The sequence below is a fragment of the Plectropomus leopardus genome, chromosome 1, assembly GCF_026936395.1.
Source record: "Plectropomus leopardus strain MGB_pleo_1.0 chromosome 1, ASM2693639v1, whole genome shotgun sequence".
In the NCBI taxonomy this organism is placed as follows: Eukaryota; Metazoa; Chordata; class Actinopteri; order Perciformes; family Serranidae; genus Plectropomus; species Plectropomus leopardus.
Genome location: NC_142176.1, coordinates 41,483,728 through 41,627,906, shown reverse-complemented (window position 1 = coordinate 41,627,906; position 144,179 = coordinate 41,483,728). Strand labels below are relative to the sequence as shown.

At 40.3% G+C, this 144,179-nt stretch overlaps 5 protein-coding genes, 1 long non-coding RNA gene and 1 pseudogene across 7 annotated transcripts in view; 3 read left to right on the top strand and 4 right to left on the bottom strand.

The window, feature by feature from the left end:
* Positions 1-5,222: 5,222 nt before the first annotated feature.
* LOC121945600 (guanylyl cyclase-activating protein 2-like) lies at positions 5,223-9,767 on the bottom strand. The gene is made up of 4 exons (XM_042489868.2): positions 9,466-9,767; positions 9,235-9,384; positions 8,018-8,114; positions 5,223-6,013 (listed from the first exon to the last, which is right to left on the bottom strand). Exons 1-4 carry the CDS (start codon positions 9,658-9,660, stop codon positions 5,892-5,894), a joined length of 564 nt encoding a protein of 187 aa, XP_042345802.1. The 5' UTR covers positions 9,661-9,767; the 3' UTR covers positions 5,223-5,891.
* A 3,408-nt stretch (positions 9,768-13,175) lies between these two features.
* LOC148190473 (retinal cone rhodopsin-sensitive cGMP 3',5'-cyclic phosphodiesterase subunit gamma-like) lies at positions 13,176-14,130 on the bottom strand. Its single transcript, XM_088082227.1, has 3 exons — positions 14,027-14,130; positions 13,871-13,908; positions 13,176-13,545 (listed from the first exon to the last, which is right to left on the bottom strand). The coding sequence occupies exons 1-3, from the start codon at positions 14,128-14,130 to the stop codon at positions 13,469-13,471; spliced, it is 219 nt and encodes a 72-aa protein (XP_087938353.1). The 3' UTR covers positions 13,176-13,468.
* A 6,584-nt stretch (positions 14,131-20,714) lies between these two features.
* LOC121945173 (retinal cone rhodopsin-sensitive cGMP 3',5'-cyclic phosphodiesterase subunit gamma-like) lies at positions 20,715-22,394 on the bottom strand. The gene is made up of 4 exons (XM_042489210.2): positions 22,243-22,394; positions 21,784-21,898; positions 21,467-21,501; positions 20,715-21,362 (listed from the first exon to the last, which is right to left on the bottom strand). Exons 2-4 carry the CDS (start codon positions 21,894-21,896, stop codon positions 21,286-21,288), a joined length of 225 nt encoding a protein of 74 aa, XP_042345144.1. The 5' UTR covers positions 21,897-21,898; positions 22,243-22,394; the 3' UTR covers positions 20,715-21,285.
* Positions 22,395-26,541: 4,147 nt separating this feature from the next.
* On the top strand, positions 26,542-40,934 carry stard5 (StAR related lipid transfer domain containing 5). The gene is made up of 6 exons (XM_042484830.2): positions 26,542-27,039; positions 28,388-28,437; positions 30,478-30,610; positions 32,976-33,093; positions 34,566-34,659; positions 34,782-40,934. Exons 1-6 carry the CDS (start codon positions 26,950-26,952, stop codon positions 34,930-34,932), a joined length of 636 nt encoding a protein of 211 aa, XP_042340764.1. The 5' UTR covers positions 26,542-26,949; the 3' UTR covers positions 34,933-40,934.
* Positions 40,935-41,898: 964 nt separating this feature from the next.
* il16 (interleukin 16) lies at positions 41,899-103,018 on the bottom strand. Of its 2 annotated transcripts, none has more exons than XM_088081258.1 (26): positions 102,820-103,018; positions 97,381-97,624; positions 96,570-96,849; positions 92,713-92,852; positions 82,579-82,696; positions 80,633-80,779; positions 80,302-80,407; positions 78,635-78,783; positions 78,130-78,240; positions 77,540-77,654; positions 75,427-75,500; positions 73,599-73,848; positions 72,296-72,413; positions 69,392-69,524; positions 65,172-65,259; positions 63,445-63,668; positions 63,153-63,296; positions 62,502-62,645; positions 57,645-57,723; positions 55,424-56,655; positions 53,428-53,579; positions 53,015-53,180; positions 51,121-51,222; positions 48,519-48,750; positions 47,102-47,230; positions 41,899-44,474 (listed from the first exon to the last, which is right to left on the bottom strand). In XM_088081258.1, the coding sequence occupies exons 2-26, from the start codon at positions 97,578-97,580 to the stop codon at positions 44,308-44,310; spliced, it is 4,800 nt and encodes a 1,599-aa protein (XP_087937384.1). In that variant the 5' UTR covers positions 97,581-97,624; positions 102,820-103,018; the 3' UTR covers positions 41,899-44,307. The 2 variants fall into 2 exon arrangements, with proteins under 2 accessions (XP_087937384.1, XP_042340749.2); XM_042484815.2 differs by having other exon boundaries at positions 57,645-57,720.
* LOC148190472 (uncharacterized) lies at positions 88,748-91,500 on the top strand (annotated as a pseudogene).
* Positions 103,019-144,139: 41,121 nt separating the features above from the next.
* The window catches only part of LOC148190471 (uncharacterized), an 8,349-nt gene continuing 8,309 nt past the window's right edge, over positions 144,140-144,179 (top strand). The window contains exon 1 of the long non-coding RNA XR_015777518.1: positions 144,140-144,179. This exon is cut by the window's right edge and continues 122 nt beyond it. This is a non-coding gene — a long non-coding RNA (uncharacterized LOC148190471).

The following is a 144,179-nucleotide window of genomic DNA, read 5'->3' as shown; positions in this document are numbered from 1 at the left end:
ATTGTGCTTACTACCTGCAGCTGACCTCACAATCAGTGAGTTACAATGAAATGCTGTCAGATCAGGACACAGGTGAGAATAGTGGAGGTTGGGGTGAGGTTTGGACATTGTGTGTGTGTGTGTGTGTGTGTGTGTGTGTGTGTGGGGATTTGAAGAATGAGAGTGTGAAAGGTTGTCTGTCTCAGTGTCACCCCTGTGATGGTCTGGCGACCTGTCCAGGGTGTACCCCACCTCTCGCCCAATGACAGCTGGGATAGACTCCAGCCCCTTATGAGGACAAGCAGCTGTGGGCAATGAATTAATTAATGAATGAAAAATATATATTGTACTTGTTCGTTTTTTCTTACTCCTTTTTTTTCGTTATTTTCAGGTAATTTTCTTTTAACTTTTGAGTCCATTTCTTAAGTTGCCCATTGCCTTCTTCCCATGTTTTTGGAAGAAATCAATGCAATTTCCTCAGGTTTCAAAAGGGTTAAAATTCTTCTTCGAGCATTGCCCATCTATAAATGGTCTTGCTGTCGGGCCCATTCCCACATACACTGACAAGTGTTGCTATAGCGACGGCAGCGCATGTAGATGCAGCAGACAGTAGCTCCGCAAATCCTTGCTACTTTTTCTCGATACCATGGCCCCCTTTGCTGAGGCACAACTTTTCTATGATAGAGAAGTGGCCTGTGCTGAACAGCGAGTCAGACCAGAGGGGAGAAACAAAACTGAAAGTACCAGACGCAGAGGGGGAGGAGAGTCAGTGTCGGGGCGAGACTTAAACGACCTGGACTGAGAGCTTTTCCTCTACCAAGCCTTCTTCTGTCTAATGTCTGCTGGCATGAGAGAAAGTGGATGAGGTGTGACTAAAGCTAATTGAGCAACGGTTTTCCGACACCATGGCCCCTTCTGCTGAAGCACGACCTATCTTCGATTTATCGGCATTGAGAATAGTTTTGTGGGGCTTGGAATGAATACAGTAGACCATGAGAGGGTCGCCACTGACGGCATACGCCAACAAGCCAGTCAGACTGGAGGGGGAGAAATGAAAATGAGATTGCCGGACGAAAAGAGGGAGAAGATCACGGTGTGGCTGGCCTGACTTCCTCTACTGTTCCTCTACCAAGCTCATGCAGCAGATCTGGGACTGCTCTGTGCACATCTTCACAGAGACATGATTAACCCACTAACATCACGGATCAAGCTGTTGCACTGGATGGGCAGACATTGTTGGGAAGGACTCTGATGCAAATTCAAAAAATGCATTGCAGAAATTGAACGATGCCATCAGCAGCAACATCACCAAGCAACTGGATGGAATCTTCATAGCAGCTGCTGATTCTAATCAACTCAACCTTCAAATCCAAAGATGTAGCAGGATCAAGGACCAATGAAATATCATTTTTTAAACTTGTTGTTCTTTCATTAAAAAATGAACAATAAATCTACCTTACCTTACCTTACCTTATACCACCTCCAACATCAGGTGTACATTTATACATGCATACTTAGAAAAGGCTACATTAAAACACGCCATTGTTTCAAGCCCCCCTCTCCACAGGCAGTGGCAGACTGGTCAGCTGGTTAACTGGGGGTTTAGGAGCAGTGACAGGTCTCAGCCACACTGCTAATCACCTGTCAAGCGTACCTATATATTCCTCCTTGCTTCCTGTTCTTGTCCTCCCTTTGCCCTCCCAGTTCACACCCACCTCTCATCCCCTTTCAAACACCTCTCTAAGCCTCATTCCCACTGCACAAAAAAATCCCTAACACCCGCTGGCACATCTGGCATTTTAATGTAATGGGAGTGTGTACAATTGGCATATACTCCTGGGTCAGATGACTCTGCAGTAGACATGGGTTTTTTTTCAGGCCCACGGGCTCCAGTGGGCATTTATGGAAACACAACACCCAGGTCAATGCACTAATTTCAGCTCCATAACCAGTGAGATGCAATGACGCACTGTGTCACTAATTACCAGCACTCAAAATTAGTCTGCACCGAGTTTGAAAGAGAGACTCAATAATTAAGTTATATATATAAAAAGCAACCCTTGTAAAGTTTTCACAGATCAATGTCCATGCAGCTTTTCTCTGGTCTGTCTGTGACAACCCACATGCACACACAGAAAAGCGTACTCATCTGCTGCAGAGACATGTACACAGCTCTGCTTTACTGGCAATAGAAAAGCAGTCCATAGCCTATTGTCTGTGGGTTTACTCATGTTTAAAATACTGCATACAAACACTAATTTTGGTGGGAACAGAATAGTACTCAGCATGTGCACCCCTCTACCCTTTCTCCCTTCTCCAGTTTGCCCCGGGCTTCTAACAGGCTCAGTCTCAGTGCCTGAGTCCCATGTAGTCTCCTCTCTCCTGGCCTCCATTACATCTTTCCCAGGAACAACCAAAAAAAAACATCCCCATTCTCACCTCCATTCAATCACATTACTTTACCGGTATCATCAAACCTTTAATCATATCCTGTTGTGGTGTGGTGCTTTCTATTGACATTTTAAAACAAGTATTTGTTGTTGGCATCACAGTTATCAAGAATACAAGCTACTGAGAGGGCCTGTAGGATGCCCAGAATCTGCTGCAAACTTGGCACTGTGATCACTTTTAAACACTTCTGAATGCTGTTATTGTGTGTTTAAAGCCCCTCGATGTAGAATTTTAAACATGCCTGACTTTGGTGACACCAAGTGGTGAAATCATAGAAGACACTGTATCAATAGGCTATTAATCCTTTCAAACCTGAATCGACATCAGTTTTCTTGTGCTGCTTTCAGACACCTTTTGGTATTTAACCTTTGAACCCTAAGGAAATTGATTTGATTTTTTTCCATATACATGAAAAAAAGGGCAATGAGCAACTTGGCATGAACTGTATATTGCAAGAAATTAGTAGATTTAGAAAAATAGTTTTTAAAAATGGTAGAGAAAAATGTCCAGGAAACAATATTTCTAATTGAGATAGTTATGTATTTCAAATTATTTTATAGAATTAATTGAATGTTTGAGCACTTTTTTCAGGTCAGTTTCTTGGTTTTGTTTTGACTTTCCCATTTTTCATTTGTTCTTTTTTGTGTGTGCTAATTTTCAGGTAATTTTCTTGTACTATTAATTTTTGTATTTATTTACTTACTCATTTCTTCCTAATTTTTGGTAATTTCCTCTTAAGTTGCTTCTTGCCTTCCTCCCATGATTTTGAAGGAAATCAAGCCAAATTGCCTAGGTTTCAAAGGGTGAAAGAAAATACGGCATTAAGTTTGTATAAAATTGTTTTTATTAATAAAATAAATGCCCACATGAAACACATACAGCATGAGTTTTCACTTAGATTTGTACAAAAAAAAAACCCCAAATAAATATACTGCATGAAAATCTGCCATGTTGTTTTAGGGTTCTCAGCATAATTAAATGGAAAGGGCAACATTGCAGAAATATATGGGTTATATTTCTAACAATAGTCTGAAACATGGATGCTCGTGAGATGTTCACTCTTATGTCTTAAATGAAATGTTAGTGTTTACTAAATCAGATAATAGTTTGGCAACATACTTTCACATAAATACTCACTTAAAGCTACACAAACCAATTTTGTCATTAACATTTGGTCAAATATTTATGTGAAATGTCAACATGGTTGCTTGCAGTGACAAAATCAGGGAGAGTTATCATTCCGCTGTGCAGTTCCCCTCAGCTCTGACCATTTTCAGTATGTCATTGTTTAGTCTACTGGCTCAGCACCAAATAGTAGACAAAGTTACAGACTTACTGGTGAGCATGGTGAAACTTTGAGCATTTGTTAAAGAACCAGAAACACAACTTCCAATGAAAACTAATGTTTGCTTCATTCCTGCTGTGCAAAGGCAACTGTTTGCAGAATCGTTATGAGAGCGCTGTAAATAAGCTACAGCTTAACGCCTTAACATACCTTAAATCTCTTGCATAATTCTTATGTAACTGTGTTTCAGTATCTTAAATATAGCATCATATACGTACATCCTTTTTAATGTTAGTGGTCTTCCTTTTTCCTGCCTTAGCTAGCACATTGCTACACATATTGGCATGTAGGAACCACCATTATATTAGTGGAATAGTGTGAAACCAGTAACAGGACGGTGCACTGCATCACGACCCTGCCCATCGCATGCCTGGGCATCCTCGTGTCTTTGTGACACAGACAAAACAGGGAGCCACCCTAAGAAAAACAGCTCTGTAGCACTACTAAAGGTCAAAAACTCCACAGGAAACATTTAAAGGGGATCTATTATGCTCCTTTTCCAGTTCACACTTGTATTTTGGATTTCTACAAGAAAACGTTGACGTGCTTTTATGTTCCAAAATCACTTAGTTTGCCTTGTACTGTCTGTTCTGGAACAACTCACTTGGTGTGAAATGCCCTTTTTAACGCCTGTCTCATTAAACCTTCCTCCTGAAAAAGCCCACTCTGCTCTGATTGGTCGCTGATTCCAATTTCCCCGTGTCAGCATTTCAGCCAGGCATGCAGGAGAAGCACCAGACATTGAAGTCAACTTTCATGGTGGCCAGACAGAGTCATTGCACAGTCATGTGATGCCCTGCGCCAAAAAAAGACTATTTCTCATTGACCTACATGGTGAAAGAATTATCTTTTTTTAAATGTCACAGCCGCCATGAAATGGATTCCTGTCACTATCAAGATTTAATCCATTTGGTCCAAAAACATTTGGAATGTTAGAAGAGCTGAAAGATTTAAAAAAAAAAAATGAAACCCATTGTCTGTGGAGCGCCAAACCGGAAGTTCGCAGTTCAGCTGGTGGAGGATAGCCACTTGGCTGCACTCGGCCACGATAACTCTCTAGTATGCATGCTTTCCAAGCCGCACAGTGCGGAAGTAATGCTGATCATCCTCAGTTCATCCAGGTGACTGCCTGCACAGCAGTCAAACATTTTTTCAGCAATTGGCTTGATGCGCCAGATAAAAGGTAACAAAGAATACTAGCTCTATCTAGTGCAAGATATAACAATAAAAAACAATAAAAAACCAATAAAACTTCTGAATACAGGTGAACATGTTTCAGCAGAAAAAAAAATCGATACAATTTAGGGTATGTATTGTAAACAATTGCAGTGGGCTGCCTGGAGTCCATGACATATAAAGAAAGTAGTCATGTACTGATGTCATCTTGCTGCAAATTTGAAGAAAAAGCATTGGAAAAAGTAATCAGAACACTCTAAATCCTGAGTTTTTTTTGCTCCCAGGGATTACTTCTGGCTACTTCTGAACTTTGACCATGTTTGACATCTGACATGATGCTCTGTGTGACAGGAAATATGGAAAAGCATAATAGGTCCCCTTTAAATAAACTAACAAATAAATATGTCACTCTATGTTTTTGGATAGTCTGCTTCACCCAGATGGCCAAAAAAAAAAAAAAGATAACCTAATCTTGTTTTAGTTATGGAAAGTCTAGTAGGCTCCTTTGAACCAACACAGTTGTGTAAGCAAATTTTTTCACTAGTTTACTACCCCACTATAGAAACAAGTATACTACCAATATATTTACATATAGTCATAAGTATGCCATCAAACATACTGTAAAAACACATGCAATAATGATGAATGTTAATACACAATAATTGACTGTACTGCATTTCACAGTGAACGTTCTCTGTGAGCACAGGGTTTCCTTGGACAGAGACATGAGCTCACTGTGAGAACAAACCACAGTCATACAGCAAGGACTCTGTGGACCTGCAGCCAAATCACTGCACAACTGCAGCTGTGAGAAAAGTGCATCGACCTCCAGCTCCAAATCACAGGAGGCTCGACGAGGGGACACAGGCAAAACTCAGACAGCACCTCTGTGTCAGCCTCAGACAAAAACCTGTGGGCGCTGGACCCAATAACAGTGACATCATGGGAATTTCCCACTGTTCTGGATCACCCAACCGGTGGCGTTGACATCCAACTTCAGCAGGTTCATGACCCATTCATCCTTCTGAGCTCCCTCCATGAACTCAGACAAGGTTATTTGACCTGTGGGGCACAAAAACACAATCCACAATACATTCAAACATGAATTCCCACCAGTAACTGTTAACCCTCTCTGACCATGTAAGTAAGAAAATCAAATTGTCTTAAAGTAGTGATGCAGATTTCTTTGGCTTTTCTTATGCTAGCTTCTGGTAATGCTCAACTAGTTCCATTAAATTCTATGAAAAGTCACTACAGATTAGGTATGTAACATTCTGGTTATCCTGATAATCATGAAACAATTCCCTGATGGGTAGTAATACCATTCAAATTTTAATTTTCATGATAACTGTGTGTAATTATTTTGCTTCAAAATTACGCTAAATACTGTCAGCATGGTCCACAATTAACACCCACCAAGCGCCAAATGTGGGTAGATTTTCCGTTTGCCGAGTTAAACTCTAAAGGTTATCCACCACACTGGGGGATGAATATTTGTGCCAAAATACTCTGCTGCATTTTGCTGTCATTTAGGGGCACACTGCTCTGCTAAAAACTGCTCCAGTACTGTCAAAATGTGGGTTTCCATTACAGATTTGCACAAAACTTAAGTGATATTTTGGAAAACACAGTGTGGAGATGACTGCGTTTCCACTGAGTGATGTTATACAACTTCTCCTCTGGTGATAACATTCCAAGAAGCATTGCTATGTATGTTTAAAACATTAGCAGCATTATTTCTGCAGCCACTGCACTAACCATCATTATTTACAATCGAAGGCCACGTAGGTGTGTTATGGAGCCATAATGGAAAGGCGAGCCCCTTATACATGGGAGTGGCCACGTATGAGGGATATCTGGGAGGTGATGGTCCAGGATTTCAGAAAGGAATTGAGGATTCAAAAAACGCTCAACTTTTTAAGAATTATGTGATGCAATAACACCTGCTGCATCATGACGGAGGGAGCCAGTTCCTGCCGACAAGTGTAAAGCCATAGCATCATGTGACCTATAAGAGCCAAGAAAGCATTTCCATTGTAGCTTTGTCAAATATGGCTTTTTTGAATTGCCTGAAATATTTTTTTAACCAAACTCATTTTGCCTCCCTCTCATACTGACAGTGACAGTGCAGTAGCTCCACTTCTTCTAATCTTACCTTTCGCCCTTGAAGGATATGCTGCATCACAGGTTATGAGAGGGAACTATTTTAACAAAGAGGCTGTGGTGATGAGCTGTTCAATGGTTTGAATTCAAAATAATTAATCTCAATTAAATTAACTGAAACAAATGTATATGTAAAAAGGCAATTTATTACTTTGGCTGCTAATAAAATATGCTTGGCAGGCAGACTTTTTTAATCTATGGGCCAAATTAGCCGGTGAGTCAAAAATGTTATTTTGGACACTGACTGTCAGACTGTAATGCATCAACCAAACTTAGCAGTAATAATCTCCTAGAGATGCAGCGATGCTGAACGTGCAGCCAGTCCCTTCTGAAAACATCCTAACATGAACCTGAAAGTACTGCACACTGCTTTGTTTATAAGGGTTTTGTGTTGCTTATTTCTACATTTGCTTACTTAAGGTTGTGTTCATTTAGACCTGCACCAGGGAAACTTTTCAATGCCTTTAGGAGGTGTTCTGGTCAAGCACAACCAGTGCCTGTAAAAGAACATATAGGCGAGGAAAAACGTCTGTATGTTGGCAGTTTTCCTGCCTGCAATGTGCAGAAAGTGCAGTTACCTCTCATGGCAACATGCTGCCAAAATTGTACATTTAATGTCTTTTTCATGTTGTTGTTTTTTCACAAAACTGTTATTATTTAATGTTTATGGAAAAGGTGAAAAGTGCTGCAAAATTGGTGAAATTATTTCAATGTGTGTATTAGTATTTTTTTAACATCATGCAGCACATTTAAACTGCTGCGATAATATCGATAACTGGGATCATTTTGGTCCAATAATTGCGATATGAAAATTTCATACCGTTACATCTCTACTATAAATAACAAGTGTCACTTGTTTCAATTATTTATTTGTTTTCTAATAAACACTGTCACTGTACTTACCATCTTTATTCTGGTCAACCAGCTCAAAGATCCTGTCGCAGATTTCAGACGGCGTCATATTGACCTCACTCGTCTGGAGCTTGATTTTGTAGAGAATCTGTGTGACATCAAGTAAATGTTTTTGTCATCAGATACATGAACCCTTTAACACCTGGATAAACATCAGTTTTCTTGTGCTGTGTTTAGATATCTTTCACGGCCATATAAACCTCTAAAAACTGTGAATATTGGGTTGATTTCTTTCAAAAACATAGCGAAAAAACATACCTGGAAAGAAACATCTCACAAAACACGAAAAATTAGTAAAAGGTGACCAAAGTATGACCTGAAAATATTATTAGATATTATCAAAAAACTAGGAAAAAATGTCCAGAAAACTGTATTTTTAATTCTTATAATGAAAGATTATTTTTAGCACTTTCTTAAGGTCATTTTCTTGTTTATTCATTTATTTATATATCATTTTTACTTAACATATTTTCTGGCAATTTTCCTTTGAAAGAAATCAAGCCAGTTCCCTGAGATTTCAATGGGTTATTCATCACTTTTGGCTTTATTTACAAAATCTATTACTACAAACAGTCCATGATACTGTTATTAACTACAGGCACTTATCATATAGGCTTCCATGGTCGGGTGTGAAAGTTGATATAACAAAATACACTCTGAGGTTAAAAAAAAATAAGCAGGCTATGCAAACACAAATTCAGCTGCAGTACTTCTCTGAATATATATATATATATATATATATATATATATATATATATATATATATACAGTATAAAAGGAATACAACATTTTGTAATTGGATTACTGTTACAAATATAACCTAATTCTCATAGAGTAAACCAGATCACATGGGCTGTAGGCTAATTTTACATCTCTGAATTTAGAGGCTTACTGTAAAGCTTACCAAAGATGTTTGTGTCAGAGACCCTGTCAGAGACCCTCCACTCCTCATCTAATACTGTGAACTCAGTACATGACCTCGGCTATATTGGGCCAGGACTATAATCTGTCTTAGAGGATTTGTGTTATGAAACCTGGAAATTCTGACCATTTGACACATCAGCTAAGCATATCCCTCCTCACTTTGTTCAAATTGGCATTATTTTCTGCAAAACTATGACTCATAACACTTGTATCAATTGCAAAAACAACTGACAGTAAAGTAATGTTGGTAATAAACAGTTGATATGTAAAAAGGTCTTTCATACCCTTATGATCCGTTTCACCTCCTGCCTGTCCAACTTTCCATTCCCGTCCTTGTCATACATCTTGAAGGACCACTTGAGTCTATCTTCAATATTCCCCCTTAAGATCAAGTGAAGTGCTGCTATGTACTCGAGGAAATCAAGTGTGTTATCCTGTAAGCAAAAAATACAGAGTTGCAATCACAGCGGTACTAAAATTCCAATTCTAGTTTGAGAATTTGCTGCGTCTTTTACCCGATTTGTGTCAAAAGAGCGGAATATTGTCTCAATGTAGAGGGACTCCTCTGCAGAGCTGCTCTGTACCCCGAAGATCCTCTTGAACTCATGTAGGTGCAGGGCACCGCTGGGACATTCCTTCATGAAAATGATGCACAGGTCCTGGATCTGTTGCAGGTCCATCTCCTCACTGTGGCTCTCCTCTTGTCCCATGGCCTCCTGGATGACTTCGGTCAAATATGTGGCTATGTATTAAAGTTTGGATCTATGAGTCTGCAGTTGACGAAGGCATCTGCTCAAAACTGAAGAGCTTTGCACGACTGTGCAGCAGCTCTCTGAGCAGGCAAAGGGATGGCAGGCAATCCTATAATCTTGTTAATCACTTGATCTTTAGCCACCAAGGTGTTGTCTAACAAAGGCTGACAATCTGGCAATACTACTGACACCCTGGGCCAAAAACACTGATAACTGTGGTATCCACTTAATGACAGAACAAGTGAAGTCAATTTATCCAGCTGGCTGTGATATCAGCTGTATGTGCGTGTGCGTGTGTGTGCGCACGTGTGGAAACACTCCTCACAAAATTATTTGAATTTCTGAGGCTACTTCCACTCCTTACAATGAAGCCACAAAATGGGCCAAAGGTTGGGCCTGTGATTACGGATATGAGATACTGAAAGTATGAGCAGAACAAAATTCTTAATTTTGCTGTTTATTTTCTGTCATTACATTTATTCTCTTGTTTCCCCAGCTTATATGGTAATGAGGTGGGTGTTTCCTTGCATTTTCACACTAGGGATTGGTCCAGGGTGAGTGTGTATGTTTGTGTGTGTGTGTGAGTGTGTCAGTTATTTTTATCAACTGACCGGCATTAACAAAACAAATATAGCTCTCTCTCTCTCTCTATCTCTCTCTCTCTCTCTCTCTCTCTGTCTCTCTTTCTCTCTCAATATATTTAAGGTTGAATAAAAAATGACACAATGCTGTACATTGACTTTATTGTTTTTATTGTTTTCTATCTTAAACATTTAATTAACAGTATTATTTTTCTATGTATACAGTGTTATTTTGACTGATAACTGTGTGATCATTTCCAGTGATGAGGAAGGCATGTTGTCATGCTGACTTCAGCACATTCTAAATGTCTTGTTGCTTAAATAGATTGCCTAGTTGGAACTACTTGTTGTATATTTCCTCCACCTAGGTTTTGGGAAGCACAAAGTCTCCCTCAAACATAACAGCAAAGAGATGGCAAAGAAGTCTCAAAAGGGCCTAGAGAGCAGAGCTTCTGGCTGACGGTATTTGCTAACGTGAGGTCTGCATTTGATTGTTGATTAAAGGTGATCAGAATCAGATCAGAGAACAAGCTGTTCTCAATTCTTACAAATGAGTCAGCGCCAGCAACTCCAGTACTCTCAGCTAGTGATCTGAAAAGCCCTCATATCAACTTTGAATTGTGACATTAAGCTAAAACGGCAGCAAGTACCAGGGACTACTTCACTCCCACTCAACATATAATAACACTGTGTCACGGGTGTTTCAAATTTATCCTGTCTATAAAGATATAAATGACAGCCTCTCTCTCCTGAACCTCCTCTCAAGCACTTGACACTCCCTCACGTCACACTCATTACCCACCTACAGATTCTGTCCTCTGTCCTCAAATACAACTCTGTCAATCAAAGGACCTGTCTGCTCAACAGTTTAGTATGGACCCACCACTGTGGGGCAAGTTCTGTCTTGGACAGGAGATGGGCTTTCATCCAGACCCTGTCTCTGTCTTTGACATGCTGCCTGTCATTGTTGTAAGTAAAAGCCTGGTTCCTTTTTGCCAGTTCCAGATTCAACTCTAGAAGAGCTTGCACATTTTTCAGACGCCTGGGGAGCAGGGTCTAAAAAACACATGCAGCCCAACAAACATGCAAGATCTAATCTTAGGAGCTCTCTTTTCACCACTGTTAGCTAGATGACCGAGTGCTAGTGGGGATACAATATAATATAATTTAATATTATATTATATTTTATTATATTAGTAGTTGTAGTTGTAGCAGTAATATTAGTATTTGTGTTATCATTATAAACACCCCTGTATATTGTTGTTGTTGTTGTTAGTATTACTATTATTATTATTATGTAGAAATATAAATTATAAATGTATTTGTTTATCATTTTATGTACTGCAAACTGTTGATACTTCTATATACATTATATTATATTATATTATATTATATTATATTATATTATATTATATTATATTATATTATATTATATCATATTACATTATATTATATTATATTATATTATATTATATTATATTATGAGATGGGTCCTTGATCAGCCTTCAGCCTGGTTTGTGAACAGGTCCTGGAAAAAAAGATGATCTGCTGTTGGTAGCACAACAGTCTGCCAGAATCTGCAGGGGGAGGCGGCTGCAGGTTGCTGACAGAGACTATAGGTAGAAGTTTGAAGATACCACAATTTAAAAAATTAAGTTGAGAGAACTCAACTGTTACTGAAATTCACTACAACCATTAGAGGTCTCTCTTGGTCACACTACAGCACTTACTGTAATACAACTACAGTAAGCTTACTTATTTACAAAGTGCTGTAGTATGACTGAGGGGAGACCTCTAGTGGTTTTAGTGACAGTAGACTGAAAAATAGGGATGAGTTTGAGTATTATTTCCAATGAAAATTCCCTTAATTACACAAAGCCACATTTTTCCATAGTAAATACTGTAGCATGATTTAGGTGAGACCTCTAGTGGTTTTAGTGAATTTTGTGACAGTAAACTGAATTGTAGGAAAGATATGGATTATGATTTTTTATTCTAAAAATCGCCCAAATTACTCAAAAGCACATTTTTTTTTAACTAAGTGCTGTAGCATGACCACAGGGCACCATTTATTTTGTGAAGTGAAAGTCATGACACCAGACCGCATAACAGTGACGGTATTGAATGTAATCACTAATAAAAATTCCCTGTATATATGCAAAGGCACATTTTTCCTAAATAAGTGCTGTAGTATAATCACTGATAGACCATTGATGTGTGAGGTAAATTTGGTGTTAATACACTGTATAATAATTGAAATAAGAATTTCATTCATCAGTGATTGATCACCAAGGTTCAAATCTGTCAATGCCTTTCCAACTTTGTGTCACACACGCAGTTTGTAAATCTCAGAAGGTTGACTTTATTGTTGAAGTTCTGACTTTTTTTTTTCTCAAGACTTTCAACTTTATCTTTCAATATTTCCTCCTCTCAAAGTGATTTCTCCTGTCTGGCCCTAATCACCTTCCATAGCGTCTAGTGGTGAAGTTGCAGGTTGTAACCAACAGAAACTTCTCCTGTGTGCCATGTGTGGAGAACTGGAGTGTAGGAGAACTATACGCAGCCACAGGAAACTGTTAAAATCTTGGTGTTATGTTTGATAATAACCTTAGCTTAAACAAGCATGTTAACACAATTGTTCAGTCTTGTTTTATGCAGCTCAGGAGACTCTGGTATGCCAGATAGCCAGACCACCCCATAACATGTAGGAATCAGGATCAATATCCTGTGACTTACTGACAATAAAGAACACACAGAAAATGAAATGGGCTGAGGAACATAACTGTAATATAAACCAGAATAACTATTAACACTGACATTTACTGTAACACTGTGTCATTGCTGGAAATCAGTTTATAGCTATAATAAGATATATGTTATAAATTTACTCCATTATGATTTTCACATTTAGGTTTATAGCAAAAATAATATTCCATACATTAAAGCAGAACCCTGAAAAAATAGATATAACAGAAAAATAATTATGTGGTGGGTTTGGTAAAGAGAGGCTCCATATGGCCCTGGGCCTGCAGAGATGTGTCCCACAGTGACTGCTGCACCCACACATGGTCACATCAGTCCTCCTGCTCACGAAATGCTCCTCATCCTCAGCACTTGTTACAGTGCGGAAACACTGTGAAGTCACATCTGTCCGGAGCCAGGGCGAGAGCTACCATCATCCACATCTACACGATACCAAACTGAGCCAGGTCGCTCAGCTCCATGTCACCAAAGGCCTCCCAAGGGCACACCACTGCAGAGTCTGCGGGGCAGAAACACTAGGTGAGTCCACACTAAACATGGATCAGTTGTCATCTTAGAATAATAAGGATCCATCAGACATTTTAGTCAAAATTGAGTTATTTATATATTCTTATTCTGTGAAAATTTATTAACACTATGTGAGGTGTCTTTTAAAGTTTGATGCATTTTTGGAATTTTTGTTTAGGAAAAAAAGGTTCATATAATTTTTGCTATCTGGAATACAAAACTTTGAAACTCAGTATCTCAAAGCTGCTCAATACACGAAAATAATTTTATAATTCTAAGGTGGTGAAGTTCCAGACAAATACCAAATTCAGCCTCACCTCCGAGACCCTCCATCCCTGGGACATCGTTGTCAAAACTTTTTTTGAAAAAAAAACAAAACAAAACAAAACACAGGAGCCAAAGTGAAACATTTTGCAAATATTAGTGGACTATTGGCATGATGTGTGTGTTGTAGACCTGTAGAAAAGTCTCACCCCTTCTGTCCAGCTTTGGGAGCCTTGCTCTTGAACTGCCTGGTCTCCTTCTGCTTGAACTTGGGGGGAGCGGCCTTGGAGCCTTCACCTGCTGCTGCGTTCATCTTGGAGACTTTTGATTAAGACAGAAAAATATGTTTTACACATCATATTTGCTGGAGATTTCCATGTGCTTCGGTGATGCACTTCATCCTCTTATGTTTTGCAGCTTCTACATATGTAGTTCTATTCATAACCTGTTTGACCTTAATGCTCTTATTATCTTCCTATCTGCTTACTTTTCATAAACACTCTCCATATTTTACTATGCTAATCCTATTAGTGTCAGTCCTAAAGCCAGGGGTCAGCTGTTATAGGATCACAACATGGTGGCGAGTCGAGGATCAGCCTACAACACCTGAGGATCAAAATCTGCCCGCAAACAAGATCTCATTGATCCAGCTTGTGTTCTGGGACAAAGGTGGACTAGGGCAGGACTCTAATCTATTTTTTCAAAGATTATATTCAACATGTTTAGCATCTGAACACAACTAAACCCGGCCACCTCGAGTGGATCTGCATTACAACTGCACAAATACTCAAAGATGAATGTGGTGGTGTTCCTTCAGCTCCTTCAACAGGAGACACTGTTGAATTAATATGTCATAAATAATGACAAATATCCTTTGCTAAAGTTACCAGACTCAAAACAGATAGCAAACTGAAAAAACAGCCAAAAAAAGGAATATATTTTAAATCACAAAAAGAAAGAAAACAATGGAAAAAAGGAAAACATATGAACAATGATATTAGCAAACCAGTTTGACTTCTTTCAAAAACATGAAATGGCATTAAATGTCCCGCAAAGTGCAAAAAATTAGTAAAAGATGACAAGGATATGGCCTGAAAAAATGCTAAAATTAGTTAATTTAATATTTGTGACTTTTTGGAATTATTATTATTTTTATTGTTATTTTGGGCAACAGGATGACTATATATGTATATATATACATACAAATTGCAATATAATAATGATAGTAAGAAAACAAATTGAAAGTAAAGGTAACATCACCTTAATGGGCAGCGATCATAGAAAAATAACGTTGAGGGTAAGTGAAAGGTCAGGGTAACAGCTGGCTAAGCAGAAACAGCAAAACAGGAGTGTTTAGGGATAAAAAGTTATTGTGCCACTATGTTGTACAGCAGTGGTTCCCAACCTTTTCCCTTAAGGGACCTTTTTTCATCATTGAGTAAAGAGACAACCCCTAAATAAGTATTCGCAGCCCCTACAGGATCCCCAGGTTGGGAACCAATGTTGTTCAGTTATTCAGTAGAGGGGATGCTCTGAGTGTGAGAGAGATAGTTACAATTGCAAGATATGTAATAAATTAAAATGAGTAAATAAATAAACAGTAATAAAGTGAAACAGATATTTCAAAAATTAAAAAAAATTACATTTTATTTCATTAAAAATGGAGACATAAAAAGGGTGAGGGTTAAGTTTTTGAATCACCGTGTAGCTAAAAAGTGAAAGTGCACTTTCTAAAACTACACACCATCTCTGAGAAAAAATGCACTTACCTGGTTTGCTGTAGGACTGGACGTCCAAAAAAGTCTCTTTGCAGAGAAGAAGCAATAAATCAGCTGCAAGACAAAGAGAGTCTTCTTTCTTCTTGCAGTCTGTCTATTCTGCCTCAGCATCACACCATCGCCCCGCCTTTATAGCCTTGGTGAGACCACCTCCCACTTACTGTCAGTAGACACATGGTGGTTATGAAAATCAGAGGGCTGAGGGTTATTTTGAGTGTCGGCTTATATTGGAGCCTAATAAGTCAAAGATAATCGCAAGGACATCAAAGGGTAAGACTTTTGAAAATAGTGACTTACACATTTGGAATACTGAGATTAAAGTGCCCAGATAGCTTTTTCTTGCAGTGTTTCTTATTTAAAAAAAAAAAGTGGTATCCCAAAGATTGTCTGGTGATTTCATCACTCGTTTGTAAAAAAAAAAAGAAAACGTAAATGGTAAATCTACAATGGTTTTACAGCAGTTTTACTCACTTGTTGTAACTGATTATTAAATATATTACAATAATATAAATAAATAATAATAAATAACTGACACTCACCGTGTCACTGACATGTGCTCATTAGTATATCAGTATTAATCAGTAAAAAAGGCAAAGTGGCTTAGCGTTAGGCAGGGACACCATGGTGAGAGAATAAAGGCTTACAGGTAATAATCTCTCGCACACTGTAAAGTCATGAGACCTTTGCATAACAAGTGACATGTACTAAGCTGTGTGATCTGGGTTCGACTTTACATGATTCCATTAACAGCATCAGAGATGTCCTGACATCTGAGGCTGAGACGAACATCCACGTAGACAAAAGCAGGCTACACTACATAAAAAAACATACTTCTTAAAATAACATCCTGTGTACACTGTATAATTCGTTTGTCTTTAAAATGGCTCTAGTTTGTAAAGTAATTTTTTACACTTAAAATTTTTAAAACATTTACAATCTTCTAAGTATATCTAACATGTTCTCAGTGAATAATTCAGGATGATGGAAGATTTTTAATACAGTGAGAAAAAATATTGGAGAAAACAAATGCATAAATAGCCTCTGTTTGGCAGCAGAGGAATGTAATATCTCCTCCAGGACATACCGTTTGTGTTACATTTATCATTTTTACAATACTGAATGTATTTTTGTCTATGCAAACCATATATTGTTTTGTGATGATGAATGTTTTGTGAATGTGTTAACCAATTTCTTTGCTTCTGACAGTCAGTACAAACTCAGGCTTGCAGCCAAATGTTAGCAGGTTTGAACCCATAGAATTTTATTTGATATCTAGCAGAGATCCCAAATTTTTAAAAGATCCCAAATATGTCGGGCACATTAGGCAATATTCAAAAATTAACACAAGACACAGAACTTAAAAAATACATTCTTGGGTTTGAATAATTCACTCAGTAAGAAGATACACGACACACAGCCTCTACAGCAAGATGATACAGGAAACGTGATGTTGTCAGACCTGTAAGATGTTAATAGAAAACATAAAAACTACATTTTATTTGGTAACACTTCAGATTGTGTTTGGAACTCTTCTGAGAAGAATTTATATTGTAGGTATTTTTAACATTCTTTTATTAGGTTATAGCATATGACCTGAACAACAATCTGGTGTTTGGGTGGAAATTTAAGATACATTTACCATGTGAGCATGTTTTAACTACTGGGTGCGTATTTTAATTTTAATCATAATAATAATCTTCTACATTGAAGTACCCATACAGTGAGTTGTATAGTCAATAAATTAACAATAAATCAGAGATTCTATTTAATTTGACTCGTATGTTTTTAACAACAACAACACTCAGACATGTGCCTCTCTTGCATACTTTGAACAAAACTTGCATAATAAGATTGCAAAATGTAAAACTGTGACAACTAACATGTGTTCACTCAGCTCAGCGGGCTGATCCTTTAGGCTGTCTCAAAATACACAAACTCTTAGTGCCTGAGGGCAGTCATCATTAATGACTGGATTACATACAGACTAGTGACACATAAACACTCGGAGTGAAGACACAGAACTTTTACTCTCTTCACCTCCGGTCAGGTCGGACTCTCCATTTTAACTGTTTTGACATGTTTTCTGTGTTAAAGACATACAGTTTGAGATTGTACTAAATTGCGTTTTTATGAGGATGTGAGTGAATTATATATCAAAATTAATTTTTTTATGAATTAAATTCTGAAGGATAATCCTCCAAGTCAGGGGTCACACCCTGGACAGGTCTCCAGACTATCACAGGGCTGACACACAGACAACCATTCACACTCACATTCTCACCTCCGGACAATTTCAAGTCACCAATTAACCTGCATGTCTGTGGACTGTGGAAGAAGAGCACGTAGCTTGAAACATCACTGTTTTTTGTGGGTATCTCAATACAAAAAACTGTAAAGGGAGGTGATGTGTGCGTACCTTCCTCTGTTCAATGTTTGCACTTAAATGCGGTTCCAGCACCTTCTTTAACCTTTCTATCGATGTGCGAAACTTTTTGCATGTTAGCCAGAGACAGGACATACAGTATGAATAATTCCTTCCTTTTGTAATTTGTTTATATATATATATATACATATATATATATATGAAACACGTCAGTTTAATAAAGTTGTTATTTAAACTACAAGTGTTACTGGAGCTCTTTGACCTTTTCAAGGCTTTCTTCATTCTCCATGCACCTTGGAAGTTGATGAAGTTGTGCCAGAAACCTCCACTGAACTAAGCCAAGCCAACCAACTAGAGGTGGGAGACACCAAAAAAAATGGGTTTGTATCTGGCATCAAGTAATAGAGGGCCAGAATCACCAATATGCCTTGCCGGGGCTGAGACAAGGTGATCTGCCAAGCCTGGTATATGGGTGCAGACGTTTTCTGCTGCTTCAAGATAGCACTGCACCATCAGTGCGCCTGGCTGACCTCAGCTCATTATAAGATCTACAGACCCAGGAGCGCACAGGTACATTTGCTACTTACACAACTTTGTTGGTCTAAAACAAGCAATGATACCTGCGCTGCACTGTGCGCGACTTTGTACTGAGTGTAACTCATTTTCATTTGTGCAGGGAAGTAGAGCTGTCTTCTCCCACACACTATTTCATCCAAATCCATACTCATTTCCCACCAAAATTAGGGTGCACACTCAGGTTTCTGGCCAGTCTGTCAGCAGGCGTGTGTGTGTGTGTGTGTGTGTGTGTTGTCTTATTGGTGTGTCATGAACAGGCAGGAGAACAGGAAAACAGTAGAAAGCAGGAGGAACAGACGTCTTTGAACACTTTTCAGTGTTTTCTTCTCTTTAAATATCTCTTTACATATCTCTTTCAAACTTGGTGCAGACTAATTTGGAACAATGTTTGAGCGCAGCTTAGGAAGAGATGGAAGGTAATTAGTGATGCAGCATCATTGCATCTTGCCAGTTAAGGAGCTTGATTTAGCTGTCCCGAAGTCCCTCCCCTGTCAGCGGCCCTGGATATCAATACTGATATCCTACCTTTTATTAATAAAAGTGACATTTGTGTATTTTCATGTAGGGGAGAGCAGGGGGTCATTATTTATGAGGTGAATAATCAGTCTAAAGTAACAACTAATGATGACCAATTACAGTTTGAAATGTAATATGTAAATGTGACTTAAATATCAATTTAATTCATGATTAAATCATGACTGAATCAGGTTGTCATCATTCTTTGATTCACTTTATTAAATGTGTTTTGTTCTCTGTTTTTTGTTTTTTTACATATGGACACATGGATGCGGTGTGACCATGAACACATTAATTGGTTATTATACTCTGCAAAAAAACTAAATAAATATTTGACCACAAAAAAAAGTTCACAAGACTTTTATATACCTGGATATTCCTGTCTGAGTGACAGGGGTCTGGATGCTCAGGTGTTTTCCTCCCTTTTTTCTGTTACAGTCCCCAAGTTTTCTCGTTTTTCTCGTGGTTTTATTCCTCTTTCATGAGGCCATCACTGCTGTTATGAGTCAGATTACACAAGTCAGAGTCTAGCAGCAATGCTCGTACATACTTTCTGCATCGAACATCCATGGACAAGAATGGTCACACATATGCATATGCGGTTTTATTGATTGTACAAATGAGAGTCCGTGTCAGCCCCCAGGAGCAAACCAATATCACTGTTTTAGAGGTGTGCCTTTGCAATGCCGAGCTTGAGGGGGCCAATCACTGGCCCACAATCCCCAGCCGATCACTTCATAGTAGTTTTCAACTAGTTAGCTACAGTAGTGCTAGCTACCATCTGCTTATCGTTATCAAATCCCTGATAATTATGGATTCTACTAACTTTCTGCTTTAATAAGAATGAATGAACACTGCAAAAAAAAATCGTGTTTTGTTTAGATTATCAAACGGACAAATTTGTTTCTGTCAGTATCAGCCAGCACAGCTAGCCCACTAGCTAATTGAAAATGTTTCTATTTCTACTTTAGAATGTTGATAAAAAAACTTTGTTGTCTGTTAAACTTGACAAGTCCGCATGTCAAGAGAACAAGGGTACAAAATCCCTAGGGGAGAAAATGAGAATCCATGGCTCCACATCCTGGGGTTTGCGGGGACAACTGATAGACCCAGCTGAGAGGAGCAGAGCACAGCTGGGTCAGCGGGCCTGCTGGAGGCTGCTTAGGCTTAGAGTCAGACGGCTGGAGGAGCATTACCGTAATTAGGATCAATGCACCAAGTATAGTATATCACTGTAGCCCTGACATTACATAATCTAATTATTATAATTTAAAACATTTCCTAAATTTGATAAAATTATATTTATGGAATTTTTATGTTCCTCAAATGAAAAAGTTATTTGTCTTTGCACTGGCCAATAATTTGTGGCCTGTGAAAATGAGACGTTTTTCTCTTATATTGGTCAAAGTGCGCTCAACATCTCAAAAAAATGTTCTTTCACTGAAGAGAAGAGCAAAAATAAGAAAACATTGGTGAACCCCAAAAATCATTAGGTACTAACAAATTAAGAACAAATCGTGGCTACAAATAACAGAAATTTGGTTTGCATATGGTTTCTTGCACTGATCCATTGTGTATGAAATGGTTAGGATTATACAGCTAAGGCGAGAAGGATGCCAATAATGCAAGGATAGACCAGAGCAATGTCACTAAAATATATTTTATTATATGACATAAAGCATTAGCCACACAGTACACAGCTATACTTAATGTGATAGATAGATAGATAGATAGATAGATAGATAGATAGATAGACAACAAATATTTACATGGACCTCAGTGATTTTGTTGTTGACTGACGTTCACCTATCATCCCGTTAATGAAACTCTAGCAGAGGTACAGTGTGTTACACTTTTACACAGGTGCTGGGCTACACAGGACGACAAGGATCCCATCAGAGACATCCTGAAATCTCATTCAGATCTAATCAAAGAGATACAGAGCTCAGAGAGATGCTAAAACTTCCAGGTAGTGAGGTGTGTTGGCCCAGGACAGAAGAAGAGTCATTCTTGGGGGCTGCTGTCCAAGAGCTTTTTCCTCCACTTAACAAGGGAAGAGAAAAAAAATCCCTCCGCTCATCAGCCGCCTTTAAATGGTACCCATTCAGGCTCATCTCCCTGCCTAATGAGGGGGAGAACTCACGAGGAGAGCACAAAAAAAAAAACTGCTGGATTGCAGCCACCAGGAATAAACTGTTTCCATTTGGCTGAAGGTCTAGACGATGCCAAACTGGGCCAGATCACTCAGCTCCATGTCACCAAACGCCTCCCAGGGGCAGATGACCGCTGCGTCTGCAGGAGAGGACCCACACATTAATGGATCTTACCTTTATCCTTTCATTCTACATAATGAGTTACTCCTTATTGGTATTGTTTTTGCCCTGACTGATAGTTACCTCCAAGGCCATCCATCCCAGGGACATCATCAAATCTGAAAAAAAGGACTCCGTTATCTTACAGTTGTAGTTATCCCATGGTGGTGTTGTTTTTTAATTTCTTATCTAGATTTCAGGTGCCATGTTGCAGGCAACTGGGCTGAGTTTCTCTCATCTTAGCGACTTCTTCAGTTCTCTCCTCTCTCCCTCTCGCTCCTCTTGGATCAGAGGTGAAACGTCTCCAAGAAACTCAGTCCAGTTGCCTACGATGTACCTAGAATCAGCATGAGCTGGATGACTAAAAATCTTCACCAACATATTTTATTTTCGAGACTCACCCCTTCTGTCCAGCTTTGGGAGCCTTGCTCTTAAACTGCCTGGTCTCCTTCTGCTTGAACTTGGGCGGAGCGGCCTTGGAGCCTCCGGTTGCTGCTACTGCTCCTGCATTCATATCTATTACAACAAAGATTCAGACATTAAGTAAAAACAGAAAGAAACAGAAAAGGGAGCTGATACTGTAATTGTGATAATGTGGTGTGATGCAATGTGAATGTTTTACAAATAATCTCCATACAAAAAGAAGGTTATAACTCCAACTAAACAATTTATCTCTATGTCTAATGTCACAGCAACGCATTTAAAATAAAGCCTAACGTGGCATTATTGTTCTCTTGCATGTCCTGTATATGTGTTGAACTTTACATATAATTTAAAATGCTCCATATGCACAGCGACTACATACAATTCTGTCAGCATGTGAGTCTGTGCTGCTGTGTTGTGCCAGATGTGAGTCTCACCTGCGTGTTGTTTTTTTCTGGGAAATTGGATGGGCGAAGAGAAGCTGCCTGGAAGCTCTGAGCAAAGGAAGAACAGCAAAACAAAGAGAAGGTTCTCTTTCTTTTTGCAGTCTCTCTGTCCTGCGCTCTCCCCCAGTCTTACAGTTTATATACCTGCCGTGGTCAGACACAAAGCTGCTAACAGAGCTGAGATGGATTATTACAGAGATAATCTTATGAACCTGAGAACAGCCCGTACCTGTGGTGCAACATGTACTGTCTGCGTCACGTCCCTGTTTGCTCCGAGTCTGTGCATGTTTACCAGATACGAAGCATTCTGAGTCATTATGAGCTCATCAATAAAGTCATATTTTAATAATGTAGTCTTCGATTTAAGGGGAAAAAAAGACAGTGAGAAATGGTGCGCTAAGTGAGCTGTAGCCAAAGGGACAGAACAATACCTTTATTAAAGAGGAACTATTTTCATATTCAAATTTCAAATATTAAACCTATGATATAAGACAGTCCAACAATATTAGTAAACATTAACAACTTCCTTAAATACAAAAACCAGAGTTCTAAAATACAAATGTGTGATGTTAGGGTATAAAGTCTGGAGCTGCTCCACAGAAAATGAACAGTGAACGAGGACACTGAGAGCAGCCAGGGGAATGCGTTGGGTATGTGGGAGCATTTTCTGCATCACAACACTACAATAGAATAAAGCTCATTTGGGTTAAAAAAAGAAAACATATATTCTGTGGGTCCACAAAATCATTCATTATCTCTGGAGCAGCTCCATACTTTATACATGACGACATCACAAGTTTTTTTTTTTTAAATATTTTTTGGGTGGTTTTGCCTTTAATTGATAGGACAGCACACATGTGAAATGGGGAGAGGGAGAGGGAATGACATGCAGCAAAGGGCTGAGGCCGGAGTCGAACCCGCAGCAGCTGTGGCGAGGATACAGCCTCTATACATGGGGTGCCTGCTCCATCCACTGAGCCACCAGATGCCCCATAACATCACAAGTTTGAGACTTCCTTCATGTGTTTCTGTTTTTTGGAAAGAGCAGCTTGTGTTCACAAATGTTAATTAAACTTTACTTGGCCATGAAAATAACATTTTGGACTTTGTAATTTTCAGTGGCGCCCCCTTTGATAACTCAGAAATTGATGTTAAGAGAATTGTTAAAAGTCACACTTGAGAATTGTGCCATTTGAAGAAGACATATAAAACTGTGCCAGCTGACCTCCGGTATTTTTAGAATATATTATACTCAGTTGCACAGATTAGATCAAATTTGATTGGATTAGATCAGAAAACATCAGATTAGATTACAAACAATTAGATCAGACTACTGCAGATTAGGGCAGACACCACAGACACACTGTATAGTAAACTATGTCCAAATTCAAACAACACACTGACCACACACTGACAGACAGTTCCCACAGGGCTGACAGAGAACAACATGTCAGACAGTGTATATTTGGAGGGAGGCGGTTGGTGTTTAGATTGGATTACGCTTGACTGCCTGAGTTATGAGGGGGTGATGTAATCTTCAACCCACATAGCCACCTAGCTTACTTTGTTGCTTAATCCACCATATGCACTGGAACTGGATCTGGCAGGAGTGCAAACAAGTCAGTGCTACATAAGAGCAGAGGTGGCCTTTTGTGTCCATAGCTGACTTCATACTGTATCACAAAAGACAACTGGTTGTGGTAAGGGCCAATGTCAGCATAAATACAAAGAGACTTACTGACAGGAAAATGACTTTGACACAACACCTCTTCAAGTCTTGTTGTTACCTCCAATATAGAATATTAGCATACCAAATATAGAGATCAAAAGGGAGAAAAATATGTGTGTAACAGTTCACAAAATTCACTCTTCACTTCGATACAGTAAAGTGGTTTCATAGTTCGGTACGGTTTTTAGATTATTTTATTGTATGCTATTTTAATTTATTTATTAATTAAAGCTAAAAAATGCTCTGCAGCTACATCTTACAGATTGCATTTAGGAGACTAAGAGGACACAAGTAAGGGGAAAAGTGATAATCACATTTCTGTCCTCACTGCATTACAGTACTTTCAGCCAGACTGTGAGGAGGACAATTGCATTGAATAACATGAAGTACTTCTTCAAACCACAGGCTTCTGGCCTCACTGGTTGAGCTGCATGCCATGAATATGCTGTCGAGGGCTTTGATGACACACAGTAGGTGTTCTGCTACTGGTTTCCTTGCACTCCAGCAGGTGTCAGAGCGGCAATGCAAGAAGCAGCCTTTTTGTTGAGATGGACCATTGATTGATCTGATCTAACAAGTGTATTGAGGCAGCCTGTTCTCATTCCAAAATCATCAAATCCCGTTGCTTTGACAGTGCTTTCAGCATACGACACCAAAAGCTACCTTCCGCATCTGCATGATACGCCCCTGTGCGACATCAGCTAAGAACATGGATGGACAGAGCTTGTCGCAGTATTATAATATGTTGCCAGACAGCCGGATGGCACTTGCCACGTCCACATGATACATGGATGGGGAGCGTCAGCTGAAAACTCGACTGGACAGAGCCCGTCATGTCTGCATGATACACCACAGAATGCCGTCAGGTTGAAATGCTAGCTACATAATATAATATAAGATGCAAAACATTGCCTTCAGAGTGGGAGGTAGTGGTGGATAGGTTGATCAAACCCTGAACTTTCCGGTCCAGTGTTTACTTCCCGTCTGTATGTGATATTTATTTTCTACACCTTACCATGTGCCTCCTTCCCTTAATCCTAACCATCCATGCTAGCGTGTGCGTTTGACATCTCAGCGTTGCCATGTGCTGTTGATGGCTAAACATAATCCATCCCACTGTGTGCATTTGTTGAGAACATGGTAGCAGCATCCCAGGACATCAACAGAAGATGCAGAAGGATACCTGGAGGGTAACAGGTAGACGCGGAGGTCCAGTGCAAATCAGCAATATGTGATGATGTGGAATGAAAATGTGTTGGTAGAGGCAACTGATGCAGCCAAAAAATGTTGATACTTCTGGGCTTGACTCTGCAGCACACATACTAGATTTAAGGTGTGGAAGGCAACTGTCTTTTTGTGAAAGTCCCGAAACTCAAGAAAACATTCCGTTATCTCCCAGTCATCTGTTTCTTTGTTCTATATCACATATCTTATGAACATAACATTTTGCTCAGTTTGGGAAATGTCTGGCATAGCATCACAGATGACTGAATAATAAATGGCATCTTCCCTCTCCTTTAAAATTTCTTTTCAGACCTCTTCTGCCACAAAATTCAATTAACCCATTTCGAATGTCAGAGCTCAGATGTATCAGTCTGATTACTTTTTTTGGTTCCTGTTTTTTTTAAGTGCTCATTCAGCAGTAGATCATACTGAGAAAACAGCTCTACTGTGCCTGGGAAATTACCATTGTAGATATCATCTATATCTTTGGTTTTACCCCTGAAAGGTAAATTCCTTGATGCCAAGCACAGTGTTTATCTAGGATTCTCTACAAGAGAGCTCTTTTTTTCTCAGTTTCTGTTTGTAGCTGTTTCTGTGACTGTCACTGCCACTAACTGCAATCAAAAATTGTTGCAAATTCTTCCATTTTAAGTAGTCTCTGTGTCCCTTATTCCTCTCATGGCTTGGGAATTTATCTACAACGTCACTTCACATCAGACCCGTTCCATGTTGGCTGCACGAGCAGATCTCACATTTTACTGAACATTTGCCAATATTCTCTAGTTCAATATAAATAAGATTAATATCAATATTCCACTAGTCACTGTGAGGGTCTCAGGACAGAGGGATGTCACATGAGAGCCCTCTGAGGAAAATTCTGATTTGTGGTCTTTCTGATGAACATTATTGTTTTGTCTTTTTAATGGAAAGCTGAAATCCTCACAGGTAGGACTATGACCTTTTCAACAACATGAACTGCTTTTGTATTTTTCCAAATATTATTGCTGTTCTTTCCTCTTTTCCACAAGGCCTCGTCATCGTCCTGATGATGCCACTGTAGCCTCACACTGCCCCAAACGCCTATTCAACCCGGAAACTGAAGCAAAACGGTTCGCTCTGGAGCTGAACGTGGCCCAGATTGCGAGAAGTTGAGCGCTTTGCCTTCAAAATAAGATTCATGGAATTTGTCACCCAAGTTAATGTTTTATTGTGTGCAAAAAAATGGTCAAATACGTCATTAAATCACTGAATATTATCGAAAATACACTACATGTGTTATTACAGCTACGGGACTTTTTCACACACGCTTCAGTTTGTGAATGAGGGTTTTCTTTTGAAAGGTATAACCGGATGTAGTGTTTTTCTCGATAGTTTGACACCGCTGCTAACGATTCTCTCTGTACTGTATTTATTCATTTCTTTTGCTGTGTGGCGTTGTGGGGGCGCAGGTGTGTGCTGTCATACAGGGTTACGGAGCTTCTCTGACCTCTGACCCGCACACTGCGGCCTGTTTCTGACGATGCGGGGTTAGCTTAGCACGTTTCATTCATTCTGGCTAACGCTAACGCTAAGGCTAGCTGTCTACAGGCGGCTGGATTTCCGTGACAGAGTCCAGCTGCAGTCTGATGTTGGTTTTCTGTTGAGCTCAGAAATAACAGTATCCGACCATTACGCCGCGGTAACGTCAGCTTGTCAGCAAATTAACGCACGGTTTTCAAAGTAACGTCAAGGTGTACGTTACTGTGATGGATTATGAAGAGAAAGCGAAGGCAGTGGGGGACTGCCTGCTCAGCTACAAGAGGGATGAGTCCGGATGGAAAGTCTGCAAGAAATCGGTAAATGTGTGCTGCTTGATATGAAACTTTAGAATATTAATGGACCTGGTTCCGATACACACTGTTCTCTGCTAACGGCACCGAGAACCGACCGGAAGCTTCTATATTAAACATGTGGCTTTGCTCACCGACACAGGTGAGGTGAGCCTGAGGTCACCTGACACCACAGCTTTCAACAGCCTGCACGAAACCTGGGGCTCCTTTAGTAACGATACTCCACGCGCTAAACAAGTGTAAAAAAAACCCCCAGCAAAGTCTGAGCTAAATTCCTAATTTTTGTTCAGTCACGTGATTTTTTGCAGGCGTGCGAACTAATCATTATAACTGCTGCTGCCTTCACATGCTTCCCGGAAATATGATATTTAGCGGATTCACGAGTTACACGAATGGCCTTTCAAAGTCGTAATTGCGAGTGGAAAGTGACATTTCGATGATACCCGAGTTGCTGAGTTGTGACGTTTGCGTGACGTTCCAGTGTGAACAACTGACGGCAGAAAATGCATTGTTTATAATGTTCTTAGAAGCTATCATTTACTTGTAATAATTGCAAATCTTAGTATATGCATCTATAAGCTGTAGCCAGCAAGCAAACTTCAAACTGTAAAGCATGACAGGTGAGCTCATGGATGAATTAAAGGTCAAATACATACCTGATGTGCTTTGTTTTGCTGCTGAAGCACAAATGAGCTCTGGCTACTTGCTTTAGGTAAAACATTAGCCACAAAAAGAACCTTTTTACTTTGAGCTTCTATCTTTGCTGTTTTTTTTCTGACCAGGGCACTTGAATGTATGTAGTAATAATGACTGCACAACTGGGAGGTACAATATTACCAAGGAGCAAGTAAAGGCATCGTATGTCTTTGAAATAAATGCATTCATTAAAAGATATTTCTCACTAGAGGAATAAAAAGTTACAGAATACCACAAACAAGCATTTCATTCAGGACATTGTTTGGCATTAGCTGGCACTGGCAGTTATTTAAATGCACGGCTGACGGATATTACCACCTTTTATCAAAAAGTTCATTATTCAGATTAATCAGAAATAATACATCCTACCAATCAACACTGGCACTGAACTCATATGAGCCGACAAGTGCCAACCATACACTCAAAGCTATAGATGGCAGTCAGCAGGTGGTGCTCAGTGATGGCTGACTGTCAGTGCAGGGTATCAGTGGCCCTTCTATCACACCTCCTCCTCAAGTAAGAGGACAGAAAGACACATCCTCTGACTTATTTGTTGCTTTGAAATGTGTAGTGTGTAAGCTGGAACAGCATTTGCCAGAGACATTCATTACACAAAAATAAATGTTGCTTACTATAAATGGCTTGTTTTCTGTTGCAGAACGACGTGGTTGTGTCATGGCGCCCCTCGTCTGAGTTCCCTGGGAATGTGTGAGAAAACTCAGCTTCTCCTTTTCATTCTTATCTGGTTGTGTAGATAGAACATTTCATACTTTGCTGATATGCCAGTTCAAGAGTAAACACAAGGATAAGGGTTATAGTCAGGACGTTTCCTTACAACTATGACTACATGTCTGCGTAAAGAGCTACCTGTCCTACATAGCATGTTAACTAACACTGCACATGAAAAGTGATGTCTCAGAATGATTTCCCTCGGGATAATCTTGTGGCAAAGACTGTGGGTTGGTTATGAGCTTACTTTATCATAGATGTTACTTTAACTTTTACATGATATTTTCATAATATTATAAGCCTTTATAAGCTGCTTCCAGCAGGTACTGTAATACCGCTTTTCAAGATATCACTTTCAAATATGACTGAACAGCACATCCTTGCATTAGCCCTTCATTAGATGGCCCCATGAACAAAAGAAGGTCTGAAATGACACCAGATCACAGACTGTAAATGTTCTGGTTTAGTGGTGATGTCGATAACAATTGCATCAGAATTAAAGTGGTCAAATGTGGGTTGAATATAGGTTTATGAAAGTCACTTCTGTCAGCCTTGTAAAAAATATGTTTTAAAAAAATGTGTGAAAAACGGTTTACAGCTACTGTTAAACTTTTTATTTTTGTGCAGATTTTTCATCCGCAATTATATTAGTGAAATGAAAGTTACAGTACCAGTGTTTACGTAGTCAGGTACTATTATCAGATATTTGGCCAATCTGGAAATAAGTTCCTTACCAAAAAAATCCTCATCAATGTGTTTGTAAAGGTGTCACATAAAAAGACTGAAAATCAACTCCCATAGGAAAATTCATGACCGCTGCTTAAAGTTGGGGTACCTGCAATCTTATTGTTAAAACACTGAAAATGTTTACCTCTGCCTAAAGTAGCATGTTAGGGGTCAAACTGCTGTCGTTGTTTTCTTCAGGATTCTGAAGCGATTGCAAGCATTTATTTTTGCACCTAAACCACTCCTTGGTCGAAAAATGTCACTTTTACATGTAAATTTAAAAGTAGCTTCATTTGTTTATTTAACTATCTCCACTACTAAACAATACTGTTCCACAGTGTCAAAAGTCTCAGGAATTTTGGTCTGAGTCTACTTCAGACTCTACATCATGGGTACAGTTCTTGCATGTAATGCCTTGTGTATTATATTTAAGAAAGGTGCACTCTAGAAGATCATTCATTTTTGAGTTTCTGCAAGGAAACACTTTGGAAACAGTGTGCAGATTACAAGAAATGCTTATCTGTGTGCATTTGCCTGTCCAACAATGTGTTTATGTAACTCACAGCCGATTCATGCCATAAGGGGATAGTTTGGATTCCATGACGTGCAGTTGTATGGGTACTTATCCATAGTCAGTCTATTACATACAGTAGAGGTCAGTCAGCACGCTTCCAGCTTGGGAAAGCAGGCTGGAGTCTGACAAGGAAGTTCTCTGTCTATGCTCTCGTCAAAGCCACCAGACTTCATTGAGAAAAGCAGTAATTTTAGCTCACTGAACTCAAGAGCTGCTGGTCTACCGCTGTGTCCATCAGTTAGTTAGTGTTATTGTGTAACTTTGGTGAATCCCAACAACTTTTTTAGTACAACAAACAAAAAAAACAGATGGAGGCAGTGGTAGACCAGCAGCTCCTGTGTTCAGCGATGTTTAATTACTATAATCTTTCTATGTGGTCTGGCTTTGAAGAGAGCTACAAGGGCTTCATTTTCCTGTTGCAAATCGCTGTCTGACATTCAGGTAAAGCAGTGAAAATACTCTTGACATAGTGAACTCAAATAGACTTTTTCAGGTTGGACTGTGTTTAGGTGGCTTGCTGACCCCTCTGCAGCACATTGCTTAGCTTCTGTGTTGGACTCCAGCCTGTCTCCAAACTGGGGGCTGCTGACTGACATCTACTGTGTGTAATATACTGTCTATGGATAAGTACCTCTTACATCTTCTCACCAGTAAATCTGAAATATCCCTTTAATAACCTGCCCTCCTGACTGTGATCTGTCCTCTGACTCCCTCTGCAGTTATAAGGGCGAGGGGGTTGTCAGTGGCAGCCCAGAGAAAGTATGGGAGTGCCTGAAGCCAGTACCCAGTGGACTTAGAGTCAAGTGGGATAACAACGTGAAAAAGTTTGAGCTTTTGGAACAAATCACAGAGGTGTGTTACCTGTCTGTCTTTCATAATGAGGTATTGCTTTGTCACGATCATATAAGTTGACTCAGTTTTCACTCCACACAGTAGTCTCATTTGTCTGAATGATTTTAAAGCTGCATTAGGTGTCTTTTACATATTAGTGGCTTCAAATGGCAGCAAATCTGTTCGGAAATTATAACTTAAAACTGCAGTACCCAGAAATCTAGTGGGGTCATGTCAGTCAGGGCTCCTCAGTGTGACTGTTTTGGTAGCATGTGAGACAAAAATTAAGTGCGACTTAACATTTTCATTGGTTGCACCAGTTTGCCTGACAGCCATAAATTTAAACAGTGAAGAACTGCTCCACAAAAAGAACTTCAGTCTCGGCCCCAGGTAACGACTGGTCATTGAGAGCACATCAGGACAAGCAGCTAAAGTTTTCCACAAAAATCGCCACCACCACATTGAGACCCGACATCGTCCTGTGTTCAGAAACCGATAAGCGGGTCTTGCTTGTGAATAGGGATGGGTATCGTTAAAATTTTAACCATACTACTACTCATACCTTTACTGCTTATCACTGATTCCTTTTTACCTTCAACAATAGAATAGAATGGAGGCAGTGTTAGTCCAGCAACTCTGTCACTGAGTGGAGTAATAATGGATTCAAATCCCCGTCAGTAAGGGCTGTCTCACAGCAAGGTAAAGCAGGGAAAATATTCTAAATATAGTGCATACTAAAACTGATATTGATTTTTTTTAGGTGGCTTTATACTGATCAATGAAGGCAGAGTTTGCTCAGCGCCGTTTGATGATATGATGCGACGGTTTTCTGCTAGAAAATATTGTAAATTAACAGTTATGATTGTGATTGGGTCTGTATCATGGCCTGTAAAAATAATATAGGTTTATAGCAGCTAGCTGAAAGAGGGCATATCTCCACCTGCAGTGGAGGAGGCGGATATAATTCATCAATAAATGAATGAGTAAATGAATGCGCTGGACTGTCTTGGTGAACAGGAAGCTGAGTTAGAGGGCAAAGCTCTTGATTTACTGGTCCATGTATGTCCCAACCCTCTTCTATGGTCACGAGCTCTGGGTAGAGACTGAAAGAATGAGATCACAGATACAAACGGCTGCAGTGAGTTTCCTCTGTATGGTGTCTGGGCTCAGCCTAAGAGATGGGGTGAGGAGCTCAGACATCTGGAGTGGAGCCTTTGCTGTTTTGAGTCAAAAGGGGACAGCTGAGATGGTTCGGGCATCTGATCAAGATCAACCTGATGATATTCTGAACAAATAGTACTGTCCTTTGTTTCATAGGAATTTAGGTAAATCCTAAAATACCAGACAGACGTCTGCAAAGACCTGAACTGCTCACAGACCGGTAATCATGACACTGTGCTAATTGTTTCTGGAGACTTTAATCAGGTGAAACTTAATAAGGTTATGATTTACTTCCATCCTCATATTGACTCTGCCACAAAGGAAATAAAGACATTGAACCACTGTTATATATGCCTTTTAGAGTCACCTATGGTCGGTATTCTGTAAGAGCGACCATGTGGCTATCTTGTTCAGATCAGTATGACCCCAGTGACACGAGTTCAGGGGATGGTCAGGCCAATCAGAGGCCGCCCTGCAGTCTGAACTACACGCAGTCTGGAGCAAGTTCCAGGACACCACCATCAACATCACTGATGTCATCAGTGAACTCACCGAGTCTGTGCTGGATTTTATCTGTTAAACTACAGAAGCAACAGTACCAAAAACGACACTTAAATCATTCTACCATGAGAACCCACGGATTACCAGAACCATCCAGGATGCCATTAACAAACACACAGCAGTTTACAAACTAAGACTGTAATCTGGAAACATGGACAGTTATAAAGCAGCAGCCCACAAAGTAAGAGGAGCAGTGAAGAAACCAGAAGAGACTAAAGAAAGTGGAATAACAATTTCAGGAGCGCAGTCCCAGAAGCATGTGACAAGGTCTAAAAAGTCTGGTGCATCAGTGCAACCAATTTAAATGTTAGTCGGGAGCCATGTCTGTAAACTGCATACATGTGTCATGGATGATAATCAAACTGGTCGTTGAGACTTTTTTTGCCAGGACACCAAAGTAAGACAGGACGAAAACGATTTGTGGAGGATACAGTTCACATTTTGATCAGTCACTTCTCTCTTCTTGTATTTGCTTTGCCAGTTTTCATTCCCAACCTACCGAATTTCATCAGTTAGGACACAAACACTTTTCTAAATTTACATCTTGCCTGGTGCAGCTTTAAATACATACATGTGATACCAGAGGTGATATTCATTCTTTCTTTTGCTTTGTTCAACTCTTCCAGTCTTTGAATACATGACCTTGTCTCCCACTCTTGCACAGGACATCTCTATCTGCCGAACAGTCACGCCCTCAGCAGCTATGGGTATCATAGCTCCACGAGACTTTGTAGATGTTATTTTAGTTAAGCAATACGAAGATGGCACCATTTCATCAAATGGTGCGTAATGACTCATTTTTGTCTCCTCTACTTCATGTGCTTGTTTCTGTTGTACTTTCTAAGAGTCATTGTGCCATGCAGTGGGGACGGGACTGTTTTTACTTGTGGCAGTGGTTTGAATGCAAACTGTGGATACACTGCAGCTCTTAACAGACTGAATAGATTCATATAGACTAAATGTCACACATTAATGACAAGGTTTCCCCTTTTTTTCAATTTTTGATTGATTTTCTGCCCCACAACAAGAAAAGATTTGGATTCAATCAAATATGTCTGAAAAAATAGCTATCAAAGAGATTAATCCATCTTGTCCATTGATTGTAGCAGGGATGATATTTTTCTGGATTTATAGATCTGTTATTATTGATTATTAGACCCATTACTTACACCTGAAAATGTGACCCACATGAATCTTGCAAATGTGGTAAAAAAAATTATACATTTACAGCACTGGGCATTCAGATAGCCCCACAGATTTTTTTCTTTAGCCTTGCATGTTTCTCCACTTTGAGCAGTTGTCACTAAAGACGTGTGTGCAAGAACTCCAACTACAGACGGATTTTAGTCAGAAGTGAAAGATTTCTTTTCGTCATTGTCTGTTTTTTTTCACAGCTATTCTGAAATTGTTTTTATATACTTCGGTCCCAGTGATAGCCGTGGCCAGAGGAGTTATGTTTTCAGGTTGTGTGTCCGTCTCATCCCAGTGAACATGATATCTCGAGAATGCCTCAAAGGAATTTCTTTAAATTTGGCACAAATGTCCACTTGGACTCATGAATGAACTGATTTGAATTTGGTGGTCAAAGTTCAAGGTCGAACTGCGCTGAGAACTCAAAAAACATGTTTTTGGCCATAACTCAAGAATTCATGTGCTTAAATTTCACATAAATGTCTAATAGGACAAAATGATGGGCATCTTATATCCAAGAGGTCAAAGGTCAACTTCAGTGTGACATCATAATGCTCTGCAAAAACACTTTTCTGGCCATGACTCAACATCATATCTCAGGAGCAGAAGGGAAGACATTTGGGCAGATACTGAATTGGGGACATTAATCTTGGATGTCCGTCTGTAAACTGTGCTGATTTTAGAGATCTTCTGTGCTGCCGGGGAAAGATGTGTGTGAAGAATATAGAATCATACGTAGAATCATACGTATAGAATCATTTTTTACAGACATGATAGTAATCTGTAAGTGCAACTTGAGTGCTTCGAGGAGGCATACAACCACACAAAAACAAAATACTAGGAAATTTGCCCAGTTTACCATGACTTCCTCTATAAACCATGACCACTCTATCTTTTATGTGAATACAGACATAGATAGATCATTTTGTTGGTTGAAGAGAAAATGTCTCCATAGAGATGAGAGTTTAGTTTCTTTGCTCACATGGTTGAGTCGCCATTTACAGACAGCAATCAATGTCATGTTGACAAATATGCATGTATGCATGTGTTTTGTATTAAACAGCCACCAATGTGAGTCACCCGGGCTGCCCCCCCCAGTCTGGCTATGTGAGAGGATTCAACCATCCATGTGGTTGCATCTGTGTTCCCATCTCAGGGTGAGTATACTAACCTTGAAACACGCATTAAACAAGTACAGAATGTGTTTGTAGGGAGTATTCTTCACTGTAATACTTGCTTCTCTTTTACGTGTCACATTTTTCCCATGTGTTTCCTTCAGAGAGCCCAACAAAACCCAGGTGCTGAGCTTCTTCCAGACAGACCTGGGTGGCTTCCTCCCTCGCTCCGTGGTCGACTCCTTCTTCCCCTCCAGCATGGCGGAGTTCTACAGCAATCTGGCCAAGGCTGTCAAATCTCTCAAGGACTTTTGACACCCAGAGTTACAAAATCTCCCTTCTAACCTGAGGCCTGCTGTCTGGTCAGGCCAGTTACTCATTCCATTTTAAACAATTCAAACTCAACAGCAATCAGCACACTGATTATCAAACTGTCACCCTTTTCAAATGGATCCAAACCAGTTTATCTTAAATGTACATTCCTTTATTCCTGTTACTGTAGGAGGAATCATGTCCATCTTCAGCAGTCAGCCCTCTTATTTGAAAGCAGCTCACATATTAAAAAATTCCTACAATAAGAATGAGGGCTTACAGTTGACAAAACCTGCATCTGGAAATCCACTCTCTTTCCATCTGTGGGGTGGATATATTTCCTCCAATCTAAAGAATGAAAATTATATGCCAAATCTGTATATGTACATGTGCTAAAAGTACAGAGCATCTTTCCTTTTTGTCACTATGGTGAGACACTAGATGTTTCCTCTTCATATAAAAGCATACTTCATTGTGTACTGTAAACATGCATGTTGCATGGACCTTATTTATCCTATGCTGCTATCAGGTTGTTGGCTTTGAGTACTGGCTCATAACTCATATTTTTTTCTGCTCATCTCCAGCTCAACTATAAACAATGTAGATTTTTAGCCACACAGAAGCACAGCTGGGATGGCATAGGTGGCCTCTTTTTCCCCCTTTTTGAAATAGGACATGTTTTGTATTGCTCTATTGAGCAGAAAAGTGTCTCCCCTTTTTGCATGGCATTGGTTTCTTAAGTGCATTTTTTTACATCATACACTAAAACTCATTTAAGATTAGAACCAGCTGCCTGCAGTTTGTTAGCTAGATTCTCAAATCTTATAACAGCTTTTCTGACTCACTGAGCTCACAAAGGTGGTCACAAGCAGACGCTGGACTTTTTCAGCTCAGATAATAGACCTTTCATTAAAGGGATGTGGTGGGGGGAAAAAATCCCATGTCATATGAGCAAATGGCAAGAACATTTTTGAAGATAAAACAATTGTGTCATAGTAGTGCAGTAGGCAGTATACTGGTTGTAATATCCTGTAAGATATGATTTTTGTTATATCAACAGCCACACCATAGACTGTGTAAAGATGGATGGCACATCCCCACTTAACCCCACTGTGCAAAAATGCAGCCAAAATATTCCGAATGCAGCCACTGCCATCTTGCTCTTGTGAAGTCATTTGGAGCTGTAGTGATCTCGGCAGTATCAAGTTCCCCCCAGCTGACCAATTGCAAGCAGCACCATAAAACGCAAGCACACCTGTTAGCACACATAGCTGTCAATCATGTCATTAGTCAACTAATTAAAGCCAAACGTATACGAAATATGAACACTACAGCAAACAGCAGAATAATAAGAACGACCTTAAATGACAGAAACCATCTTCGTGAAAAATATATTTGGAGTGAACTTTGAGTTTTTAGTTGTTGGCCTATGTCAACAACTAAAAGGGGGCAGGGGGCAGGGTTTAGACCAATACTGCAGCCAGCCACCAGGGGGCAAATCAGATGCTTTGGCTTCACTTTTGGGGAGCTGTTATGTCATCCATCTTCATACAGTCTATTCATCGGGCCTGTGCTTACCTGAATTGCTGCAACTTTTCAACAGGCAGTAAAATTATCATTGTAGTAGGAATCAAACCAGCAGCTTTCCAATTAGTGGGTGACCCGCTTTACCTCTCAGCCACAGTCACAGCAAACATTATTTAACTCTCCAGCAGGGTGAAACACCCAGGCACACAGCAGTGTGTGACACACAATTAGTTACACTAATAATTGTACATTTACAAAAGTAATGTTACATTGCTGAATGGCATTCTGGGTGCAGCTCTCCAGTTAGCCAGGTAGCATAACAGTTTGTTAAGAGCTATGTCGCCACAGTACAGTCAAGATCAGAAAAGAGAGGCGGGATGAAGAAAGAGAGCAGAGAGGCACCAGAGGAACTTGTGCCTGACAGAGTAGCTGCGTGTGCTGTTTGGAAGCTTTTTTGGTTTTAAAAGATCTGGCCTCTCTGTGTCTGAAGAAAACACTTCAAAGACAACACAGTGTAGCTGTGACGCCCGCTATGATGACTTTAAAATGTTTCTATATTTTGTGATTTTCATTATAAATCTTGTAGAAAGGCAGGAATATAATAGTGATAAACTATTATGAAACTGCCAGAATCTTAAAAATTAACGAGATACAATTTTTTGGTTGTACAGCCCAATGCTATGGTGTAGTGTACAGCGTAGTTTTGCAGGCTGTTTTTTTGGGGTTTTTTTACGAAGATGTGTATCATATGAAAAAAGAAATTCCCGTCGCTATTTAAGGTAGCTTGACTGTTGAAAAATGTCAGGTTTCTGCAGGACGTCCCATTTCACATAAGTAACAACTCTAGTAATGATTCTCTGACTTGAGTCAGTGGTCTGCGGTGTTTAACTCCACCCTCTGGTGCTGGTTTAACCCACCGGGACCCTGACTGAGGTGGTACCAAAAAAGTTCCAGGTACTACAACTTTGCAAGCAAAAAAACAAAAGAGAGAGAGAGAGAGAGAGAGTCCAGCTGAGTTGGGCTGTGACGTACCATGCAGTGGAAATGTAACTTTTGACTGACGCTCTTGCTGACAGTTATGGTCTGACTTGTATGCTGTATATATTATTGACTTTTCTGCATCCAGACATAATCTTTCAAGAGAGAATTTTAATGTCTCTAAGAATAGAATTTTTTTTCCCCATCATCCCTAATACTACTTTTACTTAAGCAACATTTTATATGTAGGGATTTTACATGTAATGGTGTATTTGTTAGTTTATTAGTAATTTTACTTAAGGATTGCCTTTGTGAGCCAGATTCAAGTCAAAAGTGCACTCTGTGAACACTAATCTCATTTCTGTACAGAGGTTCTACTCAACGCATGACCTCCTATTAAGACACTTAAGAAAAAATTAGGGAATGATGAAGTCAAACTCGATTTCCATTGTATGTAACAAGAGTATTTCCACTAGTCCAGATTGGGGCAGTGTTTAATTCTTAGCTGACACTTTAAGACACAACGAATACCTGGACAGAAGTCCATCCACACTGACCATTGATCTTATCTTTACCATGCTATGCCATGAACAAGCTTATTCCTCTGTACCTGTACACAACCATGAAAGCTTACAGCACTTGGAAGAAAAAAAATCTTGTATGTATTGTGTAACTTAACAATATAAAAGTTGCTTTTTATTTACATAGATAATATATTAATACATTATTAATAATCATACAGATTATTCCACAACTGCCAGAATCTTCCTCAGGTATTGTAGCAACTCATAATTTAATAACTGTGCATATTGTAATAATTTAGATGTAATAAAAGCTCACAATGTAATAATTAGCACATCATTTAAGAAAACCACAAGGGCATAATGTAATAAGTGAATACAATATGAGAAAATTATTTCATTTTTAATTGAGAAAAAAATTTAGGATGACAGATGTCCACTGTCCTGGAAAATTGATGACCAGAGGCAATGCAAAATTTTGTTTGGGTGAGTCTTAGCATGAAATAATCAGTCAGACATAACTATTCCAGTTACTTTAAATGTTTGCAAATCCAAGCAGTATAACATATTTTATCACTGGCAGCTAATATGTGAAAACAATGTTACTGTGAGAAAAGATAGCAATGAAAGATAATGATACTTTGTCAGAAAAGCTAGCACATGTATCAGTGGTAACTAATTTGGGCTCAAGCCCCAAAGGAGCCGAGCCTTACCGTGATGTGCTGGTTTGTTATCATCATATTTGTCATTAGGGGCCTCCGCTCTAATTTTCCTGAGCTGGAAACAGGAAATCTGGCCCAAAAACTGGAAATGATGTGCAAATGCTTCCCAAGAAATATGATAACCTAAAAACGTCATATCGGAAAGGGCATGCCCCCTCACACTGCAAGTTCGACTGACTTGAAAGTTAGCACACATGCAACTCAATATGCTCTACAAAAAAGGCATCTTGTAACATAAAAGTCAGCCATGATGGATTCTTTGCTAATTATGCACAATGTGAAAAATTTTGACTTCATCAACATCAAATTTGAGACACAGCCTTGAGATATATCTTGACTTATATATGAAATCTAAGTTATATATATATATATATATGCATACACACACACACACACACTCACATATATATATATGCCAAGTCAATAAATATATATGCTAAGTGTAGGACACACTCATTTCCCCATAATGTAATAACCTATTAAATTATGCCCACAACTGCTATTACCTTATGCACATGTTGCTACATGTATTCAGATGAAAATAGATATCACCACAAATGTACTGTATTGGTTTGGGACCCATAGTAAGCCTTCCGTCGAGCCTCTGTGTATGGAGGCTGATGCTAAACCCTCAGTATGACATGAATGAGTGAGGAAAGGCTACATGAAACATGTGGTTTGTGTGGTGAACTACTGGCGTAGCCACTGTCTCTAGAGCCTTCATGTGTATGATAAGCCATAAAGGGTGAAATGTTTTACCTAGTCTTATGTTAGGTGTCAAGATTCCTTTGTTTGGCGCTTTACCGGTACCATCTTTTTACCTCACAGTGTAGCCAGTAATATTATTTTCATTTTAATTCATCTCACCAGTTCACTGAGTCATGTGTGCTTGAGATGTAATTGCATGTTGATCTAAAGGGATTTTCATGTGTATGTTATTTAAATGGAGCCAGCAAGGTTTTTCCTTTATGTGAAATGATCTCAATGTACACACAGGTAGCTGCTAAAGTACAAGCAACACATGATCACATGAGGAATACAAAGTGATTGGAAACCAGGAAAGCACATTCGTAGCACTCAGTAAATCAACACTGAATCACGTTTTTGACTTCTTGACATCATCTCTACCAGGTACCAACATATGACCTGTATCTGGCCTCTTCAGTTAAACCTACTGTTCGTAGTGCTCTGATGATCCCTTTAGCTTGCATTTTATTCAGATGCTAATATTCCATTTGGAGGAATTGGCAGATTTCTCAGCACAGGTGGTGCAATATGTCTCAATAATTAATATTTTTACAATAATATGTCAAATGACAAAGTGAAATGAGATCATGTGAAAGGGGCTGCTTGTCATGATTAAAACTACTGACAATTATCAATGGAAATGCAGCTACCTTCAACTCTCTAGGGTTCACAGCCACACAGGGTTAAAAGTCTGCGACTCCCAACCAGTCTGTTAGAACTGAGGAAGCTGCTCAGATGAGAGGAAAAACATCTTTATGAAACTCAAACAAGTCAAGTTACCTACGATTTAGCACCTTGAATTATTTACATGTTCTAACTTTTTCCCTCATTGGGATATGATAGCCAGATACAGGTAACATGTTCATACTGGATGGGAATGGGGTCCATGGGAACACTTGCTGGGACATCTGTCTTTGGAGTGCCACCAGAATGTTGTGACTGATCTGCAGCCAGATTTGTTTCTGAACATATACAGACTTAACTTTTTATCTTTGGGAAGACAGAGTTTGCTTAAAAATTGGCTGAGTCATTTAAGTGGCCGGAGAGCAGTTCAGTGCAGCAGCATGTTGTTCACCTTTGATTTATCTTACTTCAGTGAACTTCGATAGACAACCATCTCGCTCGACAGGAATAACAAAGTAGCCAATGAGCATATAAGCTGTGGCACAACCAGCGATCGGTGAAACCCTTTAAGTATTCATTGTGACCGTGATGTTCCAGCACCTTGTGCTCCAACTCTGTTCAGACATGTCTCTTGTGTTACACCAGCGCAGGTTTGTCCTGAGGGCACACCGTCTTGGGTCATTTATTGACAGCTACTACAAAATATATGGAAAACAAAACATGTCAGATGTTTATAATTTACTGGTCTTTGTGACAGCAGCTGCTGCTACTCTTTACAATTTTACATGAGTTTTCCATGTCTAGACAAAACACATGAAACTGGTTATGTTGTACTGTTTGCACCCTGTTTTGTATTTCACCAGCATTAAACTGATTAATAAGACCATGTTGTTGTCCATCACTGTTCTTCTTTAGTTGTATATAAAGCCGTGTTTCCATCAAAAGCTTTCCCTATAATACCTTTAGAACCAAAAGAAACCCCTACGGACAGGCACCTAGACCCTTAATCTGTTTATTTCCACAGCTGACTGTACTCTTACATGCAGGCAGGGCTGTTGTTACCCACTGCTCTGTTCAGCAGTCATATTTCTTGTTCACCGGTCATACAGAGTGAAACCTGCATCCCGTTTAATGTCCACAGAATGGGGCTGCAGGCTGGAGTGAGACTCTCTCTCAGTGGAATATTTAAAAATAGTGGGATTTTGCATTGACTTTTCAGACAACAGCAAGGGTTTAGTCTAGCCGGAGTAAGTACAACGCTCTGCCAAGTTTTTTTTCTCCAGGTAAGGATTACAATATATGCTGTTCACATAACCTGGTTAAAATTATAACAACACTTGGTTATCCACTCATTACTAAAAGTGTCTGTCATCCAAGAGAGACAATAAAAACAGATGGAGTGGTCAAAAATGTCATTGAAATTTAAGGTGTGTCCATGGATTCTTATCGTCATCTCATGCATTGAGTTACATTACATAACTAGCTGCTGCTAGAGGCTATAAACATACTTTTAGTTTATAGTTAGAGTTTACTAATGTATCAAAAACTTGTCATGGTATGAACAGTGGTTAAAGCAGCCACAGCTCAGCGCTGAATGTTGATTCTCTACTGAGCAATCAACAGACAGCAGCATTTCCAGCTCCACCTTTTAGTCCTGGATCAGTGTGCTAGGTACCCCAACAGAGGGGTGATGAAAAATGGGAACAGTCCCAAAGATATTAAAAAAAACATCCACAACTTTTCTCAATGGAAATGTAAAAAATGTGTACCAACCTGCTGGTTGAAACGCAGCTATACAGAATGTTCTCACAGTTTTAAAGCCACAAACAAATAAGGAGAATTGAACACACTCAGATTTGAACTGTTTGATTTTTTTAAATTTTTTTATTTTATTTTTATTTTAAGTTCTTTGAATTCTTACAGCAGATATAAGTGACTCCATAAACATCTGTTTTTTTAAATTGACATTTTTAAGCACACTAGTATAAAACATTTATTTTGTGGTTCCATACAAAGACTTTCTATTGCATTATAGTTGTGTCTTAATCCTGAGTGTGCAATGAGGTGTTTTGAGTTTGGACTCGCAGAAGTTATATTTTGTAGAGACAATGTTACCACCCATAGACCATTTTAATTTAAGCAAAGAAATCTCTTCTTTGTTTAATGAAATGTTAAAGTATCTACCCTGGTCCAGTCTCCTGCTCACAATACGTGTTATTATGGTGCATGTTTGTTGATAATCAATGTGCAAATACATTTATCTTTCACAAAAGACTTTTTGTGTGCATGATGTCCCTTGCATGCTTAGAATTAAACACATTAATAACAGCATTTAATTCAGCCTGGTTTGACAGAAAACTCAACAAGCGGGATGATCAAACTCAAAGACACACAGCCCCACACACTCTGATAAATATCTCTCTGCTGTTGCACCTCATTGCTTATTTGTTTTTTCATACCATGATAGATTTAACATCCAAGAGCATTAAAAACACTGCCTAATCAACTTCTGAAACACATTGGCCCGGTACAACAGCACCACAGATTTGTTGCTGTGAGCTGCATTGTTCTGTACAGGATTTGTTTTTATTTGGCCACCTCTCCTGTAGTTCTTCAGATTTGTGTGAATGTCAGAACTGAATCAGACTTAGCCATGTGATACACTAACAGACTGATAAGTAAGGCACTGCTGTAGCCAGGGGGCATAAAATCTGAGACCTCCTGCCTCAAATTAGCTAAAATCAGTCTTTGATGATATGTGAAGTGACTCAAATGGCCTCCCAGATGTTCAGAGAGCATCATGGGATGTAATATTTGTGAAAGGTTGGGCATTTGTCTGTTTGTGCTTTTTGATTGCAGTTTATTCCTACATGCACATCTTCATAAATGGAAAGCTTTGAAAACCGCAAGCAACAGTACTTTATTAGGCCAGGGCTGGGGGTGGGGGGCTTGGCCGAGGGATTGCAGGTGCATGTGCCTCGACTTTTTTGCATAGTAAGATTCTGACTGTACAGTCGGCTCTGCCTGCTCAGTTAGATATAGTTTTGGTTTTCGATCTCTGATGACCAGCAGTGCAAAACCACTTGCTTAAACTTCGTCTCACCCAGAGACAGTCCAAATCAAGAGGCAAGGTCATGGTAGCTATGGTGGACGCTGTATATAAAGTGTTTTTACCTCGCCATCACACAGCCTTTTTCTTTGGCACTACATTTTCTCAGCTGTATAACTTCCATATTACCACGTAGTCACGGGTTAGCTGTATGAATAAGACTCTCAGCAGTTCATGGAAAACACACCATATAAAAGAAAATAAAACTGTATGATTATAACAGTGTCAACGAAATGGCAATCACCGTGGAGACCAAGGTTGTTTGGTGAGGTGTTTCATTTTTTTGTAGGTATTTAGTGTAATTTGGCCTGATGGTTGGGGGTGGCAGTGTTGTTTATTTGGTTTTGTACTACAAACACAGAGTTCAGTTGGATTAAGTAACAAGCAGGAACAGCACTTTTTGATCTAAACAGCTGACCCGCGGCTTAATACAGTACGCGGCTCAGCTGGTCTTCTGCATAGGACTACGGCAGTTATACGGTTGAGAAAATGTAGTGCCAAAGGAAAAGGCTGTGTGACAGCAAGGCAAAAAATACTCTTAATACAGTGTCCACTTAGGCTGAGGCTGATCTTTTTAGGTAGACCTTTTTTTAAGTGGCTAAAATACATCTTGATATACAAGACCCTATTCAGCATGCTGAGCTGTGGGGTGCGAGTTCTGTCTTTTTCTGCAAACGGAGCGCGCCAACCGCCAGCTACTGTATGTAACACACTGACTTTATCTCATACAGCCCCACTTCAAAAATCCTGAACTATCCCTTTAACTTTAATCAAAGACATAAAGGGGATACTCGAAAAACCTATTGATAAATGGGTTATTCATGTCCATGTAAACACGCTCAGTGAGATGATTTTCTGCAGAGGGTAAAACACTGACAGTGAGATCTGAAGATCAAATGGCTGGCTCCCTGTATGGGTTTTCAGGGGGTTTGGGAGGACTGACCCTTTAATAATGTTCATATCTGATCAAAAATGAGATGTAAAAATAACAGAAAAATATTCATAAGTTGTCCTCAGAGGAGGACCACGCTGCGTGGCTAATACCGGATTTTTATCTGACTATTTATAAAAGGCTAACGTGTGTACCTCATGAGCTATGGTTTGTGTTCTTTGGTCTCATCATTAGCAGGCAGCTCTGCGCAGCTGTGTGTCACTCTGCCCCCCCCGGCCTCCTCCTGATCACCGCTGTGATCGGTCCTTCAGGTAAAGCCTTGATCATGTTCCAGGCCTCAAAGCGAGTCATGTCCTGCAGACTGATTCCCTGAATGTGCAGCAGTTCATCTCCATGCAGCAGACCGCTCTGCTCCGCTGCTCCACCTGAAACACACACATGGGCAAACACTGCTGGGCTGATATCTCTCATAGTGTAAACCATAACTGCAAATCTGGGTTTCAGTAAAACAAATCCCGAATGTTCCTCCGTCCTGTCCTGACAGTTGTGCTATGTGGAATCTATGTGTAATTTTTTGTCCAGGTGTAATTTTTTTTCCACTCCTGACACGGAGTGTCGGCTTAATTTAGCTCCACAAAACACTTAAAAAACTGGTCTGACTTGGTCCTAATTTAGCCCAAAAATGGACGTTGACAATTAGGCTGTGTTTAGACCGTCTGACGTTTATTTTATTTCTATTTTATTTGTTTATTTGCACCATTAAAAAAACTTAGAAACTCAACTGGGCTTATAGAAATAGCTCATAGAAGGGAAGACAATAAATTACAAGTAATACAATTAATTACAATACTTTGTAATTGGTCCTAATTTAGCCCAAAAAAAGAAGATGAAAATTGGTCTATGTTCAGACTGTCAAATACACGTTAAAAATTTGGCTGTTTTTAGACTTTATGTTTTCACTGTTCGGATCACTGTTTAAATACTTAAATATCCAATATACAGTAAATATACACACTGCTTATGGGCATTCTTTGGATGACCACAATAGCTCCTTTTAGGTCAATTCCAATGTTCTACATTTCTATCCAGATGTTTGTGTGTGTTTTTTTTAAGGGACAAACGTAACATGCCCAGTAAGTCAGACTGACCCTGCCTACCGTGCATGTCAGTGAGAGAGAGCATTACATGCATGCTATAGACCGCCAGATTATGAACGTTCTGACCAGCAACTTTCTCGAACTTTCTGGACGGCGAACATTCAAAGCCACCAGGAAGTATGGCATGCTCTGATGCAAAATTTACATAGTGGCCGAAACGTGATGCACACTAGCCCAGAAAGACTTTTCTCCATTTGCTTAACATTGGGAAAGAGACGTCCTTAAATCACTGGATAATTTTTTTTTTGAGCCATATTGACTTTTCAGAACGCATTTTTAAATAGCCATTATTTAAAACATTAAGTCCTAAAGACGTAAAATGCGGCATTTTCCAAAAAGAGTGGTGAAGTGATGATGTATTTTTCGAGGCCAACCAGGAAATAAGCATCACACTGGTTCCCTCGTCAAAAACCTTATGGGATTTTTGAATGGGATTTTCGGTTATCGCCCAAAAAAAGCTCTGTGGCGAACAGAACTTTATGAGACTTACAAGTTTTGTTCAGCACGATAATCTTCACAGATGAACACCATTTTTGTGTGTTTTGAAGCGTAAATTAAATTGCCAGAAGCAAAAAGCTATTGATAGGCTATACAAGAACTACATTGTGGTCGCACATATTAAACGTCACCACTACATACACTGTAAAAACACATTAAAACACGGTCAAAAAATAGTATAATACAGATAAATCTACAAACTGTCGAAAAGCAGAGAGAACATGGAGGTAGAACAAATTGGCAATAAACTTTCAAATCTTTAAACAGCAATTAAATATTTATATCAATGCGACGAAGAAAGCAAGAAGGGCACATTTCTCAAAACTAATCAACGAAAATCAAAATAATCCAAAAGTCCTTTTGATCATTTCATAAATCCTGTTTTTAACCAGCCATACAACACAGTTTTATCGTGTAAAGATCTTGCAGTCCACTTCAGAAATAAAATAGATTTTATCAAACCTCTCTCACTATCAGCAAACAAATTTCATCTTTTTAGAATCATTTTCGCATGTGGAAACACTGGAGAAGTTTGTCCTGGTTGATGATGAAATGCTTGACAAAGTTCTCTCCCAAATAAGAACAGCAACCTGCCTTTTAGAGCCTATCCCAAAATCTCTCCTTAAAGAAAATTACAGCCTTTTTACTCACGATCTTCTTAACAAAATAAATTCAGACAGGTGTCTTCCCCACTGCTTTTAAAACTACCATTGTCAAACCTCTGCTGAAGAGAAACAATTTGGATACATCAATTCCTGATAATTAAAGGCCTGTATCCAACCTTCAATTTGTGAGTAAGATTTTAGAAAAAAACGTTTTTGATCGGTTAAATGATTTTATCAACACAAACAATGTCAGTGAAATTTTTCAATCTGGTTTTAGGAAGCATCACAGTACAGAGACAGCCCTAGTCAAAATTGTAAATGACCTCAGGTCAAACATGGACAGAAAAATGCCCTCGGTCTTAGTTTAACTGGACCTGAGTGCAGCCTTTGACAAAGTAGATCACAAAATTCTTTTAAACAGACTGCATAACCTGATTGGCATCTCTGGTACTGTTTGTAACTGGTTTGAATCATATCTCACTGACAGAACATTTTGTGTAAACATAGGTGACTGCTCTTCTAGGCTCTATCATTTGAAATGTGGTGTCCCCCAGGGTTCGGTTTTAGGTCCTACACTTTTTAATATTTATATGCTACCTTTGGGAAGTGTCATCAGGAGGCATACACTTCCATAGCTACGCAGATGACACGTAACTCTCCATTGTCGTGTCTCCTGATGACACAGGACTGATTGACACCCTTTTTAATTGCATTTCAGATATTAAATCCTGGAAGGCAAAGAACTTTCTTCAGCTCAACCCCGACAAAGCACAAATTTAGTCATGATTATACCTGCAAAGATCCTGTTGATGACTAAAGGTCTGTCTCCGTGGATTGAGCCTTTCCCCCCCTCCAGAGTGAACCCAACTCCTCCTGCTCCTTTCTCCAGCTCCACACTCAGCATACCTCCCTGCTCCTCCACTGCAACACAAAACACAATTAACAGGACTGTTGTCTGCAGAGCTTTACCGTACAGCTGAAAAAACATCAATGTTAAGATATTACCAGGTGTAATTTATCACACAGTAGAAAATGTGAACCCGTTTTTGGCCTATGTGAACCAAATGTGTTTTGGGGCTATGGAGAAGGCCTACAACTGCGTTCCTCGGGGAGTCCTGTGGGGGCTACTGCAGGAATATGGGGTGCTGGGGTCGCTTTTACGAGTCATCTGGTCCCTGTATGATCAAAGTGAGAGTTGTGTCCGCGTTCACGGTGAGTGTTGGCCTCCGCCAGGGTTGTCCCTTGTCACCGATTCTGTTTGTTGTATTCATGAACAGGATCCTGTAGTGGGGGGCGGGGTCTGGTGTGGGATGTTGCAGATGTTGTGGTCCTGGCCTCATCACACCGTGACCTCCAGCATGCACTGGGGCAGTTTGCAGCCAAGTGTGAAGTGGTCGGGATGTGAGTCAGCACCTCCAAATCTGAAGCTATGGTTCTCTGTCGGAAAACGGTGGACTGTCCCCTAGGTGGGGGGAGAGTTGTTGCCCCAAGCGAAGGAGTCTTGTTCATGACTGAGGGTAGAATGGAGTGTGAGATGGACAGAGGTTTTGGTACGGAGTCTGCAGTGATGTGGGAGTTGCGTCGGACTGTCATGGTAAAGAGGCAGTTGAGCCAGAAGGCAAAGCTCTCGATTTTCCGGTCTATCTATGTCCCAACCCTCACCTATGGTCATGAGCTCTGGATAGTGACTGAAAGAATGAGAGCGCAGATACAAGGGACCGAAATGAGTTTCCTCTGCAGGGTGGCTGGGCTTAGCCTTAGCGATAGGGTGAGGAGCTCGGACATCTGCAAGGAGCTCAGAGAGAACCCACTGCTCCTTCGTGTCGAAAGGGGCCGGTTAAGGTGGTTCAGGCATCCTGGGCACCTCCCGTTGGAGGTGTTTTGGGCACATACTACTGGTAGGAGGCCCAGGGGCAGACCCAGAATGCACTGGAGGGTTTACATATCTCCTCTGACCTGGGAATGCCTTAGGGTCCCCCAGGAGGAGATGGAAAGTGTTGCTGGGAAGAGGGACATCTGGAATGCTCTGCTCCACCTGTTGCCCCCGTGACCCAGCCTTGGATGAGCGGACGACAATGGATGGATGGATGATCCAAAGGGCTAATTTTCTTTGTACGATGAAAACCCTGTTTTAGAAAAGCATTGGAGAGTCTGGAGGCTCAAACACTGGAGGTGTTGGGCCTCCACCCCTGTGTGCTCTATGTCTCACCTTCAGGGTCGGCCTCCTCGCTCCTGCAGCCTCCTCCCTCTCCTCCCTCCTCCTCTGCTCTCTTGCAAATGACCACCACAGCCAGCTTCAGACTGCGGGCCTGACGCAGAGCGGCGGTGGCGTCAGCGTGTGTGATCCCCCGCAATGTTTGTCCGTTTATAGACAGAACCTCATCTCCTCTCTGAATGGTGCCCTCCTGAGCTGCCAGGCCGCTGGGAAACACTCTGTGGACCTGAGACGAAGACAATCAAGGATCACACACACAGACTGGGAGAGCGTGTGCACAGTTTGTGTATCATTTATATATCATAGTGTATCACAGAGTGTGAATTTCTGAGAGGAGAAAGCATTGGTAGCAAGGCTGAAACATTTTGTAACTTTCACCAAAATGTAGCCATTATTAGCAGAAATATTCAGATGCTTTGAGCTGCAGGAATTATGAAGTTCATTACTTTGTTCTTCACACAGGTGTAGAACTGCAAGGCCAGAAAAAAAAAACTGATCAGTGTCCACCAGTTTTTTTCTACATGAAAACGTAGATGTTTTTCACATTTTTATAAGATATTTTTTGTTATAACATAAATCTTTTCTTGGGGCAGCCATGGCTCAGGAGTTAGAGCAGGTCGTCTATTAATCAGATGGTCAGCGGTTTAATCCCAGGCTCCTCCAGTCAACATGTTGAAGCATCAACATGAAGTATCAAGTAGTGGTTAAATGCTGAGCAGTAGCTGGCACCTTGTAAAGTAGCCTCATGTGTGAATGTGTGTATAAATGAGTAAATGTGACCCGCAGTGTGAAAGTGCTCTGTGCAGTTGAGCGACAGAACAGTGTCTGAGCATGTTTATTCTGAATCACTCAGTTCTCAAGCTGCTGGCCAGCAAGTTGCTCTAGTAGCTAAGGGCTTTCTCCAGAGCTGCTGGGACCGTTGCTACATAGCTAGCTCGTTTTTTTTCTCATTTGTTGTCTGATAAACAGTAAATTTAAATTCAGTGCCCCATTTCATACGTGTTCCCCAGTGCTGAAGAAATCCAAGAAGAAACACTTACATAGAATATATATAGTGCTACACTAGGCTACAAATTTATGAACTGACATATCTCTTCCATGGTAACCACATTCAGCAAAGCTATACAGATGAGGAAGCTGAACAAGTCTGAAGAGTTTAATGTCACTTGTAGGTGGTGCTAAAAGATTTGAAAAAGGAGCAGTTTGGAGCAGCAGCAGTTAACGCCTGCCAGCTCTTACATGCATTTATTTAAAAATAGAAAATGTAGATAGTATTGTATTTTAAATGTCATTGTTTATTATACAACAGTTAGTTCCAACCAAGCAATTTGATTGGTTGAGAGGCATTCCATGAGTGCTGATACAGGAGTACAATATCACTGGGACTGTTAACTTTTAACTCTGCATGTATCACTCCGCTTCACGCTTTAATTAGTGTAAGAGTGGAAGTGGGATGTGTTTATAGTATGATGTAAGCACAGGTTCAAATAGCTAGTTGGCGCTGTTGACATAGCTGTAAATTGGTTAGGTTGAGGAAGGAGAGAGAAAGGAGTGTGTGTGTGTGTGTGTGTGTGTGTGTGGTGGTGGTGGTGGTAGGGGGGGAGGGGGGGGCAGGGATTTTTAAGCGTGGTGTGAGCTGACTGTACTTGCATTGCAGTTACTCAAAGTTATGAGGAAGCCCAGGAGGGGGCAGCTGTGACGGACGGGTTTCGTTAAACTGCCGTTCACTGGGAGCAAACCAGCTGTTACAGATGTTACAAGGATGTGCAGTGAGGCAGGGACACACTCGTCTGACACTAACCACAGCCTGAGTGACACCGACACACACACACGAACTGTCTGATCAAACTAACTCATCTGAATCTCACAAGGTGTCTGTTACCAGACTCTGATTTCACTGAAAACACAGAGAAAAATGTTCATGATATACATGAATGCACATAACATGAAGACCGAGCTAACACAGATTAGCAAGCAGCGTGCAGGAAAATGTTGTCGCTAGGCAACAGCTGTCGCGTCCAGCGTTTGCGGAACTATTTGTGTCGGCGGAGCCAAAAAAAACATTAAATAAACAAAAAAATCATCATCTGTTGTCGCTTGTTACTATTAACAAATAAAAGACGCTTTAGAACGGTTGTATAAAAGCAATATCACAGTCGAGGTCGTGTGTTGTGCTGTATATCTTCGGCACTCGGCCAGCGGCCTCGTGCCTACGACCGAATCATAGCCGTGATGATGTACGAGCACAGCATCACTCATTCCATTCCAGTCCACCGCTTTAAGGTGAAGACAGAAATCTCAGCAACGAAACCTGGACAAAAAAACGGAACTATATGCACAACAAATCTCAGCAGGTGAGGAGTTTGAATCATCACCACAGCAACCGTGGGCTCCTTAGACATGTAGTGCCACCTACTGGCCATCACAGGTAACAGCTACATATCAGTTGGATTCACGTTGGAATCCAGAAAGAAAGAACAGTGTTCTCCTTCCACCTTGTGGTGAGTTTAAAATGTCAGACAGTGAGTCCTGGCCCTGTGAGTCTGAACGTGTTGGACTGAGTGTGAGTGTGTTTGTTTGCAGAGAAGCTGCTTACTGTGGCAGCTTTACTCTCAAGGTCAGAGCCTCCAGCGATGCTGAAGCCCAGCCCAGCTCCCTCCTCTTTGTGCAGAATCACTACATGGATGTCCACCAGTTGCTGTAGAGAAAGAGGCAGATCTGTTATTGTTGTGATCAGGTCACATTCAATGAGGTAAAGTAAAACTTAGACCTTTTGAAACCTGAGTAAATTGGCTTGATAAGACTTGACAAGAAATTAAGACAAATTAGTAAGAAAAAAATTACAAAGTTACATGAAAATAGCCTGAAAATTGGAATAAAACAAAACAAAACAAAAAAGAAACAAGGGCATGACCTGAAAAAGAAACAAAAGGAAACCATTTTAGAGGTATAATTATAATAATTATAGGTTAAAAATAACGTTTTTCTGAACATTTTCCTGAAATAATTTTCTAATAATTTTCTATCTTCTTAAAAAAAAAAAAAACAACCTTTTCCCAGTTTCTTACAGTTTGTGGGGTAACTCTTGTCAAGTTGGTTTTCCAAGTATTTGAAAAAGAGCAAACAAATGTATCCAGTTTTCAATGGTTTAAATGCTTCTGACAGGGGCCTTAATGCCACACAAGAAAACAGATATCAAAGGGTGCAATGTGGAACACAGACAGTAGTCATGAGAGCAGCAAAACAGGAAAGACATAGTACCTGGATCCCACTCATGGACATTAAGGGTCAATGCTTATTTCGGCTGGGGCGTTGCGTCGCTGTTATCGATTACGTAAATACGTTGATTCACGTATCGCGTCTTACCATTTTACACAGCACGTGTCATGAGAGTGTGAGCAGCGCAAAGCATGTAGTTTTTTGTTACGGCACCCATGTTATTAAATGAGAGCGTGCACACTGCCTGCTTAAGCAGTGCCTGGCAGGCGCGTCTGAGCTGCGTGTCAGCTGCAGTATATCTAGAGAAATGGTGGCTCGCCGTTTTTTTACGCAAGACGTGTGCGTTTGTCAGCAGGAATAGGCAGTGAATATGGTGTTTTTATGATTATATTGACTCTGTACCACTTTATACTGCAGTTTAAAGTCTCTGTCACAGAGATGAGGAAAAAGAAAGATGTCTGTTTTACCTCAACGTCCTTGCTTCCCTTTCAAAACAAAAGCCCTCTGACTGTGTCTCTGTGGACAGAATGCCATCAGTTGCGGATACAATGCATTTTATTTTGAAACATTTACGGTGCGGGGTTGTCAGCTGTGCAGGAGCTTCCACAACTTCATTTAACTTCATTCGAATTGCATTAATTTTACTTTAAGATGTTTTGTTGGACCGCAAGATTTGAGGTTTCTGTATAACAGAGTAACTTTTACTTCTCCTAAAAGTGACTCCTTTTATTTGAGTGGAACAAGCTCTTGCATTAATTTTGTTTTGGAGAGACTTTATATCAGACTGTCAAACACAGATTACCAGTTAAGACTGTGCTATTTTTTGTTGGGGAATAATGCCCTGCAATGTGTACTCTGTCATGACTGAAGATGATTGAATAAAATATTGAAATATAAATGACAAGTTTTAAAATGTTATTTATTCATTGTCCATAACCGCTTGTCCTCATAAGGGTTGCGGGGGGTTGGAGCCAATCCCAGCTCTCATCGGGCAGAAGGCGGGGTACACCCTGGACAGGTCTCCAGACTATCGCCGGGCCGACACAAATAGACAGACAACCTTTCACACTCACAGTCACACCGAAGGGCAATTTAGAGTCACCAATCAACCTGAGCTGCATGTCTTTGGACTGTGGTAGGAAGCCGGAGACCCCGGAGAGAACATCATGATGTGGTACCTTTACATTTTTATTCTTTATCCGTTTTCTAACCATTGTAGAAAATTATTGAAACTGGCTCAGTGTCAGTCTGAGGTCTGGGAGATGTTTTACCTTCAGCGTCTCCTCATTCAGAGCTTTGACTTCCTGGATCATTTTCTGTATTTCCTGAGAGGGGATGGCTGAGATGACAGAGTGAGCGCAAGCAGAAGTGACGTCTGCCTGCTCGTGAACTCCCCCCTCCCCACGCTCAATGGTACAGTCCCTCAGTGTGGCCAGGCTGGATTCAAAATGAAAACACAGTGGAGTTAAGGGAGTAATGCCAGATACACACCTGTAAGCACTGTGCATGTCAGCAGAGTCTGTGAGAACTGTGCTGGTTTTAACATCTCTGACTATTCAAAACTTCACACTGCTTTTCTGCTAAAACAGGAAGCATTTTATTTTCAACCTGAACCACTTCCTTTTGAAAATAAAACAGGCACAGTAAAGTCATGTTGAGTCAAAACTCTCTGCAGAGCTCTTACCTGACAGAAAACCCTCTGTCAGCGCCGTCCAGGGTGCGCCCACCCTCCTGGCGGGCAGTAAACTCCTCCGCAGAGGAGTCCTGCAGGTTTGGGGAGCGAGGGTTTCCATGGCAGGAGTAGACGGGCAGAGAGCGCATCAACGCCTGAGAAACCTGCAACAAAAACAACATATTCAAACAGAATAAGACACATCAGACAACATCAGATTTTTAGCACTGCATTCAGACACCTTTCACATGCATTTAACCTTTGAAACCAGAGCAAACTGGTGATGTCTCACAAACTGCAAGAAATTAGATAAAGGTGATAACTAAATGACCTGAAAATAAGTTTAAAAAGAGAGAGAGAGAGAGAGAGAGAGAGAGAGAGAGAGAGAGAGAGAGAGAAATTATTTCATGTTAACAATTATTCACAAAATAGGGAATACAATCAGAAAACTATACTTATAATTTATATAATTATAATAACAAATAATTTTTAAAAATCCATGCAACTTTTGCTTGTTTATTTATGTTGTTCTGGTTATCATTTCTATTTGGCATATTAACCTTGTTCTCACCAAGTCAAATGAAAAGAAGGTAACTGTTAAATGATCAGCCCCACAGTGGGCTGTAAACATCCATTACAATTCACAGACTGACTTCCTGCTTCCACTTTGATCTGCTGTCCTTAAAGGCCCTTGTGACAACAGTGATCTGACAGTTTCATCATGTGTCACGTTGTGTGAGGTGAGTCTAATTTATAAAATTCAGATCCAAATCTATGTCAGAACAAACTATTTCACCTGTGAAATATGTAAAATAGCAAATACCTCGTAATGTAAGAGAAAACAGCAGAGATGTGTCATCAACTGAAAACATTCATCAGTGCTGCTCTCAGGTAGATTCACAACTGCCACTTATAACATAATGTTAGACAGCTGATTCTGGGTCATCTCATGTAAGGTGCAATTGGTTGCTTTGTACCAAGGACGATTGTTATTGTTGTCCTCCTACTTGCACATGGCTATTTTTCTGAAATGTAATGCGCATGCCTGGATTGCAGCCGTGATGTCACCGCTCTCAAAGGATCCGCTCATTGCCAGTTTACATATCAACAGAAGGGGTGGCACTTTTTTTTTTAATAAAATTACACTCTGGAGCCTGGTTTCAAAAGTTTGTGTTTGCAAGCCCCCAAAATGCTGTTGTCGTGTGTGTTGTGGACCTGATTGGTTTATACATGTGGGTTTCGAAAGCAGTGTCACTGTGATAACATTGTCCTAAATTCCTGTCTGAAGTAGGTGGGCTTCCATTAGAGATTTGCGCACAACTTAAGCAATATTTTCGAAATGTTGATAAAACACAATTAGGAGATCACTGTGTTTCCATTGAGTGATGTTCTGCAACTTCTCCTCTGGCAATAACATGCCAAGCAGCATGGTGATGGATGTTCAAAACATTAGCAGGTTAATTTCTATTGCAACCACTGCACCAGCTGTCATTATTTTCAATCCAAGGCCATTTAGGCGTATTATGGAGCCATAATGGAAAGGTGAACCCCTTATACATGGGAGCGGCCACAAATGAAGGATTTCTGCGAGGTGATGACCCGCTCAACTTATGAAGAGGTATGTGATGCAATAACAGCTCTTAGAGCCAGTTCCTACTGACAAGCACACAGCCATAGCACCATGTGAGCTAGAAAAAAACAAAAAAGTCTTTCCATTGCAGTTTTGCCAAATATGGCTTTTTGAGCCACCTGGAAAAAACATCTAAATCTATAATTTTTATTGCAATTTGCAGAACATTTTTTGCCAAGTTGCTCTTGGCCCTTTTCCCCATGGTTTTGAAAAAAAAAATCAATTGCAATAATTTGCTTCAAAGGAGTTGGAGGAGGTTTCAATAGTTGTGAAAGGTGTCTAAATGCAGAACAAAACATTGTTGTCAATCAAGGTTTCAGATTGTTAAATAATGTTGACATGACAAATCAAGTTAAACATCCTCACATGATAGATTACCTGGTTACTGAAGGCCAGGATCTTCCCTAAATTCTCTGCCTCTGGGCCTCCCAGCGGGTCACTGTCTGTGGGCGGAGCAGGACTGAGAGCAGGACTCAGAGCAGGACTCACGGCAGGACTTAGAGCAGGACTCAGAGCAGGACTCTGGGCAGGACTCAGAGGAGGACTCTGGGCAGGACTCAGAGGAGGACTCTGGGCAGGACTCAGAGCAGGACTCACAGCAGGACTCACAACAGGACTCAAAGCAGGACTCAGAGCAGGACTTGCAGCAGGATGATGACTCCCCCCTTCAGCCTGACTGGGTCTCATGGATGGTGCAGGAGGCAGGACTTTGTCCTCTGTGGACCTGCTCAGATCCAGCTTTTCCAGCTCAGGTTCTGATGGACAGATGTTCCTGTCATCATGGACTGTAGCTGAATCAGAATAGTGAACCGCTGAGTCCAGATAAGTGCTGGTGGTTTCTATGGGGGGCTTATCTTCAGAGAACTTGGCCATTGTTTGGCTGGTAGCTTCAGAGGTGGAGGCAGAGACATTGGTGTTGTCTGTGTCCCTGACAGATCCAGACCAGTTTGTCTTAATCTTTTCTGGGCTCTCATGTTTGCCCTTCCTACACTCACCAGGGAGACTCTTGGACTCCCTCTCCATTGGAAGAGGAGAGGTGGAGGGGGCCACAGGCCTCCTGTTGCAGCCCCTCTCGGCCCCCTCTGGACTGGAGAATGTCTCGAATGAGTGGATCTTTTGTTTGATGGACAGGTTAGCACCAGATGAAGCAGACCGGACACCAAAGCTCCTGCTAAAGCCTGCAGCAGGCCTCTGCTCTGCAGCTTTAGCGTTGCTCTTCTGCTTCTGCTCATCCTGAATTTTCCTCAGACTCTGGCGAAACCAGGCAGGCTTGGGGGCCACTGGGGGCCCCGTCTTTGCTCCTTGCTCAGATGTGTTGTCAGGAGTTAAGTCGGATGGAGGGTGTGAGGTCACATCTGCGGCTGTGCCGTTGAGCTGGGACGTGTTCTCTGGGTCACTCATGGTGGCAGGTTGGCTGTGGATGTTGCTCGGCTGCGTTCTGTCTGCAGCGTGGTGCTGATGACAGTGGATGGCAGGCAGTTCTTCAGGGGAGCTGTCTGAGAGGCGGACCCAAGGATCCTGCAGCTGTTGTTGGGTTTGTTGGTCAATACAAGCCTGTCTCCTCAGAGCTCCTCTCTTCGGCTGTGAGCAGAGCAGCGCTGATGAATCACCTGTCACACAACACACAGAAGAGCAGAGAGTCTGAGAGACCGTCATGTGTTTCAAACATATTCATGTCGAAAACCCACATAGTGATTTAACTTCGTATTTCCACTGTGAGCCACAGCACACAGCAGCCAGAATATCTCAGCCCTGACCGTCTTGGTTTTTCTATAGCAGGCCATCATCATCATCATCATCATCATCATCATTAGTAGGCGGGTTTACATTAGAGAATTATGTAATTAGAGAATTATATAACATTCCAAGACGCATGGTGATGGATGTTCAAAACATTAGCAACTTTATTTCTATTGCAGCCACTGCACTAGTTGTCGTTATTTCCAATCCAAGACCACGTAGGCGTGTTATGGAGCCATTATCGAAAGGTGAGCCCCTTATACGAGGGAGTGGCCACGTATGAGGGATTTCTGGGAGGTAATAGTCCATGATTTCACAGAGGAATTGTGGATTCAAAACCTCCAGGTGATCTGTTCAACTTTTGAAGAGTTATGTGATGCAATAACAGCTCTTGTAGCTCCTGCTGCATCATGAGGGAGTCAGTTCCTACTGACAAGCACACAGCCATAGCATCATGTGACCTAGAAAAGTCCAAAAAGTGTTTCCATTGCAGTTTGGGGAAATATGGCATATTCTAATCGACTGAAGTACCACCTCATGCTAGCGTAAAAACTTTTTTGTGATAAATGGGATTTTTTTTTTCAATTGAGGTGTTTCCATTAGCTGTATTTCATATACCCAGACTCAATCTGTGCAATTTGATGGTTAATGAAAACCTGCCTACTGCTACTGATTGAATTTTAATCACTTACTAATAAAAATCCTGCCTCAAACAGGAAATGCAGCCTTCATTGCTTTCCATTGAGACAGTGAGAAGCTCAGCACCACAGTTAGCTCACTGTCACATTGTTCAATCAGTAATCAGCTGCTTCTGAAGCCATTCAGGTGCTTTAGTGCAAAATAATAGTCCTAATCGTACCTGTGTGTAGTCTGTCGTCTGCGCAGGCTGGAGTGTCTTCTGTCCCCTCTGACTGTTCTCTATTTCGCTCTCCTTCCTGCTACACAAACAGGAAGTATTGTGTCACGGCAGCTTCTGAAGCATCAACCACAGAGAGGTGCAATAAAGAACTCTGCTTCCGCTCATGCATTCATCCACATCACTGCCACTGATCTCATACGGTTTGATACAGACGGTTATACATCTTTTCCACCAAAATTAGTGTGTACACAAGTTTTAAGGAGATGAAATTAAAAACCTGTGTCTACTGCATAGTCATTTGACCTGGGTGTAAGTGCTGATTGTACTCTTTACTATTACATTGATGAAACAGATGTTAGAGGGGGTTAGTGGATTGTTGTGCAGTGGGAATCAGCAACTTATGGGATGCATCCAGGCAGAGGTTACACTTGAGTCTAACTATCCAAATGGATACCGCTAGGGTGAAGTGAGAATGTTTTAATTTTTAGCGTATTTTATTTATTGGTTATTTTGATAAAGCGACCCTTTAAAAAGAATTTGATAGAAAATTTTGACCTTCATGAAGCAATCAGTATGTTAACATGATGTTAAAAAAAGTGGAATTATTGTGTTAGTCCAACTAAAACTGAACTTACTTTAAATACATGTATTACATGTATTAATTCACACTAAGTTGAATTTCTTTAAGTCTGTCATGTATGTGCCTCAACCGGACCTGAACTGGTCCAGGCGTTTGACCTGGAAGTCGAGAAGCATAAAAAAAGGCCAGGAAAAAAAGAAGAAGAGAAGAAAATAAAATAAGGCAAAGGTAAAAAAAAAAAAAGGGCAGAGTACGTAGAAAAGTAACAGCACCAAAAAGTTTAGCAACTGGTTTTCCGCTTTCTCTCTTGTTTGGTATGTGACAATGCGATGCAACTCTATGGCTGACAGATCAGTTTGACATTTTAGTGTAGTATTTTAAGTTAACCACAAGAAGGTCCAGTAGCAACTAGCTGAGAGGGAACATATCTCCACCTAGTGTGGAGGAATACACACATTCTCCCCTGGTGCTTGTACACTCAGATGAGGACAGTAGTCTGATTAAGAATAATAGTCCTAGTTCCTAATGGAACTATAACTGTAGCTCCACTTAACTGTGCATCAGATCATATAGAATGTTAAGTCCCACAAAAAAGATAATTTTTTTCTTCTTTTTTTTGCATTAAAGCAGTAAAACTGAAAACTATAAGTAATAATCCACTTAAAATGGCAGAAAAAATCCCAAACTATGAGACACTGATGGAGACAAAGCTCCTATTGGATGTCAGGAGGCAGAGCTCAGCTCAGAGGCCTGCAGCCAAAATGAACCCTCTGCACACGGACACATGACATGCAGCGCTTTCATGCTGACATGAACACAAACACACACACACATATATGTGATAAAGCATGCATAATGCACACATAAGATGGTATGATAAACACTGTATTATGCACTCCTCATGCATTCTAAATGCCATTTACCTACACAAAGAGACACACACTTTATAGCCAAAAGTGAATGTAGACCTGAGCATTACACTCTGGCTCAGTATCCCTACAGATTCATACTGGCTGATTCTGCAGAATAATACACCCAGTGCCAGTGTTCAGTGTAAGTGCAGAGGTAGCTTGCTGAGCAGAGTTTGGGTTCTGTCACAGATCTGCATGTAATGTTTGCCTTCAAAAAGGTGAATACAGACTGCAGTAACCATATAGTGGTTGTCAAGCAGATTGTAGAAAGAAGGAATAACAAAAACCTTTGCAAACAACATTGATAACAATGAAGAGGGTTTTGCAGAATAGTCAAATTGTCCACCCTACAATTGGCCTCATTCACCAGTATCTTCCTAAGTATTCTGGAAATTTAGGTCCTAGAAAGTTTTTGTCAGATTCATGATGTGTTCACATAATTTTCTGCACCTGTGTCCTTATAATGATGAACCTTATTGTTCTTGTAAATCTAAAATGCGTCAGTTGATCCAGATTAGCATTGGTAAATGCAACATCAATCCCATGAAAGGAAATGAGACTGCAGGGTTATGTGCACACACAGAGACTGAAGAAGAAGAAAAGCTGAGAGAAAAAAGAAAAAGAAGCCCAACCAAAAGCAGAAGCGGGTGGAGCTCAAGACTCCAAACATATAGAGAGAAAAAAAAAAAAAAAGAATTTGAGTAGCTCTGAAGTGGAGGCATCTCAGCAGGAAGCGAATGCCAAACAAGCTGTCATATTCAGCAGTGTCAGGAGTGGATATAAGATAACACCATGCATCAGACGCTGTAAATACATGTTAATCAGCCATCCGACCAGCAAAACCAGGTGCGTGCGTGCGTGCGTGCGTGTCTTTGTGTGTGTGTGTGTGTGTGTGTGTGTGTGTATGTTTGTTTTGTGTCTATGTTTCTGTATCTGTTATTAATAATACCGCTTTGTCACTTTCTGTCCTGTCAATCTGAACCATAAGTGATATTTCCTAGTGGGATCAATCACTAATTTTAAAGGGTATAGTTAAATGGTATAGCAGATGTATAAATGGTATATGATGTGAATTAAAACGTTAGTGTATTGTTTATTTTAAAAGACCTTATTGATTTGCAAAACAATCAAAATAGTTATTAAAAATATTATAAATAGCAAAAATATTTATAATACCTCTCCACAAAATGTAAATGTGCCTGAGTGTGCATAGATTCTGGGGTGGGGTATAGGGATGGTCAGATATGTTATTAATGTGTGTACTGGTATGTTTAAATGTTAAACGTTGGTTAATGTCAGAATCTTTGTAAAAACTGTGTAAGTGGAGTTTGAGAAGAGATTTCCTCTTAAGAACACTTGGTGAATGAGGCCCAGTGTCCCTGTTTGGCAATAGTCTTATATAAATTAGCAATGTGTGACTATTGAACATTTCAGTCCCAAAGCATGAGCATGAATCTGCTGTTAACAGCTTCCACTGGGATAGCTTTCCAAAACATATTAAGTAAAAATACATTTTCCCAAGGGCTTATAACATGTCTATAGCACAAGCTCTTAAAAAGTCATTAGTTACAACTTAAAATCCCTTAAAAGGGGAATCGTAGCAAAATACATGCAGAAAATGAGCAGTCAAAACACTGTCCTGTCATCAAACAAATGCCTTGTTCTCTGTAACTCTATAATAGGCTGACAGCTTTACATTTGAATTTATCAGAACAAGTGTTCAGCATGCTTCACCAGCAAAACACTGCAAGCAACATCACATCACATACACTGACTGAGAGTAACCTCAGGATCTTCCGCAGGGCTGTGTACATCCTGCTGAAGAACTGCAGGCAGTGGAAGGAGAGGAATATGTTACATATTACTCTTTTCAGAGGAAGCATGATTAGCACAGTGAGGGAAACAGGATGGACAGAAAGAGCAGCAATCCTCCCAAATCTCTCTGAGTGGAAGTGAAAAGCACATACTCTCTCCTGCAGTCTCACACATACTGCAATATCCTTATCTGAGCACTTCCATAATGTTATATGAATCAATGTAGTCCTCCGAGCAGCATCTGTCAGACAGCCGCTGTCCTCATATGTCAGTCCCTTAGTGTCTTTTTCTATGTGTGCCACACAGGACATGTGATACCTCGAGGTGTAACAATACATCATCCTGGATTGATGTAATGATGTCTAATCATCTAATCATTCAGTGATCAAGGATTTAATATTACTGATGCAAAGTGAAAACATCAATCCATTGGCACACTTTGTGATGTCAGCGAATATTGTATCCTTGTCCAAAGAATTGCCATTATATCATATTGTGATGAATCTAGTGATATTCACCCCTATCACTTCCCTCAGATAAATAGGTTTCCAAATGTATATCTTACTCTCTGTAAGCATTTGAATGCTCCTGATTCGAGCTTTCCAAACTGGAAGATGCAATTCGCGGGACCAGATGTATATTTATGGCCAGTGATGGAAGGATTATTGTGATGTGTAATATTTTTCTGCCACATCTTGGAACAGAATAGCAAACACTACCGTATACAATGGCTGGGGCTGAGAGGTAGAGTGGGTTGTCCTCAAATCGTAAGGTTGATGGTTTGATCACCTGCTCCCCCAGTAAACATGTCGAAGTATGCTTGGGCAAGATACTGAACCCCAAAGCACCACCCTAAGCTCCTGATGGCTGTCTCATTGGTGTGTGAGTGCGTGTGAAAGGTAAAAAAAAAACTGAGTAGCAGGTGGCACCTTGTACAGTAGCCTCGGCCACCAGTGTGTGAATGTGTGTGTGAATGGGTGAATGTGACATGTAGTGTGACAGCACTTTGAGTGGTCAAAAAGACTAGAAAAGCACTATAAAAGAACAGAACCATTTACCACTGACCATTTACAATGCTTTTGTTAGTTGACACAAACCTGACAGCTCCTTAGATTTGGTTTTGGGTTGGGTTTAGGTCATTTAGGTCACCCCAGGCTCCATTTTGGTTATTTTCAAATCTAATATTTAATTTCTCTTTAATTTTTATTTAATCTCTTGTTGATCACTGATCAACAATTTGTGGCAGAGACAAACCAGGAAAGGTAGCAATGTAGTTAGCAAACATGGATAAAACCAAGGCAGATGATGTTACCAATAAAATAACTAAAGGGTACTCTCAAAATCAAAGACAATTACATTGTCCTCATTTGTATCATATAGTAGAAAACTGTACATTAATAGTGAAAATAAAGCATTTTATAATGTATTCTTTAAGAGCAGATACTGGAAAATGTGAAAGACTGCACCAAGTCAACAGTGGTTACCCCCTTTATAGCTCCTTAAACTCTGAGCGGCCCCTGTGATGTTAAGCAGCTGCATTTGGCGGCGTACCTGACACCCCATGTGTGAGGACGAGTCCAGTCCTCTGTCACTGACTGGGGATCCTCCACTGGAGCCACTGGAGTCTCCATTATAACCCTCCTCATCCTGAGGCCAGCAGTACTGATGTGGAGCAGCATGCACCCTGCAGGTGGACTACACACACACACACACACACACACACACACACACACACACACACACACACACACACACACACACACACACACACACACACAAAATGCTGACTGAAGTGACTGAGGAGGTCACGTCATGACAGTTGTACAGAGACTGTACAAATATGCAATGCTATGGTGTGTGGCTAACAGCAGGATATTTACACACATTTGCATGTCCCATTAGCAGGCTCAGAGGTAGAGCTGGTTGTCCTCTAATTGGAAGGTCAGCGGTTCGATCCCCGCTCCTCCAATCAACATGTCAAAGAATCCTTGGGCAAAATACTGAACCCGAAATTGCTCCCCATGCTGTGTCATTGGATTGTGAGTGCGTGTGAATGATTACTGAGTAGCAGGTGGCACCTTGTACAGTAACTTCAGCCACCAGTGTGTGAACGTGTGTGTGAATGAATGAATGTGACGTACTATGAAAGAGTTTTGAGTGGACAGATGGATGGAGGAATGGAAGGACGGATGTATGTGATACCTTGTTGTCCCTGTGGGTCGGGTCCAGGTTGGGCTGAGTGTGCAGACTGGCAGCACCAGCAGCAGAGCTGTAGGGGACGTTGTAGTCTTCAGAGGGATATAGGGGCACTGAGAGTCTGTTGTCGGACCAGGTCTCTCTTACAGACTGCACAACAGCAATAGGACACATCAGAAGAGCAAATTAATGTATGTATGTGATAATGTGATAATTACTATTTCATATGTAAAACTGTATTTTATAGCTTTTGTGAATGTTTTAGCTCCTCTCCATACAAGCTGCCACATGCGGTTACTTTGGGTGTGTCGAGGCTGTGGACGTGGGCTGATGAGTGATGCTGTGTGTTGTGGAGGTTGTGCATGGTGAGGCAATGGTTGTGGTGGTGGCTGTTGGTGCTGTCGCTGCAGGAGCGGGTCATGGTCCTCTGAACTCGTCGAAGTGTCAGCTGACTGAAACTCCTCTCCAGACAATATTCATGTCTGTGCTGGCTGTGAGAACAGGACTCCGGTCTACGCAGCCCTGAAAAAACAAACAAACAAAAAAATACAATTTTAATAAAATGAAACAAAGAATAAAACTAGAGACTCATTCCCTGAGGACAATGTGATGTTCTGCGCATTGACTAGTTTGATATTTGGATGACTATAAAACTCACTAGCATTAATGCAGCGGCTGAATTACAGATGCAATGAGGATGAATTGAGGCTTTAAAACACTTTGCAGGTGTAATGTCAATAATAAGCTCAGTGTGCAATAGTGAGCATTTGAAATGTAAATGGTGGTTCTCTTGTATACTGGTGCTTACTTAGGCCTCCATAGAATGTTCTGCATTCTACAACACATCATAACTAAATAAAAATGTATATACCATACATTTTTAAATACAAATGAAGTACTTTACAATCAGTAAGAAATATGTATGATTGATGTTCATGGGAATTTAATTAAAACAGTCGTACTTCATCTTTTTTGGCACTTCTGGGGGAGTTTTGCAAAGTCTAAGAAAGATGATGAATGATGAGGCCATCAAGATTATGTTGTATGGTCTTTGAAAGAGATTTATACATTTGTATGATTGATTGAATGATGATTGATGATGATTGAAAGATCTGGGCATTTAAAAGTCATGGAAAGACAATTGAGTTGCATCATGGGAAGTGTAGGCTGTAGTGTTTTTGGAGCGTAAACCCTACAAGGAACTAAAATTCATCATATCTCTGCCTCTGCTGGATCAGATCAAACAAAATCAAGTTCAACTTTTATAACTCAAAAAGTCTAGAGTTAAGATTTACTCAGAAAAGCACACATCTACAAAGAAGCATGCACAACTGACATAAGAATTGTTTTGGTAGGATTTAAAGGTCCAGTGTGTAGGATTTGGAGCCATTTATTGTCAGAAATGGTAAATAATATTTTTAACTATGTTTTCATTAGTTTATAATGACCTGAAAAATGAAAAATAATTGTGTTTCTTCTACATACAAAAGGAGCTACTATTCTTCCACTGTGTCTGCCATGTTGTTCTACATAAACTGACAAACCAAGCACTAGCTCTAGATTGGGCCACTCACATTTTGTGTTTTTGCGTCTGCCACCATATTGCCCCTACATGCCTGGCACACAGGCGGGAGGCCTGATCAGATGCTCGAACCACCTGAACTGGCCCCTTTCGACATGAAGGAGCAGCAGCTCTACTTCAAGCTCCTCCTCAATGCTGGAGCTCCTCATCCCATCTCTAAGGCTGAGCCAAGCCACGCTGTGGAGGAAACTCATTTCGGCCCATAATTCCCCTACATGTCTGGCACACAGGCGAAGTTTCAGTTCTGTTACCTCATTAGATGCTATTAAAAGCTACACACTAGACCTTACAGCTAAAGGATATATGTTCTCAAAATGGTCTGCAAAAAAAAACAAACTTTTAAAATCTACAGATGTATGCAAATTTTGTGAAAATGCCAAAAATATTCCTGAACAGGAATATGTGACTGTGGGAAATCAATCATGAACAAATACATATTTTACCATCAGCACTCCACTGGGTCTTCTCCTTTCTCATCCTGCTGTTTTCAACTGCCTGAGCGATGGCATGATTCAGCTGCTGCTCTGATACCTGGACACACACAGTTCAGAGGAGAATGGAAGTGCAAATGGTAAATGGACTGCACTTGTGTAGCACTTTTATAGTCTTTTACCTTACTTTGACCTTTCATAGTATATGTCACTACACCCATTCACACACGCATTCACACACTAGTGGCTGAGGCTAGCGTTAAAGGATGGCAAAAAGTATCTGAGTTCAAGGCAGCTTTCGAACCTCTTAAAGGGAGTGATAAAAGTAAAAAAAGAAACAACATACAAACGTATAAAAACAGTCTTCAGATTCTTGTGTAGCATGAAAATATTTAAATTTTGCCATAAACCTGAAGATGGAAAAAAGGTCCATCCATTTTCTCCCGCTTATCCGGGGCCAGGTCGCCTGGGCAACAGGTGGAGCGAACCATTCCAGACGTCCCTCTCCCCAGCAACGCTTTCCAGCTGGTTCTGGGGGACCCCAAGGTGTTCCCAGGCCAGACAAGACATGTATTCCCTCCAGCGTGTTCTAGGTCTGCCCCTGGGCTTCCTACCAGTAGCATGTGCCCAGATAACCGCCAACGGGAGGTGCCCAGGAGGCGTTCTAATCAGATGCTTGAACCACCTGAACTGGCCCCTTTCGACGTGAAGGAGCAGTGGCTCTACTTCGAGCCTTCCAGATGTTGGAGCTCCTCACCCCATCTCTAAGGCTGGGCCAAGCCACTCTGTGGAGGAAACTCATTTTCAGCCCATAATTCCCCTACATGCCTGGCACACAGGTGAAGTTTCAGTTCTGTAACCTCATTAGATGCTATTAAATGCTACACACTAGACCATACAGCTAAAGGATATAATCTCAAAACGGTCTGCAAAAAAAAAAAAATCTACAAAGGTATGCAAATTTTGTGAAAATGCCAAAAACTGCAAAAAAAAAAAAAAAAAAAAAAAACCATTGGTGAGGAATGGAAAATAGATGGACAGGTATATCGAGAGCTTCGCCTTCTGACTAAACTCCTTCACCACAACGGTCCGGTGGAGCGCCCGCATTACTGTGCTGCAGATGCTGCACCAAACCACCTGTCCATCTCACGCTCCGTTCTACCCTCAATCATGAACAAGACCCCGAAATGCTTGTACCCTTTTTTGCTTGGGGCAACAACTCTCCCCCCACCCAGAGGGGACAATCCACCATTTTCTCGCAGAGAACCAAGGCCTAAGATTTGGAGTTACTAACTCTCATCCCGACCGCTTCACACTCAGTTGCAAACTGCCCCAGTGCATGCTGAAGGTCACGGTGTGATAAAGACAGCAGAACCACGTCATATGCAAAAAGCAGACGCAATTCTGACGGCCCCAAACCAGACTCCTAACTCCCCCCGGCAGATCCTGTCCATGAAAATCACGAACAGGATCAGAGACAAGGGGCAACCCTGACGGAGGCCAACACCCACTGGGAATGTGTTTGACTTCACGCCGAGTATGCGGACACAGCTTTCACTTTGGATATACAAGGACCGGATGGGATGCAGTAGTGACCCCAGTACCCCGTACTCCCGCAGCAACCCCCACAGAACTCCCTGAGGGACACGGTCATAAGCCTTCTCCAAATCCACAAAACACATGCAGACCAGATAGGCAAACTCCCATGCCCCCTCCAGCAGCCTCGCAATGGTAAAGAGCTGATCTGTTGTTCCACGACTGTTCCTCCTGAATCCGAGGTTCGACGATCAGTTGGAGCCTCCTTTCCAGCACCCTGGAGTAAACTTTCCTGGGAAGCCTGAGCAGTGTGATACCCTGATAAATGGAGCACAGTCTCCGGTCCAGCCAAGAAAGTCCAACAATGTCCAGAGCCTTCAGCATCTCAGAACGCATCTCATCCACACCTGGTGCTTTGCCGCAGAGAAGCTTTTTGACTACCTCAGCAACATCTGCCAGAGTTATGGATGAAGAATCCCCCAAGTCTTCAGACTCTGCCTCCTCCATGGAAGACCTGACGGCAAGGTTCAGGAGTTCCTCAAACTGCTCCTTCCACCCTTCAACAATATCCCCAGTCCGTATCAGCAGTTCTCCTCCCCTGCTAAACACAACCTGAGACAAGCCCTGCTTTCCCTTCCGGAGATGTCTCACGGTTTACCAGAACTTCCTTGAGGCTGACCGAAAGTCCTCCCCCATGGCCTACCCAAACTCCTCTCACACCCGAGTTTTAGCTGTCTGCTGCTTCAAGAGAACCCTGGGCCAGTACAGTCCAAAAGGCCTCCTCTTCAGCCTGACGGCCTCCTTCACTGCTGGTGTCCACCAGCGGGTCCTCCGGTAGCCACCACAACAGGCACCGATGACATTCTGACCACAGCTTCTGGCAGTTGCCTCCACAATGGAGGTTTTGAACAAGGACCACTCGGATTCCATGTCCCCAACCTCCCCCGGGATGCATAAAAAGTTCTTCTGGAGGTGTGAGTTGAAGATCTGGCAGACAGGGGTCTCCGCCAGACATTCCCTCGTTCACCCTCACTACATGTTCGGGTTTACCGGGTCTGTCCAGCAGTCTCCCCCGCCATCTGATCCAACTCACCACCAGGAGGTCATCAGTTGACAGCTCTGCTCCTCTCTTCACCCGAGTGTCTCAAAGGCGAGCGTCTGGTGGCTGGGCCTTTTGCCATGGGGCCCGGTCGAGATTGACATGCTGCCACCACCCTGTGGGCCCACCACCCACAGGAGGTGAAATCAGGGCCGGGTGCATTGTGTGCCGGGGAGCAGGCAGGGGCAGGGCCCCCAGGATGCTGACCCCTGGCTTCGTAGGCTAGCTCTGGAAAAAAGGTAATTCTCACAAAACAGAGCAGAAAAAAACACCAACGCTCTTTCTATGGGACAGTATATAGCTGTGATACGACAGAACTAACCACTACACCACTGTGCCACCCAAACAGAATAAATGAGGACCAGAAATGGAACCATGTGGTGCTACACATGTGATGGGTGTGCAGGTGTTTTAGGTGAAAGGCAAACCACTTTTACTTTACTTTACTTCAAAAAACTGCAATGGCAGCAGGGAGCTAATCTGGGACTTTTCCCCTCTGAACTTGTCTTCTAAAACATGAAACTGCACATGAACTGTCATTTATCAAGATAACCCATTTATACAACCCCTTTTTAAAGACAATTTTTACAAACATATTGGAATAGTGAGTTTGAGGGCTGTAGGCACCATTTAGGACACAGAGATTATGTTATCAGTATTGTTTCTAGGAATTTTTTGTGTTTTAATGACCTGAGGAGGAGTTCTATTCTACAATTACAGACAACCAACCCTTTAGTGTCTTTTAGACAAACATGCACAGACACGCAAGTGCATGCATGCACACACACAAAAAAATGTTAGAATTACAATTTTTGGACTGGGGCTCTGTCTTGTGTTCTCTTGATATACTCACGACCATGTTGCTACATTGGTCAAGCAACAGTATTTGGAAAAAGTAATCATGATAAACAACATACATCCATTTGACTTGGCCGCCCAGCATGTTCTTTGTCAGAGCCTTCACTTAAGTTAAAATACTACACACACACTAAAAATACTATAAATAAAAGTCCTACGTTGAAAATATTACTTAAAAGTAATATCAGGGAAAGTAATAATTATTAGATATACAAGTAAAAGTATTCAATACAGTAAAATTAAAAGGAGAAGCAGAAAATCCGTATATTTGAGAGACTTGAATCATGAAATGTTTCTGCATGAAAAATTACTAATGTTTTTTTTTTTTTAAATAACTGCCAATGAATTTTCTTCTGCACTTGGATATGTATGCTTTGTCATGTCATGGTTTTGAGTGCAAAAAGTCTTAATTTGTTAAGTAACTAGTCACTAGTTTTCAAAAAATTGTAGTGTTGGTGAAATGTACACTTTCCTCTGAAATGTAGTGAAGCTGAAGAAGAAGAGGCATGAGATTAATCAAGTAAAGTAAAAGAACCTCAAATTTGCACTCGGGTACAGTACTTGAGTTAATGTACACACATGCAAGTGAGTACATTACATACATTAACAGCACGGTAAAAGCCAGGGTAAGGCTACCAGCACAGATGGCTGCAGCTTAACCCATGAGGTAACACTAACACGGAGCCAACACAGGTCTGCCCTGGAAGTTTAAGGTAAATGAGATGGGGGTGTTGCATACTTTGGGGTCGGGGTGTCGGCTGATGATGATGTAAACTGGACCTGGTGGGCAGTGGCTCAGCACTGTGTAGACGTCATTCAGCGCCATGTTGTAAACCACAGTATCGTTGATCTCCATGATCTCATCCCCACACCTAAAGGGAGGGAGGGAATGTTCAGGAAATGGTGGTGGAAAAAAGAAGGAAAAGGAACACTGAGAAGAGAAACATGTGTACAAGACAGCATACACAGTGTTAGAACACTGTGCATAGCAAAAGATTTGGCTGTATGTCATGATTTGGATGTTAAGTGTTGTTTTTGTGTTTATTTCCTGTTTTATTTTAAAGTTTGAAATCCTCATGTCATGTTTGCCTTTCCACTTCCTCCCCATTGTGTTTTCCCTCCTTTTTGGATGGTCCTGATTAGTTTCACCTGTACCTGATTAGCCTCTTGTGTTTTAGTCCCTGTACCTTCCTCCAGTCTTTTTTCACTTTTTGGTTAATTCTTAGTTTTGTGTCTTTCTTTTGGATTACCCATGTTTTCTTGCCTGCTGTTGGTTGGATTCTACAGCAGACAATATTCATCCAAAGTGCAACTCTGTGATTTTGTACAAAATGAAAAAAGGTGCAGGCTGTATGAAAAGTAATGCACCAAGATTCATATAAATGCTACGTTATCATGACTAGGGCTGGGGCAACGCATCGACGTAATCGATAATGTAAATAGGCCGATTTACATAACGTGTGTCGACGTGTCACTGTCTATTCCAGCTGACACGAAGCTCAGACGCGTCTGAAGCGCTGCTCAGGTGGGCAGAGAGCATGCTCTCATTCGATAACAAGAAAACAATACGCTCAGCCCTGCTCACACTCTTATGACGCACTGTGTGAAGCGGGCCTATAGCCCAGTTAAGGCTGAATTACTTTGATGCAGAAAGAGTTATAATTATTTCAGTTAGAGAAAGTGCAGTAATGCAGTAATTTTACTGTAAGATGTTTTGTTGGACTGCGGGATTTGAGGTTTGCCACTGTAACAAAGAGTAACTGTTTTGTTACTCCTCCAAAAGAGACTTGAATTTTACATCATTTTATTTATTTTGCTGTTGGATTGCTAAATGTAGATTGCACTACATTCCCTTTACTTGAATGGAACAAGCCTCTTGAATTAATTTTATTTTGGAGACATTTTATATCAGAATGTAAAACACAGTTAAGACTGGGCTATTTTTTGTATGGGAAAAATGCCCTGCAGTGTATTCTCTGTCATGATTGAAGATAATTGAATAAAATATTGAAATATATCTGACAAGTTTTAAAATGTTATTTTTGGTACATTCGTTGTTGTATTAATCAAGTAATAAAAAAATAGTTAGATCAATAAAACAAATCGACAGATTAATCAATTAATCGAAGAAATAATCGATAGATTAATTGATAAAAAATAATCCTTAGGTCCAGTCCTAATCATGAGCAAGTAGTGTGCGTGTGTAAGCCAAGCATTTGGCAAGGCTACAAACACATGACCAATGGAGTAAAGAAGGAAGCAGCCCTTTAAAGAGGCAGGTTGGGGTGGTGGACAGGGGCCTCTCTAGGAGACCATTGTTTGGAGCCATGTGAACTCTGAGTCATTCTAAGGGACATATTCATGTTTCTTTTCCTAAACCTGACCTAACCTACATAACTTTATATGGTGCTGATAATACAAACTTTTGTATGAGGATATGTTGAAAGTGACAATATTTCTGATGGAAATCACTCTTACAGATGAGGCTGTGTGTAGGAAGCATGGCTACTTTAACAACATATCCTCATACAATGGTTAGTGTGATATCTAAACGAGTAGCTCCCCATGAATGGCTTTGTGAAGCTGTATACTTAGTTAACATGCCGCTGATGCTACACACTGGTTCTAACATTATCTGTTTCTTCAGTAACTGACTAAATTGTTTCCATCACATGAACTAGGGCTGGGCAATTAATCTGATTTTAATTTTGATTACGATTTTGGCTTCCCTCCATTTTCAAAACAAGATAATCAAGATAAAACGATTAACTGCTCCCATTTTGTCTTTTTTTTTTGTGAATAAGCGCACCCTTTCCTCGTGCTCCAAAGTCCAAACAGAAGTTCAGCAGGGGTTGAAAACAGAGAGCCACAGCACACTGCCTCTCTGGTTGTTTTGAAATACAGGGAGAGCAGATGTGTGTGTGCCGGTGATAGTGGCAGTGAGAGGAGCAGAGAGTATTACGTAAAACGCGGCTGTGTGATGTATCAACTTTTGAGGCCGTTTGTCAGAGAATAAGTGCTCTGAAAGACACGAAACATGTTCCCATGTCTAGCTCGCCAGCTGCTGACTAAAGTGACAGAAGTTAGCCCCGAAGAACAGACCTGTGGACCAGACTTTATTGTAGTGACACTCCCAGCTGCTTCTAAACAGATAACGGAGAAATGTCTGTCTGCTGAATTAGTGAAACAATCATTAATCCCAATTCAAAATTTATTTTGCTGTTATTGTTACAGTAATTGTTATGTATTGTTAAATTATATTCGTTGGGTTAGGTTTTATTATTATGTGAATGTGATCAGACTACAGTTATGTGCAAGATGTATTACATAGTTGTGGCTGCACCACAAAGCTTTCATTGTTTTTTAGTTCACTTGTTTTTAAGTTAAAGGACATCCAGTGTTAAAAGTAAACACCAGAGATAATGTTGAATAACTACATGACGTTCTAAAGGCCAGTGAGTGATCATGTTAAATAATCGTTAATTAATTGTGATTTCAATATCAATCAAAATAATTAATAAAAGCCGTAATTGAGCAGCCTTAACATGAACTGAGTCTAATTTCTTACTTACTAGTCAAATTTTAATGCAGTGTGCATTTTAGCCCTATAATGACATTATATTATAATGTCATTTCTCCTTACCGCAGTTTACCGTCCATGTGTGCCACAGATCCAGGAGAGAGGGTGTGGATGTAGATCCCAGGGCAGCTGTCACCAGATGGAACACAGCACAGGCCAATACCCAGACCAACACCAGCCTCTGGGAGAATACACATCCATATAATCCTCTATTGTGATATGAATTATTATGATACTGTCATTAATCATTAAACTATCATTAAAGGTGACTGTTTTAGAAAAATTTAGAATTTTAGAAATGTAGCATTTACACCCCCAACAAACCACCATCATGGCCATCATGAATTACCAGAGCCTGAAGTGATTTTTTCTGAGAACTCAATCGATTTTACGCATACATGTCAGTTACAGGTTGTAGGGATTGCGAGGCGAACCTGACGAACCCTGACCAAACTGCAAATGCACATTATTCTGGAACCTCTCGATTCATTTTCAATTTTCAAAATGTTTCTGGCTGCTGCTGAGACGTTCTGAGGCGCACTTGCGGGAATAACGAGCATTGACTAGAACTCTCTGGAGGCTGTGCTGCAGCCATAACGTGGCGCTGACTGACTCGGTGGAATTTAGGGGTTAGGGCCTGCTTTTATATTATACACACTTCACTCACAAAATGCGCTTTTCAAAATTAAGCTTCAGAAAACATTATACATTAATATTATATTATTAATGTTTTAACCAACATCAGTCCTAATCACGAATATCAAATATTCATGAATTTTCAGAATTTTAACCCCTTTAATGCCAGGTTTTTGTCATGATACTATGTTTTTAGATCAAAACAAAACAAAATTATTTTCAGTATACTACATGCTAGGTAGATTTTAGACCTCATCATGTGGAAAACAGCAAAAATTACAAATTCCAAGGCAAAAGCCCAGAATAAACCCAGAAATAATACAATGCATGTTTTTATGCTTTTGTGGCTGTGGGATCAAAAATTGCAGTTTGAATGGGTGTCAATGGAGCATTTTTTGTACTTAACAGTATGAATGTAACAATTGAGTTTCCGCGGTGACTTATTGTAAGAGCTGAGCTGAAAATTCACAGATTAAACAAAAAAACACAATCTTGCCAAAATGTATGCCATATGCATGAGCACAGCCAAAATGATCAAAAAATGAAGAATGAAAAGCACCTAAAATACACCAAAGAGTCCCTGAGGGTTAATCAGCTGAAGCTTGGAGAAGCAAGGAGCTCTTTCCATTAGAGACAGTGTGAATGGAAATGTTCGGTACTTTACATGATAAAATACCAAAAAGATTTCAATCATGTATGAGTGGTGTCTCTGCTGTCCTGTGAGGCTGACCTTTGTGCAGGATGATCTCCACCATGATGCGGTCTCTGGGCTTGACAGGCTGACCTGGGACACTCAGTGAGTTTATGCAGTCGTTGTTCAGGAAGTTGTAGTTTTCCATGTCAGCACTGACCCTGGCCATGGCTGTAGTGGAGCTGAGGGAGCGCGACCTGCACAGCTGAGCTACCTGCGCCTGACCACACAGGGCCCCCAGATGCAGGCTCGTCCTCACCACCAGAGTCAGCAGGCCCTTTTTGATTTGCTGCACAGGAACATAGATTCATCTGTCAAATCAATGTTCAGTTCTTCTGCAAATGTTGGCTGGCTGGTTAGTTGGTTTGATCCTGTGTTGAACATGTGATCTAAGGTTTGGGCCTCTGTTAACACCCTATTTAAGTATTTAATATGAAATTATTTAAAATTTTAAATGATATTTTTTAGGTTTTCTAACTCATGGATGTTAAATCCATTAGTCAAAGTCCCAGGACAGCTTTCACTAAAGATTTAAGAGGGAGTGTGTTGTGCTCACTACTTAAATTGCCAAGTAGGTGCTTGAGTGACAAAGGAGCAAAGAACAGCAATGGGGTGACTGGAAGAGTCTGCTCTTTATGCAGCCAACACATATCAGCACAGAGCCACCATCAGGCTCCAAAAGAGAAACCTCAATTTGAAGGTACACAACAACCTTTTCTCAAAGCATTTTTTAAGAAGTGTTTAAATAATGGAGTTTAATACTGGTGGAGGTTGAGTCCTCTGACTGCACAACTGTCAGTCTATTTTTATATAATTATACTTTTATATAATTACATTTTTTATATTTTTATTAATTACATTTTCCTTGTTTGTTTTGTTTTGATTTTCCACTCATCTTGTTCTTATTCCAAGGCTTCACATGCCGGTGCTTATACTTGAGTTAATATGGTGGGAATAACAGTGGTGAAAGATGTATTTCAATTAGGGCTGTAAGCATTAATTGTGATGCGATGACAGTTCGTACATAACATGCACGTTTTTTGGGTTTTTTTTTCAATCACACTCCTGTCTTTAAAAGGCTGTACCGGGACAAGTTTTAAAGCTAGTGATGCTGGTATCATGTGAAACTAGAAGACCTGAGGAATCCAGTATTACCAACCATGCCATGCTACTTCCTGCTTGTCAGGAAGGGGGTTAAATAACGTCTCAAAGTTAGGATAAATTTTGATGATCGAATAATAGCATTGCCATTTCACAGAGGTCCCCCGAACTTTGACCTTAAGATACCTGAATGAAAATGGGTTTTGTGGGTACCCATGCATCTCCATCTTTACAGACAAGCCCGTGTCATGCTAGTCCCATGCAGTTTGGGGCAAAAACTATGTAGTTTTTTGCATGCAGTGTAAATGTGTTATTTTCACCTATTGTTTTTGAATATGTCTGCAAGCTGTGCAGGACAGTACACAGCTCCTCTGCTGAGTCTCTCACATCTCTCTCCTCGCTCTCCTTCTGCACAGCAGCACTGCACAGGCACTGGGCGAGGTAGGGAGAATGCCTCTGAAAATTCTTTGTGACTGAGGCTTCACTGAGAACTGTGCATTTGAATTTGTTACTTAGAAAATTTCTAACTACTGGGTCTCCCCTTTGACTGGACCTTCTGTGTTCCATGTTGTGATCCTTTAGGCTAAAGTTGCAAGGCAGACTCTTCCACTTAGTAAGTGTAGCCAAGCTGCTGTTTCACATTTTAAAAGTTTAATTTGGGTTCAGTAGATCACAGCTTTGTCACTACCACTGCTTTATTTTGATCATAGAAAAACTCTGAACTGAGAGAAATCCTGTCATTAGAATCATGATGTGGTTACCTTACCTTAAACCTGTGCAGGGCTTCATCATGAGTCAGACCATGGAGTGACTCTCCATTCAGCTCCAGGATCTCATCACCTGCAGACACACAAGCACAAAATCTGAGAGCCTCACAGGCTGAACATCTGCTCTGTCAGGTGTCATCTGACACAGTTAAGAAAAGAGTGCCATCAGTTTGATCACATTTACACTCATAATAACATCATAGTTAATGTATTTCTTAGTAGCTGATGAAAGCAGAATGTTTACTGCTTTGCAATCCCTTTACTGCATCTCTTAGTCCTCAAGCGACAGTTCAGAGCTTACACTTGAACCAAAATTTCAAATGCTTTAATCACATGTGCTGTAACTTATGCTTTAACTTTCAGCTGTTTAATTTCCTACACTTTACCACTTCAGCTGCTCTCAGCTGCTTACATGTCAACCAGCATTTTAACTGCTTTCATCTCTTAACAGACACTTAAACTGCTTTTATTTTGTATTTTTAAAATGAAAGATAAACTGACACATTAACTGAGATTTAGCTGCCTTTACTGATAATAGACACAGAAACAGTTCTCTCCATGACAGACTGTTAATTTATTATGACAGCATATGGAAATCTGACTTTTTACTGTAACATATCATTCTAATATTCAATTTGTAAACAGGACACATATGGAAGAATCATTATGGTTTGCAGTGTATGTGTAATGATTTGTTTATTTGATGAGTGTATGTGGATGATTTGAGGTTACATTTTTCCTAAATTTATACCAGCATGATTCCCTTTTGAATATATCATTTGACTCTATAACATGACCATGTGTTGAACATTTTACTGTGACTTTAAATATTTAATTAAAATACTTAAAATAATATAATGTTGAGGTACAATAGGGTCCATTAATACTACTTTCAAATATTGGATTGTTTTAGTATGCATGACTTAAAATATACTTTTTGTCATTTTGTTTTGGTCTGAATAACTCTGAGCATGGAGTGGTGAACCTTGTGCTCCTTGTTGTCCCTACTTGTGAACAGCCGAGCCTTTTGAGGATGCCTCTGTCTTACCCAATAATGATACTATCAGCTGTTATTAATCAACCTGTTTACCTGTGGAATCTTTTGGAAAATTTCCAGTCTTTTATTGACCCTGTACCAACTCTTTTGGAGCATTTTGCAGTCAAATTTAGAATGAGTGTATACCAAAAAAAAGTTAATCAGTTTGAACACGAACTGATTAATGTATCTTGTCCCTGTAGTAGAGATGTAATGATATAAAATTTTCATATCACGATTACAGTGACCAAAATTATCCCAATAATCAATATTATCGCGATATGATAATAAATCGCTTTTTTTGTTTTGCATATACATTTATTTCAGTAAATGTATTTATTAAATTGTGTTCCCTTTGGCAAGCTGTGATGCAGTGTATCCGTCTAGGGCTTTTATTGTCAAAGGTAAGAATGGACGAAGTGAAGCTACTGCACTGACACTGTCAATGTGTGAACCAAAGAGAGTTTGCCGTCTTGGTTCAAACTTCGGGGCCTCCGTCTTAACATCTCATAACCTTCATCAGTAATGCAGCGTTAGCTACCAGCAGACCGGTGGCTGGTGATAGTTTAGTGATCTGGTAAACAGGTATGGTAAACAGAGCCGCGGAACGAATAGCGCTTGAGACAGCTTCACAGGAGTACAGGCACAGGAGTAGCAGCTCAGAGGAGCAGAGCCGTGTGACCCTAAAAACACAGTGGAGACTCACAACAGAGTTTCATACATGACAACTTTGGCACATTCATCTGCAAGTATGGCCAATAACCATCAGAGATTTTATTACATTTGGCACTCGGCAGGTGTTAATTTGGGACCCTGGTGACAGTTTTTATCGTGATTTTGAAAGCACAGTGATCACACACGGTTATCATGATTAAAATTTGAAATGTATTAATAACCATTGTGGAATTTCACCGTGATTATCGTGATAATCAGAACCTTGATGTCCATACACTGTAGTAAATTCACAACTTCTTTGGAATAGGGGTTGTAATAGAGAGCAGCAGTATGACTGCAATGACTCAAACTCTTTTCCCAAGTGTGTATATGAGCTTCATGTGAAGTATGATGTCCCTCACCCTCCTGCAGCCTCCCATCAGCAGCTGCTGCCCCTCCAGGCAAAATGGTCTTGACATAGATCCCCATCGGTCCATACATGCTGTCCCTCCCGCCGACTATACTGAAGCCCAGACCCTGGGGACAGCAACAGAGTTATATTTATAGCATTAGCACTCATTCACAAGCATTAATTATTGTTTTCATGATCATAGTTAGAGGAACAGTTTCACATGTTGGCTCATGCTGGTATGTCATTTATACAGACAAGAAAAGTAAGGACTGAAACACTGGCTGAGTTCCCTGTTGACCTGAGATAGAGAAGTTTATCTAGTTTGGTCAAACTCACGCTGAGCAGTCAGAAGATATATCAGCTGGTCAGACTGACACTGAGCAACTTTGCTGAAGATCTTTTTTTTTTTTTTTTTTAAATATTTTTATTAAACCACAGTCACAGTGAACAACACATCCTGAGAAAGTCACACTTTGCTGAAGATCTTGAGATGCAGTTGAAAGCTCTTGAAAAATCTAAGTAGTTGACCATGAGTAAAGGCTATTTTTCATTCAAATAATAAAAGTGACAGTTATGGTGGTGGTGGTGCATGGTTCCTACCTTGCCATGGCCCTTCATCAGCACAACATTACAGATTATGAAGGCTTGCACGGTGTTGCAGGAGTGAACCAGCTGGGCAGAGCTGAGGGAGCGGGAGGGACGCTGAACAGGCTGAGGGGAGCAGCATGTAACACAACAGAAATGAACAGGTTTGCTTTCACATCTCTCCATCACTTAGAACAGTTTTCTACCCAAAAGTGACTTTTGTTTTTAGCATGACGTCACAGGACCCACCTCAAAGACCTGATCATGTAATTTATTGTGCTCTGCAGGTGTAGCGCAAACCAGTGGACACACATTAGACCTGGTTTTGGAGCAGCTTACCCGATTTTACAGAAGTCAAGTCTGTTGCGCTTGTCTGACCTGTCTGACCACATTTGTCAGTATATACTGTATATATATATATATAAATACACACGCATAGATATGCGTTTTACTTTTTGTGATTCCTGCAGTGTTGTGATGTGTAATGTATTCTGTTTATTATATAATAAAAGTCAAATACTTGTTTTGTAGAATGAGGAAACTCCAGCTGCTGGGACAATGACTTCCTTTTCCCATATAAACCAGCATTCCCATGAGGATGACCAGTGTAAAGCTCTGGGGTCTTCATGATGATGCTGTCCAGATCCCCAATCCAGTAAGGATGGACACCTGGATATACACAAAGAATCATCAGAATGAATAGCAGGTTTAAATTCATTTTCTTCTGAATCATTAGATAGAGAGCGAGACAGAACCCGCATGTAGACATCAGGTGACAGCAAAACCCATGAAATCAAGTTTAATAAACTTGTCTGTGTCCATAGCTGATCATACACAGAGTGTATGAGCTATACTATGGATAAGCAGTGTGACACAGCAGCTGTGAAATGTTTTAACCCGTTCTCATTCCAAACTCATCAAAGTGCCACTCTGTCAGTGCTTTTGGCATATGAGCGGGATGCCAAAAGCCACCTTCTGTGTCCACATATGCAATGCTCACAGATGCGTCAGATGATTCAATTTAAGTGAACTTTATTTGTAAAGTGCCTTTCGTGCAAAATTGCAATACAAGGTACTTTGCAATAAAAAAGAGAAACAACTATATGATAATGCAATGCATCAGATGATAAGGGCGATATGCCACATCCTCAACTGAGAATGGGGCATATCGCCTGTCCGCATCTCATGCTGCCATGGCAGGTGCTGTCTGGTTGACCAGTGGTGTATAATAACACAGCAAACAGTTCCGTATGGCCGCATTTTAAGCTGACGCTGTCCAGTGGCATATCATGCAGACATGAAAAGTGGCTTTTGGCTTCGGGATCTTATGCTGAGAGCACAGTAAAAGTGGTGGTATTTGACAACTTTGGAATGAGAATGGCTGGTATCTCTGGATGGTACTGCAGGTCCTTTTCCATCAAAAATTTCAAATGAATCATCATACACAAGTGGGCGAGTCATCAGAGGACCTTTGCACACCCCAGCCACAAAGTCTTTAGAATATGTACAAGAGTACATCTACTTCTGCCTCAAGCCATCCATCTTACAGAGTAGAACACACACCAACTACTACTACAGCACCAAGAGGAGTGTATGTGGAGGGAAAGAGAATGGAAAAACAATCAATACGTCTTGAAATCGGCAGGAAGAGCGCTAATAAACAGCTCATGGTGGCTGCATTATTACATTTTGATGCATTTAAGCTCTGTTCAGTAAAAATGAGTATTGAGCCAAAGTGTCATGGTGTGTTCAGTGTAATCTTGTAAAATGTAGCTTTTGGAAAATAAATAGTTGAAAATAGTTGATGTTTTTACATCAATGTAAAATAGATATTAGAGGGGAGATTATGATATAAATAGTAAAACAGCTTTTTGCTTATTTTCCATGTGAAAGACGATTATTTTAAAGGTTGTTCCATAAATGTGGATCATTGAACAATAAAATAAATGTGAATTTTTACTTTTTATTATCATCTTACATAATTACTTCTTTTGTTTATTCTTCTGATAAAGTTAATTTGACATTTTTATTTAGATTATTAGATAATCTATTGATTTATCTGATTTTTGTAACACATGTACAACATTTGGATTTTGGTAGTAATGTGCATTACTTTCACTGTAGAACTGTTTTTTTTTTGTTTTGTTTGTGGGTGTGGGTGCAGGGGTGAAACTGTATGATACACACTGGTTGAATTGGAGCATGTCCTATTGCTGGCCATCTGCTCTGGTCGGGGCTGCTTAGTCTTCTCTGTGTCCCAGCATCTCTCCTCATTCACCTCCGGGATGGGTAACTACACACACACAGACACACACACACAAACAAAAAAAACCCCACGAAAAACCATTTATGTCAGAGGGACACAGAACTTTTTTTTTTAACTGCAGTATGAGATTAGATTTTTTTAACAATTGCATAATAACGTTTTATTGATTTTACAAGTTATAAATTAATTATATATTATGAATATAATTATAAGGTCAGACTGTATTGCTGTATTGATGGAAGATAAGTTTACCTTGAGGTGGTTGTTGTTGGCTGTAAGTTCTTCATCAGTGTATCCAGCCAATGACAGAGGCTCAGATGAAGAAATGATGAGAGCTGGATGCAGAGGATTTGTACTCGCACTATGTGACTGCAGAGTACCGTCACATGTAGAAATGTCCTACAGTACATAAAACACCAGCAAGGAGAAACATTTTAGCTGTGGCCCAACATAAGGCACACCAAAGCAGAATGCACCACCAATGTAATGTAAATACGTACTAATTTTGCACGTACAGTAAAAAGCAATCCATCACATCCATAGTCCTACTTGCTTCTTTTGTCTGCTGTGGTTATAAATCCTGCTTATCAGGATGGTCAGGACGGCACTACACAGAAAGAGGGCCAGACTACAACAGAGTATATAGCTGGCTATGTTATAGTTTGTTACAACAGTATTCTATAATATAGAGCAGTGTAGCATAGCATAATATGATACATTACAGTAAAAAATGTGGTCATGCACATATGATAAAGTATGTATGGTGTAGTATAAATATAATAGTAAAGCAGAGCAGTGTGTGGATAGTAGAGTAACATCAAGGTATAATAGACATTATATTAACAGTATGATAGAGTTGCATTGTACAGTACAGTATAGTTTAGTGTAATATAATGTACATGTCGTGGTAGTAGTGCAGTGTATTTCAATAAATGGTAAATGGAATTGCACTTGTATAGTTCTTTTCTAGTTATTTTTACCACTTACCACTGCTAAGCGTTTTTCACACTACGAGTCACATTTACACACACGTTCACACACCGGTGGCAGAGGCTACTGTACAGGGTGCCACCTTCTACTCAGTTTTCAGACTTTCATAGACATTTACACACCACTAGCACAGCCACCAGGAGCAATTTTGGGATAAGTGCTCTGCTCAAGGAAACTTGGACATGTGCACTGGAGGAGCTGGGGACCGCCAACCTTCCAATTAGTGGACAACCCACTCTACCCGCCTGAGCCACAGCCACCCAGTAAAGTACAGTATAATAATGAGTAGTTTAAAAAAATGGTATAGTACAGCACAATACAATAGAGTATAGTATGTAGTTTAGTATATTATAATATAGAGTAGTATAGTCCTATAAGACAACAGAATACAGTATTGTGGAGTAGTTTAATATAGTACAACAGAGTCTAGCATGGCAATTCAGTTACAAATTATTGGGATGGGTTTTAAATGTAAGGAAAAGACATTTTCAGCAGTCTGTTCAAAACCATTTTTAGCTCTTAGTAATAAAATAATTTAAAACAAATGTTATGCAGATGAATGTAGTGAAAATAACAATGTTTATCATTCACTTTTAAAATTCAAAAAAAAAAAAAGAAATTTTGGTCACATATCTGACACAGGCACCTCACTAAGTGCAGAAACAGAATTTAAAAAAAGTTACTAATGCTATCAATTAACAGAACCATCACAAGTGGTTTTAACAGAACTCTATCTCTGTCTGCTAGTAGTAGTTGTGTGAACGATTGTTGCAGTGTATGAGAGGCTGCAGACAAAGCGCGTTGAAATATATGATGCATGCTGTGTTTTACTTGTTTATCAAACATCTACATTTAATTCAAATTTCAATAAGCTCATCACCCTGATGGTGTGTTGATATGTTTAGATACTAAAACCACCAGGTTATGGTGAGAAAAACATCATTTTGTTTGTTTTAAAATACTCACTTTTGGTGGCACAATTCTCACTAAAAAACGTAGCACAAAGCAGTATACTGATGACTGATGAATTGTTATAGAAGAAACTTTTAATCTTACAGAATGTGTAAATGACCAACATAAAAATGAGAGATACATAACAATATTGTGCTTTATAAGACTTACGACAGTAGGATGGTGTTTTCTTATGTATCAGACAAAGGGAAACAACTGTCACACTGGAGTCCATTTCATATGTGAGCTGCTTTTACCTCACTATGGGCTTCAGTGTGACTGCTCCTCATCCCATCTCCTGGCGTCCAAGCACTACCCTTTGGAAACTGTCCGTTAAAAGGTGTCAGCTTGTCTGGGCTCAGGAAGCTGCAGCCTCTATAAAGAAAACACAGAGACAACTAAAAGGTAACAAGGTTCAAAAGTGTTTCAGCAAAAAACATTATTGCATGAATAAACACTAGATTATTACAGTTAGACTGATATGGGATTTACAAGTTCCTCTTAAAACTATAAAAAATCAAAATCCATAATACTGAAAGTTTTTTTCACTGAGTCAGTGGATTAAAGAGTAACTAAACCCTCTGACCGCTTAAAAAATGTTTTAGCTGAAAAGCAACATATATGGGTATTTAGTAGTGTTGTAATTGCTTCAGGTAAAACTCTTGACATTTTAGTACAAAGCATTGTTATAAATATACACAGTGACTGTCATCTTAAGGTTAAAACCTGATATTGCAGTTGGATTTTGTTATTGGCTGATCCTGGTAGCAGGAGCCTGCTTTCATCAACAACTGAGTCCCCTGTCACTGCCCTCTCACCAACAGATTACACTGTGTTTGTGCAGGAGGTGCAGTGTTTTATGTGGGTGCTGTGGCGTAAGCCTGTTGTTTTTTGTGACAGTTTGTACATGTACCTTGTTAGATAGCTTTACGGTATGTCATAAAGACCATACTGGGATGCACTAACCACTGTTCCCTCTCTCCTGTATAAAACAAACTTTTTGTTTTTTTTAGTGTGTAAAGTGTGTATGCTGACTTACTGTACTGATTTACTGATCCAGAGGCAATGAATAAATCATTCATCTTTGAGAATGAAGATGAAGGTGATAATGACCTCATGTTGGGACCATAGTCTGTATAATAAAGATAAACAAAATATCTGCTCCCCAAAAGTAAAGCCATTACACCTTGATCGCCCCCTGGTGGCTGGCTGCAGTATAGGTAATAAAGCCCACCCCCTTCAAGTAAGTGAATGGGACATTTGGCTAAACTAAAACATCAAAGTACATGTCAAATAAAAATTTCCTAAATATGGTTTCTGTCATATTAGGCAGTTCTTATCACCCTGATCTGATACAGTGAAGATACTGAATCTCCAAATGACATCACCTGTGTAAGATGTCGGTGACAGTATCTGGAATATATAGTTTTCAAGTGAGCACAGATGACAGAGGGAAACTGAGCGAGGAGGAATTGTGGCAGATGCAGGCAAATAAATTTGAGTAAAGTGCCCAGCAAACTTTAAGAAATGTCAGAAATCCCTCAAAATAGGCCCTTTAGCTGTTAAATGCAGAACCAGATTAATTTAACATTAAAAAATGGTAAAACTGTGTTCCTGACTCCACAATTAGCATCTTTTCTTTCTTTCTTTTTTTTCTGCTCAGATGGCCCATTCAGTCAGCGTACATGCAACTCAACCAGCTGGTTAACTTAAGGCAGTTAAGGCAACTCTAGCATGAACACTTAAACATAAATGGATTTTTTTTTCCATTTGTACCACCAATGTCGCATCTTTTCATATAAAAACATTACAAACTATAGAATATGGTAACTTAATGTATCAATTTATCAAAACAATTCTCAGTATGATGCCTTTTTTAAATTGTAGTAGTTAATTTATTGTAAAAGACAGAAATTAAAGGTAACTTTATAAAAAAATAAATATAGAAAAAACAAAACGAAATAAATACAAATAATAAATTGTAGTACCAAAATATGTATAAAATGTGTGGTTAAAAAAATAAAAAGTGAGCATAAATCAAGTTTAGTATGCTTAATAAAGCCAATCTATCCCTTTAGGTAAAGAGAAAATGGATTTATATATTTGCCGATTGTAAGATAAAAGACAAGGATGAGTAAAGTATCTTCTAAATATACTTAAGTCTAAAAACGGATACTGGCAATTAATATTACATTATGATCTAATGTAGTGTTTATACTGAGCTAAAGACAGCATCAGCTTCTGTTTACCATGATTGGGTAACTCACTAGAGAGGTCACACACTTTTTTTCCTGGTAAAATAAGAATCCATCGTATTATCATGTTTGTGCCATTCAACAAAAATAGAGTCATTTAGTACAGCAATTTGATTACAAAACATATATTCATTCATTCATTTTCCGTAACCACTTGTCCTTGTAAGGGTCGCGGGGGGGCTGGAGCCAATCCCAGCTGTCATCGGGCTGAAGGCGGGGTACACCCTGGACAGGTCGCCAGACTATCGCAGGGCCGACACATAGAGACAGACAACCATACACGCTCACAGTCCTAAGGGCAATTTAGAGTCACCAATCAAACTGACCGGCATGTCTTTGGACTGTGGGAGGAAGCCGGCGACACGGGGAGAACATGCAAACTCCGCACAGAAAGGCCCCTGCTGACGGACCGAACCCCGTTCCAACTGGGTTTCGAACCAGGTACCCTCTTGCTGTGAGGCAACAGTGCTAACCACCAAACTTGTCATTCGTTAAGTTACAATGCCTGTTAGAAGTGGACAGTTTGTTCCAGGGCTCAATAAATGAAACTACTACTGAGGAAGGGGTGACAGTGGATGAAGTCATTACTGATACAGAGCCACCATCGCGCACAAAACTAGTAATGTGCAGGAGGACTGCAGCTAGATTACAAACCACGGATCTGCAGAGCAAAACCCACCATCAAAACAGTGCAGGTATGGACTGAGGAAGCCACTCAATGCTGCAAGACTGTTTTGAAACCACAGATTGGGGTCTGTTTGCTGAGAATGCAAGTCTGGATGAATATGCTAGCTCTGTCCTGGGTTATATTAGTTTGTGTATGAAAAATGTTACAACACAAAAGACAATAAAAGTGTTTCCTAACCAAAAGCCATAGTTTAACGTTACTGCACTACTGCAGGAGCGGGATGCAGCCTTCAAGTCAGGGGACAAGGAGGCCTACAATGGAGCAAGGAGAAATCTCCACAGGAGCAGCAGGGATGCAAAGCGCGAATACAAACAACGCATTGAAGAACACTTCGAGACCAACAACTTCCGCAGCATATGGAATGGCATCAAGGCACTGACATATTACAAAACCACCAACCTGCTGCCTGATGTCCTAAACCAGTTCTTTGCCCGCTTGGATACCCAGAGGGAGGAGGAGGCTCCACTCCTCACCCTAGCACTAGTCCTTGAGTAACATCAGGTGAGGACCATCCTGAGGGGAGTCAATGTGAACAAAGCAACTGGCCCTTATGGAGTGCCCGGGCGGGTTCTGAAAGTATGTGCTAACCAGCTTACAGGGGTGTTCACCAACATATTCAACCTGTCACTACAACAAGTGGCTGTCCCAACATCCCTCAAAACCTCCATGATTGTCCCGGTGCCCAAAAGGTCCGCTGTGAAGTGACTGAATGACTACCATGCTGTAGCACTAACGTTGTTATGAAGTGTTTTGAGAGGCTGGTGCTCGAGCACATAAAGACGGTTATACCACCTGATCTGGATAAGCACCAGTTTGCATACATGACTAACCGCTCCAAAGAAGATGCAATCATAACAGCCCTCCATCTGGCCCTGTCACACATGGATAATCCAAACACCTATGTGAGAATGATGTTTGTAGATTTAAGCTCTGCCTTTAACACGGTCATCCCTCACAAGCTGGTCACCAAACTGTACACCTTGGGACTAAATTCCTCCCTGTGCGCATGGGTCATTGACTTCCTCATGAACCACCCACAGCAGGTCAGAATGGACAAGAATGTCCTTAGGGCTGCGTGCTGAGCCCAATGGTCTTCACACTATTCACACACGACTACACTCCCATCCATCCCCTCAAATGCCATCATTAAATTCGCAGATGACACTACAGTAGTGGGCCTGATTTCTGAGCAGGATGGGACAGCTTTCAGGGGTGAGGTGGATCATCTCACCCAGTGGTGTGAAGAAAACAACCTAGTCCTCAACCCCTCCAAAACTAAGGAGATGATCATTGACTTCCGGTCGACTAAGGTCAGACAGCATGTCCCCCTCCACATTCAGGGAGAGACAGTAGAGGAGGTGGAAAACCTGAAGTTTCTGAGAGTCACACTGTCGAGCCAACTGACATGGACAAACAACACCTTACAGTTGGTCAAAAAAGCTCAACAGACTCTTTTTTCTGAGGAAACTGATGCGGGCCAAATTACCTCCAAAACTACTACTCAGCTTTTACAGAACCATCATCGAGTCCATTCTGACCAACAGCGCCTCAGTGTGGTATGCCAGCTGCACAGCTGCAGATCATCACAGCCTCCAACGCAGGGCCGGCTCTTGGCATAGGCAATATAGGCGGTCGCCTAGGGCGCCATCTGCTGGAGGGGCGCTGCCACGCCGCCAGTTGCCCTTGGCCTCGAGGGAAAATAATAATAAAATAATAATTTTCTATGCCCACTGGCGCCCTCACTTAGTGTTTTCTGTCTAGATAAAAATATATATATTAACATTACAAATAAATAAACATTGACATGTTCTTAAATTATGTGTGAGCACGTGATGTGTCGTTATTGGGTGCAGAGGTGCGGGTTAGGGTTAGGGCGCCTAGGGCACCAAATTGGGTAGAGCCGGCCCTGCTCCAACGTGTGGTGAGGGCGGCTCAGTGCATCATCAGGTTGAAGCTCTTTGGACTGGACACCCTCTACTCCCACTAACTCAAAAAGAAAGCCCACAGTATCCTCAGAGACATCACACACCCTGGTCACTCCATGTTTGAACTGCTACCATCTGGCAGGAGGTTTAGGACATCAAAGCCAAGACAAACAGACTGAGAAACAGCTTTTATCGCAGAACTGTGGCCTTCACTGCCCCACTCCGACCATAACGGACAGTGTCATACATGCACTACTGTTGCTGCCTTCTATTTATTCATTTATTTATTTCTTACAATTTTTTTTATTTCGTATTTTTTACTTTTGATGTATGCGTTTTTTGGATGTATTTTTATTCGTTGAGAGAGGCCAAACAGAGTTTCATTGTATATTTGTATAATGACAATAAAATAATTCATTCATTCATTCATTCATTCAAATGAGTTCGCATATAGTAGCCTCCATGTGAAGCCATACTCAGATCAGAAGAGGCAAAACTTGATCAACCAGGTGGTCCATAAGAAATAGTTCCTGAATTGAGCATAGCGTCAGTTCAGGCAGGCCAGAGTCAAGCGCTGCTACTGTTGATATCAGCTGATATCATGAAAGCCCTCATCAGCCGATGACCAGCTGATTCACCTCTAAGAATCTTATTCACTTAACTCACTCGCCTTATTTTAGCTGCTCTAGCCTGCCTGCTCTGCGCTGTTCCCTCTGCATCCGCTTTTGACAGCTCCTCATGACAACACCAACACCAATGCTGCCAGTGCCTGTGCTTCTACTTACCCTGCTGCTTGCCATGTCGGTTCACAATGAGGATCTGTAGCAAGTCAACTGTGTCTTGGACAGTCAATGATCCAAGACTGAGGAAGCATTGCATCCATTCGTCAGAGCTCTTGCTTGGCAGGTAAAAGTCACATTCCTCCCTGCATTGTTGACTGGCTGGTGCCCAGGCTGCTAGAGGCCTTGTTCGAGAATGATGTTCCGGTTTCATGTGGTGCCTCTCATGATGAACTCTCTGCTTTGCTCATGGCATCCAGTCATCGCTCACCAGCATGGATTCCGGGTCCCAGGCCCTCAACTCTGGTCCATCTTCCTCCTCCGCCGCGAGGCTGCCGTCCACGTTGAGGAATGATGACGTCGCCTGGCCCCGATGACATCCTTATCCTGTGGAGGATGCTAGAAAGTGCAGTCCCGATCTCGACAGGGGTCCCATTGTTTCCCCCATCTGCTACAATCTCCCCTGGCCTTAGAAACCAGATTCTTGCAGGTTATGACATTAGCCTTGTTAAGATCTTGCTCTGCTCTGATTTGAGTGATAGGCGTATTGTTGATTGTGGAGATGTGTCAATTATGCTGAAGGATAGCGACCCCTGACTGGCTAAAACTCTGACTCTTGCTGAATTTAATGTGGCTTTTGGTGTGTTCAGGGATGTGGTTTGTGAAGTCTATCCATCCCGCAGGGCTGAACTGGACACTTATCTGGCAATCATTTCTGATCTGGCCATGACTTACAAGGGAACAAATCAAATTACAAATCCTTCTCTGCCAAAGCCGCTATGTACATTCAGAGGTTCAACCAGAGACTGGACTGGTCCACCACTGATTTGGCCCTCATAAGTAGGCATTTCACTGGTCATCGGACTCTGTCCTGTTCTGTCTGTGGCTCCTTCTCGCATACCTCAAATCTGTGCCCAAAAACTGGCTGCTAGCCTTCCACCCCGGCTTTGCCTTCAACCTGGAGAGGCTAAGGTGACTCCTCTTTCGACCTCCTTGTGTTACAATTTCAATGAAAATGTCTGTAAATTCTATAGCTGTAAATATGTTCATGCATGCAGCTACTGTGGGGACGGGTATTCGAAGTCGGTGTGCCCGATACGAAACCGCCTTGCAAAAAAGGACAAGAGCAAATAAAGCTGTCGACCCCAATCAATCTCTCTGAGCTGTGGAGGGCTCTAAAAAAGCATCCTGACCAGTGTTTTGTGTCTGGTTCATGGGTTCTTGGCTGGTCTATCTTGGTTGCCTGACATGTTGTTCGCTTCGAACAATTTGCAATTTGCCTTGCAGGAGCCTGCGATAGCTGATGCCTCGCTGGAGAAGGAAGTTCAGGAGGGGTTTATGATTGGTCCATTTAATACATCACCTTTTCCTACAACTTGTATAAATCCTTTATGTATAGCTACTCGCAAATGAATTAAAAAATCGCCTTATCATTGACCTCTCTGCTCCTCATACTGACGATGCGCAAAGCAGTAACAGTCTTATTCCTTTGGCCCCCTTTTCCTTATGTTACCACTGCTGCTACCACTGATGATGCCATTAAGTTCATTAAGATGGTTGGTCAGGGGGTGTGGCTGGCTAAGACTGATATTGCTGATGCATAAAGTGATGCCTTTGCATCTTTCTCAGTGGCATCTTTTCAGTGTTAACCGGAAGGAGAAAATGTATTTTTCGGTTCGCCTCACATTCGGTTGTTGCAGCAAAATTTTCGATGCCTTGTCAGAGGCACTTTCTTGGGTCCTCTTATCCAACTGCAAGCTTCCTTTTGTGCTTCACCTTTTAGATGTTTTTCTGCTGGTGGATTATCCAACTTGGAAGCTGGATATATGTATATAGATTGGGTATTCCTCTGTCTGTGTAAAAACCGGTGGGCCCACGTCATCATCTTGAGTTTTGAGGCATTGTTTTAGACAGCGACCTGATGCAGGCCTCTCTCCCTCTCAAAAAATTTAATTGCATTCAAGAAATCCTGAACAAAGCCCATGAGGCACCGGTCATGTTGAAGAGGGAACTGCTTTCCTTGCTTGGCCATTTAAATTTTGCTATGCATGTTGTTCCCCAAGGCTGCTCCTTTATTGAATGCAGGCTGCAGGTCTGAGCTCCGATTCTGGTCCCTCCTGTGCGAGGATTGAAATGGCATTTCTTTCTTTTATAACGATGATCCTGAAACTTCACCTGCTCTTAAGCTTCATACAGACGCGGCCACTTCCGTTGGTTTTGTTGGTTTTTTTTTTTACTAAAATCAATGGTTTGCTGATGTATGGCCAAAAGAACTGTCATCACTGCAAACCAGTGTTTCTTCTATTGCACTTATGGAGTTGTACCCAATAGTTATTGCTTGTCTCTTCTGTTTTGCTGTGACAATAAAGCAACTGTTAATATCATTAACAAAGGGCGCTCTTCAGTTCCATTTATTTATAGATTCATGAGGCGCTTTACCTGGTGTTCCGTATTGGGTAATTTTATTATTCAGGTGGTTCACATTCCTGGCCTGGACAACAAGATTGCTGATTCCCTGTCTCGATTTGAATTTCAGAAATTTTACCACCTGTGCCCAGAGGCGGCGCCATCCAGCCTGATCTGCCCTCCATTCGATCAAACAGTGCTAGATTAAGTGCAACTCTGCATTTCTATATGCTGTCCGCATCTCGCTATATGCGCTCCGGCTTAGCAAAATCCACATTAAAGATGTATGATTCTGCATGGTCTGACTTCACCTCTTTTTGTGCCACCTTCTCTGTAACTGTTTTGCCTGTAAAGATATCCATTATATGCGCCTTTATAGTCCACTGCTTCAATGTGCGGAAAATTCAGCCCTACTCAATCAAAGAAATTGTTGCAGGCATACAATTTCACCTGCGCTGTTTGGATCCATCCAAAAGCAGCCTGTGTGAAAATCCGTCAATCCATCTCCTGCTAATTGGCCTTAAGATAGAGAAACTGCATGATTTCACACTTAAGGGCAGGCTGCTTTGGTCCTTAGTGTGATTTGTTATTAGAAACAGTATTTCTCACACCCTTTTATGGCTATCTCAGAGGTGGTGAATTCACTTCACGCATGGATGCTTTTTATCCCTCACAAGACCTCACCATAGCTGATGTTAAGATTAATGTGCTCTATTTTTCGATTTTCCTGAAGCATTCGGAGACCGATAGGGCCAGGGAAGGATAATCAATTCTGATGTCTGAAAATAATACTGCTTTTTGTCTTATGTCTTCCATGAGGCGTTACTTGAAAAGTCAACCTAAAGCCAGTCATGATGAGCCTCTCTTTACCACGGAGAAGGGGAAACCAATATCCAAAGCCTGTTTTGCCTCACATCTTCTTCTCCTCTGCCAATACTGCGAGCTTCCTCCAGATCGTTATAGAGCTCACTCCCTTCGCATAGGAGCAGCAACAACTTCTTCATCCATCACTCCTGTGTCAACGCTCAAAGCTATGGGTCGATGGTCATCATCAGCCTATGAATGCTACCTCAGGCCTGAGGCACCAGCTGTACTAGATGCTCAGAAAACTATGAGTGCTCTTTGAATTGCTGGCTTCAATAAATGTTAAGAATATACATGATCATTTATAGCCTTTTTTGTCCTTAATTTGTTACTTAGTAGTTAGCCTAAATTCATCATAATTATTTTCCTTTCCACTCAATTTGCATCTTAGCTCCTCCTGCTTTGTTTTTGTTTTGCTGCTGCTCTCTCTGCCTCAGGCCTTCCTCGTATGCACAGGAACGTGTGCTGTTCCTGCTTAATGATTTCCATGTAAGCACATGGAAGGGCAGGGGAACCCCAGAACAGAGCCATACCGCCATTTATAAATAACTGCAAAAATTCTAAATATTTATAACTGCGAACAAAGCTAAATATAAAAGCTAATAAGAAGTGTTTTTCTTGACTACGTGGCTCTGACTAAACTAAGTTTCAGGTACATACAGGATGAAAAACTAAAGACTGTTACTTTAGTCTGTCACTCAAGGTGATTTGCTTAAATTGTCACATTTAGCCACTGGAAGCTGACCATATTCATAATTCCACATGGATTATACTGCTTTGAATCACTGCTTTTGGAGTGACATCCTTACCAGAAATATTCCAAAGAAAGATGCAAAAACTGCAGGATATGACAGCCATCTACATGGATAACATTTTGGTATTTGGAGCCATGGTGGAAAAACATGACTGCTGTCAATAAAAGGTAATGACTACCATCCATGAATCAGGTCTGAAACTTAACCACCAGAAATGTAAGATCTCTTCACTTTTAGGCCATGTCATCAGCCAGGGTGGAATCGCACCATGTCCAGAGAGGGTCTGTGCTATCATCGCCTTGAAAACACCCAAAAATGCATGAAAGTTGAGGAGACCCTCTGTAGGTGGGTTTCAGTTACAGATTTGCGCAAAACTCATTTAAAATATTTCAAATAATATTTTCAAAATGTTGATAAAACACAATTGCGAGATGACTGCATTTCCATAGAAACAGAATGTTGAGCTCATGTCATTGGGATGGTCACACTAGGCTGGCATTAACATGCACATTTTATGATATAAATGAGAAATCCAGAGATAGATTGCAATTTAATACCAGGAAGACATTAGGCCTTTGTTACACAATGGTATTTTTTCACTTATATGGTGCTATCAAGTTTTCTGTCGTTCTAATTTTAGATGTTTTTCTCTTGCTGCTACACTTTCACATTCATTTTATTAGGATGTGTATTTTTGTAGATCCACTGTGTTTTATTACCTGTGTAGGTTCCCTCCACTCTTCCCTGGCTCCACATTAGTGTCTCTGTCCTCTGTCTGGACACTGTTATCAGCCATTTGTGGTGCAGATACGTCCTCAGTGGGCCCTGTGGCTACACACATCCTCCAAATACTACTCTCCTGTAACAACACACACACACACACACACACACACAAACACACACACACACACACACAAACACACACACACATACAGTGAACGAGTATGACGGTACCTCTATACTGGGAGGTAGCAAGCTTTATGAGGAGAGGTGTGGACTTGAGTCAGACTCAAATCACAATTTGATAAAAGTGTGACATGATTCAATTTATTTCCCTTAATTTCTTGTTTCCCCTGTATGTAATTCGCAACAAATGCATAAGCGGCGCTGCTACAGTATGTAAAACTGTCCCCAAATGCAACTCACTATCTCTACTTGAGCAGCCAAAGTAGGTAAAGAGCACACATATACCTCTAAAATAACTTCACTGGACTGGCGATTGGGACAAACTGTATCTCACAATGAACATTCACTGGGATTCAGCTGGGATTTATACTTCACTGCACTGAATTGACTACAGTGTAGACTCTGATACGTGCCCTACGCCATAGCCTGACATGCACCTTTCCAGAGATGTAATGTGTTCCTTTTTACCAAGGAAACTATAAAAGAAGGAAAACTCATTTTATCAGTGTTTGAATTTTGCAGTGATGCCAGAATTTGGAGCTTGTTACTGCAGTTTATGATCACATCAACTATCTTGAGTGAGGCAACAGCAACAGTGTTTCATTGGCTATTAAGATGTGCCCAGATTATTAAAAGATATAATGTGTTCATTAAGTTTGGTACTTAGGTATTTCCTTTATGTCACATACTTTAAATATGTAGCAATCACATGGTGAACATGTTATTATGTGAAACAAAGAAATCACATAGAAATACAATCACTGATGAGCATGAATCATACCTTGACCATGTTCTTGAAATCACTCTGTTTATGACAACATGTCTCTATTGACAAAGACTTAATTTATAAACATCTGTTTGGCTGGAATGGATTTCATCTCAACATGAAAGCCAAAAGGACCTGACTATGATATTGTTTCAGTCTGGTAGGTGATTAAGAGTGATGGATGTTCAACCCAGCATGAATTAGCCCCAGAGGAAAAGCAATGCCCCATTAAATTACTGTTGAGCTCAGCTTCGGTCAGGGTTGTTTAGCAGCTTGGGCTCGAGTCCATACAGTGGTACAACAGACAGCTGTGAAAACTCACTGTAATCGGCATGCATTCCCTGTTGTTGATGGTTAATATATAATTTAATGTAGCTTTTCTCAGTAACATCTGACTTGGCACATTTGAATCTTGTGTTATGTTTTGGATATCTTTAAGCTTATGTACTGTACTTTGTGTTATGTAAGCATGCTAACATGCTAAGCTACGATGGTGACCATAGCATCAGCATGTTTACAATGTCGTTGTGATCCTGCACATGTAGCTGTATGATTTCTTTTTTACAGTAGGATGCAGTTGCTTCAGTTTTCATTAAATGATTCATTATTCATTATATATCATTTTGAGATAGAACAAGTAAATTAAAATCACCTAGTTTAAGAACCCCGAGTGCACCTATAGGGCAGGGATATGGATGGGTCCCACAAACATCTGACTTTCGTGCAGGAGTCCGAAGTTTGCTTCCTTAGTGAATGCGTGTGTGTTTTTTTCCTACACCTTACCATGTGCCTCTTTTTCCTTAACCTAACTGTCTGTGACTTTGTTGCCTAATTCCAACCATTGTGACGCTCCACGTCGGTTGCCACGTGCTGTTGTGTAAACATAAGGTCTGTGCTGCTTCATCATACCATGTGCATTTGTTGACATCTCTGTAATGGCATCCTGGAGTGCTGATGCAGAAGGATACCTAAAACGTCATAAGTAGATGCAGAAGGTCACTGACAGAGCTGCACCATGTGACAAGTTGGGATGAGAGCGTGTGTGAACTGAGAATACAATGAATAGCCCTTCCTGCAGCTTTCTGTTGAGGAAAATCAGGTTCTAGAGAGATTTTGAAGGCTAATAATCAATTAACATCCAGGGCAACGTCATGATGAATATATCAAAGGTGAATAACTATGTTTCAGTGGAATAGATATGCTCAGAATAAAAAAGTTTTTTAAAAAGATGTGATGTAGACTGACGAAAACAGATCTTTCTGACATCCAACGGTACCTGCTTCAGCCTTCTCCACTGTAGACAAAGAACTGATAACCTGCTGCCACTCGCTGTTCAAGGCCTCTCTGGTGCTGAACATGAAATATTAAAAATTCTTTCTTCTCACCATATAAAAATGGTCTAAGAAGAGGAGTGGTCATTGATTTTAAATTTGATTCAGTTTAAATTCATATCTGAAAAAGTGAATAATTTGTAGACAATGCATCGGTTTAAGATTCAGAGATCCAAAATAGGTCTGAAAGGAAGAATACAGAATGAAACCCCTTCTGTCTTGAGTGGGGACATCAGAAACAGCCTGTTTCTTTTTAGTGAACAGTATCACAAACCATCAGGAAACGTTTCTGCTAAAGAGCTCAGTGGCTGAAGAAAAACAATTTATACAAGTTTGTTTCGATCTCACTCTCTCTTGACTTTAGCTATTTGTTTAATTTCCTCACTGACATTTCTCCTCTCGTGTGCTGAGCTGAACAGCCAGTCATAGTGAATTCATTCACCTGTGGGCAGGAGTGAGGCTGATTTAACATGATGTATCTGCTAAAAAAAAAAAAAAAAAAGAAGCCAATAGTGCTGAAATGGGTCAATGGAGCTGGACATACCAAACCAACCAGGGACGCTCACTGACACACAAATATTGACCTACAGCTTGGTGTGTCAGGGCCATTACACCTTGGCCAAGAGAGGAGCAGTGTTTCAGAGTCTCCATCAGAGCTGCTGGGGAATATGGGGCAGCAGTCTGAGCGATGGGTGCTGTGTGCCGATGCTATGCTACATGAAGGTCTGCTTTGGCAGTGAGGCTGGAACATGTCTGTCAATGAAGAGGTTGCAGAAGTGGTGTCTCCATCTTTGGAGAAAGTTGATCAGTGGATCATCTATCACTGAAGAGTTGAAGGATGCTGACGCTGTAATACAGCATCTATGTGTACTCTGGGCTCTGCATGTATTAGGGTAGGCAGATCCTGATTGGCAGGCTATGTTTATGCAACTTTCAGTGGGTGAATGTGTGCTCATGATAAGAGGAGAGTATTACCAACATGTTCTCATCCCAACTCGTTACATATTGACAGTTTGTCAGCGGACTTTTGCATCTACATATTACGCTCTAAGTAACCTTCTGCGTCTCCTGTTGATGTTCTGGGATGCCGCTACTGTGACCTTTGTGCTTATATTTTGTAATTACAGAAAAGCGTTTCAACCTGACGCCATCTAGCAGTGTGTCGTACAAATGCGGCAGGCTCTGTTGGGCCGTGCTCTCAACTAATGCCCCTCGTCCATGTATCATGCTGCCACGGCAGATGCCATCTGACCATCCGCCAGAGTATAATAATACTGTGACTGGTTCTGTCCGGCACGTTCTGAGCTGAGACTGTCAAGCAGAGTATCATGTGGATGTGAAAGGTGGCTTTGGCATGAGGATCTTAGACCAAAAGCACTGTAAAAGTGACGGTATATGATGACTTAGGACTGATATTACCCACAGAGGAGTCCTGTAGAGGGCAGAGCCTGTGTGAGATATAACTTGTATCTTGCTCAGTTTAAAGTAGAGTAAGGGTGGGAAAGTTTACAATTAGTCTAGCAATATAGTATTATATATTTTTTTAAATGCACCAATGCATAAGTAGACATACCTTGATGCTGAAAGACCTCCTCACGCTCCTGCTAGTCTCCCTGAGTGTGGTGGTGTGATGCATGTGGTTGTCTGCCTCAATGCGTCCTCTTTGCTCCAGGGCTGATTGCTGGGTTGTCTTCCAGTGTCCATTCCTTGTATCTCCGTACCCTATGAGATTCCCAGCAGTCATGTCCGTCCTGCAGCCTAGACCCCATGTCATGCACCCGTCTGACATTCCCCCAGCATGCCTCTCTTCTGGACAGTCATCACTAGTCTTCGAGTGACACAGGATTAGAGACCTGGACAGGGTCAGTCAAAGTCTGAAAGTCAATTTCTGTTATTAATGACACAAAAAGCAATCATTCTAGACTGTGAAATGGGAGTTATGCATCCATAAGCTTCTGGAAGTACATGCTGTATCAGAACTAAAAACTAAAATAAAAAGTATTCAATCTAGTACTGTATTTCTGGTCATCAAGTAAATCAATATGCAACACATTCTAGACTATGAAATTACATTTCAGTTATAAGCCATCACTAAATGGCAATCAACAGAGCACATGACCCGGATCACTCCCCCCACCCATCTTTCTCTCTACTCCCATCTTTCAGTTTTCTGGAGGCACACATAATACCCACAAGCAAATATCCACTTTGGGAAAAACAAAAATCTATCTGTCTCTATCTTTGTCTCTATCCATCAAAAAGATCAGCCAGTAAAGAAAGCTACATGCAATTTCTGCCAGTCAAGAGCTACTCAAGCTAACTGTGTAAGTGTGTCCTGAGCTTCCTGTGCAGCTCTAGAGGAAGCCTGGGAGTGGTGCTGGTACCTGGAGAGCATGGCCAGCTTCTTGGAGTGGTGGTTGTGCCTGCTGGTTGGATTGTTGCTGCTGCTTTTCCCTTGCTCCCCGCGTCTCCTTTCCATCCTCCGAGCAGCCGCTGTGCTGGCTCTCCTCCTCTGGTGGGAGTATCCCTGAGGCATGGCTGTCAGAGTGTGTGTATGTGTGTGCACAGAGAGCTTGGGAACCATCTCACTCCTCCCAGCCGGCCCAAAGCCTAATGTAGATAGACGCTCTGGAGGGCAATTAGAAAACTCAGTTAGGACAGTCTGACTGCATCCGTGTGTGTAAGTGTTCTGAGAAATTGCTGAGGCAAATGTGGAGGCTAGTGGAGATAAAAGGGCTTTTCTTTCCCTGCTTTAAAAAAAATAGTCCTCATGACTGCATCTTAATCAGATGCTGCTGAGAGAGGAGTTCCTCCACGCACATCATGACAAACAGTCTGAAATGACCTTATAACATGGAACATGCACACAAAAACAGCAACTGGGGAGGTAGTAGAGTCTTACCTTTAGCTCAGTCATGTTTTAATTGACACACAATCTATCTGAGAGAATGGTGTTAGCTATGGTGTGCTGGTTCTATGAATGGGCTGGAGAGAATGATGGTTTGTATATTTCAGTGTGCTATAGGATGATCCTCAAATGCATTATACATGCCAGTGGAGATGCTCTCTCATATTTGCTGTGAGCACTTAGTAAATGTGCAATGTGCAGAGGCTCTTTAACTGAAACCCATAAGCCCCCCCCCCCCGACAGCCAAGCAGGCAGGGCCTGACTGGTCAGTATATTCAAGCAGTTCCAGAGCTGCGTGCAATGTTGAGGCTTCATTTGCCTCAACCATTTCCATTTTCTGACTGAGAGCTTTTCACACTGTCTGAATGCTAATTAACTCAACCTTTGTGGCGACTGTCACTGTAGTTTTTGGTGATGATGTGTAAAAGACCTCTCTCTCTCTCTCTCTTGCTCATAAACAGCTTTCTGCTGCTTCCAGTTTTGTGAAGATAGGTATGAAGATACGATAAGATAAGTCTAATTCTGTTTTTTGAGATGTTCACAGTGTCGTACCAGACATACAGAACTACATGCTCAACTAGGAGTGCTTGAGAGTGGCAAAAATCATAATCACAATTGTATTTAGTCAGTACTGTAATTAGGACTGGGGGGATTCATTGACATAATCTGCGTCATCAGTTGAGGAAATACGCATTTGCAAAGTGTACCTTGGCACATTGCTAAGTAAACTGCACCTGTTGGGTGTGTGGGTTCCACCAGAGAGCGAGCAGCTCATGGCTGGCTGCAGCTACAATGACTTTTCACAGGTGCACAACTGCTATTCATAGACACCTGAAGCCAAAGCACCTTGGAGTGCTTTGTTAAGACGGCAGCAAGACAGCATTGTACTTTTCATTTCATCCACACCTAAGCATGATATACTAGGATAATCAACACATAGAACACATCTCTGGTTGGAGTAGTCTGATCAATGCCACAGATGTTTCAGCGTACAACACCTAACCAGCTGTTTTACATTTTCTGTTTACTTTAGAAGGTAGATTTATTTAGGTTTATTTTAAAACATAGTTTAAGAAAAGGGGATACTTCTGTATCTTTTTCCAGATGGGTGTCAGGGTGAACAGATTGTGGCTAGGGTGGCTGCTGCCTGTTAACAAGTGAGAAACCTTAAATTAACATTACAGACTGTTGTTACAGTGTGTAAGTTGTTTCAGTTGATTCCCTTGCCCCCTATTAATGCAAAAATGCATTTACCAGTGATTATCTAAACTGTACGTTACCGTAGTGATGAAATGAATTCATGTCTTAACCATTTTAAGTTCTAAGTATTAAAGATTGTCAGGTTCAGTGAAAAGGCTGCTGTGATATATAGTGATAATGTTGATGTATGCTGTTTGTCACAGCAATGCTTTGAATTTGAGGTCCAGTATTTTTCTAATCAATCATCTGACAAGTAGGGTTTATTAGATTTATTATTATTAGTAGTAGTAGTATTGTTGTTGCTGTTTATATTGATATTATAATTAAAAAAAAACATAACACAGAAATGACAGGAATATTAGCCTTATTTTAAAGATTAAGCTGTTATCTTTTATTTTAAGGGTGATTGAATAAAGTTTTAAATAAAAGTTTTAAAGTTTTAAATATTAACGAGACAAGATATAATTTATTATTTATTTTTGGTTAAATAAATTGTTACATTAATATTGTAATTAAAAATAATCTATGGAATATTAGTTGATAATCAAACGATTATCAAACGAAATAATCAATAATCATGATTGTTTAACAGGATTACTCACTGATTTGAAAAATATGCATTCACTGAACTTTTCTTAAACTTAAAATGTAATTCAGTTGTAGATGGTTCATTGACCATGATTCTGCCAATGACAGACAAAGCACTCAAAGATGTGCATATTGTCAAATAACTTTGACCATGCACTGATGTTCAACCACATGCACAGTATATGAGCATGGTTGATCTGCAGTGAATTAAACTCTAGCATTTGGCATAGTGTGAATCTGCAGTGGGAGGCTGCCTGAGCTATGGAGGGCATTTGCCCTCCAATCTATTTTTGTCTTGTTCCACTAAACCCCTTTTTGGGGGGTTGCCTTGTAAATTTAATGTCTTCAGCCATCCTGAGAGCTTTGTAATATAATGAGAGCTCAATGGGCTGGATTTGGAGCATTCAAAGTGGCAACAGAGTATTTTTTTTTCAAATGATTAGATGATCTGAAGAAACGCTCAATCTAACAAGAAAGTCGCCAAGTTTGTGACACTAAACAAACAGCTGTAAAGGAAAGGTCTACACTGCATTTCTAACACAAGACAAAACAAGAGCATCATTGTGAAACAGAATATGGCAAAATAATCATTTTATCTTGATTCTTTGGTTCAGTCAAACTTAACAAAACAAAATTAATTGTCCAGCCCTACACTGAACCCTGGTTAATCATAGCTCGCCATCTTTCATGACTTGCTAAATGTGTAGATGATCATGGTGGAGGTGCCAGAAACTGACTTCATGGTTTTGCCTGACTCAACCAGCAACAATTTTCCCTTTGCTCCACCATATTAATGGCGAGTCTTCCGTGGTCCTATTGGTTAATGTCAAGGAACAAGTTGTTCATACTAGGCAAGAAGTAAACAAATGCAGACCTGCTAGGTTTTTTTTTTGTTTGTTTTTTTTTGTCAGTTTGTTGAGTCTGGCCATTATCAGACTGATATTATGTTTTCTTATCTCAGGATAACACAAAAGATGTAGGCTTAAGAGTTTGGAATTGAAAATGAGACACAAAAATGAGGTGAGACTTGACTTGCTAGAAAATCAGAGAGGTTGACATTTATGGGAATTATGCAACAGACTGTTTCCAACCAGGAAATAATGTCCCGTAATTTCTGAAAACAGTAAATTGTCTTTTTTACACATCCAATATCCAACTAATATCCAACTGTAGCTTTGGAGCATGACTAAAAACTTAATAAGAAAAAAGAAATGTTGAAAAGTTAAAAAAAAAAAAAAAAATTTAAAAAAAGTTTTTTCCATGTATTATAATTATAATAATTTTACTTATTTTCTCTAAATGATTTTTTTGTGATCACTGATTTACAAAGACACACTTTTGTTCCTTTTACTGCTGCACAACTGCAACCAAGACTAACATTAGACTTCCTGACTTCCTTCAAATTACTTTTTTACCTGACTGCTGATAAATATGTTAAGTTGACATTGGTGTTAAATTAAAAAGTATGTACCACTAAATACTGCTCAAATGTATTGACATTTAGATGTTAAATGTACCTGCACTTGTATGGCACTTTTCTAGTTGTTCAACCTCTAAAAATATTTTACACTACGCATTCACCCATTTACACACACATTCACACACCGGTGGCCAAGGCTACCGTCCATGGTGCCACCTGCTTATCAGTTTTTAACCATTCACACACTGATGAAACAGCCATCAGGAGCAATTCGGGCTTCAGTGTCTTGCCCAAGGATACTTTGACACTAAAAAGAGCCGAGGATCAGTCTGCCAACCTTCCTCCTGAGCTACAGCCACCCTAAATCATGTCCAACAAAAGAAATCTACACTGATGGGGGTCTAATATCTTGTTTCAGTTGCATCTTGTAGTATCTGGCATCAATGCCCAGCCCAAACTGGCTTACAAGGCAGACTACCAGTTCCCATGTAAGGTGTGAGACCAAATATACAAATTATATGAGCAGTATTTTCTGTGTGCCTTCATATTTATAGCATGTATTATTAAGTCTAGTTTGCCTAGTTTTTCAAACTTTAGAAATAAAATCATAGTCCATACTTTAGTCCAATTTTTCATTTTCATCAAACCAAAATAATTCAGGATTTTTGTTTTAAAACTCCTGTGATGTCAGCCGAAGTACAGAGAGAGTCCAGCTTTCCTCTGACACAGTGTCCATTCTGTGACTGTGGTGGCTCACAGCAGTAACACTGTTCACTACGAAAACATGGAGGGAGAGGAAAAATGAGAGAGGGAGAAGAGTGGGTAGCATTGGTCACATTGACAGGTGTGTTTGGGAAAGAGGCTGCATAAACAGTGTGTGTACACATGATTGAATATTCATGTGTGTGTGTTAATGTGTACACGTACTTTTTGAGGCTGTGACTCCAGCCGAACAGAGCCTGATTGAGAGGAGGCAGAGGGCGGGGCTCAACAGCGTGTGTTTTTTTAGTTTTCACCGGGGATTATTCAGTCTGTGACAGTGCGGACAGACAGAAGACAGCCAATAAAAGACACCTGAAGGGAGTCATGTGATGAATAATCCTTCACCTTTACAATGTGTACAATCACTAAGATTATTCAGTCCTTGGCAGACCTTGAATTCTTGTTACACAAATGATCTCACACTCTTCAGGGAGGCTCGGCCACTCTGGCCTCTGTGTCAGTGTGGAATGGCACTGCATGCTCTGTGAAGCCATGTGGTTGTATCTAAGCCTGGCCCTGTGGGCTGATGCTCGGCTGTGGGGAAAGCAGAGAGGAAGCCCTGCCCATCCACGGCTGGAACCGTTGAGCTATTTGTGTTCTAAAGGTCACCTTGGAACGCACTAACACAATGTTATGTAATTTGTGTTCTCATGACTTGTGCAAGTGGGTCCATGAATCTACACACACACTTTGGTTATTACACCCATCCAGCCCTCAGGCCAACAAATGCATTATTTAACTTGCCTGTTCTGTAACTAATTTTGATAGTTATGCAATACTCAGAAACAACATTTTCTCTTTTACTTTCTCTTTTACTTTCTTCTCAGATAATCTCTATAGTCATTCATGTCAACTTGCACACCAGTCTGAGAGACAGACAGATTTATTGCACCAGTAAGTCCCCGTTAAAAACCCTTTAGTGTTGGAAGTGGAAGTCCTACTCACCATTATGGATTGTGTTGACATTCAGCCAGTATCTGTAGCTTCTACTGAAGATGCAAACAGAGATTCACAAGATGGATCCACTCCAGATCAACCGGTAGAAGTCCAGACAGACCATCAGGTTAAAAAACTGACGCACCACTCAGAGCATGGCTTCCTCACTGCATTTCATCTGGGGTAATGTGCCTGTACCTCGTCTCCTCCTCCATCCTCCTCCTCCCTCCTTGTCCTCCCCCTCTGTCTGGAGAACACAACAGTGTCTCTCAGTAAGGCATGGCTCCCCAAATCACTGCCCCTTTCCTGTGAGCCAGCTCCAGAGAAGAAAACACGCCGCACTCAGCTGAGCCTGACCTCACACCTACTTTGAACCACACACTGGTTGCAGTCTTTTCTAGGGTTCTGTAAGTATGTGTGTGTATACCCACAGTGTGTGCAGGTATATATATTAGGATGAATACCTTCTCTGTGATCCACTCCAATTTACACATAAACACACACCTCTTATTAGAGTGTGTATGTGTATGAATCTAGTGTGTAGTCTGGATCAGTTTTTTTGGAACTGTAGCACCAGCCATTGAGCAATTCTGGGCTGATTTTTGTGGAGGTTGTGAATGAACTACTCTGCAGGTCAGTTGCAGGGGGTGCAAGACACTCATTGACGTACATGCACATGAATTAAGAACACAAACACCAGCTATAGAATTAGCTATACTAATTCTACTGCATCAGTTATGCAATGCTAAGTCTACTCAGCACACATGCTGTAGATACTCAGTCTAACACAAGCATTCTCAGTCTCACAAAGAGGGAGGTTAGTGAGGAGCACAGGCAGGGCAGGGCGAGGGGAGAGTAGAGGAAAGGAGAGTAAATGTTTGTCATACACAGCATGATCATTGACAAAAATATCTTTGTTGCATTTTTTCATGATTTTCAGTTGTTTGGAGAGCTGAGTTTTGGGCAGATTAATGGTGTGTTTGCTGATATACAACAGAAAGTCAACTGTCAAACTGACGGTGCCTAGGGTGTTGACATAACAGTACAGTACAGACACGAGGAGGCAAGTGCTTTAGCCCATAAATACATAATTCTGCTTCACATTCTGCTTCAAAGGAAGAATGATGTATTTTGTTGAACACAAGCAGCTATTCTGTTGAGCAAAAGCATGTTATAAAAAGAAAATATTATTTAAAACAAAAAAAAAAAAACACCTGCCTGTGGTAAGTGACTTAGATCGTGCAGACAAATGTATTTGTTTAAAGTTTTGTTAATATTAATATGCTACTATGGATGTCCAGAAGACGGTTTCTTGCTCCCAATCCCAATCCAAGTCTTTTAATGTTCTTTTTATATGCTCTGATCTGATCTGATCTGATACTTCTATTTCTCTAGATAGCTGCACAATGCACATTTAAAAAGGCTTCTTTAAAGGTATTATTATCAGCCCAATGTATAGAATATGCTTGACAATATGAGTGACTGATTAGCTCTGAAATGCATTAGCCATTTTTTTTTTTTTGTTATTCATTTATTTCACAAAATAAAGTGTGAAATGACAAACACTCCCTTTAATTTCTTTGGCCTGTCTCGGTCTGTCCCTTTAGGAGTATTTCACCAATAAAAAAAAAATCACGAAAAAAAAAAGAAGCGAGATTGTAGTAAACTCTGCACTGCTCTTCTCTCCTCAGAGCATGACGGAGAAACACTGTGTGCTATGGTTAAAGGCAAAACACATTTAGACTGAGCTGAAACTAAATGGGCGCTCATATCTTCAGTAAATAATAAATATGGTGTGTGGTGCACCCTTTGAGGCACTTTATAAAGTCTGAACATGAGCGCTTTGAATTATTCATTGATCCTTCTGACATTTGCAGAAAGGTGATGCTTTAGGGCGCTACAAATTGCCACACCCATGCATATTTACAGCTGTCCTGGCACCACTGGAGAATATCCCTGATGCAATACAGTTGGTGAAATTGCACTTTCTTTAATGTACTTCTCACTGACAGGTCTAATAAGTGGTGTTACCAGTTTCAAGGGTTGTAATCCTCATGCATACAATATGCTGTATCTAGGAGAAGCTGCTGTTGATGCTCATGAGCAAGACTTTATAAAATCAATTTGAACATGAAATAGTTTTATTATCCCAAGCTGCATTTTCATATTACAAAAATATTCCTGAAAACAACAGATATTTAAACATTGGCAAGCAAATACAACAAACAGGTCCCTCACAGCTGTTTGGCATAGGGCAGTCACGGCTACTGCATTTTAGTATACAACATGAAAAAAGTCTACACACTGTAGCCCTCTTATGTACAATTTATTAACACATCCACAAGTGACATTAAGAGCTGCTGCTCTTCCTCAGGCTTACGTTTGATATAACAAGGCACCATCTTTAAATACCATTGCTGATACACATGATAGTCACATGGTGTTATAGGTGAAAAAAACAAAGTCCCCTCAAATACATCACATAATATATACAATATCCACAAATACATGTTTTAATGCTTTAATGCTTTGTTAATGTATTACAAAAATATTTTTATAGAAAATACTTTTGAGCACTGCAAAACAACATCAGGGTAAAGTCTGTTATACTTATATGGCAAGCTCTGCGTAGAGGCGCCTCTAATCATTATTAAACAAAAGGATGTCCCAGGACTCTCAAAATTACTTTTATGAAAAAGCACTTGTTGTAACCAGGGTCAGATGCGATAAGCTTTAAAATACAATAAACACATATAAAGCTGAGATAAAGGGCCCCAAGAATTCTTTGTCTAATGGTCTTCTGCTATACTGTGGTTTATATAACGTCAATACTCCTTTAATTGATCCACAGTTTCTCTTATGTCCTGCCTAAACTATAAATCTTGACGGTGTTGCTTTGAGTCAGCAGAAAAGGCCGTCCTTATGAGGCCTGAAGTAGGCAACTCTCAGTACGTTTCCATGCACAGTTTGGTGGAGCTACAGTCATAGCTCTATTAGGTCGTTTAATTGGACTACTGTCCTTGTTCAAGTATACAAGCACCCGGGGAGAATCCATTTATTGACACAAGTATGTCCAAATCCGAGATATGCCCCCTTTCAACTAGTTGCAATTAACCTATAAATCAATATCAGTTTAAATGTAGGCTATATTTAGAATATTTTCAGCACTTTACCTTTCTGTAAGACAGCCTTTACTGATGGGGATTTAAAGTTGTTATATCAAAAACACCAGACTCCATTGAGAGAAACAGTCATTTTACTCTACTGAACAGCAGAGCTGCTGCTCTACCACTGTCTTCATCAGCTGCTGTGCAAGGTAAAGAGGAGACAATATTTAAACATTGTGTACACTTAAATTATTTTTTTTAGGTGGCTAAAATATGTTTTGTTGCTGCCTCGTCCACAGCAGGACATCACTGAGTTTCCATACAGGTGTTGTGGGACTGTAATTTATTTATCAGAGGAGGGGGTGGCTGAGGTGTGTCTTTTTTTATTTAAAATAAATCTAAAATACTTGCCTGACTTTAATGCCTGACTGCAGGAATGAAATTGTATGATGCCATCAGCAGCAACATCACCAAGCAATCAGATGGAATCGTCATAGTAGCTGGTGATTTTAATCAAACAGACCTCAAATCTGTCTTACCTTAATTCCACCAGGACGTCCAGATCCCCACCAGAGGTAGAAATATCCTTGACCACATGTATACAAATATTCCTTACAGCTACAAAGCCCTTCCACGCCCTCAATTTGGCCTGTCAGATCATAATTCTCTGCTCCTTCTGCCGACATATTGTCAGCTATTAAAAATGGTCAAACCAACAGTTAAAGTGTGTACAGGTGAAGCCACAGCAGCTCCACAAGACTACAGGACCACTCAAGATCAGTCTTGAAGAATATGCATCTTCTGTGACATCACATATCAGCAATGTGTTGATGATGTGGTGATCACAAAGACATAGAGCTCATTTCCAACCAGAAAGCCTGGATCAAGGGGGGAGGGGAAGGTTCTTCTCAGAGCAAAAAATCTGCCTTTAAGTCAGGGGACAAGGAAGCATACATCATCGCCAGAGCATGACTGAGAGCTGGCATCACGGAGGCTAAGAGGATACACCAGCAGAGACTGGAGAGAGACCTCAACAGCAACAGCACTACAGATATGTGGCGATTCAAACGTCACAGGCTACAGAAGTAGGAGCGCCCCCATCACGTGTGAGGCCACGCTGCTGGACAAGCTGAACACATTTTACGCTCGCTTTAACCTCCTCAAGAAGGACTGAGCAGTGAAGTCTACTCTGCCATAAGAGGACCGGCCAATCTCAGTGACCACAGCAGCTGTGAGAAAACGCCTGCTGAGAGTGACTATGAACAAGTTTGCCAGCCCCAACAACATTCCTGAACGTTTACTTCAAACTTGTGCTGATCAGCTTGTTAATGTTATAACTGACATATTTAACATCTCACTCTCACACTACTGTTCCCTCCTGCCTCAAGACAGCCATCATCGTTCCTGTACCTAAAAAGTCTGCTGTGTCTAGTCTTTATGACTGTGGCTCTTAGCCCCATCCTGATGAAGTGCTTTGAGAAACTAGTTCTCCTGCACATCAAAGACAATATCGCTGCCAGCCTGGACCTTCACCAGTATGCTTTCAGAACCAACAGATCCACAGAGGACGCCATATCTACTGTTCTTCACTCAGGCTTCGCTCACCTGGACAATCTCTCCCATGGAGCTGATTGGAAAACGTAACAGTCTGGGCAACTGCGTACTGGACTTCCTCACATGCAGACCCCAGAGAGTTCAGATTAGCAGTCACATCTCCTCTACATTAGTGCTCAACACCGGAGCCCCCCAGGGCTGTGTGCTCAGCCCCCTCCTGTTCACACTGTACACCCATGACTGCACTCCCAAACATCAGGAGAACTCTACTGTGAAGTATGCGGATGACACCACCATCATCGGCCGTATTACAAACAACGATGAGAGTTCATACCGGGAGGAAATCAACAATCTTACAGAGTGGTGCACAGAGGACAACCTACTGCTCAACGTCAGTAAAACCAGGGAGCTGATTGTTTATTTTCGAATGAAGGAGGCAAAGACACACACTCCTGTCTACATTAGTAGGGCTGAAATAAAGCAGGTGAACAGCTACACAGCTATACAGCTACTATAAGTTCCTTGGAATTACTATTACTGAGAACCTATTTTGGTCATCGCACATCGACACCCATGTTAAAAGCACAGAAAAGGCTCTACTTCCTACGGAAACTTAACGCAAAGTTTAAAAGCCAGCATCTGGTATGGGGGTATGTTAGTGTCCATGGCATGGGTAACTTGCACATCCGTGAAAGCACCATTAATGCTGAAAGGTACATACAGGTTTTGAAGCAACATATGCTGCCATCCAAGCAACATCTTTACCAGGGACGTCCCTGCTTATTTTAGCAAGACATAACCAAGTCACATTCTGCACGTTACAATAGCATGGCTTCGTAGTAAAAAAAGTGGGGGTACTAGACTGGCCTGCCTGCACTCCAGACCTGTCTCCCATTGAAAATATGTGGCGCATTATAAAGCCCAAAATACAACAATGAAGACCCTGGACTGTTAAGCAACTGAAGTCATACATCAAGCAAGAATGAAAAAGAATTCCACCTACAAAGCTTCAGTAATTAGTGTTCTCAGTTCCGAAACACTTAATGAGTGTTAAAGGGAAAGGCGATGTACACAGTGGTAAACATGCCCTTTTCCCAGCTTTTTTGAACATGTTGCAAGCATCAAAATCAAAATGAGTGAATATTTGGAGAAAAAAAACAATAAAGTTTATCGGTTTGAACATTAAATATCTTGTCTTTGTAGTGTATTCAACTGAATATAGGTTGAAAAGGATTTGCAGATCATTGTATTCTGTTTTTATTTACGTTTTACAAAATGTCCCAACTTCATTGGAATTGGGGTTTGTAGAATCATGGGCTTTCGTACTCGCTCTGTCTTCACATGTGGCTCTCAGCTCTGTTTCTAATCAGAAGTATAGGCCCTAGTTTTTGGGCCTTTTTGGGAGTTTCAGTTCACACAATACAAATATACGACAGACATACTATATTTGATTAAACATTTGAGCACATTTGAGTAAATATTTTAGGACATGATCTAACACAGTTTCTGATATCTATAAAGATTAACCACCCGTTGCTTTCTATTCATACTTTAAATCTTTAGCATTATTTAGCTCCACGAAATGCTTGTGTTAACAATCCAGTTACACATTCTTTTGCAACTACATTAAAGTGAGATATTCAGATGCTGTGTAATGCTTCCACACCTTTATGTGTGCTTGTAACAGAATTCCTCATACAAATATTTTTGCATTTTGGTAACTGAGTAATATGTCCTGTGTGTGAGGAGCGAGGAGCCTGCCTTTCATGTTACTGTGCCTCCCTCTAGTGGCTAGCAGCTGTCATCATGGATGAGGGCTGAACATAACAATGAATCCCTGTAGATGTCTCCTTCAGTTGTTTCACCAGCAGTGAGTTAGACTCTGTGGGGACCAGGTATATGTGTTCATGAATTAAATTGTACCTGTAAATTGAGTAATTAAAATGAAATCAACACTGGATAATTGTGTGCAACACACTAAAGCAGTACATTGAAATTCAAAATTATTCAGTCTAATTACACATCTACAGAAGTAATTATTTTTGGTTGGTTACATTCATTTCTTATTACTCAAATCTCTTCACATAGTCAGCACAAAAGCAGTCTACGTGGACTAAACTGTCGGCAACACTTCACTGCAAAATGCATTCAGTGGCCCTTATCTTTCAAATTCAGAAAAATGTTTTCAGACTCAGCCATCACCGAAACTCTGTGTATTTACACGTTTACATGCTATCTCAAAAATGTATTACAACGTGTAACATTCTGCTACATCTACCTTGCTTCTACAGTGTACAAGGTAAAAGGTAGATTTATTAGCCGTGCTTTAAACATGAAATTAAATTAAAATTTGTCCTTGATATTGCTATATCATTTAGAGTTTAAGGAGGAGTTGAGTAGTCTCATAGCCTGGGGAAAGAAGCTGCTCTGTAGTCTGGTGGATCTGCAGTGGATACTTCCGTATCTTTTTCCAGATGGCAGCAGGGTGAACAGACTGTGGCTGGAGTGGCTGCTGTCTTTCAGTACTCTTTGGGCTCTGTGCAGACACCTCACTTCACTGAGGTCACTGATGCTCTGTAAATGGGAACCAGTGATGTTCTGGGCAGTTTTAATCACCTGCTGTAGAGCCTTCCTGTCCTGGGCTGTGCACAAACCATGCCAGTTTGTGATATTTCCAGTCATTATGTGTGAATGTAAAAACCAATAACAAAAAAAACTACCACAGAAAGCTGTGGCTCAGGAGGAAGAGCAGGCTGGCACTAATTTGACGATTAGCAGTTTCATCCCTGGCTCCTCCAGTCAACACTGGGCAAGATACTGAACCCCAAGTTGCTCCACATGGCTGTACCATCAGAGTGTGTGTGTGTGTGTGTGTGTGTGTGTGTGTGTGTTTAAACAGAGTAGCAAGTAACACCATGTACAGTAGCCTCGGCTACCAGTGTGTGAAATGGTTAAATGTGACATGTAAAATTAAGCATTTTGAGGGGTCTTAAGACTAGAAAGGTGCTATTCAAGTGTTTCTAAATACAACCACCAGCTGATTCCGATTTCAACTGAAACCTACCCAGGTAATTATGCTTACCAACTCCATGAAATTAACAGTATATTTTGTGAAAAACAATGCCTTTAGAAGGATTTTTTTTCATTGTCCATAGACTGGTGACACAGAGACCACAAACCAACCCTATAGCTGAATACTTTTCCTCAAAGAGGAGAAACATTTAAGCCTGCTGGGCACATGTTTCAATGTTTCTCTACAATACAATGAATGCTGGATGTTTACACATAAATGCAAAAAAGAGCCAGCAATGTATCACACATGCAAATATATTCTTTCATTAGTGTGTTTTTTTTTGTTTTGTTTTTTTTGTTTGTTTGTTTGTTTGTTTTGTTTTTTTTGCAAATCTGTATCTGTCCTATACAAGTGCAGGTGGCTGGGCAGCTGTTAATTTGTCAAGAACTGTTTGCTTGTAAAGTTGGAGTTCCCAGAGGTGTACTTACGCCACTGGACTTCTATAGGCATCTGTTTATTAGCCAGTTTTTTACCATATGAAAGAGCTAGTGCATCACTATGGCCTCTTAAGTTCCCCCACTTACAGTTGAATATTCTGTTCAGTCAGTAACTGATTGCTTTTGCTGCCTTCCTACTGCATGGTATAGCACTCAGCTTGACTAACTCTTTTTTGGTTTTTCCATCAGCCAAAGCTGTGGAAAGTACCTGGTACTTTTTTTTGCCCCAACTTGGTGAAAGTCCCAAGCAAGCTGCGCCAATACTATAAGCTAGAGTTAAAACACAGCAGAAAGCTGACTGCTCACAGGTCATCACATGTGTGACATGAAACATCCTGCACATATACCTGCCAGTTTTAAAAAAGCTTAACTGCTGCTAATAGCAGTTTTGATTGCCTGAAATGACAAAAAATGACAATGATAACAAGATTTCAAAAACATTATTGCATGATACATTGCAAACATGGTTTCATATATTATGTATTGTCACTTAATGTAAAAAAAAGTGTAGGTCTAGCCACTGCAGAGTTGTTATATCTCAATTGTTTTATCTGGTTAAATAAAGGTTAAATAAAAATATTTCTGTACAGTTTATAGATTGTACAGATTGATTAGTGTGAAAGTTTCCTATTCTCATTCTACAGTGTAGCATACATCTGTAGGCTACAGATCAGTTGCACATGGCCTACACACTGATATGTGATACATTATGGCAGTGATTAATTTAAAGATAAATGCAAAAGAAAATATTAGCTCTTACCTGGACAATTGCATCTGGTAGGTTGACAAGCATGTGCAGATCATTTTTCATTTCCAGAGTGGGTAGGAGTGTACCATAAAAACAATAGTCTTCTCCCTGGAGATTGTCCAATGCCACCGTCAGTGGATTCATCACAGCACAGTACTCCCTAGGAAACTGTTGCTCCCATTCACTAATACATTTCACTTGTAGTTTGGAGGAAATGGTGTTCAACTCGGCAATTGGTATCTCTGTGATTTGAGCCAGGGCGTCATAAAACAAATTCCACCTGGTTGTGTAAGGTACCAGTAACTTCTTTGCGATTATGTTGTACACAGTCTCCAAGGCCATTGTAGAATGACTCGCCTTGTTCCACAGCCCTGCACATTTTGTGGTGGCGGTTCTGTAGATAGCTTTGGTTTCAGATTTTGACAAAAGCCACTTATCCACATCAGTGCACAAGATGAGGTTCAATTTGTGTGATGCTCAGCACTGATGTGGAGGTAAAGAAATAACCATGTCATCAGCATCATCATCCCGAATCAACAGCACTTCCCAGTGTTAATAAAGGTAACCTCCTCTTCATCCTCCTTCTCTTCAGAGTCCAAGTCAGGTGGCTGGTGCATTTGAAAGGCCTTGACAAAATTTGAGCCCTTATCTGTGACAGTAGCTGTGATTTTGCATGTTGCCAGGATTTATCCAATGTGCGGTTATGCTAAGAAAACTTTTATTATGCGCGGTCCAAATGTCTGCTGTGGTAGACAAATACCCTAACTTCTCAAATGTCTTTTTGAGCTCGCTCTCCCATTTTTCCACTTTGTCCAGGTAACTGCTAAACGTTTTCTTGCATGCAAGTCCACCGTCTGCCCTTCTTAACAGTATTTTGCCAACTATTTGTCTGAAGGCAGCAGATTCAGCAGCTGACAACGGTTGCATCTCTTCCACAACATACCTAGCACCCAGTCTGTCAAGTTCTTCCCGGCTAACATAATGTGGAGTAGACAGGCGTGGTTTAAAGTCGAGCTGTTTGGATGAAGCAGCAGCGGCAGCTTCTTCTAGGTCAGCAGCATTAGCGTCGGGCTCCTTAGCGAATAGCCTCGTGGTGGCGTGTTGTTAAGCAATTTGCTTCTGTTGTTCAGAGCTGCTAGTCTTTGATGTGGGTTAAGTTTTTGCGCCTTCACACAGACGACATCTCACCACTATATTCTCATCCCTGATATCGAAGAGGGAAAAAAAATGTCTGTATTTCCATTTTTGAAACCAGCTCATGCCTGAAGAGCTAGTGTCACTGTCAACCATTGTAACTGAAATTAATATTTGATTTATTTGCATAATGCCCACACACACAGCGTGCGTCAGCACAACAGTGCGTGATGATGGTAGCCTTGCCGAGCTGCAGCGTGCTTCATGCCTGTGGTGTTCTCACATGCAGCGTTGTTGCAATGTTGCAGCTGCCTTGCTGCCTGCTGATGTGAGTTCTGTATTTCCATGTTTAGCAGAATCAAGCACAAATCCCACTCATTTATGAAGTTGTGCAGCTCCTGCATTGCTGACAACACAGCCCTGAAATGTTTCAAAATGAAATGCCTGGTTTCAGCAAGAGATGGGATTCTGTCCACACAGACACTGTCAGAAGGCTTTTATTTTGAAAGGAAAGCAGGGAAGCTGGAGTAAAACAGACATCTTTGTATTTCCTCATCTCTGTGACAGAGAGAGACTTTTAAACTGCAGTAAAAGGTGGTCTAGTGTCAGTATAATCATCAAAACACCATTCTCACTGTTTTTTTCTGCTGACAAATGCACGCGTCACGCATAAAAAAACAGTGAGCCACCGTGTCTGTGGATGTGCTGCAGCTGACACGCAGCTGAGATGCTCCTGACCACCACTGCTCAGACAGGCAGTGTAGATGCTATAACTTGATAACATGGCCGCCGAAATATAAAACAACACGTTTGGTGCTGCTAACGCAATGCTTACGTGTGTTGAGTGAAACGGCATCGACAATGCCTAGTTGTCTGCTCTTTTCACGGAGTAACAAGTAACGAAACTATTTGTATTGAAATAATTGTAACGCCATTACTTAGTAAAGCGTTACTCCCAACACTGCATATGTTACATTCCAATGTACACTGAAAAGGCAAAAGGGTAAAGTGTATTAAACTTTAAATTTTTGGATGCTTGAAAACCCTTTTTTGTCTTTGACACATATACAGAATGGCAAGGCGGTATAATGGTGTAAGATACTGATACCTTTGAAACTAAGCTCAGGATTGGTAGAATAGGTTCCCCACCCGTATAACATGTTACACACGGGAAGAAAACACTGAGTCAGTGAGATGAAGAGGTGCAGTTTGGATGAACCCCCAACCTCCTACAAAATCGTCACTTGTCAGTAAAGGTCAAGAGCCATTGCTAACTTGAACCATAAATCAGGGTGTCAGGAGTGTGCAGTTCATCAGTTATACATCAATTAACACAGGACAAGTCATCTCTGGTAAGTCTATCTGCATCTAATGATGACATGAATAATGTTAGTATGTGGATGTGTAACAGAATACAAAATAAGGCAGCCCCTGAATTGTGAAATGTCAGAGCTTCTCTCTGATTAATGAGCAGGGCTAAAAAAGTAGCATGATACTAATTAGCAAAAAATATCAGCAGAAAATAACAGCCTGACACACACAGAGAGACTCAGTTTGATGTTGCTGTTTGTCCCTGACTGTGGAGCTTTCAACATGCAGAGCAAAAGGACGAGATTCAGTAATGCTGTCAAATGAAACTAGTTAGAAAGTAGTTGGAGCTCCAGATGTCGGTCCCAGAATGCACACCATCTGACTCCTGTGTGTATTTTAAGGCCTGTTCACCCTCCATGTGATTTTAGCCCTCTGCAGCTGCCCAGGCTGCCTTTGTTCACAGTATCCCACCACCAACCCTAAACCCTCTCAACCTCCCCTCCTCCTCCTCAGGCTCCACTCCCAAACATGCTGCCTGTACTTTTATTTTTCCTGGCAGTGCTTACCTCTTGCATCTCTGTCAGTCTGTCAAGGAAAAGCAGAGTATTGTGGGAAAGAAGCAGAGGAGATACCTCTTCATGCAAATCACAACCAGATGCTTTCCTTTCCTTCCACATTTCTTCTTTCCCTCTTTTCTTCTCTTACTTCTTTCATTTTTGTGCTCAGCTTATGGGAATGGACATGTTCTCTCACAACAAAAGTCCCTGTGACAGTCTTGTAGTCTTTCAACATTTTCACAGCAGTTCAGTGTCAAATTTTCAGAATTAGCCTCTTGATATTGTAAAAGTACAAAGTGCAGTGAAAGACTTTCGAAATGGCTTTCTAGGTTTTCCTTCTCTTCAACAATTCTACACTCTCTTTCTTAGGTCCATTCTTCATTACTCAGCTCACTCTCCTCCCCTTTTCTCCCTCAAAACCTAAAGGCTCTTAATATTTGCCCAAGGAAGTGAAGCAAATAGGAAAAGTATTTCTTGGCTCAGCATGGTAGGGGCAGCATGTCCCCCCCGCTACAGGCAAATCATATCCAGATGGAGTATAAAAAGGAAGGACTCATGGAGTAGTTGGAGGTAGCTGCCGTGTAAATGGATGTTTCCTGTTGTGTGTCTGTTAAAGACCGTTATATTCGTGAAGGCTGAGGTGAACTTCTTTGTGGGAACCAATGGCAACATATTCTCAAATAACAACAACAGGTTAGACAGCCTTCACAAAGGAATCATAACTAGTGGATCGGTGGAACTGCAGGGGAGTCTATTTTTCTCTCTGGCAATGATTACAGTACAGCATGATATGTGGTAACAGCAACAAAGAGAGGATGAGTTTACATGTGGTGCATAGAAACAACCTTGGAGACATTTTTTAACTTTTTATTTTTCAATAATTTTGGCTGTGTAATTGCAAATTCTGGAAGTTCAACTTAACTTATCCAAAAACACCCACTCAGACTATTAGGGACAAAAATGTCTTCATTGAAACCCATAAAACTACAGATTTTGATCCCACAGCCATTCCAGCATAAAGCCATGCATTCTATGATATCAGACTTTCAATGTAAAGCTGTGGCTTCAAAATTGCAGTTTTTACTACAACTTTTGTCAACTCTGAGCTATTTTCTGCTGTTTTCCCTGTAGGGCAGTGCTATCTTCCTGGTGTGTGTGTGTGCGTGCGTGTGCGTTTGGCTCTCTCAGTTCTCAAAAAAAAAAAAAAAAAATACAATACTACTACTACTACTAATGCTACAACTGCAGTGATAGAACTAGCAGAAAAGATATCAACAGCAAGCTATAATAACTGTAAACTGATCAAATTATTATTAACCAACCAACACTCTATCTATTAATATATATCTATTAATTTACATGCTTGTAAATTGTAAAAAAAAATAAATAAATAAATAAAAAAAATCATGGTATTTAAAGGTTGTTTTAAATAAGAGTAAGCAGTTATGAATTTAGAGCAGAATAAACTGGTTCCACAGCGGTGTGGCTGCAGAGTTTTGTTTCAATCAAGTAGCAGCACACCAGACTTGACTCATTTAATCAACTGATCTCCGTCTTCAGACAGTTGATTGGTCAAACTGTGTGCTCTTGGTTGGTTGGCACAAAAACCTGCAGCCACACTGGCCCCCCTGTGGACCAGTTTGACATGCCTGATTTAGAGGAATAGGTGTGTTTAAAACAAACAAACAACAATCAAAAAAAGGATAAGGACAAACATAAAGTATAGATGTGTGTCTGACTATGAAATAATACTGTGGTTCAATTTGCTAATTTAAAGAAAAATGTTTAAAATATAGTGGTACGCAAATACAAAACTCAAAATCCACCACAACGAAGAACTGCTGTAAGTTGTTGCAGGAGGCCGTCAGCAGACGCTCAGGGGATCCTCCCCGGGCTGAGCCCCTTCGCCCCAGTCTGCCAGAGCAGACCGTCCGTCCTCCACCGTCATCCACATCACGGGTGGAGTCATCACGGCAACCATCATCCTGTCCAGCTCAGGATATCTGCCTCTCCAACACGGCAATTGTGCAGGATGAGCAGGACTTTCCTCCACTTGTTGGATCCACGCAGAGGAGCTCCAGACACAGGCGCTCTTCCCCTTCCACCACCCACACCAACACCAGAGAGTCGCAGTAAAACCAGAGCCCTCGGCTTCCTCCACCACACCGCAGCCCTGCTCCAGGTTCTCGGCCTGCTCCCACTATAGTCATTATCAGGCACTCCATCATCGGGCACGTAAAAACACAATCCTCCACCACTCTGAGTTTCCCTGGCCCCACTGTCAACGACATAGCTGCCGAGATCCATGGCACACTGGAGGCACACCCCTCGGTGAGCACTGCTGTGGTTCACATGGGCACCAATGATATTCAGTGGCAACAATATGAGATCTGAAAACAAGATTTTATCCGTCTTTTTAACATCCTGAAACAATGCAGAGTGAGAGCCTTCATCTCCAAACCTGTCCCGACCCTCAGCTGCGGGATAGCGTGTTTCTCCATTTTTCGCCTCAATACCTGGCTCTCCAGGGAGCATGGTGCTGTTTTTATTGGTATTTAGCACAGGTAGGAAGACTACCTGTTTGGCATCTCTGCCTGGTACACCTCCGATGGTGCCCTTCTGCCAGCTGCAGGGTCATCAGCTGGGAGCCACCCTTCACAGATGTTTCGCTCCTCTAATCCCGGAACATCTCAGGGTGGTGGAGCGGCGATAGGGACGTCTCCTTACTGCCCCCTGCAGCTGGCCCCAAGATCCCTGCTTCCCCCACAACCTGTCCTTCCTGTGCAGCCAGAGGCAGACTGTCCCCTGCTCTGCCTCCTCAGCAATGACTCTGATGGCCCTCTTAAGGTTGGTACCCAGCGACTTAAAGAAGGGCTGGGTGGATGCACCAGTATAGCCTCTGCATCCAAACTCCACTGGGAATGTAAACGCCCTCCACCCGGCTTGTGAGCATGCCACCGCCAGCTCTTAGTACATATCTCTCTTCCTCTCAAAGGCAGCCTCTCTTCCATGGGATGGTCAGCTCGACCATAATGAGCGTCTTGGTGAGGAAAGACCAGAGCACAATGTCAGGTTGTAGGGAGGTTGAGGTGATGAGGGGGAGGGGAAACTTGAGCAACCGGACGAGGTCAGATGTTAAGTTTCAGTCAGCTCCAGGAGACATGAGAGACCATGCCCTAGAGGTGTTGGAATGGGCCGGGTCTCACTGCCTAACGAAGTGGATTTGCCTCTTTGATGATACCGGGCTGGCCCCGTTTGCCTCCAGCCTGCGTGCCTCCATAATCTCGGCCAGTTTACGCAGGACCTGATGATGGCACCACCGATACCGGCCCTGTGTTAATTATTGACAATGTTAATCTTTTATGGGAACGCAGAGACTCTTTTGCCCGTGATGGCCTCTATTTAATCTTTGGGGATCATGGCTGCTCTTCTTCAACATACACTTCAACATTTCTCATCACATGGACATTCAGCATGCCGCTAAACAGCTTGGTTCATCGTCATCATCGTCATCATCCACAGCCTCACGTGATTGACTACTAACGTAAGATGTAATCACAGTGAAATGAAATTCCACCAGCTCCTGCATATTGTACAACAAAGAAGCCCAATAAGAAACACTTATCAATAATGAGCAAAGAAGATCAATGTTGACAGAACCACAGCCAGTGGTTAGTCCTTCTATGTCCACCTCAGTATTTCCCCAGATGCAGAGATGGCCTTGTCCATTCATGTGGTCTGGATCAAAAATGGTGTTTAATTCTCTTCACCTTTTCCTAGATGTTTGCACTGATGTTAAAGTTTGACAAACCTCAAAAGTTCCACAAAAAACTAAAAAGTAAAAAACAAAACTGCATAGTAACAACTCAGTCATAACTAATTACTTGAAGATCCCCCCTTTTGCTCTTTGTCTAAGTGGTTAATGAATACTGAAACATTACTTAATTATTACTTGACCATTCGTTGGACTTTTTGCATCCCCTGAAGTAATCATACTGAGTAGTTAAAGAGTACTGAACCATTATTTAATCATTACTTGACCATTAGTTACCCTTTTTGCATCATACTGAGTAGTTAATGAGTACTGAATCATTACTTAACTATTGCCTTCATTATGCTTTTTGTCAGTCTCTAGAGGGGCTTCACTGGTAAATATTATCCTTCAACCACATGGTTGGTCCTTCCAGTTATTACAATATCAACAAAAAATGGATTGGCTAGATTTTAACAATAAACAAATAAATAATGTTACAGACTACAGAGGCAGAGAAGATGTAAGATTCTGTTCAGAATTAGAGCCTGGTCATTCAAGAATAAATTTAAAAAAACAAAAATGACAAAAATATAGGCTTTTCAGTTCAAAGAGTTTCAGAGTTCAATGACTTTACCTCTCTTCAAGTTTAGTTCCTTCTAAGTTCTTTTTATTCCATTTATCCAAAGTTCGGTTCATCAGTTCACCCACAGTGTGGAAGGAGGTGACTCCAGGTGTTGTTGGTAGCTCACCATCAAAGCAATTTCACATCATCATCATCATCCCTGAGGTCCATCAAAAAACACTCTAACCTATGAAGAGGTCAAGAGGAATTTATTCATTTTCATTTTAGTTCTAAAAATATTGTGCTGATCCCATCTGAAACAGCAAGCTTAAATCAATTCCCCAAGATCTCAATCAATGAACTGTCTGTTGTACTTGGCAGGATTTATTGAAGAGAAGGTAAAACTGAAATAAACACAAATAGTAACACATGTAAATATACAAAGATATATTTAAAAAACATAGCACAAAATAACAAATATAACGATACATTTACTCTGCTTCTCAAATAAAAGATACTTACTGGCAATACCACAAAAAGCAAGCAGAGGAAAGGATGATTGAGGATTGCAAACCTTCAGCATCTGCCCTCAGCAACAAACAAAATGGCTACCTCTGCTTTATAAAGGAAGTTATCATATAATCGAAAGCTATAAAAATAAAAGCCCCAAATTTAAGATAAATATCTTTGCAATTCTTATATATTTTACTCATTTGTTAAATCCGTTACATCACAAATATCATGATCATGTTCAAATCAAAGACACCTTTAGTCACGGCTAAACATAATAATAATCAGTTATTATTCTCATAGCAAAAGTATTAAATTGAAATACATACAGGGCTAAAATCAAGTGAGTGAGTGAGTGAGTGAGTGAGAGGTCTGGAATTGGCTAAGTGGTAGCTGGTTTACATCAGTCTTATATTATTACTGGTAATTAATCATTACCTCATTGATTAGCTTACCAACAGGTCTTAAGTGAGACAAACAAAGGTAAACTGGCTATATTTGAACTAACTGGTTATTAAGTAATGATGTAAAAGTTTCCTAAGTCATTAATTGACTAATGATTAACTAATGATCAGCTACTATATGACATTTAATTGGGAGTTACTCAAGAACTGACCATTAAGTAATGATTAGTTCCACATTTTTTGTGTACCTTATTGTAAAGTGTTACCTACACTTCTTTTGAATATTATTCCATTGTTTTTAGCAGCCCACCTATACTGTGTATGTGTGTTTACAGGCCACCAAAATGATGCCCTTCTTTTATTTCAGATTTTTCAGAACTCATCTTCTTCGTGCACACCAACAAGAATAGAGTTATTATTTTAGATTTTAACCTGCATGTAGACAATCATTAAGACGTTTTAGCTTCAGAATTTTTAAATTTGTTTAACCGTATGAGTTTTATCCAACATGTCACTCAGCCTACTCATAATAAAGAACACACATTAGACCTTGTTATAACTTTTGGTTTGTCAGCACAGATATCTTCAGTTATGGATGTCTGCATCTCTGATCATTTTTGCATTTTTTTTTACTGTCAACGTTTTTTTACAACAGGATATTCTAGAACGAAGTGTCAGGAAGCACTACCTTACAGCTGAAGTAGCTGCAAATTTTATTGAGCTTTTAAGTGACACTGCTGCAGACTTTTTACCCTACTCTTGTGACTTCATTACAGATCATTTTAACAGCAAACTGAGATCAACCCTCGACACAGTGCCCCTTTAAAACTGAAAAAGGTCACTAGAAAACTAACACCTCCCTACAAGAGAGATGGAATTTAAAAAAAAAATAAAGAGGAAATGGCAAGTAACTCAGAAAAGATGGAGAAAGAATAAATTAATAATCAATTACCAGAAGTTCTATCAACAACTCAGTATCTACCATAAGGCCATTAAACAAGCAAGACAAGCACACTTTTCAAAACTGATAAATAACAACCAGAACAATCCAAAAATTCCCTTCTCAACTATTGATTATTAAATAAACCCTGTTTTTATCACATCTAGCAGTGTGTCATCTAACTTCAAATGTGAAGATTTTTCAGCCCACTTCAGCAGTAAAATAGAAACTATCAGATCAAATATATGTCAATCACAGTCTATGAATTTTAACACCCCAGAACCTTTGTTTTATGTGAGGAAACACTAGAGAAGTTTGTCCTGGTTGATGCCGAGATGCTAAGAAAGGTGGTTTCACAATTAAAACCAGCAACCTGCTTTGTAGATCCCATTCCCACATCTTTTTTTTTAAACAGTTTATAACTTTTTAAATGCAGATGTTCTTAATATTGTAAACTATTCTCTTCAGACGGGTGTTTTCCCTACTGCTTTTAAGACCGCTATGGTTAAGCCCCTTCTGAAGAGAGACAATGTAGATCCCTCAGTTCTTAATAACTACAGACCAGTGTCCAATCTGCCATTTTTAAGTAAGATTTTAGAGAAGTTTGATTTTAATCAATTAAATGATTTTTAGAAACACCCACAATATGTTTAATAAATATCAATCCAGTTTCTGGGCAAACCACAGCACTGAGACAGCACTGGTCAAAGTTGTAAATGATCTCAGGTCAAACATGGACATGAAAACACTTTCTGCAATGGTCTTACTTGACTTAAGCACTGCCTTTAACACTGTAGATCACTCTATTATTTTTCAAAATTTGATTGGCGTCTCTGGTACTGTTGGTACTGTAACTGGTTTAAATCTTATCTCACAGATAGAGAATTTTATGTCATTTTGGAAGAACATTCATCAAAAAGTTATAAAAAAAAAAATACAGAGTTCCTCAAGGTTCAATTTTAGGTCAGACACTTTTTAACCTCTACATTCTGCTACTTGGAAACGTCATCAGGAGGCATGGCATACACTTCCATAGTTATGCTGATGATACCAGTTGATGCCCTTTTTAACTGTATTTTAGATAGAAAATCATGGATGGCAGAAAACTTCTTTTAGCTCAACCAGGACAAAACTGTTGAACCTCACGTCAGAAACATCACTAAAACGGCATTTTATCATCTAAAAACTATTGCCATAGTAAGACAGTTTCTCTCTCAAGCCAATGCAGAGACATTAATACATGCTTTCATTACCAGCAGAATCAATTACTGTAATGCTGTACTTTCTGGTCTTCCTAAGAAAATTATATCTCAGTTGCAATTACTACAAAACTCAGCTGCTCGTGTGCTGACAAGAAACAGAAGTAGAGCTCATATTACAATGATCCCTAAGGTCTCTGCATTGGCTCCCAGTGTGTTTCAGAATGGATTTTAAGATCCTTTTACTTGTTTTTAAAGCTCTTAATGGTTTTGGTCCTTATTATTTGTCAGATCTGCTTTTATCTTATGAGCTCTCTCATACCCTCAGGTCTTCTGGCAGTGGCCTTTTAATTTCCCCAGAAGTTAGAACAAAAACTTACGGTGAAGCATCTTTTTATTACTATGGTACATGTCTGTGGAAAAGTCTGCCTTAGGACCTGAGGGCCACAAAGAGGGTTGATATTTTTAAAAGCAAACTCAAGACCTACCTTTTTAGTTTGGCTTTCAAATGAACTTTTTACTTTTTATGAACTTTTATTCTATTTTATTCTTTTTTTTTTTAATACATTTTAATCTGTTTAAGTTTTAATATTTCATTTATCATTTTAAAATATAGAATATTTATTCTTTATTTACCTATTTATTTCTTTTTTAACTGTTGTTTATTTACTTATTTTATCTAATTTATTTTTATTACTATTTATTTATTTTATATTGATTTATTTCTTTTCTGCGTAGGTTTATGTGCCTCTGGTGTTTCCTCACTTATGGTAGCACTTCCTTAGGTCTGCAATATCTGGTTTAAATGAGTACTTCTATGCTTTAGTGCTTTATTTAATCACAAAGTCTCATTTTTATTTATGCATGTGTGTATCTGTGTATCAGTGTGTGTGTGTGTGTGTGTGTGTGTGTGTGTGTGTGTCTGTGTGTGTGTCTGCTTGTATGAAAAGTGCTATATAAATAAAGTCTGACTGATTGATTGATTGAGTTACTCAAAATTATATTTCAGCACAGTACTTGAGTAAATGTACTTAGTGACTTTTAATCTCTGTAGCTATGCAGTGACTCTTAAGCGGCTGGCTGAAAGGGGGAAACGGGGTTTATTCTTAGTCAGAACTTTTGTACTGTAGCTGTCTTTTTTAGAAATGTTGGTATTGTACTTAGTTATTTAGTTGGAGTCTGATTAAATCGGGTCAGTGTATACAAATGTACACAGTCATTTAACCATTTTTGTGCTGTTTGCTTCACAGACAAAGATGAATAAACATTTGTATTATGCTTGGATTGTTGTAGCTTACCGCATGTTCGATTTCACTCAGTAGAGCTACGACACAGGTGAATGAACATGAATTAGTGGTTTGCATTGGTAGCCTTTATTGTCAGATTCCTGGCATGAATTATTATTATTATAGTAGTCTGCCCTTTGCTTCAGTGAAAACTTTTGACATTCAATGGAGTATTTAGAGTAAATGGAACACTGTCTGGGAGGAGAAACTTGTGATGACCACAAGCAAAATGCTGTATTGTGTTGGATGCACAAAGATAGAGAAAAACGTTATAATCTAAGCACATAAGACCAGAAATACTGGCATGGATGCAAGAGAGAATTGTGTCTTTAGTAATTTGGGTTAATTTGTAAAGAAGAGAGCACATTTTCATCCCAGGATGCAGTGAGGATGAGCACAGTAACTGAAAAAAAACAAACAAAAAACAGAACCAGATCCATGGGGCATGGGGTCTCTTTGGAGACTCTGTGGAACATTACAAGCTCTGCCAGAATTAAAAGCTGTTCAGAACCTGTGCCCCCACATCCTTTTCCACACGTACACACATGCACTCACACACACATCTCCCTCCCTCTAATGGCTGGGTTGAATGTAGAGTCCACCTACACATTTTCCTGACTCATTTGTACTCTTGCTCCTGGAGAGCTGCGCTGAGAGGTGCAGAGTGGGCTGCAGCTGCAGTGTGTGTGCAGTGTTTAAGTGTGTACATGTATGCCTGTCTATGTATATGTGCGCACATATCGTTTGGCATTAAAATGCAGACAGGTGCTGGGCTTGTCTAGTGTCAGCTCAGGCAGAAAATACACACAAAAACTAGGGACGCAACAGATGTGTCATGTCTCTAATACTGAAGAAGCACATGGTAAAATGATAAATGAAACAGAATAGCTGGCCTGTCCAAACCCACATCAGTGGAGAGGTTGGCAGGTTTGAGCATTTTTTCTGATCTTCAGCAAAATCAAAAAGGCAAACCTTAAAGGAAAACCTAAAAGACCAAAAAGTTCAGAATCCCTTGAGCAGCTGTGATTGAGTCCTGATTAGCTGCTGCGATGTAGCTGAGACTGACCCCCTGCCCCACCTTCAGAGATTGCCACAGCCCGAGCCCCCAAAGGCAAAGTCTGATGCTATGAATGTTGCTCTTAAAATTTTTGTGGTGTTACTGATGGCAGTCATCAGCCCTGACCAAACCTACACTGTATCAAGCACAGCTACTGGCCTAAATTTTAATTTCAGTGAATCTGTTCAATGACCTTTATCAAGAACCTTAACAAAGCCAGACTCAGGTTTATAGTCTGATCATCTCGAACGTCCTGCTTCAGCAGTCTGGCAGCACGCCAACATCCCCTCCATGACCCCATACAGTGGCTATCCCCCTCACATACTAATGATGGTTCAGTCTTGTCAGTGACACTGAGCATGGCCTAAAATTATCATTATGATTATTGTGCAGGGGAACGCTGTTTGAAAAAGAACAACAGCGTTTTTCACATACAGATCTTCGCCAGGCAATGATTGGAGACAAGACAGATTGATCGCAGGATGGAACAGGATGCTGTATTCTGTGTGTATGTGTGTGTGTGTGTGTGTGTGTGTGTGTGTGTGTGTGTGTGTGTGTTGCTCTTTGTTTCATTTAACATCCATGAGCTAAATATTAATACTGGGCTAAATAAATAGCAGCATTATTGGAAATTATAATAAAAATAGAAGTTTTACAAGTGACAATGAACAGATTGCAATCTTCGACTTGATATAACATCAATATGGACATGAAAACATACCACATGCATAAATTGCTTCATTGTTGACAAGTATGACTTGGCCCCTGGCAATATGAAACCTCAACCTTTTTGTCCCCAGAGAAGCAGCTCAGCTTGAGGTAATGGCATCATGTGCAAAAAATTGGGATTTATTTTTTTTGTCTCTTTAAGCTTAAAAAAATGATTAAAAACTACAACAGTCAACATATTGGTGATACAATCAATGAGAAAAAGTCACACACCATTTTACTGGTGTTTATTGAGTTGGCAAACATTTTAGATATTGGTGAAATTTGGTTTAAAACTAGATGATACAGAAAATGTGCATACAGTATAGTTCAAAAATACAACAAGTTATGAAATACCACTGGGAGCTGACAGTTTGACTGATCTGTACACCATGTGAAATACTTGACTTCTAGTATCCAAAGAATGTCTGTGTCAATTTTGGTAGCGTTTAAAAGAAGAGTTTTTTCAATTAAGGTGGGATGTTATTGATTTTGTAAAATCTTAAAGAATATACAGCTGCAGACCTTTGAATTGACCATCATTTGAAGTATGGCAAACTTTTGTCACAATTCAGTAATTGTACTGAAAAACAAAACTTTCAGCTCTGTAGGATGAACTGGTGATTTATTTAGATTTTTTAAGCTTGGAATGTGGAATGTCCATAGATTTAGGGTTGATGTAATAAGCCATGCTCACTTTAAGCAATCATTGCCCAATGTTATGCATTGACTGAGTCTTGACCCTAGATTACAGTAAACAAAATTTTGTATGAATCCCTGATTATGAGACATCAACCTGTCATGTTTGTAATGCCCCTCAGTGGCAAGAAATCCCAAGACTGCCTACCGAAGCTTGGACCTAGCTTCCAACACATGCACCAAATTTAGTTACAATTGCTTAAGGCAAATCCAATTCATCAGCATTAATGTAAAATTGATCTTCAAAAGATATTGATGTGTCAAGCTTTCCTTGATAAATGAATATCAGCGATGTTCATAGATAATGCTGACAAAGCTTCAAGACAATTAGTCCAATGGTTTCTGAAAAGTTCTAAATAAAAATCCATCCATCTATTTTCATCAGCTTATCGTAGGCTGGGTCACAGGGACAGCAGGCTGAGCAGAGAACTCCAGATGTCCCTCTCCCCAGTAACATTTTCCAGCTTCTCCTGGAGGACCCTGACATTTTCTCAAACCACATGACATATATAATCCCACCAGTACGTTCTGGGTGTGACCTGCGGCCTCCTATCAGTTTGGATAACGCCGTAACACCTCTGATGGGAGATGCTCAAGAGGATCCTGATCAGATGCCTGAACCACCTCACTCTTTGAACCCAGCCATTACAAAGAATACTGTAACTTTGAAAGAGACTTTCTTGGCGACTTTAGGTTTGCAATGGTCTGCGGAGACATCAGTATGTCACTCCGTACAACGTAGTTGTGTAACATCCATCTTGCGTAGACCGCCAAAAATACTGGATTGCAACATAAAAGCATTTGAATGAGTGAACTAGTTCCTAATTCTGCCAGTGTGTGTGTCACTTGTGCAATAAAAAGGCCTGCATGTTTGTGATGTGGTGAAGCATAGTTGTTATTTAGGCCTACTTTGTGTCCATACCATGGTCCATTAGGTTTAATTCCACTATTCACTCACTTTTAATTGTTTCCAAGCACAGGGGGCTGTTACAACAGAGACAAACTGAAGTGTTTGTGTTCTTTTTTTGTTGGTAAACTTGTGGAACAGGATACATATTGCAGTTCCACAAGTATTCTGATTCAGAGATTGTCGTGTCTGTAAACTTTGGCTGTCACCATTAATGTGTTAATTGAAATGTGATTAAGGTCCGTAATTTCACGTTAGTTTTGTTAATCACATTAATCGCCAGCCAACTTTCTCGTCTTTAAAGGGCTGTACTGGTAACAACATTCTGGTGATGGAAAAACAGCAGGGCCATTTAACAGGGGTCCCTTGACCTCTGACCTCAAGATATCAGGATGAAAGTGGGTTCTGTGGGGACCCACGAGCAGGGCTCTAAATTAACACCCGCCAACCCGCCAAATGTTAAAATTCATTTTGGCGGGTGTTAATAACAACTTGCCAGCCAGTTTGGCCGGTGATGCATGAGGCATTGCATGCATGATACCTAACGCTCTGTTCTCAGTCATTTGTCCCCCTGGCAGTACTTTCTACATTTCCCATGAACACTGTGCCGTAATGCTACGTAATGACATTTTATACACCCATTGGCTGCGTGCATGCCGGTATTTCACGCTACATTTTGCACTGAAACCAGTGTGAGAAACCATGGAAACAAACGGAGCGTCCACCAGAAAACACGAAGAAGAAGAAGAACGAACGGAGCCAGAGCAGGGAGCATAGACTGAAAGAGGAGGGAGTTAGCTTTTAAACTAAATTAAAAATTTAAGCTAAACTAAATGCGGCGGTGGTTGGGACAGACTTCTGGGGGCGAGCATGCGAAACGAAGAAAAGAAAGTTTAATGCCAAATGGCTGACGGGTCGAGAATGGCTTGTGCTTGATCACAAAAATGTCTTCATGTTTTGTCAGGATTGCCGCATGTACACGAAAGAAAAAAACAAAATAAACAATTTCGTGGTGGGAATTAATAATTTTAAAGTCAAGGAAGTAATGAGAGTGCCCAAAGTCATCAGGATAGCCTAACGATTAAAAGTGCCAAGTCAGGTCTTGTCAAAGAGAGCCTTGCTGGGAGAAGCCTCGCTTTATTGAAGACGTCTGAGTTGGAGAAGATGCACCTATTTTTTTGAAATGCCCACGGCATGGGAAAAAAGGGCAGGCCTTTCACTGCCTTCGCATGGATGTGTGAGTAAGTGAATTAACATTAATATTTACATGTTTCAGAAACAGTGCATTTATTATAATACAGAGTGCTTCCATCGACACAGATGAAACTTCATGTTTGGGGGTTTCAAAAAAAAAAAAATATCTCACTGTAATGTACTGTGTTGTAGCCTACAACACAATTAATTTCAGATGATAGATAATAGATGATCGATAATAGATAGATAGATAGATAGATAGATAGATAGATAGACAGATAGATAGATAGATAGATAGATAGATTTTATTGATCCCAAATGTTTGCACTTTCTGTGTATATTTTGTTGTACGTATTGTACTTTCTGTGTGTTTTTCATTCCAAAAATGTTGACAAAATGATCAAATGCATTCAGTGGCACTCATAATCTCTCTTATTTTCACCACAAAAAATTTGGCTAGTGGAAATTCTGATTGGCTGGTAACTTTAGAAAGTTACACATCCAATGTGGCTGGTAACTTTAGAAAGTTACCAGCCACATTGGCTGGTGATCAAAAAAGTTAATTTTCCCCTTTCCAGACATGCCTGCTTTATGCTAGTTCTATGCAGTTTAAGCAGTCTGGTAGAAATAGCTTCATCTTGTCAATATGGACTGCAAAACTGTTTTGTAATGCAAAGTAATTATAGTGAAAACGTGATTAAAAAATGTGATTTATCACAACATACTATAGAAATTCTGCTATTAATCATAATTTTAAAAATGAATTGTTTGACAGCCTGCTCTAAACACATCATCTGCTTCTCTTGTGAAGAGCTACAGGCCAGTTTCCACACAAGGCTCTGTACATAACCAAAATGGTTTTCACTGTTTAAACCTTAAAATAGTTTAAATGAATGGTCATTAATTGTAAGAGATGTAACTTGCTTAATGCAAAAAAAAAATGTGTTTGCTTGAATGAATTGCATGTCAGGCAATGCATACAATGAAGCAAGTGTTTAAAATAATGTCTGCAAAAAATAAATTGTAAGTTCTGTCATGACCAGTCTTCTTTTACTTTTGTTTGAAACTCATTTCAGACATGTGAAACAAAGATGTGGCTGGTAAATAAAAATATGATTCAACCCATGGATTGTATCAAATTTGGCTTTGAACCACAGAACATCATATTGGTACAAATGTATCTATTTTTTTTTTTTTATTGGACTGTGGGTCATGCACAGATTACCCCAACTGATAAAAGAGACAAAAAAGCCTCTCAGTTTATCACAAGGGTCACATGGTTCAACTTTAACACTAGCTATATTTAATAATATAATAAAATAATATTTTTTTCATCTTTGTGACCATTTGTAAAATCAACGGCTCTATCTGCACTTTCATTTCACTTTACAGCCTTTTTCAGATTCCAAGGGTTACCACAAGTGCTCAAGAACTGCGGCAGTTTGTTCAGAACCACACACATGCTAAAACCCTCTTGACACACCCTCATGGCATTTATATATTAAAGGAATATTTTGCAGATTTTCACTGAAGTCTGTGTCATCTCAGAATGGGACACATGTGCAGATGAACGGTGTTTAGAAAACTTACAAAGTTATCGTTCTCCGTGTTTAGCAACAGTCTGAGCTGTTGTAGGAGAGCAGCTCTGTATTGAAATAGCCTAAGAGTGAGAGGGGTTTTATAATTAGTACTTGGAGATGCAGATTATGGCCTATGGTGATTTGATCTGACCTATTTTGGAAGAAGTAGGGCAGGAAACTGTCTTTTTACAGAGGTAGGTGTCTTACTGCAGTACTGTCCCTCTGATGGAAAGTGCTAGGTTGACATACACTCCAGCACCGACATAGTGTGGTGTATCAGCATTAAATTGATTAAAGTAAAATTCACTGATGTCACTGTTGACGTCAACAGTGGTTTCCTGTAAAATTCTTCACACACTGATTGGTTCCATTTCTTACATCACTGGGGGCATGTAGTTTGTTTACATATCTTGGCCTCAATGAGATGGCCGCATGATCGCTCTTTCAAAACTCAAGTGGAAACTCTGTTCTGTACTTGCCTCTGAGTGGCGTAGAGCAGTGATCCAAAATTTGATCCACCCCATGGCAGTCCTCTGCTAGTTGCTGATATCCCATTGGAATCTGATGCAGACTTTAGGGTTTGGATAGTGTGAAAATTTTCAAACTGGTTTAATGTTAAGTTGAACACCGGAGTGGACTAGTTTACTGAATTTTACCGAGTGTACAACATGATACAACAGTCAATCCTGAATGGAAGATAATGACACTGTGTCCCAATAGAAAGCAAATGTCTACCTGTCACATAGCATCATATAACACAGGAGCTCTGTGTCCATACTGAATCCGTTAAATATGCACTTCTGTAACTTCATGTTAACAAACTATGTAGCTATCAGCTGTGCTCTGGAGACCAGACCGGATAAATAAACTCTTAAAAGATGTGAGAGTGGCCTACTTGTTTAAATCAGAAAATACATATTTTCTATTATGATGTTAATTGGAAATTACATATAATATAACCAACAGCAAGTAACATTAGCCTAGTTTGTTTTTAGCGATGGTAATTTTAAAACTTACAGTTTGCTGTGATCTCCCTTCAGCCAGCTGACACTGTGTTAGATTTTTGTAGTGAAAAAGGGGGTTTTGTATAAATAAATCCTCATTTCAACCTCATGAATCAGCTGTTACTCGTCTACTGCAGCGCTTTAAAAGTGAACAGCAAATATTAATAATAACACAGCATGCGACACCAGTTCAGCTCGTAACAGCGCCTGTAGCCAGTAAGGACAGCTCTTTTGTAGGCTTTGAATCCAAAATGTTATCATATTGGTACAGTTTTAGTCCTTTCAATAAACTAACTCTGCCATGTCTTTTAATCACCCCAAAAAGTAAACAAACAAGGCATACACCGCTTTCCTCCCCTCTGCTGGGATTTGATTTCCCTCATGTTTCATAGCAGCCGCTTCGGCTCCTAAGTAAATTACACACAACCTGTATAACCCTAGTTGCTCCAATTATAGGTTTGCAATCATGATATTATATTAATGAGGCTGTCATATTGCTTATTACTAATGCAATTTGTGTTGGATTTAGTGTTGTGACTTCGGCTACTTTTAAAATTACCAGAATGGGACATAATAACAAATGCTGGTTCAGCAAGTTTGCATAAATCAAACCTGTTAAAGCTTGTACATCGGACCAGACTGGCAAAACTGGAAATCGACCCAACTCTAGTGGGCATGGATTAACCAATGCCTGTACAATTGTTAGCAGGGTGCTAGTTAAGCAGAAAGGTTCACATAATCTGGATCACAGTCTGTGTTTGAGTCCTCCATGCTGGTTCCTAAAAGTAACACTACCAGCTGATGTTGGTGAAGATGAATTCTGTAGAATTTTGTTTACTGTAGGACAACAATCTGTTAACAACCTAACAGCAACACAGCAACACTGGCAACATACAGTATGTCAGGAAAGACACACACCAGGACACTGAAAACAGGCATGTTAATGTAAAACAAATAATCAGACACTGAAATATAACTCACTATCTTGTTTTGAAGGTTACTATAGTTAAGTTTGATAAAAAGTAAAATTTGCCAAACTATTCTTACACTCCACAACATATTCATTCCTCTGGGCTGTTTCAACGTTAACGTTTTTATTTATTTGTTTTCATTCCCAATACCATGACTTTGATCAAATGTTTCTGAATATTTTCCATCAGTATTGTGCTAAATATTATTGAAATTTCAAACCATAAGCCTCTTTTTCATTTTTACCATTGTGCTACAATGTTTGAGGTAGCATATGCAGAAAAAATTATTTTACTTCAGACCAGGCATACAGACAGTTTTAGTGAAGATAGCTTTGGGTGATATGATGATCATATGATTTGTGAGTGGTGAAACAGTGACATCATCTCTCTGTTATTGATCTTTTATCCTGAATTGCACAAATAATCAACATTAGTGCTGTGAAGGAATCATTGATTATCCTCCTGATGTTTAATAACTGTGGAGATTTCACTGTGATGAAAGTTTGAAGAAACATGATGATTTAGTGATATGAGCACAACAAATGGCCATAGGCATGCAAAGTGACAGTTGCTTTGGCACCTTGCTGGTGCGACATAGCTGCATGTGTTGTATTTCAGTATAACGGATCAAATGTTATTAGCATTATCAATATGTAAACAGTCGTTCAAGAGCATTCCTGCATCCATTTATGACTGAGGTTTATAAACCAGAATCAAGAGTAAGTGCAGACTTTATAACTCGACAAAAAGAACGTGTATGGACATTTCTCTCTTTGTGCATACACGCAGTTTCAGTTGAGTTTAAGTACTTCCTCTCCTGTCAGCTAAGAGACAATAACAGCAGCAGAGGCCTTTTATCTGCACCTGAAAATCCACCTACACTCTCTGCAGATGCTTTTATAAATGTCCATGTGCCTGTATGTGCTGTGTGTGTGCGTGCATGCTTGTGTTTTAGTCTGTTTTCAGAGAGACTGAACGCGTGGGAGTTTGCAAGTGAGAGGCTACATTTCCCTGCTGCATAATGAGCCTCTCCTCAGGTCTAAGGACAAGAGGAAAAACAAAAAAGGATGTTTCCCACCGCTGACACATTTACCTAGATAGAGGCCTTACACAATCACACTCACTACCATGCTGAGATGTCTTGGTTAGCTATGATATTTTGATGAGAAATGAAACCCTCAATCCAAAACAGTCATCAGTATGAATGGATTCAAAACTCACCCAATAACAGTCACTGAACACTGCTGGCATTTTTCTCTGCCCTGAGAACTCGTCTCAGCTCAGTATTGAGTCAGCGGAGTGTTGAGCAAGATAAGTCCTTTTGCTTTCAGTCGTGTCTTTGACGCTCTGAATCTTAATGAACATTGCTGAGGTTAAAGTGCTGCATACCAGCAGGAAGGTAAAGGGCAGGTTATTTCTCTTTGTGGCCATCTCTCTCTCTCTCTCTGTCTCTCTCTCTCTCTCACACACACACACAAACACACACATATGCACACTTCTATCTATTGAGAAAGATTAGGCCAAAACTGGCCTTTTATTTTTTCAACAAAAAAAAATGTTTTCAGTTAGTGCAGTGTTTATTTATGTCTGTATTAAACTGTGGTGATGTCATTTACATGCATACAGCCTCAAATGCAGGTTTACACACCTACCACTGCATTTTTATGAATTTTAGGGATGGCATTCTTTGTGTCAGAGGAGAAAAGGGTTTCTGTTTATTGTCAAGGCATTATTTGGTAATATTTAACCAGAACCTCTTTCCTTGAGCACTCGTAAAGGTCTTTTAAGAACTGCCTTGAAGGAAACATGATGCTGCTTGATATAGTCATGACCTAGGTGGGATGTGTATGGATGCCACTTGTATGGCTTGAATGCCCTTTTCTCTCACCATTTACCCCGTGTTGCTTTTACATATTATATGTGTTTTAATATGTAACAAAAGGGTTTTTTTTATGCTGATGTAACTGATTGTGCTGCTGTCTCGTATGTCAGTAGGACTTTCATGGCTGAATAAAGGATAAATAAATAAATGAAATAAGTACCATATATATACATACATACATACATACATATATGTGTGTGTGTGTGTGTGTGTGTGTGTGTATTAGTCACAGCTAGTACCATGCTTCCAAACACACTCAGCTGGGGGAAACTGACAGACACACACACTCACACACACACACACACACAAAGGCTGGGTCTTTCTGCTCAATTCATGAATGTTTCAGGCCCTGTGCTGCGCTCTGAGCCTGAGGGGGGGGGACTCCACAGCAGCAGCACAGCAGTTTGCATCACTTCACACACTGTCTGATCAACATAAGAAATGGGTCAGTGGGGTGGAGTGGGTTGATGGGGGTGGGAAGGGAGGGGCTTTGTCAGGGAAATAGTGCTCCCAGTTAAAAGGAGCATGGCGTATGTTTTACAGTAAGGACACTGCAGGGAGAGGGGGCATAGAGACAGTGGTGAAAGGGGGAGGAAAAAGGAGATGGAGATAAGGGGGGAGGAAGGGAGCAGGCTAAACTCTGTGGGGCCAACTTGTTCAATTCCCAAGGTTTACTGCTGAATGCAAGTAGAATAAGATTGCTTCTTTCATTCTTTTGTGGAGGGCATTCTAATGATCGTTTCCCACTAAAATTAGCATGTGCACACAGGTTTTTCAAACACGGGTAAACCCACTAAAACTAAGCAATAGTTTTATTGCCAGTAGAGCAGAGCTAGCACACAGGCATTTGTCTACTGTCTACTTATTCAGTCTATCTTTCAAACTTGCTGCAGATTAATTTGGATTGATGTTTGAGTGCTGCTTAGGAGGAGGCTGACAATAATTAGTGTTGTTGTATCATTGTATCTCGCCAGTAAAGGGGTAAAATTAGTGCGTACGCCCGGGTGTTGTGCTTCCACCGATGCTGATCAGAGCAAGAGGCGATAAATTCCTGTGACTACTGAAAAGTCATTTGACCTGCGTATGAATGCCGATTGAACACAAATTTCTCATTGCATTAAAATCCAAATGTTAGTGGGTGTTAGCAGTTTTTTTTGGGGTGCAGTGGGAATGAGGCTTAACTTTCTTTTTTATTGTTTGGTATATATCACTTTCTGAAGTTAACAAGAACAAACTCACCAAAACCCATTGAGGGCCTGTGCAAAGGTCTATAATTCATGCTTAAATGGATCAAGTACAACTGACAAACATGAGGTCATTTGTGTGGTTTAAGTGACGATGTGTCACGCTTGGAGCTGTAGATGTAAGCAGCTAGTGGCCATAGCTAACTGTTTGACCAAGGTCGCATTGAGTTACATCATGATATGTTCAAGCTCTAAAAATGATAAAGTGTAACATTCTCATGTTGTGTTCAATGTAATTTTGGAACATTTAAATTTTGGCAAGAAAATTGAATTATATGGCTGCATTAAGGAGAAATGTGTTGATGTTTGTACACTGATGGAAAATTAATGTAAGTAAAAAGGCTTTAGAAGAAATTAAAATGATTAAAAAACAGTTTTTATTGTTAAAAAATGTTATTTTAAAGATTGTTTCATAAATGTGAACGACTGACTTTACTCATTCAAAGATAGTGTTATAAGTAAATGACTTTAAAAAGGTCAATAATTATTTTTATAATAAAGATTTCTTTGTCTCCCTGGCACTAAGGGGGAATAAATAACAAAAACAAAATTAAACAACAACAACAAAAACAACAACAACAACAACAGCAGCAGCAGCAAAACCTTGGGACTGGCCTTTGGCTAAACTGTTATTTTAAACATCATAGGCCTTTTGGCACAGAATTCCACAATCGATGCATCCCGAATATAAATGAGGAAATGCCGACAATTAGCTTATTGTACCTATGTTTCTTGTGATGTACTTAAACAGAATTCTTGTTAAACATGGTGAATAACTCTGATACTGAATTTCCCTCTTTCGTATATTGGGGTGGCTATGACCCCCTGGTCCCCCGTGGAGATTACGCACATGGCTACTGAGCTGTATTCTGAATGATTACAGATAAAGCAGCTGAGAAGAAAAACACAAGAAATGCAGCCTCAACAACCCCAGTCTGACTCATTGCCCCCTGTGGGGGCAACAATTACTGCACCATCAAGCCCAAGCCAATCAAGATGGCAGGCCTAAACACAGCTTGCCTTTCACATACTTGCAGGGGCCTGGATAATCATCTGTCAATCACTGACAAGGAGCTTGAATGGAAGCACAGTGGGCACATACAAGACATACAGGCAATAATCAGCAGAATGTCCCTCCTTAAATCATTACAGACCAAGCTTCCTTCAGAGGGGAGGGATTATTTTCCATTCATCACTGCAAATACAGCTGCATTCCTTCTCCTACAGCTAAACCTCACTGTAATCCTGTCCACAGAGCTGTTAGCGGGGGACAACCCATACACACTTGTGTGTTTACAGTGCATATACACACATACACTAAAGCATAATGCACAACAGTGTTTGACAAGTAAAGATTAACTCCAGAAGTTAGTAATTCCTAACCCAACACAGGAGGTACTACTCTATGTCTATTTATGATGTATTCCCCAACCAAAAAAAATAGCCACGTCAGCAAAAGCTAGCTTTGATAGGTTGATCGTCAAGAACACACCACTTTGAAATTACTTGACTGTCATTTCAAAGCATCACATATAAACAACAACACCAGATTGGATGAGAGAAACTTGAACATTCTTTTGTTTATGGTGCCATGCTGCATTAGAATTAAGACTGAATGTCCTCTTCGTCTACTGGCGGTGCCCCATCTACAGGTGTCCTGTAACTATAGCTGTACATCAAGGCACAATCCATGTGGGTGTGTTCACATTTAAAGTAACTAATCATATGAGGACCAGTGCCTCTCTTGTACTCCCTTCCCACCAAAATTAGCATGTGCACACAGGTTTTTCAAACATGGCTTAACACACTTAACAAAGGCTGAAGACTGCTTTTCCTTTGCCAAAAGTACACAGCGCTGCTGCTACTACTACTACTACTACTACTACTGTCATTTGACACGTCAGTGTTACACTTACAGTGGTGTTAGAAATGACGGGTCCCAGTGCAGGCTATGATGAAGGGCTCTTGGTCTCAATAGTTATGAAGCACAAACACACATATGTTGGCCTACACACACTTTTAGATATTCACACACAATTTTGCATATATAAAAAGTACCACCAGGTGTTGGATTTTACAGTAGGAATGTGTTACCTTGGCTGTTGTATTTGCGGAGGACAGAGGTCACAGAGAAAGTGAGCAGAACCATGGATAGTGCTGTGACAGTCAATGTTCAAGCAGCTGAGAGCAGAGCAGCTCTTCATTGCACTGCGGCGCTGAAATGACCGCAGATTTTTTTGTGCATTTTTCGTACAATAACGTCAGGATTCACGACAGTCACACTCCTCCTCTATCTAAAGGCAAGAGATTATAGTAAATAAGACAGAAGAGAGCTGCAATAAATCAACAAACAACACCATGTCCTGAAAACTGGCCAGCTACAGCGGGACACACAGTTTACCCACTAAAGCACACACACACACACACACACACACACACACACACACACACACACACACACACAATGAAACAGGTGCTCGGTGATGACCTGACTCCAAAATAAAACCTTTGTAATAGGGGCACAGCAGCGCATCAGATACCCAAAATCCCCTTTTGAGGTACACTCAACTATTTGAAAGGTTCTGTCTCTGACTAGTTAGGCCTGCAACCTCAAATATGTAAATAGAAAGGTTATGTAATGCTAGGAATAGCCAGCATCTACTAGGCTATTAGTTAGCTAAACATAACAATTCATAGGCTGGCTACCCACCCAACAGAGACATTACTGTTACATTACATTATTATTTTTGAGATCAACATCATCTAGCTTGTTGCTAAGGTTAGTTTACCTGCCACATGACGGTTGACACACCACTGAGGGCAGCAGCGAGGGGCCTGTCTGTGGGCTGGAGCTTTGTAACCATCTTTTCCAGTTCTTTTGTCTCCTGTCTTTTTGTGCAACCGCTTTTGTGTTTAAATGATCTGACTGCTCGCTGGGCTTGCCTCAGTGTGCTCAGCTTGTCACAATTAACAGATTTAGCCGGAGTCTTATCGTCTTGACACATGATCAAATAGATTTAAGATTAAACAACATACCCAGCAATCATCATTGCATCTGTGAAAAACATAAATACCAGAAAAAATAAGAAAATATTCATTTTACCTAATAGGTGTCAATAGTTTATTGCTAGTTTTTGTATTATATGTAGAAAAAGTTTTGTTATAGTTTTTTGTTGTAGTGTGGTTGTTACTGACTTTTTTCAGTAACAAACACACATCATATATATATATATATATATATATATATACAGCATATATGGAGTAATAACTGTAAAAATCCAGTTCCTCAGTGTAGTTTGAGGACAAATGGACTGCCAATAAGGGGTTTGATGGAGGACAGAGGGGCTTTTAGGATTACAAAAAGATGAAGTAAATTAGTTGTGCACCCTCCAGGTGCTCTAATTGGCGGCTTGAAGCCCCTGAGCAAAAGCTGTGACAGGGTGTGCATCTTGGCTGGATGGATAGGTGTGCACGGTAACAACTTCCAGCAGCAGCAAGCTGTCAAACTACTGAGCTAAGACATGGAAGAATATGTTTTGATACATATTTGTAATAAAGGGCTAAACACAACAGCAGTCAGGTTATTATATGGTTATAAACTCAATTCTGATTCTGAATAATAGTTTGCATGTTTTTCTGATATTTTCAGAATTCCTTGAGAAAAATGAAATTCTTTTGTGTGTGCGCTGTGTGTTAGTCAGTAAACCTTGGACCTGGGCTTGCACCGATATTTTAGTAAACAGATGTTTTGGTATACAGGTATGTGACAGAATAATACAATTATATACTGTAAATAATAATTAAGTTAGTACTGACTGACTGAAATGCCTATGGAGACTTAAAAAAATATGCACAACTCAACAGGACTGCAAGGCCCTGCAAAGAGTGTTTCGCTCAGCTGAACACACCGGAGGCGCTGCTCTGCCCTGCAAAAAGAATGTTTGCACCTGCAAAACTAAGGTCAGGAGAATCAGTAATGATCACAACCACCCAGAAAACTGCTTTTTCACCTGCTGAGGTCAGGAAGAAGCCACCAATCATACCAGGCAGCACTGAGAGGCTTAGGAGGAGCTTCTACCCTCAGCCTAATACTAAACTGTGACATTTATTTATTATTACTGCACCATTTTGAATATACAATCAATATTTATGTGACAAATAAACTGATTGATAGATTGTACCATTCATGTAATATTCACCTACAATGCCTATTTACCTAAAGTAAACTGAAGCTGTTCTTGTTTAATTTTAGTGCATGTATGGTTTCTGTTAAAAGGTAAGTTTTTTCCCCAACAGTCATAATCACTGTAGTTGCTACAGGTGTCGAGTAATTGAACATTTAACACCCTGAAGTAGAATAGAAGAGCCATCTGTTTATTATCTATGTACATTGTAGTGGATGATGAGGAAAAACTCTTGATAAAAAGATATCATATGCCTTCCCAAAACTGAAACTTCTTTTAGAGATTCCTTAGATGAACCTCGGGGTCAGCTAATGGACCTAACTGCCTTGTTGAACTTATGACTCTGGTAAGCAGAACTAAATTACGACAGAGTTTATTGCCAGACAGACAGTTTGAGTTAACTTACGACTCATTTGGGGCAAGGAGCTGCCAAATGAGCTCCTGCAAAGACTCAAGGAGACATCAGGAGATTCCTACATCATAGAAACTGGCAATTTATGTTTTTGTTGTGCAACCAACACATGACATGCCCGCATATCTCCAGACTGTAAGAGAGGATCACATTAACTGATTTTCATATTTAAAGTAAAACAGACTTTGAAATGTTGTGTGGAGGTCTCATACCTACAGAACTGGAACTTTGCTTACATGACAATTTTTAGGCCAAACTCACAAACACAATCTGTGCCTGTGTGTGTGGAGGGGTGTGACCTTTCGTAACCCACTGCCAGCAGCGTGCTGCACACTGAATGGAAAGACTCTTAGTCCAGACTTGCATTTTGATATGCATCGCCTTCATCTGTATCTTAATTATCCTTCATTTACACTGTTGTGTGCAGATACTGTATTGCTTGTAATCATGTAAATTGTGATTTCCTAATTATAGATTTTTTAGATAGACCTTTGGTCATATTAAGCACTCTCATACTTTTTTTATATTTTGATGCTAGTATACTTTTACTCAAATAGGATCTATAATAACCTTTAATTATATCAGTGTGTTTTGACACCGTGGTATTACACTTACTTATTTTCACACATATTCATTATGCTTGTGAAACATGGTTAATACTGTTTTACTTAGTTAATGATCTACCAAATAATTACTTGGTTTTCTCATAAGTGTTTGGTATTGATCAGCAGAGGAGAGTGTCATGGTTTCCTTTGTGGGGGGGGGGCAAAGAATGAGACGAAGGCTGATAAGCTGTCATTGTGATCTGACCGAGGCCAGCCACCAGAACTGCACGAGCGTAACCAAGCTGCCCGTCCAGTGTCCTCACAAAGGCCACACTGGAACTTTCCAGAGCGAACCGTTTCCCTGGCATAGAGACTTCTGAGGAAGGTGAAATGATCTTTCCTGTGCTTTCTTGGGGTTGATGCTTTGAAATGATAGGGACACTTAGGAAGTGTTAGACCTAGGTTAGGACATCCTATTAATACAATTATGGGTTATTCTCTGATAAGTGTTCAGTGTTTTATAGGATAGGTTGCCTCTCTGCTGTTGATTGATGCTTGACATTGACTTTTCTTTAATATTAACTTTTCATCTGCTTGATCATCTTGCACTATTTCAGTGCACCTGATCAAGTCCAGATGTCACATCAAACTCAGGTCCTCACTGGTTTTCATCCCCTCATTTTTATTGTTGCTTCATTTATGAGTTTGTTGTTCATTTAGTCATTTAATTCACTTGGTGTCCTTGCTGTATTCTCTGTTTCATCATTTATCTATACTTATTCTTAAAGTCATATATTTGTAGTCCTTTAGGAGTAGTTTTGCTGTGTAGTGAGTAGTGTCATAAACCTTTCATGCATAAAGACACTTGATCTTGTGATGTGTGTGTGTATAATGTCAGGTCCCTGTACACCTGGAAAAAGAACTCTGTAGCAAACTTCAAATTATGAGACTAGATTAATTTAAAAGGCAAAATGGGCTATCAGCCTTTCTATTTTAATGGGTGGTGCTCCGAGGTTTTAAACTCTAATTTTTAATGTAAACTTATTGTTCCTGATAGCTGAAGTTGAGTCCCATTACTTCACTTTATCTTTATAACAATTCATGTATCTGAGTCATAATTTTGCATTATGAGTTATGAGATATGAGATATTTATTTTGGCATTGATTGATTGATTAATTAATCATTTTGATTAATTGCTCATTACTTAATGAATCCCCTATTTAAACCGCTACAACATTTATGTGTAGAGTTAGTCATCACAAGAGGCAACTTTCTTTCTCCTATAGAGAATAGGCTTGTGGTGTCAGCGGTAGTGAACAGTAAAAAGCATTGTGGGACTTTGAGACACAGAGGCTATTGGAGAGACTGAGTACCATACCAATTGGTGGTGGTAACATAGGCACCAATTTATATTTCTGTCAGTATGTGTTCAAAAAGAGTTCACCTTCTGCTCTTTTTTGTTCTGAAAATGTGGCCATGCAGTCCCGTTCTGTGGACGATAAACAGTGTGCAGACTTCACTCTGTATAACCTATGAACAAGGAAGTACAGGGAGTGCTGCTGGACGGAGCAGTGAGTGACAACAACCCCACTCACCTATAAGAGTACTGTCTGTGGTGGAAACGCCAAACAGATCTAGGGTCTAGGTACATGGTCATCGGTGTTACTTTTGGTTCCAAAGGTGCTATACCGAGAGCTTTTTATGGAAACCTAGCTATAAAGGAGTGTGTGGTTAAAGCTGGCCTTTGAAATAATAATTCCTCAATAATTTTATACTTATAAAAGGTCTGAGTGGTTCAGGTCCACCTGTGAGTAAGCCTCATGTTGCCTAGAGACCTATTCTACAACACAGTATTGTACATGCTGACGTCAAGAGGGAGAGTAACCCTGCAGCACTGAACACACAAACAAAACATCTCAATGCACACACACACACACACGCACACAAAAACACTCTGAGGAAACACACAGCGATAATTACTGATTCAAAGACTTACTACGCCTACTTAATTATGTTCCCTGCCTAAAAATCCCAGGGCAAGAGGAGACAAAAGGAGTGCATATGAAAAATGCATCAGGGAGACCCTCTTATCTTTCATTAGGATTGCTTTGTCTTGTTCTGCCAACCACCCCTGTTATTACATTTCCTCTCCTCCAAACTGCCACATGCTAATGACTCATTCTGTTCTTTCATAAAGTCCTCTCTAAAACAACATCCAGACATCCTACACACACAGAATCATGTGTATAATCTTGATATCTCTATCGCTGAATCGTTTTGAAGCTTATCAGTGACAGATGTTTTGCACAGAAGACAACATGCTTTCCAGTATGGGCTGAGACTGGAGAGACAGTGTGACAAATGCCATCATGATGTAGACTAGGATGTAAACATATACTGTCTGCCATTGTGTGCTGCAGGCTGTGTGCTATTTCAAAACAGTTGGAATGGAATGTAGCAGAAAACATTTTGGCAAAGGAAAAAAATCATTCAGAGCATTTCATGCCACAGAGAAGAATATCAGCGTAGGGTGGCCTCATGCTGCGTAGGTGATGATTCATGATGCAATATGCACACCTTCTCCATTCCTTGTTGCCTATGAAGCCATGTGGCTGAGTGATAACATTTTACCCAGTGAGATCTGTGTTGAATCTCTCTGACACCTCCCCCACCGCCTGCAGGTTGACTGTTCTGGGGAATGAAAGAGGGTCTGCATCTTCCTCATGAGATATGCAGTGGCTCTCATTCAGCAGCCTGAGCCAATTTACTCACTAATCTGTGCCACTGTATGGGCCAATTGCTGTCTTTGCATGCCGGCAGAGAGAGGGCTTTGTTTCGGCCTGCAGTATTTAACCCTGTGCGCCGTTGTGTTGGCTTTTCCTTAATTTCTGCCAGACATTGGTAATGCAAAAGTGTCCTCAGCCATGGTGACAGAAACAATAGAGAGATCTCCTTCTGCAGTGGATTTAGGAAAAGGAAAAGACTCATGCAATGTGTTCTATCGATAATCATGTTAGTATCACAGGCGCAGTTTGTGTTAGTTCGGGGGCTCACCAAACCCCCTGGTGGCCATAACCAAAACTGCATTTTGGGGATTTTAATATTATCTGTAGTATATTTATTATAGTGCTTAACCAATCATTTAAAATCAGGAACATGGATTTTAATTGGTCCACAGACTCAACCCAAGACATCATGGATGATTAACAACAATAACAACAACAGTCAACCTGGGGAAATGGATAAACACAGAGGACACTAAGTAAGTTTCCATGATGTTAGAAAAAGTAAAATTTTATCTGAATTAAACTGGACTTTTAAAATACATGTAAACATATCAGTCTGATTAAGATTGTACAAAACTGAAATTCTTGAGGTGGAATTGACACACCTAGTCTATGAAGGGTGCTATATAGATAATATCAATACTATTATTATTTGTCGTAGCTGCTAGGCTAATTTATTCAATGTAAAATGCCATAGGCTTAGCCTTATAACAATATCATGATTTATATGTGGGGAAAATGTTTTTACGTGCAAGTTATAATAGAGCCAAATTTTAAACTTGTGTCAAAGGTTGTTGCTGTTAAGCCGTGTTTTATGAGTGTTAGTTGAAAACATTTTCAGAAAACTTTATTGCAATGCTGTCTTTGAGTTTTACCTGCCTACTAACTGTAGTCTTTCCTTCAATGTGGCAGAAATTTACTGTTGTATAGAGAAATTTTACACACTCTTACACATCCACATTTTACACACCCTTACACATCCACATTTTACACACCCTTACACATCCACATTTTGCACACCCTTACACATCCACATTTTATGCAAATATACAATATTATGAAGGGGCTTACATCTAAAATGTAAAATTATTCATGTATTGTTTCTTGTTTTGTTCTTTTTCTTCTTCTGGACAGAAACGCAAAAGAAAGTTTGCAGCTTTTGCAGCAGTTGTTTTTTTTTTTTGCACAATTTATTAAATGATTCAATATACATGTGCAACATCGTAGATACATACAAAGAAACATCTACACAACTCCATGTGCGCACATACACTATCGTACATGTACATACAGGTAGGTATTTTACTTTTATCCCTGACCCCTCTCAAAAAAAACAAAAGTACAAGAAAACAACCAACAAAGAGAGACTGTAAGAAAGGAAAAATAATAATAATAAATAAAATTAATTAATAATAGTGAGTTAATAAATGAGGAAAAAGAAAAAAGAGTAGTTATAGGTAGGGATGTATGTATCTATATATGGTACATACCCGTGCAAATAAATATCTACATATACATAAATATACCTATACCCCTATGCATATTGCACATAAATACTTGTGTGGCAGGATAGCGCTGCGCTCCCTGCCGTGAGGGGCAGTGTGGCAGACAATTGCGCA

Excerpts from the sequence above, each read along its gene's own strand:
- LOC121945600 (XM_042489868.2), bottom strand. The coding sequence starts at position 9,660 with ATGGGACAAGAGGAGAGCCACAGTGAGGAGATGGACCTGCAACAGATC. Across the intron at positions 8,115-9,234 it reads AGGTGAAACGGATCATAAGG|ATTCTCTACAAAATCAAGCT; the intron begins GTATGAAAGACC and ends GATGTCACACAG. Across the intron at positions 6,014-8,017 it reads GGTTGACCAGAATAAAGATG|GTCAAATAACCTTGTCTGAG; the intron begins GTAAGTACAGTG and ends TGTGCCCCACAG.
- LOC148190473 (XM_088082227.1), bottom strand. The coding sequence starts at position 14,130 with ATGAACGCAGCAGCAGGTGAAGGCTCCAAGGCCGCTCCCCCCAAGTTC. Across the intron at positions 13,909-14,026 it reads CCCAAAGCTGGACAGAAGGG|TTTTGACAACGATGTCCCAG; the intron begins GTGAGACTTTTC and ends TTTCAAAAAAAG. Across the intron at positions 13,546-13,870 it reads AGGGATGGAGGGTCTCGGAG|ACTCTGCAGTGGTGTGCCCT; the intron begins GTGAGGCTGAAT and ends TCTGCCCCGCAG.
- LOC121945173 (XM_042489210.2), bottom strand. The coding sequence starts at position 21,896 with ATGAATGCAGGAGCAGTAGCAGCAACCGGAGGCTCCAAGGCCGCTCCG. Across the intron at positions 21,502-21,783 it reads CCCAAAGCTGGACAGAAGGG|ATTTGATGATGTCCCTGGGA; the intron begins GTGAGTCTCGAA and ends CCTTTTTTTCAG. Across the intron at positions 21,363-21,466 it reads TGGGATGGATGGCCTTGGAG|ACGCAGCGGTCATCTGCCCC; the intron begins GTAACTATCAGT and ends CCTCTCCTGCAG.
- stard5 (XM_042484830.2), top strand. The coding sequence starts at position 26,950 with ATGGATTATGAAGAGAAAGCGAAGGCAGTGGGGGACTGCCTGCTCAGC. Across the intron at positions 33,094-34,565 it reads TGGCACCATTTCATCAAATG|CCACCAATGTGAGTCACCCG; the intron begins GTGCGTAATGAC and ends TGTATTAAACAG. Across the intron at positions 34,660-34,781 it reads ATCTGTGTTCCCATCTCAGG|AGAGCCCAACAAAACCCAGG; the intron begins GTGAGTATACTA and ends TGTTTCCTTCAG.
- il16 (XM_088081258.1), bottom strand. The coding sequence starts at position 97,580 with ATGGTTCCCAAGCTCTCTGTGCACACACATACACACACTCTGACAGCC. Across the intron at positions 82,697-92,712 it reads AGTGGAGGGAACCTACACAG|AGGCTGCAGCTTCCTGAGCC; the intron begins GTAATAAAACAC and ends TTTTCTTTATAG. Across the intron at positions 72,414-73,598 it reads GGAGATCATCCTGCACAAAG|AGGCTGGTGTTGGTCTGGGT; the intron begins GTCAGCCTCACA and ends GTATTCTCCCAG.